We start from the raw sequence: 144,179 nt of genomic DNA on the forward strand, positions 1-144,179 counted from the left end.
GGAGGAGGCTTCTAATGTTAACATGCATGAACCCAAGGCTTTTACGGTTACAGAAGTCAACAAATGAGAGCGCCTGGGGAATGGGAGTAGAGCTAGGCACTGCAGGGCCTGGATTAACCTCTACATCACCAGAGGAACAGAGGAGGAGTAGGATAAGGGTACGGCTAAAGGCTATAAGAACTGGTTGTCTAGTACATTCGGAACAGAGAGTAAAAGGAGCAGGTTTCTGGGCGCGATAGCATAGATTCAAGGCATAATGTACAGACAAAGGTATGGTAGGATATGAATACAGTGGAGGTAAACCTAGGCATAGAGTGACGATGAGAGAGATATTGTCTCTAGAAACATAATTTAAACCAGGTGATGTCACCGCATGTGTGGGAGGTGGAACTGAAGGGTTAGCCAAGGCATATTGAGCAGGGCTAGAGGCTCTACAGTGAAATAAGACAATAATCACTAACCAGAACAGCAATGGACAAGGCATATTGACATTAGGGAGAGGCATGCATAGCCGAGTGATCATAGGGGTCCAGTGAGCAGTTAAGCTGGCTGGAGACACAGTGATTCAGACAGCTAGCGGGCCGGGGCTAGCAAGCTAGCAGAGGGGCCTTAGAGGGACGTCACAACGGATGAAGTCTGTTGTAGCCTCCTCATGTGGGGACATCCTTGTGCGGTTCCGTCGGCAGACGAGGTGGATTAATAGGGTTCCGCGTAGTAAAGGGGCCCAGTCCAAATGGCAAAATAGGTATAGTGGCCCAAGAAAGATCTTTAAGCCACAAGACACATTTTATACAAAAGATTTCACCTGCATCTCTTTTTTTATTGATTTGTTGTGGATAACCACTTTTCCTTGTGCTGTAACTTGTTCTTTGTAGATTATGTCTAATTAAATCCATTATTGATGTGTGCTATATGGTTATATGTTGCCCCCTACAGGTGACAATGGAGTTTGGTTTGAACAAAAGGCACCAGACTCTTACGGGCCTGTCATTCCCTTTACAGGAGGAGGCCAAACGCTCTCTGCAGCAACTCAAGCAGAAACATATCAACTCCATACAGCTGGTGAGCTGGCCTCACATAACAAACATACAAAACAAATATTTTCCCTTCGCTTGTGGACTTCAGTGAACAACAAAACAGTTTTTTGTGACCAGCCGCGAAACCTTCATCAAATCAAAGTTTATTTGTCACGTGCGCAGAATACAACAGGTGTAGACCTTACTTACAGGCCCTAACCAAGTGCAAAAAAGGTATTAGGTGAACAATAGGTAAGTAAAGAAATAAAAACAACAGTAAACAGACAGTGAAAAATAACAGTAGCGAGGCTATAACAGTAGCGAGGCTACATACAGGCACCGGTTAGTCGGGCTGATTGAGGTAGTATGTTCAGGTAGATATGGTTAAAGTGACTATGCATATATGATGAACAGAGAGTAAGCGGTAGTGTAAAAGAGGGGTTGGCGGGTAGTGGGTGGCGGGACACAATGCAGATAGCCCGGTTAGCCAATGTGCGGGGGCACTGGTTGGTCGGGCCAATTGAGGTAGTATTTACATGAATGTATAGTTAAAGTGACTATGCATATATGGTAAGCAGAGAGTAACAGCGGCGTAAAAGAGGGGTTGGGGGGGGCACACAATGCAAATAGTCCGGGTAGCAATTTGATTACCTGTTCAGGAGTCTTATGGCTTCGGGGTAAAAACTGTTGAGAAGCCTTTTTGTCCTAGACTTGGTACTCCGGTACTGCTAGCCATGCGGTAGTAGAGAGAACAGTCTATGACCGGGGTGGCTGGGGTCTTTGACAATTTTTAGGGCCTTCCTCTGACTCCGCCTGTGGTAGAGGTCCTGGATGGCAGGCAGCTTAGCCCCAGTGATGTACTGGGCCCTCTGTAGTGCCTTACGGTCGGAGGCCGAGCAATTGCCGTACCAGGCAGTGATGCAACCAGTCAGGATGCTCTCGATGTTGCAGCTGTAGAACCTTTTGAGGATCTCAGGACCCATGCCACATCTTTTTAGTTTCCTGAGGGGGAATAGGTTTTGTCGTGCCCTCTTCACGACTGTCTTGGTGTGTTTGGACCATTCTAGTTTGTTGGTGATGTGGACACGAAGGAACTTGAAGCTCTCAACCTGCTCCACTACAACCCCGTCGATGAGAATGGGGGCGTGCTCGGTCCTCCTTTTCCTGTAGTTTACAATTATCTCCTTAGTCTTGATCACGTTGAGGGAGAGGTTGTTATTCTGGCACCACCTGGCCAGGTCTCTGACCTCCTCCCTATAGGCTGTCTCGTTGTTGTCAGTGATCAGGCCTACCACTGTTGTGTCGTCTGAAAACTTAATGATGGTGTTGGAGTCGTGCTTGGCCATGCAGTCATGGGTGAACAGGGAGTACAGGAGGGGACTGAGAACGCACCCCTGGGGGGCTCCAGTGTTGAGGATCAGCGTGGCAGATGTGTTGCTGCCTACCCTTCCACTTGTTCGCCAGTAGGCATGCACAATTAGAACTCAGTCAGATCAAGAATATAAGCGGTCTTTGCTTTGATCACCCCTGGGACCAATATTAAAATGTTGACTCGTAATTGACTTTCTTTATTGTGTACAAAATATACACACTACCGTTCAAAAGTTTGGGGTCACTTAGAAATGTCCTTGTTTTTGGTTTGGTTGGTTTGTACTAACGCGTGAGTTCTAGTTTGTTGACTGTAACGTTAATATGGTGACAACGATGTAGGCTGTGTAGCGGTTATGGTATGAAGGTTTCGCTTGGAGAAGTTTTAGCTGCTGGTCACAGAAAATTGTTGTGTTGTGCACTGAAGTCCACAAGCGAAGGGAAAATATTTGTTTTCTATGTTTGTTATGTGAGGCCAGCTCACCAGCTGTATGGAGTTGATACGTTTCTGCTTGAGTTGCTGCAGAGAGAGTTTGACCTCCTCCTGTAAAGGGAATGACAGGCCCGTAAGAAAAAAAAGAAGAGATGCAGGTGAAAAGCTTAATATAAAAATGTGTCTTGTGGCTTAAAGATGAGGAGCAAGTAATGTTCCCTCAAAGTTTCTCAGCACTGAGCAGATTTCAGGTCTGCCGAGATCAAACTTGAACGTTGTGTGAACACTGAGGCTGTACCCGTGTTAAATGACAGTTTTAACAGTGGCCAAGTAGCCTACTGTGGCTATTTGATCATAATGTCAGCCTACCGGGGAGGCCTACCATCAAAAACAATAGAGAAACTGCATCCCATAACATATTAACATGGAAATAGCTGTTCTGTCATTCAGCCTAAAGTAGCAGCCAACGTGTGGTGTTCAATGTAGGCCTACATTCCATAAGACTTTTGAAAAAAGAAAAACATGCAGGGATAAACATTAACCTGTTTATCCACTTGTCCTTCAGACAAGGAGTGCACGTACACATATCGTTTTCACCAATGAAAAACACCAGTTTAAGTACATTAGACATTATTACTTTCTGAATAAACAGTACAAAATAAACAAATATTGAATTCCCAATAAAATATGTCTCCACAGTTAAAATGCATACTTGATTGGAGTTGTCACTGTATTAAAAAGTTAAAAGGTCATAATTGTCTGCTAATTAATACATTGTGGCACCTTGCTCAGAATCACAGTTGAAAAAAACGAAATATATAAAAACAAGTGTTTGTCAGTAGTACACCACAGGTATTCTCTACTCATATAAAAACTTTTCAACAAGCACCTGTCACAGTGGACAATAACTACTGTCTCCCACAGCTCTAGTGATTCCCTCATGTAGCCTTCCCCATTTGGCAAATAAATCAGTTTACAGAGTGACAGTTCTCCTCGTGGTTAATCGTCAGTGGAATCCCTTTCACCAATGCCTTAATGTGCCTACAATTTCATATGGTGCCGTTAGAGTCCATAGTGTTCGGTCTCTGTATACTCAGAGCAACATGAAAGGAGAAAGGCATCCTGGGTAATGATGATGACAGTTTGTCTCTGTGGTCCCACATCTTTATCAGTCTCCTACACAGGGAAGCCAGAACGCCTGCAAAGAGAGAGAGAGCGTGTGGTAGATTTTGGCAGGGGCAAATTAGAGACAATTAATGTGTGTCTAAGCATGGTTGTGTGGGTGTGTTTAGGCTGATGAAAGTGTGTGTGTGTGTATATCTCACCATATTGGAGCAGGCGCTGGCAAACGTCATGTATTTAGGGTTAAACTGCAGTGTGTTGATTGGTCCTGAATGCTTCCCGTCCAGAACAGCTATTTTCATCCCACTCTCTGTACTCCACACATGGACCCTCCCATCCTCTGAACCTGGGGCATAAAGGACAACATGAGGGTTAGGTGGTTATGGATTGGGGGACAAAAGTTTGACAAACATATGGACTGATAGGCAGAGTAATAATATCAGTTCATAGGGACTGGAATTGGCTTGAGTGCTTCAGACTTGAAATTGTGTTGAGTTGTTCTGACAGACTTTGGTGGATCAGGGAGGGCTGGGTAAGACAGCCTAGTTTGCTAAGTCCTAATGATGGGAATTGGAGGTGTCGGGCTTACCAATCATGACAAAGTCTGAGTCTGGGGTGAAGCAGGCCTCCAATGAAATGCCTTTACTGTTGTTGTAGCCCTACAGAATACACAGGGGAGACACGTTTGATTCAGCCAGTCCGAAAACAACTATGTATTTACTAGACACAGCTATGTGCATCACATGATGCTGCTTAGCGGAGAACGGCTAATAATGATGGCGGGAACAGAGCAAATGGAATGGCATCAAACACTATTTGATACCATTCCACTAATTCCGCTCCAGATATTACCACGAGCCCGTTCTCCCCAATTAAGGTGCTAACAACCTCCTGTGATGTGCATACTCATAGATATGTGTGTGAAGAATATGCACTTCCGGTCTATCAGTGCAGTGTGGTAACGGTTCTCTCACTGAGAAAGTGTGCAGCACAGATCCATTGAAGGCATCTAGGATCCGAATAGCACCCCCGTTGGTAGAGATGAGAATCTGCTTCCCGTCCCTGCTGAACTTCAGTCCAGTCCACTCACAGACACGGCTAAACAGAGTCTCAAAGGAGGCGAATGGGCCCTGAACACAAGTAAACAACAAATTGACATCACCACAGCAACTCACAACTGAGGGCGATCATCATACACATTTTCTAACGGTAAAACCTTACATACACAGTCAAAAGTTTGGACACACCTACTCATTCCATGGTTTTACTTTATTTTACTATTTTCTACATCAAAACTATGAAATAACACATATGGAATCATGTAATAACCAAAAAAAGTGTTAAACAAATCAAAATATATTTTATGTTTGAGACTCTTCAAAGTAGCCGCCCTTTGCTTGATTGATGACAGCTTCAAATCAAATCGTATTTGTCACATGCGCCAAATACAACAGGTGTAGACCTTACAGTGAAATGCTGAATACAAGCCCTTAACCAACAATGCAGTTAAGAAAAATACCAACAAAAAAAAGAAATAAAAGTAACAAATAATTAAAGAGCAGCAGTAAAATAACAATAGCAAGGCTATATACAGAGGATACAGGTACAGAGTCAATGTGCGGGGGCACCAGTTAGTCGAGGTAATTGAGATAACGTGTACATGTAGGTAGAGTTATTAAAGTGACTATGCATAGATAATAAACAGAGAGCAGCAGCAGCAGCGCAAAAGGGGGGAGGGGGGGACAATGCAAATGGTCATTTGATTAGATGTTCAGCTGTCTTATGGCTTGGGGGTGGAAGCTGTTTAGAAGCCTCCTGGACCTAGACTTGGCGCTCTGGTACCGCTTGCCGTACAGTAGCACAGAGAACAGTCTATGACTAGGGTGGCTGGAGTCTTTGACAATTTTTAGGGCCTTCCTCTGACACCGCCTGGTATAGAGGTCCTGGACGGCAGGAAGCTTGGCCCCAGTGATGTACTGGGCCGTACACACTACCTTCTGTAGTGCCTTGCGGTCGGAGGCCGAGCAGTTGCTACACCAGGCAGTGATGCAACCAGTCAGGAGGCTCTCGATGGTGCAGCTGTAGAACTTTTTTAAGATCTGAGGACCCATGCCAAATCTTTTCAGTCTCCTGAGGGGGAATAGGTTTTGTCGTGCCCTCTTCACGACTGTCTTGGTGTGCTTGGACCATGTTAGTTTGTTGGTGATGTGGACACCAATGAAATTGAAGCTCTCAACCTGCTCCACTGCAGCCCCGTCGATGAGAATGGGGGAGTGCTCGGTCCTCCTTTTCCTGTAGTCTACAATCATCTCCTTTGTATTGATCACGTTGAGGGAGAGGTTGTTGTCCTGGCACCACACGGCCAGGTCTCTGACCTCCTCCCCATAGGCTGTCTCGTCGTTGTTGGTGATCATGCCTACCACTGTTGTGTCATCTGCAAACTTAATGATGGTGTTGGAGTCGTGCCTGGCCATGCAGTCATGAGTGAACAGGGAGTACAGGAGGGGACTGAGCACGCACCCCCGAGGGGCCCCCGTGTTGAGGATCAGCGTGGCAGATGTGTTGTTACCTACCCTTACCACCTGGGGGCGGCCCGTCAGGAAGTCCAGGATCCAGTTGCAGAGGGAGGTGTTTAGTCCCAGGGTCCTTAGCTTAGTGATGAGCTTTGAGGGCACTATGGTGTTGAACGCTGAGTTGTAGTCAATGAATAGCATTTTCACATAGGTGTTCCTTTTGTCCAACTGTGAAAGGGCAGTGTGGAGTGCAATAGAGATTGCATCATCTGTGGATCTGTTGGGGCGGTATGCAAATTGGAGTGCATCTAGGGTTTCTGGGATAATGGTGTTGATGTGAGCCATGAACAGCCTTTCGAAGAACTTCATGGCTACAGACGTGAGTGCTACGGGTCGGTAGTTATTTGGGCAGGTTACCTTAGTGTTCTTGGGCACAGGGACTATGGTGGTCTGCTTGAAACATGTTGGTATTACAGACTCAGACAGGGAGAGGTTGAAAATGTCAGTGCAGACACTTGCTAGTTGGTCTGCGCATGCTCGGAGTACGCGTCCTGGTAATCCTTCTGGCCCTGCGGCCTTGTGAATGTTGACCTGTTTAAAGGTCTTACTCACATCGGCTACGGAGAGTGTGATCACACAGTTGTCCGGAACAGCTGATGCTCTCATGCTTGTTTCAGTGTTACTTGCCTCGAGGCGAGCATAGAAGTAATTTAGCTTGTCTGGTAGGCTCGTATCACTGGGCAGCTCGCGGCTGTGCTTCCCTATGTAGCATGTAATAGTTTGCAAGCCCTGCCACATCCGACGAGCGTCGGAGCCGATGTAGTAAGATTCGATCTTAGTCCTGTATTGACACTTTGCCTATTTGATGGTTCATCGGAGGGCATAGCGGGATTTCTTATAAGCTTCCGGGTTAGAGTCCCGCTCCTTGAAATCGGCAGCTCTACCCTTTAGCTCACTGTGGATGTTGCCTATAATCCATAGCTTCTGGTTGGGGTATGTACGTAGTCACTGTGGGGACGATGTCATCGATGCACTTATTGATGAAGCCAGTGACTGATGTAGTGTACTCCTCAATGCCATCTGAAGAATACCGGAACATATTCCAGTCTGTGCTAGCAAAACAGCCCTGTAGCTTTGCATCGGCTTCATCTGACCACTTTTTTATTGACCGAGTCACTTGTGCTTCCTGCTTAAATTTTTGCTTGTAAGCAGGAATCAGGAGGATAGAATTATGGTCAAATTTGCCAAATGGATTGCGAGGGAGAGATTTGTACGTGTCTCTGTGTGTGGAGTAAAGGTGGTCTAGAGTTTTCTCCCCTCTGATTGCACATTTAACATGCTGGTAGAAATGAGGTCAAACGGATTTAAGTTCCCCTGCATTAAAGTCCCCGGCCACTAGGAGCACCACCTCTGGATGAGCGGTTTCCTGTTTGCTAATGGTCATATACAGCTCAGTGCGGTCTTAGTGCCAGCATCGGTTTGTGGTGGTAAATAGACAGCTATGAAGAATATAGGTAGATAGTGTGGTCTACAGCTTATCATGAGCTACTCTACCCCAGGCGAGCAAAACCTTGAGACCTCCTTAGATATCGTGCACTAGCTGTTGTTTACGAATATACATAGACCACCAACCCTTGTCTTACCAGAGGCTGCTGTTCTATCCTGCCGATACAGTGTATAACCCGCCAGCTGTATGTTTTAATGTCGTCGTTCAGCCACGACTCTGTGAAACATAAGATATTACAGTTTTCAATGTCCTGTTGGTAGGATATACGTGCTTGTAGTTCGTCCACTTTATTATCCAACAATTGTACGTTGGCCAATAGCACCGATGGTAAAGGCAGATTAGCCACTCGTCGCCGGATCCTCACAAGGCATCCCGATCTCCTTCTGCGATATCTACGTCTCTTTCTCCTGCGAATGATGGGGATGAGGGCCTTGTCGGGTGTCTGGAGTAAATCCCTCTCGTCCGACTCATTAAATAAAAAATATTTGTACAGTTCAAGGTGAGTAATCGCTGTTCTGATGTCCAGAAGCTTTTTCGGTCATTTATCAGCAACATTATGTACAAAATGAGTTACAAACAATGCGAAAAAACAAACAAAATTGCACGGTTGGTTAAGAGCCCATAAAACGGCAGCCATCCCCTCCGGCGCCATCTCATCTTTGCACACTCTCGGCATTCTCTCAACAGGTGTGCCTTGTTAAAAGTTAATTTGTGGAATTTCTTTCCTTAATGTGTTTGAGCCAATCAGTTGTGTTGTGACATGGTATGGGTGGTGTACAGAAGATAGCCCTATTTGGTAAAAGACCAGGTCCATATTATGGCAAGAACAGCTCAAATAAGCAAAGAGAAACAACAGTCCATCATTACTTTAAGACATGAAGGTTAGTGAATCTGGAAAATTTCAAGAACTTTGAAAGTTTCTTTAAGTGCAGTTGCAAAAACCATCAAGCGCTATGATGAAACTGGCTCTCATCTCTCAGGAGGACCGCCACAGGAAAGGAAGACCCAGAGTTACCTCTGCTGCAGAGGATAAGTTAATTCGAGTTACCAGCCTCAGAAATTGCAGCCCAAATAAATGCTTCACAGAGTTCAAGTAACAGACACATCTCAACATCAACTGTTCAGAGAAGACTGCGTGAATCAGGCATTCATGGTCGAAATGCTGCAAAGAAACCACTACTAAAGGACACCAATAAGAAGAGACTTGCTTAGGCCAAGAAACACGAGCAATGGACATTAGACCGGTGGAAATCTGTCATTTGGGTCATGAGTCCTAATTTCAAATTTTTGGTTCCAACCACCGTGTCTTTGTGAGACGCAGAGTAGGTGTACGGATGATCTCCGCATGTGTGGTTCCCACCATGAAGCATGGAGGAGGAGGTGTGATGGTGCTTTGCTGGTGACACTGTCAGTGATTTATTTAGAATTCAAGGCACACTTAACCAGCATGGCTACCACAGCATTCTGCAGCGATACGCCATCCCATCTGGTTTGCGCTTAGTGGGATTATCATTTGTTTTTCAACAGGACAATGACCCAAAACACACCTCCAGGCTGTGTAAGGGCTATTTGACCAAGAAGGAGAGTGATGGAGTGCTGCATCAGATGACCTGGCCTCCACAATCACCCGACAACCCAATTGAGATGGTTTGGGATGAGTTGGACCGCAGAGTGAAGGAAAAGCAGCCAACAAGTGCTCAGCATATGTGGGAACTTCTTCAAGACTGTTGGAAAAGCATTCCAGGTGATGCTGGTTGAGAGAATGCCAAGTGTGCAAAGCTGTCATCAAGGCAAAGGGTGGCTACTTTGAAGAATCTAAAATCTAAAATATATTTTGATTTGTTTAATACTTTTTTAGTTACTACATGATTCCATAGGTGTTGTTTCATAGTTTTGATGTCTTCACTATTATTCTACATTGTAGAACATAGTACAAATAAAGAAAAACCCTTGAATGAGTAGGTGTGTCCAAACTTTTCACTTGCGCTGTACATACATAATAAACAAATAGTACATTACAAACACTAATACATTTCCAATGTTACCTTGTCAAAGGAGCGGAGGTCGTACAGTTTAATCGCCTCAGAGTCGACCCCAGCAGCAAATATCAGGCCCTCGGGATCATAGGAGCAAACAGGCTTCCCCAAAGGATTAGTAAGACCCTAAGACAAAGAAACACACATTTCAAGGCCTGTTACATGATATAAAATACATTGATATGTCTTTTCACAAGCTCATCTAAAGAGCACAGTGAAAGAATTGTGGCTTCTAAAGGCTGCTCTTATTCACCTGACAGTTTGGAGAGCGCAGATCCCAGAGTCGTATGGTCATATCCAAGGAACCGGAGATAAACGTGTCATCCACCGGTGACATGGAGAGAGCAACAACCCTGACAACATCCACACAGTGTGTAATCAATGTTAGTGTCCAAACAACCATTAACTGTATATGAATCCCTCAAAAGTGTTGTCTCACCTATCAGTGTGCCCAGGGAAGTAGCGGATGTACTTGTTGTCAGTGAGAGACAGGTATCGGATGGTATCTGGATGAGTCAGAGAGAGGACATGAGTGAGGTCATACTTTTGTAAAACTGACACAAACACGTGTTTGATTTAATTTTATGGAAGCAGCAAATCATGTTTTTAGCATCTTTGCGCCCCACTTTATAAAATACAGGGAAAACACTGCACACACTAACATACTATATGTTGGCTTGACCGCTTTTTTTATTAGGCTGTGTTTACACAGGCTGGCCAATTCTGATATTTTTTTCACTCTTTGGTATTTTGTCCAATCAGATCAGCTCTGAAAATGATCTGCTGTAAAAATATCTTATGTGATTTGTCAAAAGACCAATTGGTGGAAAAAATATCATAATTGGGCTGCCTGTGTAAACGCAGCATTAGAGCTGTTCAACTTCCAGAAATTCCTACCATCTAGTTTGTTGGAGCTGTAGACCACTGTGTTGGCATCCCCGTGTGTATACCGGATAAGGTCTACTCCGTACTTCTTACTGTACAGGGTCCGTATTGGTCTGAAGTGGGGTGAGGGCAGAAGGGGACATGATGACACAAGACAAGACAATTTGACAACACGGTACATTAAAGCTTTGATTCTCTCTCATTCACAGTAACTTATGTCAAAGTTAAACATGTTGTGGTTATGTAATGCAGTGTTTCCGTTTCCTTCTAATAAAATAATCTTCATTCTATGCCAACTATTTGTATTTAAACTGTACAGTATTATTAACCATGTCTTGATGGGTTTATAATTTTCCAGCCTTAGATTATAATTGTAATATAACATGAATTATTATATTTTCGGACACCTTTTTTTGCCCACTTGAACAATCGACCTCCATGTGGGACTAGAGCTCGGGGATGTTCCCAAACAACAGGCCCCACACAGAAAATGTGTCTTCTAGCCTGTTTTGTGCACGTGTAGGTTACGGCATGCAAACTGCAGCTGATGAAACAAGATTAATTGTGCTCACTTTCCCTCCTGACAGTCATATAAAACAATGGAGTCGTCGTCGCTACTAGATATTGCACTCTCGCCGTTCGAGCTGTAGTCCACACAATTGACTTTCTGCGAATTCTCCCGGAATGTCCTAGCAACCCTAAAACTTCGCAACACGCTGTCCGTAATCTTCATCTCGGCAGCCGCAGAATTTGGACATCAATCAATGTTATTTTTTTTTTTTTTTTTTTTAATCACTCTAGGCGAGGACAGAATGGTGGACTGACATCTCAGCAAGATGTATTGACAAATCGGAATTTGCAGGCTGGTCCATTGAATGTCGGGCCATGTGTGGTGTGTCGTGAACAACATTAGCTTGAGCAGCAATAGTGGAATCTGCGGTTTGACTTCAAAATAAAAGTCCCCCATTAAATCAGCTGCAAACGCAAAAATAATTTAATCATGCCACACTTGGACTAGAATATTAAACAAAATTGGAATATTATATAAATTCAACAAACATCAACAATGAGTTAATTTCCCACATTTAAAGTCCTTCAATAAGCGCTACAATGCTAATGTTTGTGTAAACTCTTCACAGTTGTGTTCTGTGGGTGCCAAGATCCATAGGTATGGCGCTAATATTGATGAAAACTCAGTACATAAATGTATAAGCCCCAATGCAATTCTGAAGTCTAATACACCCACAGTGAAATTTCAACTGATTTGTTCTTTTTTCAAATTAACAAATTATTGTATTTTGTTGAATATATATATAACAAACATGCCATTGCCAACCGTGATCTAGTCTGCGTCATGATTCCACTATTTGTATCAGTTTACATGTTTCAATGCGGAAATTTTAATTTTAAGGCAAACCACCGATTCCACTATTGTTGTTCACGATAATGTTGTTCATGAAACACGTGTGCCCACTGACTGAATATAATGTTCCCTTCCCTCCAATAATATTCCCAAAACGATTAGCCTCAACTCCAAAATAACTATGCATTATGAAAGTATTTGCGTAGCCTATTCGCACAATGCATAGCTCAGACTGGATATCCATTCAGCTGCAGCATTTCTAACGTTGTAGAATCATTCACGTGTTTGTGCGAATCTGAAAAATGGGAAGTCAATATACAGAATTTCCGGTGTGAAGAAATCAACCACCACTATGATTACAGTGTTTTCAGCTTCAGACACAAGCCGACATGAGCTTTATAAAATCTTTAAAGTAGGCTAGTTGTCATAAACAACTACAGGACGGGAACGCTGACTTGTAACAACGATGTTATAAGCACATGTGAAATGCTAATTCGCTCAGGGAGAACGAGCAATATTTGTCACATACCGAGGGGAGCATCAGCATCATTGCTCACGCGGACACATGCTTCTGCATCGAGACGAGAGGCACCAGCACCAGGGTCTCTCTGACAAGAGACCGAATCTGAGATTCATCGACCCTTCACGCAAAATTCGCCTGGAGAAACAGAAAGGAAATGCAACTGGTGGTGGATCAGAATAGACTCCCTTATCCTCGGTGTCAGTTGCCGCGTTCATATGCTAGTCGACTCTTATTTTTTAAAATTTAACTAGGCAAGTCAGTTAAGAACAAATTCTTATTTACAATGGCGGCCTACTCCGGCCAAACCCGGACGACGCTGGGACCATTGTGCGCCGCCCTATGGGACTCCCAATCACGGCCGGATGTGATACAGCCTGGATTCGAACTAGGTACTAGTGACGCCTCTTGCACTGAGATGCAGTGATGCCCGGTATATGATTGCGGCAAGTGTCCACACTGCTAAAAGAGGTTCATCGAGCTGCGACAGTTCACTCAGCAGCTGAGTAATATTCACCCCAACGTTCTGGCCAAGCACCTTCAAAGAGGTCTGATTCTCCCACATCCAGAGCTCGCTGTCATCAATAAGCCATATGGAGCTTCTGTTCAAGGTATTGGGTGTTGAGGCAATGTATTTACATGCCTATTACATTATGGTACATAAGGCTTATATGGTCAAACACACAGTCAAGGATTATATCATGAAAGAGATTGTTCATTTGAATGTCACTTGTAAAAAATACATCTTAATACCCAGAGGTGTTTTCAAAAATCACTGTGATTTAAATCCAATAATCTTCCCCCTAAATGGGTCAAAGGAATATCATGGACATCTTCCAGTCCTTGCCAAGGTGATGGATGGCATTGAGGGCTGAGCCCCACTCCCAGCTGAAAGTCCGCCTTGGATTGGACAAGGAGACAACAGGGGCCCTCTTGCTGGCAAGGATTGATGAAGCACCGGACTATGTACAAAACCTCCACAAAAAAACACCAAGTGGAGAGGAAATATTGGTGTATGGATGTCTGTGTGTTTAGAGATTTAGTTTAAGATAAGGATCCAGGCAGCTCATCATATGACAGAGTTTTTGTAATGACCCTGCCGTTGACAACTAGCTCCCTAGTTTTCTTGGAGCAGCGGTGATGTGTCTGGCCCTGGACCCAAGGGTTATTGGGCTCGATTCACACCTCAAATCAAACTTTATTGGTTGCATACACATAGCAGATGTTATTGCGGGTGTAGTGAAATGCTCGTGTTCCGAGCTCCGACAGTGCAGTAGTATCTAACAAGCAGTGACGTAGCCTCTGAACCTCATGCTACTTCCTGGTTACATTACACTTTCAGTCATCTTCCTTTTTCCCTATTCCCCCATGCAGCATTGCTGCTGTGGCCTGTTCCCTATGAGGGGATGACTTGACAACCCTCATAGAGAGAATTCACCTGGGCTCAGGCTCATTTCAAGGTAACAAACTGCTTTCGAACAATATATCATAAGCTTCTTACCAAATGCTGGCAATGGCTGTAGTCTTCTAGTGACACATTGACAGTAGAGTGCACAACTCATCATGTTTGTATCAGTGGCTTTCAGCAGATACTGCAATGTTCTTCAGGTTTTGAAGTTAGCATCTGTTATAGATCCTATATTTGTACATAATGTATTGTGTAATTGTATACACCTAACCTAAAGGCCCATAATCCCTCTCAGATAGGCCTGAGTCCTGTGTACAGAGGGAGTGACTAACGTGCAGGCCCAGGGGGCAGTGTCCCAGTACGCGTCCTGGACAGCAGCAATGGCTGCAGCCTTGTGGAGCTCCAGCCCATCACAGGTAGCGACACTTCTGAAGTAATTGAATCTGGTGTGGTTCCAAGTCATCTGTTTTTGCAGTCACTCCACACATCCTAACTGATTGCTATATAACATGACTTCAAAAAAGATGACATGGAACCTGTCTTCATTAGTGGGGGGGGAGTTCGGGTCTTTTTTACTGACTAATCTTTTCGACTCGTTCAGTCAAAAGAACAAATCTTTCGACTTATTTTGTTCATTTGAGTCAGTAATGCCCAGAGAACACAGGACCCTTACCGGCGAATGATGAACTGAAAACTCAAAATAGTCATGATTCTACAAGCCCTCTCATTCACCATAAGGGGCTTATTGGAGCTGTCATTTGTGACTGAGACTTGTAAAAGGGTGCTTTAGACAATGTACATTTGTTGATTGCTAGGCATGTAAATACAATTATTTCTCGGTACATTTGAAATGAGTTGTGGCAGCAACTCGACTAGATTGCGAGCGAGTCTTGGCGGAACGCATTGCTTGACTGCCTTGAGGGTGATAAGCATAATATTGTTTGTGAACTGCAGCATCCCAAATGATTCATTCTCGAGTTCGAGTTTGTTGAGCAGAGGCTGTGTATGTTTTGGTTCTACAAAGCTGTGTAGAACTTGCGAGAATATATGACCGACAGTTATTGTTCGGAGCACGTCAACGGAGGAGCCCGTATTAATCCTGCTGTAGAATTCATTGCGGCCAGCAGTTCAAACAAACGACTTAAAACGAATGAGTCAAATCAGAAGAATTGTATCGTAACTCTCGAGTCAGTAAAAAGTCCTTCAAAAAACCCGAATTGTTCTTTAGTCTTCGTGTTGCTGAGGGGTCTGCTACACGCTAATACCTCACATTAACCTAGGTCATAGAAGACACTGTGCTCCTTTTAATAGTAGCACCATGTTTGAACAACCTTGTGAACCAGCGTAGCAACCTGTTCACTGTGTCTCTTGCCTCATCCATCCTCTCCTGCTCATAGGGGTGAGGATCCATATGGCATACGTTCTGGGATGTCATATTCTTGGGGACCACAAATACTCCCACTGGACAAAAACTTCCACCTTAGGTAAACACCCCTTCACAATATAGATGCTTTACAACAAAGTGTTGCCTAAGCTTTAGACCTCTTTGGTACCAGTCAAGTTAACTGTACTGGCATGCAATGATGGCCTTTGTTTTTGTTTGTTTTTTACTTCAGAAACTGCTGGACGGTTTGTTACCGAGGCTGGGATTGGAACAAAGCAAGGCACGTTGCCTTCTTCCCTAACCCTGCACACACATCAGCTGACACTGCCAGTGATATCACTGTGTCCTGCCCTGCTGAAGTACTTCACCACCAGCACCCTGCGATGACTGCAGATCCCCATTCCAGGGGGATGAATGATGCATCAGCGGCTCCTCTGCAGAGCAGACAGAAGACTCTTTTAAAATCAGAAATACGGAGCGGCATCACTTCAAGTGACCCTTGACCTAATGGTTGTCCCAAGTCCAAGAGCTAAGGCCTGACTGAAATTCTTAAAAAGCCACACACTCTCTCATTCACAGTACAAAGGCACGTTTGAAAAAAAACAGACTTTCTTATTTAGCCTCCAACACCACTAGAATATCAATACATACAGGAGATCATAAATGGCAATAAAAATACATGTTAAAAAAAAAGTGAGCAGAGTTCCCATTAAATGTCTGTTGGTGTGTAATCCACTCTGCTCTTGGCTCCTGTCCTGTCTGGGACCTGAGAGCTTGGAGGACAAGAGGCACAGGAGAGTCCCTGTGAGGGCTAACATGTTATAGGGGGTACATTTCCATATACATTCCCCTACGTATTTATTTGGACAGTGAAGCTAAAATATGTACATTTGGCCCTATACTCTAGCATCTTGGATGACATCAAATGTTATGAGGCGACAGTACAGAATGCCACCTTTTATTTGAAGGTATTTTCATACTTGACTACAAACTTGGATGCATTTGCAGTTTGGTTGTGTTTCAGATTATGTTTTGCCCAATAGGAATGGTGAATAATGTATTGTGTCATTTGAGTCACCTTTTATTGTTAAGTAAGAATAAAATATGTTTCTGAACAGTACATTGTGGATGCTACCAAGATTATGGATAATCATGACCGAATCCTGAATAATGAGTGAACGATGCTCCTCAACAACAAAAATGCCAACCTCTGTCATTTGTCATGGTGAGAGGTTAAAATGTCTTGGGGGTATGATCTTTGTACCTTCTCACTCATTATCCACAATTCATTCATGATTATCCATAATCATGGTAGCAGCCACATTAATGTAGAAGTGTTCAGAAACATAAGCTTATTTACAATAAAAGTGACACAAATGTCACAATACATTTACCATTCATTTCTATTGCGAACAACAATCTGAAAACGCAGCCAAAACAAACCGCAAAAGCATCCAAGAAGTTTGTAGTCACTTGATGTAGTCATTGCATGCTAGGAATGTGACCAAATACTACAATTTTGAATACTTTAATACTACAAGTGAATTTGTCAAAATACTTATGACACCTTCAAAAATGGGGGGACTAGATACATAGTGCTTTCATTTCTAAACAGTAAAACATATGAAAATACAATCAAATGAAACATTTCATCTCAAATCCAAAATGCTGGAATACAGAGCCAAATTAATCATTTTTGGTTAATCATTATCCAACTAAATACATAGGGAAGTGTACAGCACCTTCAGAAAGTATTCACACCCCTTGACTTTTTCCACATTGTAACACAATCTGAATTTAAAATTATTACATTGAGATTTGTCACTGGCCTACACACAATTTCAAAGTAGAATTATGTTTTTATAAACTTTTACAAATGTATGAAAATCAGAAATATCTTGAGTCAATAAGCATTCAACCCATTTGTTATGGCTTACCAAGAAGACAGTGATGGTTACCGAATGTCCGAGTTACAGTTTGGACTTAAATCTACTTGAAAATCTATGGCAAGACCTGAAAATGGCTGTCCAGCAATTTGACAGAGCTGGAATAATTTTGAAAAGTATAATCGACAAATGTTGCACAATCCAGGTGTGGAAAGCTCTTAAAGACTTGAAGCCAAATTATGCTTGATCCGAAAATGTGGTCAGAGGGTTTGATGCTAAAGCGGAGTCTCCTGAGGCGTGCAGAGGCCAAATCAAGCTCCGCACTGCATCGCTATGCACCTCTCAAAATGTTTTAACAATGCAGAGGGCTCTGTATAGCTCCGCATTGACATGACTGATTTGACGGTAGGTGGGGGCGAGAGGTCCTGTATAAACAAACTCACTTCCTTGACAACAGCTCAGCGCAAAAAATATGTTTGCTCTGACTTCTGCGGAGGCCGCGTCGCAGTAAATGCTGTATGGCTTGACCATGCAGCGCCTTTTACCCAGAAAGACTCTCAGCTGTAATCGCTGTCAAAGGTGCCTAGACAAAGTATTGACTCAGGTGTGAATACTTATGTAAATGAGATATTTCTGCATTTCATTTTCAATAAAATGTGCAAACATTTCTAAAACATGTTTCCACTTTGTCATTATGGGGTATTGTGTGTAGAAGGGTGAGATTAAAAAATTTACGTTTTAATTCAGGCTGTAACAAAATGTGGACTAAGTCAAGTGGTACGAATACTTTCTGAAGTCACTATGTATAATATATTTATATGACTGAATATATATCCGATATTTCACCATCCATTTCTGACCATTTCATCTTTATTGGGGGCTGCAACGGCCTACAGGAGTACATGATGAGCTCTGATTTAGTGACTGTCAAAATCCATCTCACTCGTCTCTTCAGTCCAGGAAACAATTCTATGGTGAAGTGAGGTGGGGGGTTAGGTGAAGTGGTGTGACCATCCCAAAAAAGATAACAGCATTGAGGGTGACATAAGTGCCATTAGATGAATAAACGCAGGAGTCTATTCCTTAAAAAAAGGCCCATAAGTCCACTCTGTAAACACTATCGGTCGCTCCCCCACACCTATGGTTGGCAGGTGTGATGGGTTGAGACTGAGGCCACTGGAGGTCCTTAGAGTTAGTTACTGAGTGAAGGAGGTACCACAAAGATTAACGTTTGAGAGAGAGAGGAGGGCTGATTTCAGGGGTTAGTGTGTCCATTTCAGTTCCTCCTCCCCTCCCGGGCTCAGTGCATGCTGGCCGATGACATGGCGATGGCCTCCTGGATCTCCCGCACCATGATAATGCGTGTGAGCATGTGCTCCACCTGCTCACTTGTGATTGGCTGAGTGGAGTACCATATGGGACTGTTGGGCGCCACGACGGGCTCTGGCGTAAGGTAGTACGCGTCGTTACGCCCCTTAGCACTCTGGGGACTGAGCGAGACGGGGGGTTAGACGTTGATTGGATCATTAGAAATGAATCAAAGAGCTCCTGTAGAAGACGCATGTTCTGGCATGTATTTAACACCATGGAAAATGTCACCCTGTGCAAGGGCATCCTCTTAGCGACTAGAAATGTACTGAGAATTGGGGGGGGGGGGGGGGGGGTTCTCATTACTCACCATTTGAAGAGGTAAAAATCATACAGCTTAATTGGGCATCGCAGAGGGTTCTCAGGATCCTCAGTCTGCTCCTCATACATGTCATCGGTCACTGCAAAGTTCAAACATCACAGAGGTCAGAGGTGATCATCAGCCAGTAGTGATGGGGCTTATGGACCTCATAATGTTGACAAACTTGGGTCGGTCAGAGAGGCGCAAAGAATTTGCACCCAAAGGGAAAGTTTTGAATGTATGGAACACATAGCTGACCAATACCAGTCAGTGAGTGACTGGGAAAATGGAAATCCGGAGTGACTAAAATATACAAAGCTTAATTTTTCTTTGATGAACTCTAAAGATGACTTCACCTTTCTGCCCTGCATGGTGTGTTCCTAAGGGCCCATGGCCCTTCAGATAGCGGATACTGGTGCTCTTATCCTTTGGGTTGGACGGGTTCTTCTTCGTGTGCCTCAGCACTTTGGAGAAGGCCACCTTCATGTGCTGCTCTACCGTTGTCAGACGGAAATACCTACAGGAGAGAGAATCGTTTAACGAAAACACACACGCAACAGACAAAACCCGGCATTCACATACATCAGCTACCCCGCATCCATCAAAACAACAGCCACTAGGCCTGATCACATGAAAGCTACATAGGATTACAATTATATTGTGACTTGGCAAGTACAAGGGTCGTTCCATTTTATTTCAATCGCACCACCTTGGATTTGAACGAAATGTTCTATATGCATTTGCCCATGGTAGAAGCGGTCAGAAATGAACTTTTTGGACTTGAATGCCAAAACATTTCGGAGATGGAGGAACTCAAAGTCGAGCCATTTTGCATACCACACAATGACACATCCATGTCTTCGTCACTGGAAAAGATAAACGGTTGAGTTCTATATAATTTAAAAGTTTACAAACAATTTACTATCTTATAATTTCTTGCATAAAATGTTGAATAAATATATATTTAAAAAAAAAAGTAACCTTTAAATGTAAATTATTTTAAAAAAACAATATAACTCCAATTAACAGACGTACCCAAAACACGACAGCCACCCTGTATTCAAGAGCATGCTGTTTTTCAACAGATGGCGGGCACAACAAACACTTCAGATGATGTAAAGCAGAATGCAAGTTACAACATATGCATATATATTTGATTTAAATTTCAGAAACTAGAAAATATTTTGACAACCGTGTCTGTAAGCTTTTAAATGATATCAAAGTCAACAGTTTATCTTTTCCAGTGATGAAGACATGGATATCTCGTGGCAGGGTGGGGTATGCAAAATGGGTCAACGTCGAGCATTAATGATTTGGCATTCAGGTCCAAAAAGTCACTTTCTGAGCACTTGGGACAAATATGCATGGAAGGTTTCATTCAAATCAAAAGGGGTGCAGTCAAAAAGTGATTGAAATCCAATGGAATGACCCACAAGTCTATTGGGTGAACAGGATACATTAGTACGATGAGTATGAAATAAGAATCATGTGTCCAGTATGACTCACTTAGTGTTGAAGAACATGAGTGTTGTGAGCAGCGTGGCTGGTGAGTGGGCACCCAGCTGTTTACACTCCCACAGCATCTCCTCTGTCACATGACTGGGAATGATGTACCCTGGGAGGAGAGAGCAGAGTGGCCAATCACCATACATTCTCCTCTCAAGAGACAGGAAGCAGCCCAAAACACAGAAATGTACTCAGGTATGGAAGTCACAAAAACAGACTTGCTTAAAAAAATTTTTTTTACAACATTTTGACCCTTAGGTCTTCAGCAGTTTCTTCCCTATACTCTCTCTTACATTTACACCCGGAAACACAAACCGATTGTATCTTACCTAGTGGATGGATGACAGGCCTCCACTCGTCCAGGGCTTTGTGTAACCACTGGGAGAAGCGTGTGTAGTACTGGTCAGAGAAGATATCATCCACTCGTCCGTTTTCAAAGAGGTACTGCCAGCATAAAATAGAGAACGGCATTAACAACCTCAAATCAACTGTAATACACTTCAGTCAGTATCTGTATTGTATGTGTGTGTGCGCAGTAGTGTAAAGTACTTGAGTAAAAATACTTTAAGGTACTACTTAAGTAGTTTTTTGGTGTATCTGTACTTTACCATTTATATTTTTGACAACTTTTACTTTAGTACATTCCTAAAGAAAATAATGATACTTTTTACTCCATACATTTTCCCGACACCCAAAAGTACTCATTACATTTTGAATGCTTAGCAGGACAGGAAAATGGTCCAATTCACTCACTTCTCAAGAGAACAACCCTGGTCATCCCTACTGCCTCTGAGCAGGTGGATTCACTCAACACAAATGCTTTGTTTGTGAATGATGTCTGAGTGTTGGAGTGTGCCCCTGGCCATCAGTAAAAAAAAAAAAAAAAAGAAAAACAATGGGGCCATCTGGTTTGCTAAATATAAGGAATGTGAAATGAATTATACTTACTTTTGATACTTAAGTACATTTAAAACCAAATACAAATTTTCTATTAAGGTATATTTACTTTACTCAAGTATGACAATTGGGTACTTTTTCCCACAACTGTGTGTGTGTGTGTGTGTGTATTGAGGATGTCAGTGAAAATGTGAGTGTGCATTGAGGATGTCAGTGAAAATGTGAGTGTGCATTGAGGATGTCAGTGAAAATGTGAGTGTGTATTAAGGATGTCAGTGAAAATGCATCCTTTCTGTATGGATATGTGAATTCCATTGAGAGAGTGTGTGTAGTAGTGGTACACGTACCTTCTGTATACACAGGAAGATGTAGTAGAGGGCGTCAGGCTCAAACTGTTCTCCTTCCAACCCTCGGGCCTCTTGGGTCATAAGGGCCAGAGCCACGTTGAGCTCAGCCACTGCACTCGACACCAGGTCCTCCTGGAAGCGCAGTGCCTGACGACCTGCACAGAGACACAGGGAGAGAAAAAGGTCAGATGAATATGGTCATTTAGAAGACGTTTTTATCCAAACTCCAACTAATAGAACTGTCAATATTCAGAGTGGAATATATTCAGTATTCGGAATCAACCCAACAAGACAGACAGGAAGGAGAGTATAAAAGAGATAAGTAAACATACTTGGAGAGGGCGGTTTAATGAGTGAGTGGGAGTCTGTGTTGTGTTGACTCACGTCCGATGGGCGCCAGCTTGTTCTGCTCGTCCTTGTCCAGCTCTGTGTTCTTGCGCTGGACCCAGAGGCGCCACACGTCCATGCCCTCCTCAGGCTTCAGGGAGATGGGAAGCAGCAGCTCCTGGGGGGCCTCCACCTGGGACTCTGACTCCACATGACCCTGCAGGGGGACACACAGGAAGTTCAAATGTTAACACGCACACCACCATGCTTCTTCGATTTGTGGTTTACCCTGTGAGTAGACTTCATTGTAGAAAATATCAATTCCACATACAAAATTACTGGATATTTCTACACAAACACTGAAAATATGGATTTTTAAAATTTAACTAGGCAAGTCAGTTAAGAACAAATTATTATTTACAATGACGGCCTACCCCGGCCAATTGTGCGCCGCCCTCTGGGACTCCCAATCACGGCCGGATGTGACGCAGACTGGATTCGAACCAGTGACGCCTCTTGCACTAAGATGCAGTGCCTTGGACCGCTGCGCCACTCGGGACATTAAAACTAGTGACATGGAAATTTGCTTCCAAAACACCACAATAGGCTGAAGTGTTACACTAGTCAAGCCAATCATCCCCTGCTTAACTGGGGGAGACTACAGCCTAAATCTACGTCACTGTTGTGGAAATACCTTGGAATCTGAGTCAAAGACAAAGTCAAGGTCTAACCCAGGTAATGTAGGTCGTGTTCTGACCTGTAGGTGGAGCTGTTGCTCTTGGTGTTCCTGCTGCTGCTGGGGGTCCCAGATGTGGAGCTGCTGCGTGGCGTTGTAAGCCCCTCCCACCGTCTGCACCACCACCGGGCCGTGGATGTTCCCGTTCATGAACTGCGCCGGGAAAAGCGTCTGCACCACTTCCTCGTTCGTCGTCGTCTCGGAGACTGACACCGTGGCGCCCGACTGGACGGACCCAGTCCCCGACGACGAGGAGTGGGCCACCCTATTGTCCTTGTTGTCGTGGTGACCAGAGGAGGACACCTGCATCGTGTTGTAAGCCTCTTGGGGGATGGTGATGTGATGCACGCCACCCTGCTGCCCCCCGGAGTACACAGGGATGGTCCAGGTCTCCCCGGCAGGACCTGTGATGGTACCTGTGGTGCTGTACAGGTGGGTGCTGTCCACAGTAAGCAGGTCGGGCCTGAGGGACAGGAACTGCTGTTGCTGCCCCTGCCCCTGTGGGAGGGCCAGGACCACCTGCTGGCCTTGCTGGCCCTGAGGGAGGGAGTACGACACCTGGATGGGGACGTCCACCTTGCGCTTCTTGGCAGGTTGGAGGACGCTGGTGCCCGCTCTCCTCTCTGCCTCCCGGGGAGAGCCCTGCTGCTGCTGAGGAGACATGGCCTCCACTGTCTGGAACTGGATCTGCTGCCCACCCTGTAATTGAATATGTTGACCACCTGGTAGCTGAATGTGCTGGATTTGTTGCCCGCCTTGTAGCTGGATCTGTTGCCCCCCTTGAAGTTGGATGTGTTGCCCCCCCTGAAGTTGGATGTGTTGACCCCCTTGAAGTTGGATCTGTTGACCCCCTTGAAGTTGGATCTGTTGACCCCCTTGAAGTTGGATCTGTTGACCCCCTTGAAGTTGGATCTGTTGACCCCCTTGAAGTTGGATCTGTTGACCCCCTTGAAGTTGAATCTGTTGGCCACCCTGTAAGTCCCCTTGAAGCTGAATGTGTTGACCTCCTTGGAGCTGAATTTGCTGGCCCCCTTGTAGTTGAATATGCTGGATTTGTTGACCGCTTTGTAGTCTAATCTGTTGACCTCCTGACACCGCTGCCACCAACTGGGCCTGGATCTGAAAGCCACAGAACAAATACCTGAGGCTGGTGTATACAAAACCAACACATTTACCTGGTTAGTAGAATACATGGTGTGAGTGTGTGTACTCAATAATGCAGAGTGCTACGTGTGTACCTGCTGGTGCTGCTCCTCTGTGAGCTCTCCTTGCTGGACCAGCTGTGCTGCTGTGGGGATGCCCTGGAGGTCCACCGTCTGACCCTGCTGTCCCTGGATCTGCACCTGACCACACAGGGAAGGAGAATAAACACAGTGCACCATACACTTCTGTCACATCCACCATGCGTTATATGCCACATGTCTGAGGGTGGTTAGGGTCGGTGTTTCCCGTACTATTGCATTTTCAACTGATGCTTTTGGTAATATGCCTTGGATAAGGAGGCCATTTGAGTCCAGTCTGGAAAATAATTGAGTGGGAATCAATAAGGCCTCACCTGTACTTGTATCTGCTGCTCAGACCCCTGGTGCACACCAGCAGCCATCTGGGGTGAGATCTGTGCAGAGTTCACCTGCACCTGTCCATCCAGAGGAGAAAATCAATCAATCACAGAGCAAAAGTGACAATGATAGCAGCAATAAGATAGGTAGTACCAATGTTGAAGTATGAGTTGGGCTTTACTCTCAATTTAGTAAAGTGATCTGTTCTTCAAAGTATATAGACTAGATGAGGGAAAAGGGCACAAACGCAGCCTGAGGTGTATTCAAAAGAACTGAACTACTGGAGGAACCACATAAGGTCTCGCCTCTTACCGGACAGGCCAGCTCCAGCAGCGAGCCAGCCACCTCAGTGCTGTCTGTGTAGACACAGTTGCCCCCCTGCTGGTACACCATGGTGGTGGTGTCACCGTCCTGCTGGCTGAACTCCTGCAGTGCCTCGGGGCCCTTGTTGGCCAGAGACTCCAGGAACTCCTTCATACGGTGCTGGGGCACACTGCGGGCCTTCTGACGCACGTACTCGTCAAACGAGACTACACCGCTCTCTACGGGCTCGTTCATGACAAGTCACTATGCCCTCCACGGCACCTTCTGAGGAAGGAGGGGACATACGATGTGTTCAAGACAACTGGGAACTAAGAAAAAAACTAGGTAAAATCATGAGGTATGGGATCTTCAGGTTGGAAAGTCTGAGCTTTAGAAAGATGCCTGAGTTCCCGACTTGGAATTCCAAGTTGGATGACCCTTCAAAAGATTTTTCCCAGTTAGAGCTTGTTTTTCTCTGAGTGCCCAGTTGTTTTGAATGCAGCAATTGTTCACACACCTATACAGCATCACAGCTCAGGACTGCATGAAATTTAACTCTGGTATCAATTAAGACTACAGCCCCTGTCATCAGTACAGCCTAACATCTCAAAGTCTAGTATACATTAAAAGGCCAAGCTACCTGTTTGCATTAGAGCGGTAGGTGAAGCGAGATGGGGCCAAAGCGCACAGGCAAACCCCTTTCCTTGACGAACTTTGAACCAATTATTACACTATCTGATCACCTGGCACTATGTTCTGGACGTGTACATCATTGGTTGTGGTATACAGTATCTGTCTATGAAAAAAATATGATCGTTGTTATTACTATGATGTAATGATTAGCTAGCTAGTTACATGTACTACTGGGGCAGTGTAAAGAGCCATCAGCCTCTGTATAATTTGCCATATATCACATAATTACTTTTGCTTATGTTTTTTGTCTATTTCTAGCTGCTAAGTTCAGCTAGCTACTACAATCCCACAATCTGAATAAAGTTAACATTTCAATAACGAATAAATTGTCTTTGAGTGATGGATATACGTGCAACTTGTGCTATGTATTCTATAATAGCTAGCTAGCTAGTTGCTAACGTTAGCTGGCTAACTAGCTACCAGTGCATCTTCCCATGCTACCTTAAATAAAACCAAAACCCTCGGTTCCGCCAAGACACGGCGTTCAAAAATAAAACGCGATAAACTCCAAGTAAATTGCGTTCCAAATGACATTTGTAAAGTCTTCATTTTATAGCGATGGAATAAATTGCAAGAATTATGAATTTAAACAGCTAGCTAGCAAACTAAACAATATCGTAACGTTAGCTTGCTAGCTTGCTACATCGTGTGAGTATTTAAGCGATATTTACCCTGCTTTCGATGAGAACAATATGGGGAAAATACACACAGATTTGGCTCGCCCACAGTTTCTCCAGCAAAATTCTGAGCGTTAATCGATAATATTTGTCTAACTATTCAGAGAAAAGTATTTCATCAATACAGAGAGAATTATGGAAGTAGGCCCGATGGAACAACGTGAATCCCCGGACTTCTGTGACACCCAACCGCCGCATCAGACAGAGCGAGTAGGTCGCGACGCTCATTCGGCTACACCGCAAATTCTCCACTTGCAAAGTCTAGGTAACGACACATTTCATATTTACGGGAACGAGCATCGCGTGCCCCCGAGACAGTAGATCGGTGACACCGCGGGCAACTATTTTCTTATTGCACGACATACATTATTTGATAGTAATTATGAATAGGGTGTAAAATTAGATAAATAAGATAATGTCAACATACACTTACATATGAGATGTGTGTGTGTGTGGTAATGCATCCAATGATACATAATTGACTGTAGTAGTCCCGCTGTACCTATGCTGTCTTAGCCACGCAATAGCCAAGTACAATTACATAGAAAAAAAACTAATCGTCCCTTGTCTATCACGAATATTAAATACAATTATATTTGATCTACTCTGCTGATTATTTGTGGGGTTGGTCTTTCAGTGGGTCGACATTTTAGGTAAAATATCCACAGCCAAGTATTACTAAACCAACTTTAAAACTCGGGTCTCTGAAAGTAGGGTAAATAAAACTTTCTAGTGGATATTTTGCCTCAAATTTCGACCCACTGATGGACCAACCACAAAGACAACCAGCAAAGTAAGTTCAAATGTAATTTTATTCAACATTCAGGCTTGTAAGGAAACTTTCCACGTTTTGCAGTGCTTTGCTTCAGAATGGATACCAATAATTGGTATCACAGTCTGATTTATTAGGCAACATTGAATACATCCCATTAACTGTCCTTGTCCTCTCCCTTCTGTTCTTTCTATCAGTCTGCTCTAAAGTCTCTTACTCTATTATTTATTCCCTCTGTACAGTCAATGAGTGTTGTTGAGACCTCGTGACAATGCACTATAATTAAAGTTTGACATTACTTGTAACTATTCAAGCGAATTTATTTATCTGCACTTCTGTACGTTTGAACACCTCATCAGCACCTGTATTGGAGTCCAGCTCGCCCCCGCGACAAATGGATCGCCCGCATGTACGCGAACAGCGCTCGCAATGTTGTAGTACAGAACCCAAACAAATATCCTCCTTATTGTAGTGGGTTTACCTGTTACAATGACCGAACATCTCCTTTAAATTAGGATGTGACTTGTAAATCCTCCAAGGCCCAGCCATTTTTATTTGACTAATAATTTGCACTTTTCTTTCAACATTTAATTGATCAATTTCCTACACATTTGTTGGAACACCATTTTACATTCAGATTGAATGGATATGCACATATTCTCACGATTACTCGCTAGGAAAGGGTCACGAGTACGGCATGGATGCAAGCAGATAAGATTTGCTGCAGTGTTGAGGCTCAGTATGAGGATATTTAAGGCCTATTCTATTCAAAGAATCAAGAAGTAGAGGATCAACGAGTTGAAACACAGAGGCACAATATGCTGTCCTCATATTGAATCTCCTCCATCCTTATTTTTTCAGTGAATAATGAACTCTGAAGGTTTGCATACAACCCTGGTTCTTAAAGTAGAAATCCACTCCCCAAAAATATATTTGAGTATTTTTTTAAAATCAGTCCACTGTTGATACAGTCCCAAAATGTTTCCATGTCAGCAATCAAATTTTCAAGATATTGGACTTTCAAGAAGCAAATTGTCACTGGCCACATGATGATGCAAAATGCAATATCTTGAAAACTTTACTGCTGACATGTAAAACATTTTGGTGCTGTATGAACAGTGGACTAATTTTTAAAAATGTGACACAACAAATGTACACTGCAATAGCAAAATTAGTTGCACATGTAATACTGTGCTTGCCATTCAGAACAAATTCCTCATGAAAATATGTAGGCTGTTTATAATAATTTATATTATAATATATTATATAATATTATAATAATTCCTCAATTGCGGAGGGAAAAAAATCCATATGTTAAAAAGCCTATGTTTTAATGTCGAAAGGAGTGTTAAACTTACTGTTAAGGTAAAGAACTTAATTTGGATGCTTACACACTGTTTTCTGCGTAATGGTTAATTTAGAGTAGAAGTTAGTATTCAAGGTTCATTTGGAGGTATAACTTTTTGTGTGTGTGTGCCTTTAAACAGGAATACAACTGCCCCAGTCTGCCTTAAAGAGCCAGGCATGTGCCAGTGAGGGCCTACCCCTGCTCTACCCACAACAGGCTGCCTCTCCGCTCTCTTAAGGTGGACCAGAAGAGATGTGCTGCATGTGTATAGTACCTTGCTGGGACAGTGGACAGGAAAGAGTTAATTCCCACGGTCTCTCCTATAGCCTCTCTATGATCCCATGGAAGGCTGTCAAGTGGATATGTTCATGGCTCCATTCCCCAGAACACTTGTAATAGACCTCCTCACACCTAATAATATGGTACACATACCACATGAGGCTGCTGAGGGGAGGACGTCTCATAATAATGGCCAAAACAGAGCGAATGGAATGGGATCAAACACATGGAAACTATGTGTTTGATGTATTTGATACCATTCCACCTATTCCGCTCCAGCTATTACCACAAGCCGACGTGTCCTCCCCAATTAAGATGCCACCAACCTCCTGTGACACACACATAGGACCACTCATACTCAAGTTAATGCACGAGGTGTGTATGATGAGAGGTGGGATGTTTCTTTTATCACAAGTTGTACCCAATACATGATGTCAACCTGTTCTGAACTGTTCACAGCACACACAACAAAGGGCACTGTGTTATGATTTTGGAATGAGAGGCCTTCTCATGGAATATTGCTGCTTAGTTTGTATAAGTTTGTAGTATATAATAATAGGAATGTTATCTTATTTTAGTGTGTACAGTTTATTGCGCGTGGGAGTGTAAAAGAGTGTTTCTTATTTTCTGTGAGCTAGTCTGTGTTTGTTGGTTGACAGTGACACCAGAGCGGTATGCTTCGAGTGAAGCTAGATCTACAGGGGTTTCTAAAGATAGCCATCTTCAGTTAGCTTCCCATTCCAGCTCAGGCTTCATCCATACTACAACGGTGGATACTGCTCGTCAGCATCCCGCTCACTCGGGCAGGTTTGTAACTGTGTGTGCATGTCGCATGTGGCTAGCCGAACGCCAAACTCTTCGTTTAGACAAATGCTGAAACTCAAACCTGGCCAAGTCAGTGCCACATATTTTCATTTCAATTCAGCAGGCTATGGTGTGAAATAGGCTTTTAGAAGTGCCATCTTTATTTTATTACTTTTGTGTGCTTTGATGTGTTTATCAATGCACAAGAACATTTTTTCTTCCCACTCCTATAAGATACAATAATTGTAGAATAATAGTGAAGACATCAAAACTATGAAATAACACATATGGAATCATGTAGTAACCAAAAAAGTGTTATATTTTATATTTGAGATTCTTCAAAGTTGCCACCCTTGGCCTTGATGAAAGCTTTGCAACCTCTTGGCATTCTCTCAAACAGCTTCAACAGTCTTGAAGGAGTTCCCACATATGCTGAGCACTTGTTGGCTGCTTTTCCTTCACTCTGCGGTGCAACTCATCCCAAACCATCTCAATTGGGTTGAGGTCGGATGATTGTGGAGGCCAGGTCATCTGATGCAGCACTCCATCACTCTCCTTGGTGAAATAGCCCTTACACAGCCTGGAGGTGTGTTTTGGGTCATTGTCCTGATGAAAAACAAATGATAGTCCTACTCAGCGCAAACCAGATGCGATGGCATATCGCTGCAGAATACTGTGGTAGCTATGCTGGTTAAGTGTGCCTTGAATTCTAAATAAATCACAGAGATTCTCACCAGCAAAATACCATCACACATCCTCCTTCATGCTTCACGGTGGGAACCACACATACGGAGATCATTCGTTCACCTACTCTGCGTCTCACAAAGACACGGCGGTTGGAACCAAAAATCTCAAGTTTGGACTCATCAGACCAAAGGACAAATTTACACCGGTCTAATGTCCATTGCTCGTGATTCTTGGCCCAAGCAAATCTCTTCTTCTTAGTGTTGTCCTTTAGTAGTGGTTTCTTTTCTGCAATTCGACATTGAAGGCCTGATTCACACAGTCTCCTCTGAACAGTTGATGTTGAGATGTGTCTGTTACTTGAACTCTGTGAAGCATTTATTTGGCCTGAAATCTGAGGTGCAGTTAACTCTAATGAACTTATCCTTTGCAGCAGAGATAACTCTGGTTATGTTTCACTATATTGTATCACTCCAATATATTGGTATCACTCCGCGGCGGAGGGATACATCCTGTTTGCAGCCTGGAGCAGCTGGCCACATGGCCAGCCCCTCCTCTTGAGTGCTACACTCGCTGCTCGCAGTTGATCTGTATCTTCCGCCCGTGGTTTGTCGTGTTTGTGTTTCGTTAGCGTTACACTACGACTCCGTGTGCATCCTTTATATATTGGTGGCTCTTGCTGCCACAAACTGTATTTACCTTACACAACTTGCCGACTGGCTTGTTCTGTGTGTGTTGTGAATTGCTTAACATGCTGTGGCGCGGGTTCTCTGTTAATTACCCTACAAGTTGTTTTTCTTGTTCTTTCCCCTGCAGAATGTAAGAGTATCGTGGTGGGCTCCACTACGTTGAGACATTAACTTTGGAGTTCTTTAACGGAGTTACTCCATCATATGGTGCAGTATTTACTGCTTGGATATTAAACCAGCTAGGTAATATTGCAGTTGGTATAAAAAAACAACACAAAAAAGCACATAAATCAAATCCATTACCTGGTTGCTGTTTTTTGTCTGCCTGTTTTTCCAACATGGGTCTTCCCTGTATTTGCAGAGGAACTGGGTAATTGATCCCTCACCGGGTTCCTATTCCTCCAAGCGGGTCACGACATAGCTCTCCCAGGGTGTCGGACCCCTGCTCCGTGGCCTTGCTGGCTTGGCTGAGTTTATGGCTTCCCTTTGTGACAGGTGTGATGGTGGCATCCCCCCTGGAGATCTGCATACCTCGTGTATGCACTGCCTGGGTTTCAGCCATGCGGAGAGGGCAGTGGAGCGCCCTACTGGATGCCTGTTTTGTGTGGTGTTCTCAGAAAGCCTGCGACTGGCACGATTGGAGGCCATGCGCGAGTGGGTCGGCCAGGCTCGGGCTCAGGCTGGGGACGAACTCCCTCCCTCAGGAGTGGTATGCCTGCGAGCTGTTAGTCCCTCTACTGGGCCCACTACCCCTCCCAGGAAGCGTGGCCGGAGCCACCTCAGGCAGAGCCCATCTGCTGCCAGTCCTGGACGGTGGCAAAAGTTGGACCGCTGGGACCACCTTGAACGGAGGGCGCATGCCCTGCGCCAGGAGGTTGATAGCTTCGATGGTGATGACAGCTGTTCCCTGTTGGCCAGTAATAGGCTGTTTCTGGGGGACGATGCTGGCACTGTTCACCATCGTGAGCGGGGCTACCAGGCTGACAGGCCATCAGAAGCCGGCGGTGGGGCTTCATCGCCCCCAGCAGCTTGAGGGGCTATGAGGGGCCTACTCACTCGGGTAACCACTGCACTGGACATCAAACTGGTGGACAGTGATGACTCTCCATCTGTCCCCATCTCTGCTGAGTTCCGCGAGGCCTTGCAGCAGAGCTGGGCCTCTGCCAGAAGGCGCTTCCGACTCACAACAGGGACTGGACCATGGAGTTATGTGGCGGGCGCAGAGTCACTCATCTTCCGGGAGTACACAACCGTGGACACTATGATAGCTGCCATGGTCCTCCCGGACCGGGCGATTATAGTGCGGAACCCACAACTGAAGCCGGGACCCCCCCCCAGAGTCTTTGATGCGGACTTGAAAGCAACATATGGGTCCTTCTGCTCTCTTGGCCGCCTTACCTACCTGCAGACTCTGTTGCCTCAGATGCAGGGGGTCACAGAGGAGCTCCTCCGGGAAGCAATGGAGGTGTCTCGCCTGCTTTCCCTGCTCCAGAGGGATGTGGCCCACTCCAAAGGATGGGCCATGGCGCAGGTGGTTACCTCCCGTCGCCATCTCTGGCTGGCCCAATCCCGTCTGCCAGCTGCTCTCCAGAGCACATTTGCCACTCTCGCCATCACCCCAGGGCTGACCTTTGGCACAGGGGTTAATGACATTCTGGAGCAGACAGATAAGGTTCGTAGGGACCGGGAGACCCTGAGACAGTTCATGCCGCCACCCACCAGCACCCGAACGACGGTGGGGTCCCTCTCCTGCCCCATCGCCTCATGCTGAGGAATGACAGCGGTGAAGCAGCATGCGGTGGAACAACAACTTGTCAACCATCACCACCATAGGGACGTGCCTGGGGGACCCAGGCGCTCGAGGCGCCAGAGGAAAGGCGGGCCCTGGCAGGACCACTGACATACCCTTCCCCGGCCTCGGCCGCTTCTCCTGGTCTCAAAGGGCAAAGTGGGATGAGTGTGTGAAGTCCCCATGGGTGTTGTCCACAATGCTCGAGGGGTACCGACTCCAATTCCGGTGCCGGACCCCGTCCTTCAGGGGCCTTCATGTCACCCTGAAGAAAACCCTGCGGCTGGAGATCTCCTCACTCATGGACAAGGGTGCCATCCGCAGGATCGAAGGTTCAGAACGTCTAGGTGAGTTCTACTCCACTTATTTTGTGGTGCCAAAAAGAGATGGAGGGTTTCGACCGATTCTGGACCTCCGCAACTTCAATGGGTACTTAAAGGTACTGAGGTTCCACATGCTGTCCCCAGCCCGCGTGTTGCAGGCCGCGTCCAGGGACCAGTGGTTTGTGACGCTGGACCTGAGGGATGCGTATTTCCATGTTCCTGTTCACCCAGCTCATTGGCAGTACCTCCGATTCGCTTTCGAAGGGAGGGCTTACGAATTCATGATTCTTCCCTTCGGCCTCTCCTTGGCACCCAGCACTTTCACAAAGTGCATGGACACTGTCCTGGCACCTCTCCTGGCACGTCCCGAGGGTTGTTGATCCTCAATTACCTGGACGATTGGCTGATTAGTGCCCCAACCAGGACCCAGGTCCTGTCAGACAGAGACATGCTCCTGACCCACATTGGCGGGCTGGGTATTACTGTAAACGACAAGAAGAGTCGTCTGACGCCAACCCAGAGGGTGGCCTTCATTGGCATGGAACTGGACTCAGGACTCATGAGAGCACGCCTGCCCACCAGAAGGGTTGAGGCGATCTTATCTTGCCTCAACCAGGGGCGGAATGTATCCATCCTAACCTGCCAATGCCTGTTGATTCCCCTGGGACTGCTCCTCTCTCTGGCCTCTTCAACGGTGGTTCAACTCCCACCCGCTGCACCCGAAGCGTCACCACCAGCTGCGGGTGACCGCACAGTGCCTCCGGGCATTGTTGAGGTGGCGCTGTCACTCCTTTCCCTCAGGTGGGGTGGAGATGCTGAGGATGTGCCACCGGGAGCTGGTCAGCACAGTTCAGCTGGGGGGGGGGGGGGGGGTGACCAAGGGCAGGTCGGCCAGCGGCTGTTGGCTACCCCCTTGGAGCGGAAGGCACATCAGTGTACTAGAGCTCTGAGCTGTACTGCTGGCCCTGCAGTCTTTCCTTCCACATCTGAAGGGAAGACGTGTCCTGGTGAGAACGGACAACACCACAGTGGTGGCTTACATCAACCATCAGGGTGGACTGAGGTTGCACCGCCTCCATGTTATGGCACGGGAGCTCCTTCTCTGGGCTCAGGGCTGTCTAGCGTCTCTATGTGCAGCACACGTACCTGGCATCCTGAATGTGGCAGTGGATATGCTCTCGAGGGACGGCCTGCCACCTTGAGCCTGGAGCCTACATCCCCAGGTGGTGCCCCACCTGTGGGACAAGTTTGGGAGGGTGCAGGTGGACCTGTTTGCCTCCCTGGACAATGTGCACTGCCCCCTGTGGTACTCCATGTCTGAGCCACCAGGGTCTCTGGGCTTGGATGCTCTGGCTCACGATTGGCCAGGGCTGGAGCTTTACGCATTCCCCCCTTTTCCCCTGATCCAGGCTATGCTGGATAGGACCAGGTTGGCAGAGCATCGTCTGCTTCTGGTGGCCCCATACTGGCCCAGACGACCCTGGTTCAATCTTCTCCTGTCGCTGTTGTCTGGGACACCTTGGCAACTTCCCCTGAGACTGGACCTGCTGTCTCAGGCCGGGGGAACTTTGGCAAAGCAGCCTTTCGAACCGTTGGAGTCTGCCTCCCTGAAACACCTCTCTATGAAGGTGGCTTTCTTGGTACCGATTACTTCCATGAAGAGGGTGGGTGAGCTCCATGCTCTTTCGGTAAGTTCTGAGTACTCCCGGATGGACTCCGAGGGGAGGAGTGTGTCTCTCCGCCCCATCCCTTCATTCAGGGTTCTGTCAGACAGAAAGGAAGTGTTTGGTGCACAATATTAGTGTTTCCTTGGTGCAGGTTCTGTCAGACAGGCATGTGAATATCCATTTTAGCCTGTCTGCTTACGACCCCCCGGCAGTGGCAGGGCAGTCTGGGCCTCCCTCCGGCATGCTGTGCCCTGTGAGGGCACTGGCTGCCTATGTGGAGCGGACACGGTCAGTGAGAACAACAGACCAGCTCTTTGTCTGCTATGGTGAGAACGTCCTGGGGGCTGGGCTATCAAAGCAGAGGCTCTCTCAATGGATCGTGGAAACGATTAAGACAGCATACCGCCTGGCTGGCAGGCCAGTACTGGGATCTGTGGTGGCACATTCAACACAAGGTGTGGCTGCGTCCTGGGCTCTACTGAGAGGAGTGCCCCTCGCTGATATCTGTGTTGCGGCCAGCTGGGCTTCCTCTTGCACCTTTGCTAGGTACTATCAAGTAAATGTGGCACCTCCCTCTGCGGTTGGTTCAGCGGTCCTGGGCGTCGCCTCCCCTTCCGGGGACTGTACCGGGACCCCCCTTCCACATTGATGGCCCCTGAGCCTTGGTCCCGTGCTGGGTCTTCGCCGCTGGCTGGCCAGGTCCCTCTAGCACAGACTAATCTGGTATGGGTATACCAATATATTGGAGTGATCCAATATAGTGAAACATGACAAAGGTTACGTATGTAACCACGGTTATGTGAGCTATTTGGATCACTCCAATCCTCTACGGTGCTAGATGATGTAGAGAACGTGTGTCTTGGCCTTGGGGTCTATATATAGGGGCGGACCCCAACCGTGACACGGGTGTGCACAGGAGTAAATCTGTAAATCCTTACCTCGATGTATCCCTCCGCCGCGGAGTGAAACCAATATATTGGAGTGATCCAAATAGCTCACATAACCGTGGTTACATACATAACCGTGGTTACATACGTAACCTTCGGTCTTCCTTTCCTGTGGCTGTGCTCATGAGAGCCAGTTTCATCATAGTGCTTGATGGTTTTTGCGACTGCACTTAAAGAAACTTTAAAAGTTCTTAAAATTTTCCAGATTGACTGACCTTCATGTCTTAAAGTAATGATGGACTGTCGTTTTTCTTTACTTATTTGAGCTGTTCTTGCCATAATATGGACTTGGTCTTTTACCAAATAGGGCTATCTTCTGTATACCACCCCTACCTTGTCACAACACAACTGATTGGCTCAAACGCATTAAGAAGAAAATAAATTCCAGAACTTAACTTTCAACAAGGCACATCTGTTAATTGAAATGCATTCCAGGTGACTACCTCATGAAGCTGGTTGAGAGAATGCCAAGAGTGTGCAAAGCTGTCATCAAAGCAAAGGGTGTCTACTTTGAACAATCTCAAATATAAAATATATTTTGATTTAACACTTTTTTAGTTACTACATGATTCCATATTGTCACGCCCTGACCTTAGAGAGCCTTTTTATTTCTCTATTTGGTTAGGTCAGGGTGTGATTTGGGTGGGCATTCTAGTTTTTCTATTTCTTTGTTGGCCGGGTATGGTTCCCAATCAGAGGCAGCTGTCTATCGTTGTCTCTGATTGGAGATCATACTTAGGCAGCCTTTTTCCCACCTTTAATTTGTGGGATCTTGTTTGTGTGTAGTTGCTTTCTGCACTGCATGTAGCGTCACATTCGGTTGTAGTTTATTGTTTTTTCGTGTTCATCAAAATAAATGATGTACGCTGCACCTTGGTCTGATTCTTCCATCAATGAGCGTGACACATGTGTTTTTTCATAGTTTTGATGTCTTCACTATTATTCTACAATGTCGAAAATAGTAAAAATAAAGAAAAACCCTGGAATGTGTAGGCATGTCCAAACTTTTGTCTGGTACTGTACATACAAACATTCTCAAACACACCTAGACATTAGTGGAAAACTCTACACTCTTATAACCACCCTAACTCGGCATTACACTCTTATGAGTATTTTGTCATGCATATTTACATATACTGTGAAGTAAACTGTGTATACATCCATCTTCTGCTTACCTTACACCAAACCCTCCCACTACACTGAAATACAGTAAATAATACACAAATCTAACTAACCTTATTTCTCTATACATTTATGCATCTGTGTCTGTCTGTCTCTCTCTGTGTGTGTTTTGTTCTCTACTGTTCTCGTGCACTGCTGGTAGCTTTGTGCCACTCTAATGATCTTAATGTAATCCTTGACTAATGAGATTACAGAACACAGCTGTGATATTGTATAGGAGGAGCAAGAGACTCTGAGCATCACTCTAACAAATCCAAACAGGACAACTACAAATGGCTATACTTGACCCATGAGACCAACAGGAGAATAGGGAAAGGCCAGTATGCTACCCAACAACACAACAAATGTGAAGCAGAGGTCTAAAGAATCACAGGTAGGCTTTACAAGAGTTGTCTTTTTTTTTATTGCTTTTGAGGGAAATTCAATTGGTACATTACATTAAAGCATCTGTTACTGTGCCTCAAAGTTACTGAAAGAGGCCTAGACGTTCTCAGGGAACAGAACAGGCATACCATGCATTGAGGTAGGGATGCTGCAAGTGCAGAGAGGAAAAGAGTGTGTGAAGTACCATTAATCGTTACAACTGTGTTGATCCACAAAATGGGTGCCTTTTGTGCGTCCCTTTGATATTTTAAGTAGAAATTGTCAACCAATATTGCATTTTAATTCAATGAACTGCCCTTTAATATAGACCACATGGACAATTCAATAAATCTTAAATATGACTAAAGACTTGCTAAAGTGCCAAAATTCAGTATTTTGTCATGGCCCTCCATGCACTCACTTTGACTTCTAGGAAGATTTTGACCCACTTAACCCGAAAATGTATAGAAGTTTTCACCATCATTGTAAAGCCCTAGTTATTTTGTTACTTTCGCAAAGTTATTTCTTGAGATAATTATTTATTTCATGTGATTAGTGATTCATTTCAAGGTCAACCCTGTTACGTGACATGACCTCTCATTTTAATACAGTGAAACTATTCCTTTTTATTTTTTTCAAAATAAACATTGAACATCTAATAGTCAAGTCATAATGTAAAAGCAGGTGAGGTGGTTCTAGCCTCTCTGGTCATTTTCTGGTGTTTTGTGGTGGTATACTGAGTGAGAGCAGCATAAGACATCAATCACCCTGTTACCCATAGATAGGCTAGAAATGTTGTAACTTTTAAATTTTTTTGTGAAGCTTGCATTCAATTGCCCCTCCCTGTTGCACACAACAAGCTTCTATTCCCCCTGTCACGAGGGGATTTATGGCTGATTTAAGAAATTATCAACCCTGTTACTGTCAACTCTGTTACGGTCAACCCTATTTGCGAACAACCCTGTTACGGTCTACCCTGTTACGGTCAACCCTGTTACGGTCAACCCTGTTACGGTCTACCCTGTTACGGTCAACACTGTTACGGTCAACCGTGTTAAGTTCAACTCTGTTACTTTATTTGGCACTTAATAGGCACTTACTATACTACTATTTTTTATTTAACCTTTTGACGGGATTTCTTTTTTTAATGAAGTTGAACATGCACTCTTTATGACAGAATGTTAGAATTAGGTGAAATCAATGTTTTTTTTTAGCAAGTTACACTTCCCAAAACAATTGTGAAATGACCCAACTGTGTGAGTTTAGCTACATTTTGTCAACTCAAAGGGAACGTTTTTGAACTTAAATTTTATGACAGATGAACTAATAGTAAATTATGTGAAGATATGTAAGACAGGAGGATATTAGTATTGTGTGTGTCTGTTGAGATATGCACAGTCTGCATATGCCTCATATATAAATCACAGTGAAATTAGGTATCATATTTTTATGATGGTGTCAGATTGCACCAAGGAAATATGAATATTGTGCACCAAACACTTCCTCCCTGTGCAATAACTTGGGGAGAAGGTTAAGCAAAAAACAAATAGGCTGTGACAAAAAGGACACACCTGCAAACTTTCAGCAGATCAGACTTCTTGCAGCTGTAGGCATACACACACACACACACACACACGCACACGCACACGCACACACATACACACACACACAGGATTACCGAGGGGATTTATTGGTTCTTAATGGATTGGAAGTGCAGATTAATAATCAGGAGGGAAGCTGTTTGACACTTTACCCTTAGCTTACCTTTACAAGCTGCTACTTAACAGCCCTGCTGCTCACCCTGACAAACGTCACGCTACTAACCCCTTCACCTGCAAATTACCCTGGAAAACCACATTACCTAAGCACGAACAACAACTCCCAGACTCATAGTCAGTGTGTCACAGATAGTGAATGTTATCCATTAAAGTTACTTTATCCAAACAGAGTGCTATGCCTGTCTGCCTGCTGCTACGTCCTATAGCTTCTAGCCACCTCACTTACGTTTTCCTTTCTTTTGTTCTGCAGGTCTTCTATAAGGTATGATTGCTGCTTCAAGGTTACATTGAGCAATGGTGTGGCTCTTATCTCTCTCCTTGGTGCTGGCCACACTGCTTCACTGTTCACCTGGAAACATTATCAGGGCCATCTCACCCTCATCCAGCAACTCTGACCATGTCCCACTCCCTGCATTCTCTAACTCCCCCAGCACCACCTCTAACATGGGTACAACAGCCCCCAAGCTTACCACAACACAACAGCCAGGGACAGACATCCTTCTGCCCGCCGGCGGTATGCAGGTGCCAGGAAACAGGATTACCAGTATGGAGGACTTAGATGGGGCATTGGTTGGCACATCCTATGGCAGTGATGAGTCTATGGATGATAGTGGACTTGGGGACACGGATATAATAGAAAGTCAACAAGAGACACCTGCCAGCACACTCCTTATCAATTCTGCGCCTGGAAATGAGGAGAAGAAAGCGAAGGAACTTGAAGTGCATTCCTCCATTCCTACTTCTCTGTACCCCCCACCCACGCCACAAAAACAGACCCAAGACAGCGTCAGCACAGCAGGACCAGCTGGCTTACAGACGTCAGAGGATGTGCGTTCACCGGCCAAGAGCCCACTGACCAAGCTTACACTTAGAGCTACGTCTAAATTATCTTTGTCACCCATAGGGGACGACGACAGTGTACTCAATCTGGAACCTGCGTATTCTATTGTAGAGATCTCAAAACAAATGGAGCCAACTGTCAACTCGACATCAGAAATAAACAATTCTCCAAACCCATTAACTCCTCACAGCTTCCACAAATCCCCTAAAGACACAATTACAGAGGCCACTCCAGAAGAAGAAGAAGGGCTTGGAGCACTGGAGGAGAATGAGGAAGAAGATGTGGTTGTGTTAAAATACATTTTTGTGATTGACTCAGCGGTTCCCATAAGCAGAGACACTCGGGGAAAACTGTCCCACTCCTCCACCCTGTCATCAGCCAATCCCAAACAAGCACCCATTGTGACAGGACAGTTTCAAAGAGGTAAGTGGCACAAGAGTTGACTATTTTCTAATTCTGTTTTTATTTCTACAAAATATCACAAAATATCCAAGTGTTTCCTCTGCTAGAAGTTATAAGTGTATGATTATTTTGTTTTTCAGAAAAGGAACAAACTCAATCCATTCCTGACATACAATCAACTGAGTTCCCGGTACAATCATCACCTGACGTGAAACACATAATCCATCAACATGAAGAAAACAGTAAATGGCCCTTTTTTTGTTGTTCTAAGTCGGGCAATTTCTCTTTCTCTTAATATGCTTTCTATATTACTTGATGAGATTATAAACTATTCTATTTTTCTCACACATCTTCCTCACTTTCTCAGCTAAGGGTCAACTCTGGCCTGCGCCCTCTGTCCGCTACGGTGTGTTTGGTCCCGTAACACATCAGAACCTGAATGGAGGCCCCTGTGTGCTGGGTCTTGGCACCTGCGTGTTCCCTACTGGCACCAACGGCACCCTCCTTCTTTGGGAGGACCTGAGCCGCACGCTGGCCTTCGCCTGGGAGCTCCACGTCTATGGCTCTGCTGGACTCTTCCTGTTGCTGTCCTGTGTGGCTGTGTTGGGAATGGTTGGACGGTCTAATATGCTCCACCCCCTCTGTGATGTCCTAACCCTGGCCAATAGGCTGTTGCTGCTGACCGGGGCTCTGCGTGTTGTCCTCCTCCTCACTGACCCGTACGGCACACGCCGGATCCTGTCTCGGCCGGTCCTCACTGCCCTCTATAATCTGCCTCTGCTGCTGCTGCTGTGGGCACAGGTTACCCTGGCAATGATTCTGCTGTCCCCAGCGATGCAGCGCCCTCGTGTGGTGGGAAGTCTGGCAGTCTTACACTGTACCCTGCTGCTGGCAGCCGACCTGCTCTCCCCAACGCTGTCCCATGCCTTTCCTCTGGTTCTACAGAGCCTCTCTCTCTGCTGGGGCCTGACTCTCTGCCTGGGCATTCTCACTCAGTCACTCTCCCACCTGCAGCCCTTCTCCAAGACCCCCATACACCAGTGGGTGGCCCCTCAGAGGATTGAGGAGCGGGCAAGACGCGTGACGGCAGTGTGTGCCCTCCTGGGGGTGCTGTGCTCCGGCCTGCAGATCTACAGCCTGCTCTGGCTCTATGGGCTGCTGGGGGACTGGAGGCGCTTTGGCTGGGGCTGGTGGCTGGGGCAGTTCTGGGCACGGGTGCTGGAGCTGTTCTGGGGCTTCTCTATGCTGGTGCTGGGCTCCTGGGTGTTCTGGACCCCTCTGAGGAGCCGTGCCAGGAGCGACCATGGCCAAGGGAGGCCAGAGAGAGCATCGTTTTGGAAAATCCTGCGGATAGGGCCTTTCAGGAATTTTGAGAAAAACTGGGCAGAGCTCATACCGAAAAACTGGGCGGGGCAGCATCACTCGGGAGCAGACAGTGGCTCCATACGTGTCTATGACAATCCCCCCACCACACACAGCTTGAGGGACACCATGTCACCATCTCATCACAAGGGTGGACAACCCACTACCAGCAGCAGCAGTGATACCCACCTACTGTGGCAGCGGGTGGGTGAGCGCGAGTGCATCCTCTCCCTCATAGAGTTTGACATGCTCCCCCAGTCCCCGATCAACCTAAGCCGCAGCATCGACAACGCGCTCCACCATGACAACGGACACTTCCTAGGGGTAGGCAGCCTCTTCACAGCCCCACCTCCTTCCACCTGGACCCACCAAGCTGGTGCTGACACTGACCCCTCACTGGCGGACAGTGAGATCACGCCACCCTCTCTCACCTCTCCCACCTCTAATGTTGGCTGTAGGTGGGAGGTGGAGGCTGGCTCCAGGCCTGCAACTTCTGATCATTTCAGAGCAAATGACCAGGCACAGCCTGAGGCAGAGTCAAAGTCGGAGCAACAGCCACAGCTACAGCCGGACCCACAGCCGCAGCTACAGCCGGACCCACAGCCACAGCTACAGCCGGACCCACAGCCGGACACCCAGCCACAGCTACAGCCTGAGCCACAGCTACACCTACAGCGAGACCCACAGCTACAGCGGGACCCACAGCCACAGCTACAGCCGGAGCCACAGCTACAGCCACAGCTACAGCTGGACCCCCAGCCACAGCCGGACACCCAGCCACAGCTACAGCCGGACCCACAGCCACAGCTACAGCCAGACCCACAGCCACAGCTACAGCCAGACCCACAGCCACAGCTACAGCCGAAGGCTTCTGATAACCAGATCCTTCAGCCATCTCCAACCCCTGAGCACCAGGAGGACGTTCCAGACAATGATATATATATACATGCCTATTGTTCCAAACAAGGTGAATAAGCCAGGGGTCCCTCAGGAGGATGACTGGTCCAGTGTGGGCTGCAGTGATGATGTTACAGATCTATGAGCTGACCGTGACGTCATCATCACCTCATCCAAATGCCCATGTCACTTCATATCAGTACGAAAGGACTTGAGTTGTTCCACAGTGAACACTTGGCCAGGGAACAGCACCACTCATCAGAAGTTTGATAAAGTCATATATAAGATATAAACATATTCAGTGTTGTTGATCAGCTCTCTATGTTAAATTCACTTACTGTACTTTAACTCGATGTTCTCTTAATAAATATTTCAGTTAAAGAAGTCTACTTATTACTCTTTTTTTGCAATTGTGTTATAAAGTTATCATGTTCATTGTGATGTTTTTACCATCTCATTATGAATTTCAGTAAAAGAGTACGATTAAGATCACTTTATTGGTCAATTGCACACAAGGGCCAACCTGAAATTTTACTACCGCTTTTAACCCAACCCCTCCGAAAGAAAACACATACTGTACAGGTTTTGGAGAGGTGCGGGGTCTGCCACACTGGGCTCCCGGGGAGATGTTTTTGTGGGGGGTTAAGTGCCTTGCTCAAGGGCACAACAACATCAATTAGGAAAGCGGTTTAAATGTGGGGCAACTTCTAGCAGAGCCCTCAGTCTGTTCATACAAACTAGCTAAATTACACCAAATTTTGTGCGCGCCAGCATGTGAAAAAGTGGGATGTCGTGGAAACATCCTTTATTGTACTTTATGGTGACAGCGACGCTGAGCTCTGTTCTAAGCCGGACCCACAAGACGCAAGCATTCCTGTGCCAAAAGATGCCAAAATTGAATGTCCGTTCCGGCCAACTGAGAAGTGTAGGTCCCGGTAGCACCAACGATGAATCGGCCGCATCTGACAGCATTTGTCACGCCCTGGCCTTAGGATTCTTTGTTTTCTTTATGTTTTTTAGTTAGGTCAGGGTGTGACATGGGGAATGTATATGTTTTGTAGTGTCTAGGGGTGTTGTATGTGTATGGGGCAGAGAAGAGTGTAGTTGTCTAGTTATGTCTATGGCTGTCTAGATTGGTTCTCAATCAGAGACAGCTGTCATTCATTGTCTCTGATTGGGAGCCATATTTAAGGCAGCCATAGGCAGTAGGCTTTTGTGGGTAGTTGTCTATGTTCTATGTTGCATGTGTGCACTTAGTTCGGTTTAGCTTCACGATCGTTTGTTTTGTTCATTTTGTAAGTGTTTGTTTTTTCCTTCATTAAAAGAAGATGTATTTTTCACGCGCTGCGCCTTGGTCCTCTCTCTCTTATCAAGACGATCGTGACAGAACTACCCACCAACCATGGATCAAGCAGCGTGAGAGGAACCAACAACAGCGGCAAAGAAACCAGGACTCGTGGACATGGGAGGATGTTTTGGACGGCAAGGGTTGCTACACATGGGAGGAGATCCGAGCTGGAAGAGATCGCCTCCCATGGGAACAGCTGGAGGCGATTAGGAGAGCAGAGGCAACCGGAGAGAGGAACCGGAGTTATGAGGGTACGCGACTAGCAAGGAAGCCTGTGAGTAAACCCCAAAAATGTCTTGGGGGGGGGGGGGCTTAAAGGGAGAGTGGCGAAGTCAGGTAGGAGACCTGCGCCTACTCCCTGTACTTACCGTGGTGAGTGAGAGTACGGGCAGACACCGTGTTACGCAGTAGAGCGCATGGTGTCTCCTGTACGAGTGCATAGCCCAGTTCGGTACATTCCAGCTCCACGTATCGGTTCGGTACATTCCAGCTCCACGTATCGGCCGGGCTAGATTGAGCGTTGAGCCGGATGTCATGAAGCCGGTCCAACGCATCTGGCCACCAGTGCGTCTCCTCGGGCCGGCTTACATGGCACCAGCCTTACGCATGGTGTCCCCGGTTCGCCTACATAGCCCGGTGCGGGTTATTCCACCTCACCTCCCTGCACTGGTCGGGCGACGGGGAGCATACAACCAGGTAAGGTTGGGCAGGCTCAGTGCTCAAGGGAGCCAGTACGCCTGCACGGTCCGGTATTTCCGGCGCCATCTCCCCGCTCCAGCCCAGTACCACCAGTGCCTACACCACGCACCAGGCTTCCAGTGTGTCTCCAGAGCCCTGTTCCTCCTCCATGCACTCTCCCTGTGGTGCGTGTATCCAGCCCAGTGCCTCCAGTTCCGGCACCACGCATCAAGCCTCCTGTGCGTTTCCAGAGCCCTGTACGCACTGTTCCTTCTCCCCGTACTCGCCCTGATGTGCGTGCCCTCAGCCCGGTACCACCAGTGCCGGTACCACGCACCAGGCCTATAGTACGCCTTGAGAGTCCAGTGTGCCCTGTTTGTTGTTCCCCGCACTAGCCTGAAGGTGCGTGTCCTTAGCCCGGTACCTCCAGTTCCGGCACCACGCACCAGGCCTACAGTGCGTCTCAGCCGGCCAGAGTCTGCCGTCTGCCCAGCGGCGCCTGAACTGCCCGCCTGCCCAGCGGCGCATGAACTGCCCGTCGGTACTGAGCCTGAAAAGCCGCCCGTCTGCCATGAGCCTACAGAGCCGTCCGCCAGACAGGAGCCGCTAGAGCCGTCCGCCAGACAGGAGCCGCTAGAGCCGTCCGCCAGACAGGAGCCGCTAGAGCCGTCCGCCAGACAGGAGCCGCTAGAGCCGTCCGCCAGACAGGAGCCGCTAGAGCCGTCCGCCAGACAGGATCAGCCAGAGCCGTCCGCCAGACAGGATCAGCCAGAGCCGTCCGCCAGACAGGATCAGCCAGAGCCTTCTGCCAGACAGGATCAGCCAGAGCCTTCTGCCAGACAGGATCAGCCAGAGCCTTCTGCCAGACAGGATCAGCCAGAGCCTTCTGCCAGACAGGATCAGCCAGAGCCTTCTGCCAGACAGGATCAGTCAGAGCCTTCCGCCAGAGCCTTCCGCCAGACAGTGAGCCATGACCAGCCAGAGCCGTCAGTGAGCCATGACCAGCCAGAGCCGTCAGTGAGCCATGACCAGCCAGAGCCGTCAGTGAGCCATGACCAGCCAGAGCCGTCAGTGAGCCATGACCAGCCAGAGCCGTCAGCCAGCCATGACCAGCCAGAGCCGTCAGCCAGCCATGACCAGCCAGAGCCGTCAGCCAGCCATGACCAGCCAGAGCCGTCAGCCAGCCATGACCAGCCAGAGCCGTCAGCCAGCCATGACCAGCCAGAGCCGTCAGCCAGCCATGACCAGCCAGAGCCGTCATCCAGCCATGACCAGCCAGAGCCGTCATCCAGCCATGACCAGCCAGAGCCGTCATCCAGCCATGACCAGCCAGAGCCGTCATCCAGCCATGACCAGCCAGAGCCGTCATCCAGCCATGACCAGCCAGAGCCGTCATCCAGCCATGACCAGCCAGAGCCGTCATCCAGCCATGACCAGCCAGAGCCGTCATCCAGCCATGACCAGCCAGAGCCGTCATCCAGCCAGGATCCGCCAGAGCCGTCATCCAGCCAGGATCCGCCAGAGCCAGCCAGCCAGGATCCGCCATCCAGTCCGGAGCCGCCGTCCCTCAGTCCGGAGCCGCCGTCCTTCAGTCCGGAGCCGCCGTCCTTCAGTCCGGAGCCGCCGTCCTTCAGTCCGGAGCCGCCGTCCTTCAGTCCGGAGCCGCCGTCCTTCAGTCCGGAGCTGCCCCTTAGTCCGGTGGGGTTAATTTGGAGGGTGGCCATTTGGAGGCTACCAAAGCGGGTATTGACAATGGTGGAGTGGGGGCCACGTCCCGCACCCGAGCCGCCGCCATGATGGGGCCCACCCCGGACCCTCCCCTTTCTATTTCAGGTTGTGCGGAGAGTCCGCACCTTTTGGGGGGGGGGTACTGTCACGCCCTGACCTTAGGATTCTTTGTTTTCTTTATGTTTTTTAGTTAGGTCAGGGTGTGACATGGGGAATGTATATGTTTTGTAGTGTCTAGGGGTGTTGTATGTGTATGGGGCAGAGAAGAGTGTAGTTGTCTAGTTATGTCTATGGCTGCCTAGATTGGTTCTCAATCAGAGACAGCTGTCATTCATTGTCTCTGATTGGGAGCCATATTTAAGGCAGCCATAGGCAGTAGGCTTTTGTGGGTAATTGTCTATGTTCTATGTTGCATGTGTGCACTTAGTTCGGTTTAGCTTCACGATCGTTTGTTTTGTTCATTTTGTAAGTGTTTGTTTTTTCCTTCATTAAAAGAAGATGTATTTTTCACGCGCTGCGCCTTGGTCCTCTCTCTCTTATCAAGACGATCGTGACAGCATTAAAACTCAAAACTGATCTCTGACATTTGCATTTGAGGCTGGTTATCAGGCCGACCAACCTGCATCTCAAGGTAAGTCACAAGGCCACATTTTTTTCACTAAAATAATTGTGTTCCAAATAAAGGGGCAATTTGGAATAGATATATGAGCTTAGTTAAACTGTTTAACCCCAGAACCAAAAATATATGCTTGTTTTACTCGATTTGTTTGTAAATCATGTAGCCTAATACGAAAATGCTGTATAGCTTCAACACCTGAATAGAACTATCATTTTGATCTCATGGATGGTCAGTCATTAGTAGTTGCCATATTATTCTTGTCACTAAGTATTTATTTCGATTTTTTAAATGTGGGACACTCCTGAAAAAGAGATGATGCATCTCCAAGAGTTTCTCCTGCTAAATTTAAAATAAATAACATTAGAAAAATGTTCTTTCGAAAAGTGACACCCACAACTGGTTACATTTTTTTTTTTACTGTGTAGGAATAAACTTCCTGCAATTCTACATACAGTATTTTGCCATGGGAAATTTTACAGCTAATCTCATGATACTCGACACATTTTGCTATGAGGCCGAGAGAGAATAGTGCAGTTTAAAGCAAATTTCCTCCAATTCTACACATTTTGCCATGGCTTAGGACCCGACATCCAGGGGGCCCTCAACTGATGTGTTCATATGCTATCTGGGGAGGCCCTGCTATCTGGGGATCCCTCAGAGGTTGGGAACCCTGGCACAGGAGGCCCCAGGGCACGTGCCTTACCTGCCTGTTTGGTAATCCGGCCCTGGTCCAGTGCCATACCTCAGCTGTTTACCAAGAAAGTGGCAAGGTGCCAAACTTTGTCGTTTGAATCACAGATTGCCCCTTTAAAGAAGGAAAATGTTTGAGCCTTTACAGATCCTGTTAATTCGTTTTTTTCCCCAGAATGGCACCAGTTGGATGCTAAACTCCAGCGCATGGGGCCATCAGTAACAGCAACGAAGCAATGACCCTTAAGGTCAAAGGGGGAGAGCTCCACATTATATATATGTATATATATATATTAAACACTGATCTAGCTGATGCAGGTAAATTCTGTGACCCAAATGAGTTGGGGGTGAGCCTGAGGTATTTCTGTCTTGTGCAGGTGATGGGTCTCCTGTTCTTCCCCTGTTCCGGATGCCAACTCACTGTGGCTTCTCTGTGAATAGGTCACGCAGATATGTGATGTTTGTTGCACCATACCAAGGCTGCCATGTCACACAACAGGTGACGTTTCCTCCATGAAAGCTCACTAACTTTTACTTATTTATAAAAGATGAGCCTCTATTCATATTGGTCATTATACCACATTCACAGGACTAGCATAATGCCACTCAAATGCTTTATTCTCTCTCATACAAGGTGGTAACTATGTCCTGCCACTGCTTCTGTGGCCGGCATCCATGACCATATCCACCGTATACATATTATTCGCGGCAAAGTTGCTTCCTGATTAGTCATGTCTTTGGTCCCGTTCGCTTGAGTCAAACAAAAACATTTGAATGATTAGTTGTGCCAAATAATGCCTCCCACAATGCAGACGTTGGCCAGTAGTTGCAGCTGGTGTCGAGCAGAAAGTTGACTGCAGTCAAAACATCCTGACCTTTGATCACATGATTGTTGTAAAGTTCATGTTGGCGCAAGTCAGACAATTTTTATCCCATAGTACAACAAACTTCGAAAGATGTTGGTCACCGACTTGACAAAAGGGATCCGATTGAACGCTCCCATTCTCTGGAGTAAGAGTAAGTGATGATCACCAGTTTACAGTGGTGGAAAAAGTACCCAATTGGCATACTTGAGTAAAATTAAAGATACCTTAATAGAAAATGACTCAAGTAAAAATGGAAGTCACCCAGTAAAATACTACTTGAGTAAAAGTCTAAACGTATTTGGTTTTAAATATATCAAAAGTAATTGTATTTGCTAAAATACACCTATGTAAATGCTATATATAATTTAAAGTTCCTTATATTAAGAAAACCAGACAGCGCGATTGTCTTTTTTATTTTATTTGTTTTATTCCTGGATAGCTGGGGACACTAACACTCAGACATAATTTACAAATTAAGCATTTGTCTTTAGGGGCTCCCGAGTGGCACAGTGGTCTAACACAACTCACAAGCTACAGACAACAGACAACATGGAAAGCGGCAATACACAGCTAGGGATTATGTTCACAAATCTGATTGACCTTTAGCCATGTCTTCATGCATTTTGTGAAAGTGTGATATGTGGTGCAGTTATGTGTGTCTGATGGCAGTGTATTCCAGACATGGGAAGCTCTCACAGAGAAAGCGGATTTACTAAAGGTGCTTTTCCTTAAGGGAACTATACAGTCACCTCTCATGGCAGACCTTGTGGATCTTCTGCCATATGTTTGGGTTTTCTGTTTAACAAAAATACTGAGTGGAGGGGGAGCCAGGCCATTTAGGATCTTGAATACAAGACATGCGTCGGTGTATTGCACAAGATTTTCCCAACTCAGGAGCTCATCCTTTCTGAGGATGTAACAGTGATGATGGCTATTGGGCTTCCTATCCTATCAAGCACTTTGAGAGCCTGTTTGTAGACAGACTGAATAGGTTTTAATGTTGTACAGCAAGCTTGGGCCCAACTAGTCAAGCAGTATGTTAAGTGGGGGAGTATCATAGATTTGAAGTACATTTTTGCTACCTCTGTAGTCAAACAATTTCGTATAAATCGGAAATTAGCTAGCTTGAATTTGGTTATCTGAATTACCTTTTTCACATGCTTTTTAAAAGAGAGGTTGGAATCAAGTATGATGCCAAGGTACTTAAAATCAGATACCACCTGGAGCTTCTCCCCTGACACATAGACATCTGGCTCAGTAGCATCTGTTGCCCTCTTTGTGAAGAACATGCAGTTTTTTTCACATTGAGATGCAAACACGAGTCACTGAGCCACTTTGTAACCTGGACCATTACAGTAGTGAGTTCTTGTGTAGCTTGTTGTTTGCTCTTTGCATGCACATATATCACTGTATCATCTGCATACATTTGAACTTCAGACCCAGAAGCTATACACGGTGTCACAATGCTGCACTTTTAGACTGCTGACTGGTGGCATTAACGCAATTACTTTTTCAGTAGTTAAAGTTGAAAATGCAAACATTGCACATTGTCAAATATTAACCAGAATACTAACCAGCTACCAACTGATATTTCACAATATACAGCTGTCCTGTATAGGCTACCTGAACCTGCATGACATGAGCCGTCCTCGCGCTCCCTCCCAGCTTGGATAGAAAGTTATTGTGCTTAAAACCAGTCTATTAATGCCAAATAATACAGTCAGCCCACCCTCAAAACACAGCTTACTAGGGATTGTTTCATTATACCGTGTACTATCTATAGCTAAATACCGTCTTCAGCTGCGACAATCTTGCCTGAGACATTGTCTTTAAACTTAGGCTTGAATGATGCATGCCAAGACATACCAGCGATAATGGACTGTTGATATCGTAACCACACAACACAAACGCCGGTTTACCAGCATGAATGAAAAACGCAAACCGCTTTTTTTGTTCAAGCACTCAATAACTATTGTCCACAAAATATTATAATTTGTTTGCATCTGCCAATTTATTGGCTGTCCAGTATCTAGACAACCTGCCCCCAGAGCTTCCTATACAGTTAATCTATTTTCGTAACATTTTGAGCACGGCAATTAAGGAGAACGAGAGGCTCAATTAAAGATGTTGCAGAACTGCTGTATTTGAAGCACTCCTCCCTTCTGCACAGATTCCCTGATGTTGCATCGACAATCAAGCTGTTTATACCATCCCTGTACCTGTCGTTTCTGCGAAGAGATCGCTTTCTTAACTAAAACTCAAACAACTACATAAGAAGCATAAGGCTCTCCGTCTGATATGAGCTTTCTGAACACCCAAGTAAGCTCCACTCATTGCATTGGCGTCGTTTCAGCCTTGACCACGGCATTTGTAAACCGATATCCCCCTTATCATTTGAATCAGTGATTTAAAAAAAAAAAAACTCTTGAAGCTAGGGGGCAGAATTTTTATGTTTGGAAAAATAACGTTCCCATTGTAAGCTGCCTATTTCTCAGGTCCAGATGCTAGAATATGCATATAATTGACAGAGTAGGATAGAAAACACTCTAAAGTTTCCAAAACTGTCAAAATATTGTCTGTGAGTATAACAGAACAGGAAATCCAACCAAGAAGTGACTCTTATTTTGAAAAATCACTTCCATTGCCTGCCTTTCGTCCATTTAAAGGGATATCAACCAGATTAATTTTCCTGTGGCTTCCTCAGGGTGTGAACAGTCTTTAGACATAGTTTCAAGCTTTTATTTTGAAAAATGAGCGAGACTTATCAAAACGGGTCAGTGGATACACAGATGTCCCTCCATTAGTTGATGCGCGCGACACTCGTTGCTCGACATTTTCTTTCTCTCCAGTATTGAATAGTTTACAGTCCGGTTGAAATATTATCGATTATTGATGTTAAAAACAACCTGAAGATTGATTATTAAAAACGTTTGACATGTTTCTACGAACTTTACGGATACTATTCGTCAAGCCTTGATGATCTGCCAAAGGCTGTGGAATACTGAACATAACGCGCCAAACAAATTGAGTTTTTTTTATATAAAAATAATCTTTATCGAACAAAAGGAACATTTATTGTGTAACTGGGAGTCTCGTGAGTGCAAACATCCGAAGATCATCAAAGGTAAGCGATTCATTTTATTGCTTTTCCGGCTTTCGTGACCAATCTACATGGCTGCTAGGTGTTCTTAATGTTTTGTCTAGTGATTGATAAACTCACACAAACGCTTGGATTGCTTTCGCTGTAAAGCATATTTTCAAAATCTGACACGACAGGTGGATTAACAACAAGCTAAGCTGTGTTTTGCTATATTGCACTTGTGATTTGATGATTATAAATATTTTTAGCAATTGTTTTTGTATTTGGCGCTCTGCAATTCAGCGGTTGTTGGTGAAATGATCCCGCTAAAGGGATCCGTGCGTCAAGAATTAAAGACCTGGGGCACTTTTTCAGTCACATTCCTGAAGCCGAAGAAACAAACACTTAGCTTCCTAGTAGATATGGAAATTAAAACGGTTTATGAATTAATTACTTTTGAGCGTTACTGTCAAAATTATTCATGACATAAACAAAAAAAGCAATGACAGGTGCATGGGCCCCCAGAGCTCGTAGGGGTGTCGGGTATGCCAGCGATGAAGAGATTGTTGTGGTTGTAATGTTGAACGTTGTTGTACTGTTGTACTGCTGTGCTCAGGGCACCTTTGAAAATGAGACCCTGGTCTCAATGGGTTTCCCCTGACTAAATAAAAGTTAAATAAATACAAATAGCAAAGTAAAGTACAGATACCCACCAAAAACGATTTAAGTAGTACTTCAAAGTATTTTTACTTAGTTACTTTACACCACTGTTTTTTCCCCCTCAGGATGATGAGTGTTTGCTGGTCTATGCCTTCGGTTGATGGGGAGCTCACAGTCTCCTGCCCTGCAGGCCCCCCTCAAACCACTGCTGCACCAACCACCACTGCAGCTACTACACTCCCTCCCTCTCCATCCTCTCCTGCTGACAGCAAGGCTACTCCCTCAGCAGCCCAGTTACCCCAAATACCATTATTTTTCTCATCACCCTGGCCAGAAAGCCATGCCTGTGTCAACATCTCCTGTTGAACCCACTCTTACTCCCCCTACCCCTAACCCCCATAATCCCTGAACTCACGACCCAGGCACCTGCACCTGTTAACGACCACTAACACCTGGATACCCGTACGTATACCAGGGATACCATTATGGCCCTTTCCCCAGTACCATTTCCATCAGTGTCCCCTTCAACAACCCTCTGTCCCAACAACACCCCCAACCACTATTTCAACTGCAGCTCCAACCACAAAACACACTCATTCCCGTAACCCTGCTACCCAGGCCCTACATATGCCACCAAAATCATTTCTCCAGGTCCCACAAATGCCTAGATACGCACAGGTCCCACAAATGCCTAGATACCCCGTTTGACCAGTTTCCCTCTCAACAACCCTCAACAACTAATTTTGTGTAATTATCTAATGTACTATATACACAAATAACAATTCAAGTTTCATTCTAATCACACATTTCTTTCAACAGGAGGAATTTACAATTGCCAAGCATGCTTTGTGAAACGCTAAATAAATACACTTGGGTATACTGTTAGGCAGAGTGGAGTCCTCTGGACTCATGAAGCCTGCATGGTTCTCCAAGTCAACGCTGCATAAAGGGAACAATTTATTTTCAATGCATCTATCAGTTCTTTCTCCCAAAGCAATTACAATGAGATCACTGAGCTATTGCATCTGTTTATATATGGTACAGGGTAGCACTAGCTTTTATGGATTAATGTACTGCACACCTGTCATGCTCAAGGGCCACTTCTGAAAACGGAAACAAAATGGGTCAGTTGGGTATCCACTGGTCCATGGCTTGAGTCTCGTGCAATTTTATTACAATACGTGGCTGGTGGAATACTGCCATACTCTTGCTATACCCTACTCAATGTAGAAATGGGTGATGTGTTGACCTCGGTAACATACTGTATGTGACGGGAGTTCAAAGAGTACACAACTCTAAACTGGTAACACTTGTAATTCCCCCTATCTTATGTTCAGAACCTTTTATTATGCATTTGTTGGGTTTTCAAACATCTTTCACCCCTGAGTTATTCATGCAAAATCTAAGTCTAAGAAGTAGACCATTACCAATACATCAGATAATGAATGATAGGCTCCCCATCTTGTCATTTTAACTACCATTTAATCCAATAGCAAAACATATTATATACACATTTCAAAACTGTTCTTTTTGAAGTGCTGAATAGAAAGAATAGTAGATGGTAAATATAATTTCCCGTACAGTATTTGATTTTAACTTGACATGCAATAATCATTTTTTGTATCCAATGGCAGGTTGTGAGCATGTTGAGAATTATGCCAGTATTACAGTATCATTATTCTTGTACAGTACATACGTAGGACAAATCATCATAAATAGGGGTATTGTAAAGCAGTTGGCTACTGTAAAAACATAGCAAGGTGTTTTAAGCCTTTTCTGCCCCATGCAACATTGTACAAGATCACCTTTTCTACGTGACTTGTCAACTGATACACTATCACCTGTCTCTCTGCTTGACAAAATTAATCAGCTTACAATGTATCAATGAAATTCAAATAATGAATGGTATATATTGTTCACAGGAGGCTGCTGAGGGGAGGAAGGCTCATAACAATGGCTGGAATGGAGTAATTGGAATGGTATCAAACCCATGGAAATCATGTGTTTGATGAGTTCGATTACCATTCCATTAATTCCGTTCCAGCCGTTACTATGAGCCCGTCCTCCACAATTAATGTGCCACCAACCTCCTGTGCAACCCAGGTATTTCCGCAGTGCATTGCACACAACACTACAGTTCCTCTTTCCACTTTGTCCTATGGAAGCACACTGGCTGATGGAGAATGATGATGTAGTATTTATGCCTATATATTCTGAGTGTACAAAACATTAGGAACACCTGCTCTTTCCATGACTGATCAGGTGAATCCAGGTGAAAGCTATGATCCCTTATTGATGTCACCTGTTAAATCCCCTTCAATGAGTGTACTGTAGATGAAGGGGAGGAGATAGGTTAAAGAAGGATTTTTAAGCCTTGAGACATGGCTTATGTGTGCCATTATGTGTGCCATTCAGAGATACTTAGATTGAATATCTATCCAAATTGAAAGAGTGGTTTGGTGCAGTGAACAAGTGACTTTGTTTGTTGTACTCAGTCAATTGAAAATTAGCCATTTTGATGCTCTGTTTAGGTTTTTGTGCTTAGTTGTGAACAATCGCACCAAAGTTATAAAAAAAAAAGTATTTGAAATTGTGCAGTATGAACTCTCTTGAGATGCATCATCTGATTTTCAAGATAAACAAAACAATACTTAGTAACAAGAATAACATGGCAACTAGCTACTGTCTAATTCATTTAATAGACCCACAATCGAATTGACCAACTAATAAAACTACTGCTAAAACTAATACAACTAATAAAACTAAGTACCTATATGTAGGTAACTGCCAAAACAAAGGAAACACCAACATAAAGTATCTTAATAGGACGTTGGGTCACCACGAGCCGCCAGAACAGCTTCAAAGTGTCTTGGCATAGATTCCACAATTGTCTGGAACTCTATTGGAGGGATGCGACACCAAATTCCATAATTTGGTGTTTTTGGGTTCAGTTGGGTTGAGATCTGGTGACGGAGACACACACACACACACACGATGAGACAGCCTACAGGGAGGAGGTCAGAGACGTGGCAGTATGGTGCCAGGACAACAACCTCTCCCTCAACGTCAGCAAGACCAAGTAGCTGAACGTGGACTACAGGAAACATCGACGGGTCTGCAGTGGAGAGGGTCAAGAGCTTCAAGTCAAGAGCTGTTCATTAACACGGTACTTCATTTTGTTTATCTGTCGGCCCCAGCCTCGAACTCAGGCCCTGTGTGTAGCTAACTGACCCTCTCTGCCCATTCATCGCCATTTACTCATTGTTGTCTTACCCAACTCTCCCAATCAACACCTGTGATTTCTTTATGCCTCTCTCTAATGTCAATATGCCTTGTACACTGTTGTTTAGGGTAGCTCTCATTGTTTTATTTTACTGCGGAGCCCCAAGTCCCGCTCAACATGCCTCAGATAGCTCCTTTGCCCCACCCCCCACACATGCGAAGACCGAACCCAGCTTAACTGGCACCTCCAGAGTGTCATGGTCAGGTGTAGAGATGGACCAAGGCGCAGCGAATGTAGAGTTCCACATGCTTTATTAATAGTGAAACTTAACAAAACAATAAACGAACAAACCGTGACTACAGCGGTGCAAAGTGCACTAACGCCAAACAATATCCCATAACACAAGTGGGAAAAAATGTTACTTAAGTATGATCCCCAATTAGAGACACCGATAGCCAGCTGCCTCTAATTGGGAATCATACTAAAACACCAACATAGAAAAAACAAACTAGAACCCCACATAGAAAATATAAACTAGACTAAACCCCTAGTCACGCCCTGACCTACTCTACCATAGAAAATAAAGGCTTTCTATGGTCAGGACGTGACACAGAGATGCAACCTCTTTCATCGTCACTCAATGCCTAGGTTTTTCTCCACTGTACTCGCACCCTACCATACCCTTGTCTGTACATTATGCCCTAAATCTATCCTACCACGCGCAGAGATCTGCTCCTTTTATACTCTGTTCCCAATGCACTAGACAACCAGTTCTTATAGCCTTTAGCCGTACCCTCATCCTACTCCTCCTCTGTTCCTCTGGTGATGTAGAGGTTAACCCAGGTCCTGTGTGTCCCCAGGCGCTCTCATTTGTTGACTTCTGTAACCGTAAAAGTCTTGGGTTCATGCATGTTAACATAAGAAGCCTCCTCCCTAAGTTTGCTTTATTCACTGCTTTACCACACTCCGCCAACCCTGATGTCCTAGCCGTGTCTGAGTCCTGGCTTAGGAAGGCCACCAAAAATTCAGAAATTTCCCTCCCCAATTACAACATTTTTCATCAAGATAGAACTGGCAAAGGGGGCAGAGTTGCAATCTACTGTAGAGATAGCCTGCAGAGTTCTGTCATACTATTCAGGTCTATGCCCAAACAGTTCGAGCTTCTAATTTTTAAAATGAATCTCTCCTGAAATAAGTCCCTCAGTGTCGCCACTTGTTATGGACCCCCCTCAGCGCCAAGCTGTGCCCTGGACACCATATGTGAATTGATTGCCCCCATCTATCGTCAGAGTTCGTACTGTTAGGTGACCTAAACTGGGATATGCTTAACACCCCGGCCGTCCTACAATCTAAGCTAGATGCCCTCAATCTCACACAAATGATCAAGGAACCTACCAGGTACAACCCCAAATCCGTAAACATGGGCTTCCTCATAGATATCATCCTGACCAACTTGCCCTCTAAATACACCTCTGCTGTTTTCAACCAGGATCTCAGCGATCACTGCCTCATTGCCTGCTTCTGTTATGGGTCCGCGGTCAAACTACCACCCCTCATCACTGTCAAACGCTCCCAAAAACACTTCTGCAAGCAGGCCTTTCTAATCGACCTGGCCCGGGTATCCTAGACGGATATTGACCTCATCCCATCAGTACAGGATGCCTGGTTGTTCTTTAAAAGTGCTTTCCTCACCATCTTAAAAAATTTCAATAAGCATTTCTCTACGGCTGGTTATGCTTTCCACCTGGCTACCCCAACCCCGGCCAACAGCTCTGCACCCTCCGGAGGCAACTGGCCCAAGCCCCCCACCCCCCCCGCTTCTCCTTCACCCAAATCCAGACAGCTGATGTTCTAATAGAGTTGCAAAATCTGGATCCCGACAAATCAGCTGGGCTAGACAATATGGACCATCTCTTCCTAAAATGATCCGCCGCCATCGTTGCAACCCCTATTACTAGTCTGTTCAACCTCTCTTTCGTATCGTCCGAGATTCCTAAAGATTTGAAAGCGGCCGCGGTCATCCCCCTCTTCAAAGGGGGAGACACTCTAGACCCAAACTGTTACAGACCTATATCCATCCTGCCCTGCCTTTCTAAAGTCTTCGAAAGCCAAGTGAACAAACAGATCACAGACCATTTCGAATCCCACCGTACCTTCTCCGCTATGCAATCCGGTTTCCGAGCTGGTCACGGGTGCACCTCAGCCACGCTCAAGGTCCTTAACAATATCATAACTACCATCGATAAAAGACAGTACTGTGCAGCCGTCTTCATCGACCTGGCCAAGGCTTTCGACTTTGTCAATTACCGTATTCTTATTGGCAGACTCGGCAGCCTTGGTTTCTCAAATGACTGCCTCGCCTGGTTCACCAACTACTTCGCAGATAGAGTTCAGTGTGTCAAATCGGAGGGCCTGTTGTCTGGACCTCTGGCAGTCTCTATGGGGGTGCCACAGGGTTCAATTCTCGGGCCGACTCTTTTCTCTGTATATATCAATGATGTCGCTCTTGCTGCGGGTGATTCTTTGATCCACCCCTACTCAGACGACACCATTTTGTATACATCTGGCCCTTCTTTGGACACTGTGTTAACAAACCTCCAAACGAGCTTCAATGCCATACAACACTCCTTCCTTGGCTTCCAACTGCTCTTAAATGCAAGTCAAACTAAATGCATGCTCTTCAACCGTTCACTGCCCGCACCCGCCCGCCCGACTAGCATCACTACTCTGGACGGTTCTGACCTAGAATACGTGGACAACTACAAATACCTAGGTGTCTGGCTAGACTGTAAACTCTCTTTCCAGACTCATATTAAGCATCTCCAATCCAAAATTAAATCTAGAATTGGCTTCATATTTCACAACAAAGCCTCCTTCACTCATGCAGCCAAACATACCCTCGTAAAACTGACTATCCTACCGATCCTTGACTTTGGTGATGTCATTTATAAAATAGCCTACAACACTCTACACAGCAAATTGGATGCAGTCTATCAGAGTGCCATCCGTTTTGTCACCAAAACCCCATAAACTACTCACCACTGCGATCTGTATGCTCTCGTTGGCTGGTCCTCGCTACATATTCGTCGCCAAACCCACTGGCTCAAGGTCATCTATAAGTCTTTGCTAGGTAAAGCTCCGCCTTATCTCAGCTCACTGGTCACCATAGCAGCACCCACCCGTAGTACGCGCTCTAGCAGGTATATTTCACTTGTCATCCCCAAAGCCAACACTTCCTTTTGCCGCCTTTCCTTCCATTTCTCTGCTACCAATGACTGGAACGAATTGCAAAAATCACTGAAGTTGGAGACTATTATCTCCCTCACTAACTTTAATCATCAGCTGTCAGAGCAGCTTACCGATCACTGCAGCTGTACACAGCCCATCTGTAAATAGCCCATCCAACCAAGGCCCTACAGAGGGTGGTGCGGCGGCCCAGTGCATCACTGGCGGTGAGCTCCCAGCCATCCAGGACGTTCACGTCAGGCGGTGTCTGAGAAAGGCCGGAGAAATTGCCAAAGACTCCAGCCACCCAAGAAATGGACTGTTCTCCATGGTCTCATCCAGCAGGCAGTACCAGTGCATCAAGGCTGAGACCAACAGACTCCTAAACAGCTTCTATCCCCTGGCCATAAGACTGTTAAATGGCTAACAACTACTGCTCTCCCTCTCCCACAGACTATCCACACTGACTCTATGCCGAACCACAAGTCTCTACCCACTCAGACATACACTTTCACTGTCACTCTTACTGACACCACACACGCACATATCTATGCTTCTGCTAATTAGTATCTATTGATTTATCCTGCTACTGGTCACTATTACTCATGTTTACATGTACAGTGCATTCGGAAAGTACTCACATCCCCTGACTTTTTCCACATTTTGTTACATTGCAGCCTTATTCTAAAATTGATTAAATAATTGTTTTCCTCATCAATCTACGCACAATACCCCATAATGACAAAGTGAAAACAGGTTAGTAGAAATGTTTGCACATTTATTAAAAATGAAAAACAGAAATGCATTATTTACATAATTATTCAGACCCTTTGCTATGAGACTCGAAATTGAGCTCAGGTGCATCCTGTTTCCATTTATCATCATTGAGATGTTTCTACAACTTGATTGGAGTCCACCTGTGGTAAATTCAAATGATTGGGCATGATTTGGAAAAGCACACACCTGTGTGAAGGAACATGTTATGTTTGTGCTTTTCCAATAACCAATTAGACTGGGTTCATGCAAGTGACTGGTTGATTGTGCCTGGGAGGAATCCTCACTATCAGTATAAGCAATTTGGTAGTATGCCCAGAACATTGTTTTGAGAACTGAAACGGGTGTCTCAGTTTCAAGGTCTCAGCTTGGAGAGAAGAAGCCTCATGAGGTATTGGTCAGTCACATGCATTAACCAAACGTTAATTATGAATTAATAATGAATAAGCTAAATCATGCAAATATAACTTGTCTGTTGAAGCAGTATATAAGAGAACTAATGGGACTGCCCCGGCAGAGCTCCTGACAGATGTGTACTACTTGGTGCATTAAGTTTGTTGGAACCTCTCCAGCTTGCTGATAATAAAGAATGATTAATTTAAGATTGACTTCAGGTGTCCCTGGTGGTAATTTCCACGACAATTGTCTATATAAGCTCCCACAGTTGACAGTGCATGTCAGAGGTAAAACCAAGCCATGAGGTCAAAGGAATTGTTTGTAGAGTGCCGAGACAGGATTGTGTCAAGGCACAGATCTGGGGAAGGGTACCACAAAATTCCTGCAGCATTGAAGGTCCCCAAGAACCCAGTGACCTCCATCATTCTTTAATGTAAGAAGTTTGGAACCACCAAGATTCTTCCTAGTTCCCGGCCAAACTGAGAAATCGGGGGAGAAGGGCCTTGGTCAGGGAGGTCACTCTGACAGAGCTCAGAGTTCCTCTGTGGAGATGGGAGAACCTCTAGAAGGTCAATCATCTCTGTAGAACTCCACCATTGAGGCCTTTATAGTAGAGTGGCCAGACGGAAGCCACTCCTCAGTAAAAGGCACATGACAGCTCACTTGGAGTTTGCCAAAAGGCACCTAAAGAACTCCCAGACAATGAGAAACATGATTCTCTGGTCTGATGAAACCAAGATTGAACTCTTTGGCCTGACTGACAAGCGTCACGTCTGGAGGAAACCTGGCACCATCCCTACAGTGGAGCATGATGGTGGCAGCATCATGCTGTGGGGATGTTTTTCAGAAGCAGTGACTGGGAGACTAGTCAGGATCGAGGGAAAGATAAATGGAGCAAAGTACAGAGTGATCCTTGATGAAAACCTGTTCCGGAGCGCTCAGGACCTCAAGACTGGGGCGAAGGTTCACCTTCCAACAGGACAATGACCCTAAGCACACAGTCAAAACAACGCAGGAGTGGCTTCGGGACAAGCCTCTGCATGTCCTTGAGTGGCCCAGCCAGAGCCTGGACTTGAACCCTATCTACCTGAAAATAGCTGTGTAGCGGTGCTCCCATTCCAACCTGACAGAGCTTGAAAGGATCTGCAAAGAAGAATGGGAGAAACTCCCCAAATACAGGTGTGCCAAGCTTGTAGTGTCATACCCAAGAAGACTCGGTGGTAATCGCTGCCAAAGGTGCTTCAAAAAAGCACCGAGTAAAGGGTCTGAATACTTATGTAAACGTCATATTTCAGTTTTTTATTTGTAATAAATGTGCAAAAAGTTCTACAAACCTGTTCTTGCTTCGTCATTATGGGGTATTGTGTTTAGATTGATCAAGGGAAAAAAACGATTTTAGAATAAGGCTGTAACATAACACAATTTGGAAAAAGTCAAGGGGTTTGAATACTTTCCGAATGCACTGTATATATATTTCCATTAGTATATTACCATAGTATTTATATATTCCTGTTACCAGTCACTTTTCAGCCCTGTTTACACTGCTCTATATTATTATTAATCATGCTACCAGTCACTTTCTCCTAAACCCTTCCTACATGTTTTTTTATTTTATTTATTTAACGTTTATTTAACTAGGCAAGTCAGTTAAGAACAAATTCTTATTTACAATGACGGCCTACCCTGGACAAACCCGGACGACGCTGGGCCAATTATGAGCCGCCCTATGAGCCTCCCAATCAAGGCCGGATGTGATACAGCCTGGATTCGAACCAGGGACTGTAGTGCAGTGCCTTAGGCCGCTGTGCCGCTCCGGAGCCCATATACTTCAATATTATAATGTAAAAGGTTAAAAGCTATATATATATATATATATATATATATATATATATATATATATATAGCTTTTAAAAGCTATATATATATATATATATATATATATATATATATATATATATATATATAGCTTTTAACCTTTTACATTATAATATTGAAGTATCTTCTCAGACGGTGTGTCTTCTCCGTATCAAAATAAAAGTGTCTGCTGTCAGATGAGTGGCCCTATCACCACCTACGTTGAAAACGCTCTTTGACGTCATCGTGGGAGTGTTCCATCGGGAGAAATGAACGTTCATCAACACAATCCTCTCAGCGCCCATGTAAGTTATAATATGTAAATACACAATATAGTTTGATTGGCGAACTGTAATATCAATGTCGAGTATAGAATTTCTCATTTTGTAGTTTATTCTTGAAAGAGGTCTATTGTTTATTAAGTTGTGTTCAACCTGGTGTTAGCTAAGCTAGCGGTGTAGTAGCTGGCTGGCTAGCTAACTAACGCGTTAGCTGGCTATCGCTAAAACTAGCTAGCCACCGCTAGCTAAAGTTACTCCCAACCAAGCTGTTCTATCTTGCTAGAATTAGCTAAACTAGATAAGCGGTAACTAGTTGTCTGGGTGCAAGCGATTTACTTTAATGTGTCGTTACTGTTTGGGTATGAGCTGACTACGGTTTGTGTTGGTGTGTCAGCATTCATATATGATCAACCATGCCCTATCACATTTCCAATAGACAGATGCGCGCTAACTACATTTTCATTTAATGAAACTAGCTAACATTTGCTATTAATATTGGCTAAGTTAGTAAATAGGTGTAACTTGTTCAGTATGGTGTCTGTCAGGGAGGGAGTAGCATGGACGCCACTCAGCCGGTGTAACGTCGGGATGTGCTGCGGTGGAAATCCACGGGCACAAACCTGCTAACAAACGTTAGCTAGCTATGTCGTTACATCCTACAAAACACCGGGTGGGTGGATGTTTTCAGGCTGTCTGTGAGATCATTAGCCATACGCAACGACTAAAATGTGTCTGAACGCAAACCATATTTTTCATGTAATGTCTATTGCCGGGTTAGCATTTTAATTAGGCCTGTCCACGATAGTGGATGTAACATTAACTAGCCTCGATTAAAAATCCACACCTATGCTAATAGCTAGCTAAATGGCTCATGCTCATATTGATGATGCTGGTGGTAGTGTTGGTTGGGCACTGACGGTAACGTTAGCGGCTGTCATTTTCTATTCTGAAATGGGATGGGATAATTGTTATTTTCCACTTTATAATCTCGGTATTTAAGGTATGTAGTCAATTGCTTAGCAATACCTTGACGTTAGATTGAAGTGTGATTGTAATTAGCTAGGTGTCTTATCGCTAGTTAATTACGCACAGGCCGGTTTTGGGCGTGAACACCTCCACATATCTTGCAGCAAAGACATTTATCAACGGCTATCTGTCTGATTACGTTTATCGGATTAATTGAGCTAACAGCTCTGCGTTTAGCTCGGCAGTCAAACTAGCTAATGTCTCCTATTGTAAAAACAAACCCCACACAACGATTATTTAATTGATTGGAAAAATCGATCTGTCAGTTAGCTAAGAAATAGCAAGCTCACAGAAATGGGCTACTCAGTGGAGGCAAAGTTAGCTATCTAGGTAGCCGACTGATTGTGGCAGTTGAACTAATCTCACACGATTTAGCCAGGATTGTATTAGGCCTAGCTATTCTAGTGCTTTGTGTTGACAGGTAGGCCCATCACACCCCTTGAAGATGTTGGCATTGGTTTGCCTATCCCAGGCCAGTGTCTGTGCACCTGTTTTGTCTTAGTCTTTATGACGGCCCACTGGACTAGACAGAAGGATATGCAGTGCAATAGCACATTGAATCAGGCGAATGTACTGTATTAAGTCCAGTGGTGTAAAAATACTTGAAGTACTACTTAAGTCGTTTTTTGGGGTTATCTGCACTTTACTATTTATATTTTTGACTACTTTTACTTTAGTACATTCCTAAAGAAAATAATGATACTTTTTACTCCATACATTTTCCTTGACACCCATTAGTAGTCGTTACATTTTGAATGCTTAGCAGGACAGGAAAACAGTCAAATTCACGCACTTATCAACCGAACATCCCTGGTCATCCCTACTGCGTCTGATCTGGCAGACTCATTAAACACACATGCTTCGTTTGTAAATGTTGTCTGAATGTTGGAGTGTGCCTGTGGCTTTCTGTAAATTACAATACAAGAAAATGGTGCCACCTGGTATGCTTTAATATAAGGAATTTGAAATAATTTTTACCTTTACTTTTGATACTTAATCACAGTTATTTGTGAGTCACACATGTGTAATTGAACTCCAGGGAGTTTCTCAAAAGCATTATGATCATATTTAAGTCAATTTGTTGGCCATGGATGAACCGTGATCTTAACACTATCAGTCCTATCAGTCCTGAGATCCCAGCAAATCACATATTCGACTTTCATTTGTCTGCATGTTCAGCCCTTACATTAGCTTCACAAATACAATTTAGTTTAAAACCATCTTCTTTATAGGACAACCAGGATTACAAGTAGAACACAACAATTTGTCATAAACCGGTGCATTTGTGAGTTTTATCGACAAATGTCAATAAAATAAGGTCCGCCAAAGCAAAAACATGATGAATGCTGTAAGTACAGAATTAGTTGTGTGGAGTTTGTGACAGAAACTTTGAGCTTATTATAGACACTATGTCCTGGGATTTCCAGTTATCTTCTATGTAGAAGAGCTCTTTGGACTCTACTCCCTTGTCTCACAAACACCGCTCTAGCTCAGCCCCCATTAAGCACACAGATTAATGGAATCTATGGATGCAGAAGAAATAGACCAATTCAGTTGTACAAACCAGAATCTCTAACACAATGTTTAAAATGGTTTAGAAGTCCAAAACACACCAGCGGTATGGTGGGACTCCTTGGGTTAATGGTAAAGATGTTTGAAAACCTGCCCTGACATATTTCTTTCCTTTTCAGCATGTGACATTCCGAAACATCAGTGGAAACTGTTGACTGAAGAGAAAAGGACATCCCAGCTCTTGTACTTTGAAAGAGTGTTCAAAGGAAGTGGGTTTTTGGAAATTTCCTTGGAATACTTAGGCTTTTCCTATGCAGTGAAATCCCAATAGGCCTGCTGATGACCGGAACTCAAGGTATGCTTCCCAGTAAAGCCAAACTAAAGTAGCTAGCCAAACTTAAGGGATCCTAGACTAATTGCCAATCGCACCTTTCCTAAAGCTAGTTTTTGTGTAAAAGAAGGCCGCTTTTGAGCTTTAAAAAATGGAGCCTGAAATAGTTGTGGTATTAATGTTACAGCCATGTTGGCTTTCATCAGAATGAAGAATAGCTTTTGGTAGATGAACAGTGGTAAAAATAGATGAGAAGATGGATGCAGGCGGACACAGCACATTAAGACATTGTCCCCTTCCTGGACAAAGGGCCATGCTGTAGATGCCATGTGAAAGTAGACAGTTACAGTGAATGGACACAAGTACAGATATGGTTGCCAATGTGGTAGATACATTTGCATGAAGTATCTTCTCCATGTAGGCACATGCAGTATAGACTGTAGAGAGAGACACACATACACACATGCTGGTGTGACCTTGGAAGGCTGCATGCATGAGGCGGCCGAGGGAAAGAGGGGGGCGATCTCAATTGCATACTCCTCGCGTCCTCTCTCCTCGTCTCCTTCTCAAAACACATTAGAGGAGAAGGTCAGAGGGAAGTGACCTCTGACTTTCTCATCCAATGGGTTTTGAGAAGGAGGGAGGACGCGAGGAGTATGCAATTGAGATCTTCCCAGTGATAGGAGAGTGTTGGCTGACCCACTTCTGACAGAGATAATGTAGCGCCCTAAAGGAGGAAAAGAGACTGGGGGTGTCATGGTGTGCTTCACTGTGTGAATGTCTGTTAGTACACTTGTCCATGTACTCGTAGATCGGGGCGGCAGGTAGCCTAGTGGTTAGAGCGTTGGGCCTGTAACCGAAAGGTTTCCAGATCGAATCCCCGAGCTGACAAAGTGAAAATCTGTCGTTCTGCCCATGAACAAGGCAGTTAAACCACTGTTCCTAGACCGTCAATGTAAATAAGAATTTGATCTTAACTGACTTGCCTAGATAAATATGCATTTTGGACTACATCTGTGGCAGTAGGTAGTCTGATATTACAGCATTAGGTCCTGTCTGCTTAATAATGCATTCATAATGCCATTAGACTGCCTAATCACTCTGTGGAACATGCATGTCACTGTGTGCTTTTGTTTGGTTTGTGTGTAGCCTACCTGCTCACTTGTTAACCACTGCGTCCCCTCAGTGAATTCGGGCCTGCAAATGGGCCTATATATAGCCGGACCTTTCAGTCTCGCTTGCAATAAGTTAAACATGGGGTGAAATGAGGAGGGGAACGGGTAAGAGCGTTAGGGGATTTCCACTGATAGCTGAGGAGTATGCAGATATGCCTGTTGACATCTACTTTAGCCTATTTGGTGAGGTCAAGTGTTAGTTACTGCTAAGTGTGCAGCGCTTCTGGGCGAGATTAGCCATAGTGTTACCTCAGTGTTACCTCAGTGTTACCTCAGTGTTACCTCAGTGTTACCTCAGTGTTACCTCAGTGTTACCTCAGTGTTACCTCAGTGTTACCTCAGTGTTGGGTTAATGTTACAGGCTTAGTGTTCCAGCTATGAGGAAGGGACTTACTCAAATGAAGCAATCTCTCAATCCTATCCATTTGGGAAACTTTCACTCTGTCATTAGTAGTGTTTTTTTCCTATGCTGTATTTGGGCGTTGCGCTATGCAGGCAGTTTTTCTCTGCATCCTCCAATCTGCTAATGTGAGGGGAAATTGTGGTGATGTATTATAATTTGCGAGTGGGTAGGGAGTTGTGTGGGAGGCATCGTGTCCGGCTTGTGCCAGTAAACTGGTGGTGACTGAATTCTTTCCTTTTTCCTCTTCCTTTAGTTGTGTGCGGATTGGGCAACTGGTGTGGTTGGTGGGTTCCACTGACAGGCACTTACTCTGTCCGAAGCGGCACCCTGTCCCCTGTATAGTGCACTACTTTTTGACCAGAGCCCATCAAAAGTAGTGTACTATGTAGGAGGATTTGGTTCCTTTTGGGATGAAGGCTTTGACTAAAAAGCAGGTTCTTGGCTCACTGCACAAAAGGAGCTCTGCTGGTCAGCGTCTCTCAAGCTTTGTGTCCCTCATTACTTCCGTTATTTACTGTAACACTCATGATGTATCGGACCTCTACTGCTCTGCTCGTAGCTCTCCTGAGTAATCTGGATGGAGTCATCACTGCGAGGTGTTCCACACACCTTCATGTCATGGTCTCATATTTTGAGTGTGCACAAGGCAGTGAAGATATTTGCTGTTAAGATGAGGACTTCTCAAAATGTATTCTAGGAGGAGTCCCTGAAGCCCCTCAGTGAGTGTGTACAGGTCTCGTTGATTCTGTGCAGTTTGTACACGGCTGATTTGAGCACGGGTCCGTGTGCCGCCGTTGCCAGCGTCATTTATTTGTATCTCGTCATTGGTTCCATTTTGATAGTGATTTCCCTCTGACGTTGACCTCTTCCTCCGCAGCCAACCCTGAGCTGTAAGTCGGAAGAGGAGAAGCTGGACGGAGGGTAAGATCTATCTATCCCTGGCTCTCTTTTTTTATTTTTTCTCTTTCTTGCCACCTGTTTCTTCTTGCTCTCTCCTTTTCCCTCGCGCTCTCTTCCTCTATCTCTTCCCCCTTTCTTTGCTGTTGCTAAGTAAAATACAGTCTTTATATAAAGTGCTTTCCTGGAGCTCAACTCTCAGACGATGTGGATTTAGCCTTAGCCATCTCCGCTCACGGCTCCATGCTTGATCTGGTCTCTGAGGTCAAGGCTCTCTACAGGGATATCATGGCGCAACTCTGGGTTCCTCATCCAGATAAGAACCCACCAGAAGATTCCATTATATTCATTTATATTTTGTTTCATTATTACTTATCTTTTTCATACTATTTACTTTAAACTCATTCGAAATCCTCAAAGGGTATGTTTTTCCCCCCACCCATTTTAGTAAAGAAATAGTTTCTGAAATGCTGTGTATCTTATATTAGACTACAAACGACTGTCTAAGTAAATAACAAATGAAGGCAATGTTTGTTAACCTCTGCCTGACAAGGAAACCACAGTCAGATTAGGCTAGTTAACCCAGGTCCTGTGACGTGCTTTCGTCCTCTAAAAGTGCGTTTGCAATATGACACACTGAAGTGCCACTATCTATGGAAACTGTACAATAAAACCCCAGCATTTCAGAAATTGTTTTTGGAAATTATTTTGTTTAGCACGACACCCGTCATTGCTGTAGAAGTCTGCTTTCTTTAGTAGAGTTGTTTTGTAAGTGGGTTTGGACATCACAGACGTTGTGGTTTGGGTCATATGGATTTACCATACTGAACAAAAATATAAACGCAACAATTTCAAAGATTTTAGTTACAGTTCATGTAAGGAAATCAGTCAATTTAAATATATTCATTAGACCCGAATCTATGGATTTCACATGACTGGGAATACAGATGATTGCACCTCAGGATCTCGTCATGGTGTCTTTGTGCATTCAAATTGGCATCAATTTAAAATGCAATTTTGTTTGTTGTCCATAGCTTATACCTGCCCATACCATAACCCCACAGCCACCATGGGGCAGTCTGTTCACAACGTTGACATCAGCAAACCCGCTCTCCCGCACGAGGCCATACACGTGGTCTGTGGTTTTGAGGCTGGTTGGACCTACGTCATTTGAGAGAATTTGTCAGGAGGTGTATTATGGTAGAGAAATTAACATTACATTCTCTGGTGACAGCTCTGCTGGACATTCCTGCAGTCAGCATGCCAATTGCACGCTGCCTCAACTTGAGACATCTGTGACATTGTATTGTGACAACTGCACGGTTGAGTGGGATTTTATTGTCCCAGCACAAGGTGCACCTGTGTAATGATCATGCTTTTTAATCAGCTTCTTGATATGCCAAACCTGTCAGGTGGATGGATTGTCTTGGCAAAGGAGAAATGCTCACTGACAGGGACGTAAACTAATTTGTGAACAAAATTTGAGAAGCTTTTTGTGCGTATGGAACATTTCTGTGATCTTTTATTTCAGCTCATGAAACATGGGACCAACACTTTACATGCTGCGTTTTTATATTTTTGTTCAGTGTAATAATAAAACATATTTGAACATACAAATATATATAAATAAATCGAGTCAACTAAACTCGAGCCTCAATGTTTCAAAGCTGACACGAGTTCAACCTCTGCCTGCTGCTTTTTGTAATCATTGTTTTAATTATGGTGCTTTCTTTTGTCCCATCCACTCACTGTTGCATGTCATAATCCATTTTATTTCCCTTTTTGTGTTAGACGAGCATGTCTTTGAGCCAATCCGCATGCACGCGCATAGGGCCCAAGTGAGTGAGCGCCATACTCCTTGCTTCCCGACTTTTGAAGCTGCCTCTCAAAGGGGGTGTGTTGTTGGGGCGTAGCTAGACCCCCGCACCCCCAGAGTTGACCCTGTGGCTGAGCGTCAGCCTGGCGCCCCCTGATGGATCAGGCTAGTAGTGAGCAGAGTCCTGAGGAGCCGGATGCGGGAGGTCGGGCGGAGCAGGAGGTGGGCCGAAGGGCGTCTGAGTCGGAGCACGGCCTGTCCAAAATCACCCACAATGCACTGGAGAACATGGGCGCGCTTGGCCACGGCCTGAAGCAGCTTTTCCAGCCGCAGCGACGCCGCTCGTCCGTCTCCCCGCACGACGCCGCCGCCTCCTCCTCAGGTTGCCCCGCCCTTGAGCCCCCTGACGGTGGGGGGCCAGAGGTTGGGGACGCCCACTCGGCACCCGGTCCGGACTCTGACCCCCACACTACTTCCTCCGCTCCCCCTGCAGCTCTGAGCCGCGTTCTGCAGCAAATCCGTGGCGCGCCCCCCATAATGAAGCGAGGGACCAGTCTGCAGAGCCGCCGCACCAAGGCGGGGGGGACCGGGGACCCCCCCCAGAAAGGCAGCCCCCAGATCCACCGGAGGAGTACCCAGGAGGTTATGCTGCTGCAGGCTGGCCGCCCGCGCTCCTCCTCCACCACGGACACGCCCACCAGCCCCGCCCTGGCCGACATGCTGCTCACTTCCGGGTACCACTCCACTGAGGAGCCTGACAGGGTGAGTTGAAACTAGGCCCCTACAGGGGTTGGTCCCCTGTAAAACCTACCCACTGGTGCAGACAGGCCACTGCAAGCTTTTCACCTATATTTAAAACAAAATATGTAATAAACAAGCAGCTGCTGCTAGAGAAAATGCATATCTAAATGGAAGCACAGTATTGGAAGGTCAGAATTCATGATTTACTGTGAAATGAAATCGATCATATTGGGCTTACTGGCTTGCCTTCCTCTGGATGTTCTTGGATGAAGGAGTGAAAGGAACTGTCATTACTGGCAGGTCCGTGTGTGTGTGTGTGTGTGTGTGTGTGTGTGTGTGTGTGTGTGTGTGTGTGTGTGTGTATTGGTCACTATGTGCTCTAAGCCTTTCTATATTTAGCTGTGGCTGTCTCCAAGTATACTTCAGGTCAGCCAGCGAAGGCTTGACTTGCAGGCCAAAACAAGCTGAAAAGCGGCTGATCCCCTGACATCTCTGACACTGTCCTCCAACATTTTAGATGTAGACTGGTCCTCACTGGAATTGCTCAAATCCGTAGAAATTTGGAGTACACTGTATTAACAATATTTTGCCAATGAATGAATAGTGACTGACTTAGTAGCAGGACAGTGCATTTCTAAATCCTTCACGCTGTTAGGATTGAGTGTTGAACTCCTAGACAACTAGTACAACTAGCCCATCATTGTGTCTGAGGTATACCCATCATGCACAGTGCATACCCCTGGCAGTCACCTCGCAATGCTTGATGACACCACCAAGCCTTTTGAGCAGGAAGGGTATGAATCGGGCAGTAGGATGACGAACCTAAGCAGTCTGTTCCACCAACAGCAGACCGTGGCCACCCTACTGTGTGAACTGTAATTAACTCGCGTTACATGAGCAGCTAACAGGCTAGTGGCTAGCTACAGTAGCGTCTGGATGTGTCTGTAGTTGAGCGACTCAGTCTGTCGGTCTTAGAGAAAGCAAAAGTCCTTTCCATCCCCACATAAGCTGTCTGAACTGACAGTGATGGAAGTGCAACTCCACTGTAGTTAGTGGCCTTCGTCTGGCCCAACTCCCCAGAACGGAACATAAATCATTCATTCTGGGCTGATCTCCAGCACCGCCATTCTAGAATCCCACCTCTCTGTGTAGAAAATAGATTTGAGAACATAACATTTTTATTTTTCTGGTTGAGAAAAATGCTTTAGCTTCAGTTAAGCCACACCATTTACTGTGAATAGGGAAGTTACACACACACACACACACACACACACACACACACACACACACACACACTCTGTATGGCATCCCTGTCTGATGGATTACTGCTCAGTAAATAGACATGGGTTCCTCTGGAGATATTTATGGAAGGCTGTTTTTACAAATTATTAACATGTTCCTTTATGGCAAATCAGTCTGAGGTAACATTATGTAGGGTGTCCAGCCACTGCCCAGAGGGGGTGAATGTCACTTCTGTATGTTATAATAGGCAGAATCTACCACAAACCCAAAGCTTCCTTATGTTATAAAATACATTTTACCAAGACATCTGATTATTTGTGTTCTGAGTCGTTCAGTGGGGTCTTTCTCTAATGTGTCATTAACGTTATTTCCAAAAAGTCCGATTTTGTAACTTAATATATCCGATAATAAGCACAGAGCACTGTTGATATAGCGGTGCAGGCTTCTCATAACTTTTGAGGATTTATAATTTTGTCGTTGTCAGTTGTTTCTGCAAAAGGTGCATTTCACAAATGTCATTAAATGTAAAAAGCTTGGAACATGCTCAATAATCCATGGCCATTTCACTGAGAGACGCTTGTTTTTGTGAAGTCTTCGAAGAGGAGTTTCGACTAAATGTGAAAAGCATACGCGTCATGTCTCAATCGATATCCATTTTACCTCTATTGTTTTATGTCCTGCGGATTCGAGAATGACGACCCGTTCAATGGGAAGGTGAGCCTCTCAGAATTAAGGCTACGGGCTACCGTTCACCGAATCCAGCCTAACTGATGCGATAGAGATATACACTACCGTTTAAAAGTTTGGGGTCACATAGAAATGTCCTTGTTTTTGAAAGGAAAGCATTTTATTTTTTTGTCCATTTTAAAATAACATCAAATTGATCAGAAATGCAGTGTAGACATTGTTAATGTTGTAAATGACTATTGTAGCTGGAAACGGCAGATTTTTTTATGGAATATCTACATAGGCTACAGAGGCCCATTATCAGCCACCATCACTCCCGTGTTCCAATGGCATGTTGTGATAGCTATCCAAGTTTATAATTTTAAAAGGTTAATTGATCTTTAGAAAACCCTTTTGCCTAGAAGGCCAGCATCCCGGAGTCACTTCTTCACTGTTGACGTTGAGACTGGTGTGTTTGCGGGTACTATTTAATGAAGCTGCCAGTTGAGGACTTGGGAGGCAGCTGTTTCTCAAACTAGACACTCTAATGTACTTGTCTTCTTGCTCAGTTGTGCACCAGGGCCTCTCACTCTTTCTATTCTGGTTAGAGACAGTTTTTGCTGTTCTGTGAAGGGAGTAGTACACAGCGTTGTAAGCAATCTTCAGTTTCTGATAATGGGCCTCTGTACGCCTATTTAGATATTCCATTTAAAATCCGCTGTTCCTAGCTACAATAGTCATTTACAACATTAACAATGTACACTGTATTTCTGATCAATTTGATGTTGTTTTGATGGACAAAAACTCAGCTTTTCTGTCAAAAACAAGGACATTTCTAAGTGACCCCAACCTTTTGAACGGTTGTGTGTGTGTGTGTGTGATATATTTATATATAAAAAATGGGTTGTCATTTAGTCCCCCTAATTCTGACCATCCTACAAGGGTAAAAACTAACTTTTGAAGGGATTATGATAGAGACATGAGGTTTGGATCACTGGGTTTTCTTGGATGATTATCTACACAATTAACATTTTACACACTGGTCAAAATGTGTTTTTGATTGGAGACCCTATATTATGATTATACGGTGTTGGCTGATTTGATCATGTTTGCATTATAGTTACTTTCCACTCCATTTGGCTACTTTTAATGCTCTTCCTCAATCTTACACGACAGTCTCTGATCTATCCTTCTCTCCTCCCATCTTCTCTTCCTCCTCGTTACTCTGTCTTTCCTGGGTCAGCTGGATTGTCTGGACGGTTCCGGCCCGGCTGTATCGCCCAACGCCCTCTCCTGCGGAGCCGACGGCTACGGGCTGGACTCGGTCGACACCACCCCCGACCCCCAGCGCACAAAACAGGCCATTGCCCAGCTGCAGCAGAAGATCCTCAAGCTCACCGAGCAAATCAAGATTGAGCAGACGGCCAGAGACGACAACGTGGCCGAGTACCTGAAGCTGGCCAACAACGCGGACAAGCAGCAGAGTGCCCGCATCAAACAGGTGTTTGAGAAGAAGAACCAGAAGTCGGCCCAGACCATTCAGCAGCTGCAGAGGAAGCTGGAGCACTACCACCGCAAACTGAGAGAGGTGGAGCACAACGGTATCCCCCGTCAGCCCAAAGACGTGCTCCGAGACATGCACCAAGGCCTCAAGGGCGTGGGCGCTAAGGTTAGCGTTATGAACATTTTAACATCACATGTACTTTCCTTATGAGGTCATCCCGCTTATTTTTCACCAGTGTTATTTCTACCACTAGTGTGCCACTGCAACTGCTAATGTGAGTACTACCACCACCATCAATCTATTTTTTTCTGGTTTTAGTCACTTGTCCTTTTCAGAGTAATTAGCAGCACAAAGTTTCCTACAGAATTCAATAGATTGCGTGTAGAATATGCATGTCTCAGACCTGGGTTCATAAATACTATTCAAAATCATTTCATACTTTAGCTGGGCTTGACTGGTGCAATAACTTATAGAAGAGTCGCAAACCGTGCCCATCTGTCACTCCAGGCAGACGCTAAAAGTATTTGAAAGATTAAGTGGTATTTGAACTAGGGGTGTGAAACGTTTTAAAATGAAATCGGGATCCCTAATGTTTAGAAAAAGTATCCCCCCCCCCCCGCCCCCCCATCGCTAATGATGCGTGTATTTGTTTAGTCTTTGGTCTGTTGCATGTAGAATTTCCTAGCCTGTTCATTGGTTTACTGAAGTTAAGAAATTGCGAAGTACATTGCGTGCTACAGCTTCTGATTGCCGACAGATGGGCCTAGTGCACAGTTCTGCCTGTTGGCCGACCTGCCTATACTCTGCCCCTCCCCTCTCTCTCTGTCGCTCACTAAGAAAGATGCGAGTGTTTGGGAAGTACAGCATCTAATCGGTCTCTGTTTTTTAATCTTAGCCGGAAGATATTTTTTTTCTACTAAATGTCTTGTTATGGTATTTAACAAACTTTAGACCTAAAGTTGCGCGCAGTCAGATTATTGATTATTTGATTGACACTTCTGGTAATTAGTACCGCTTCAGTGGTATTCCTTTACAGACAAGTAAAATGCCCGCTCAGTCGCGCTTCGAAACTCTCCAGATAGTTTAGTGTCGACATTTTAAAAAGCTTTAACGTACCCTTACAGACAAACATGCCGTGGCTGAGGCCCTTTCAAGGTTATATGGCTGCAGTAGATATAACTTCATTGCCCGGCCCAGCGGTCATGCATTAGGACCATTATTCTGCATTGTGGAATTTTCAGATTTATTCTGGTAAATCGTAAAAAGAAAATGGCAGTTAAAACGCTTATCAAAATTGTCCATTTGTCACATCCCTAAGTTGAACCCAGGTCTGGTATCTCTGTCCCATGTGTTTTCACTACCACCGTAGTCTCCCCTCCCTCCCTAGTTAGTAACTGACCCATCTCCCCCCAACAGGTCACCGGTGGCCTCTCCAGCTTCTCCCACGCCACTCACTCGGCGGCCGGGGCCGTGGTGTCCAAGCCTCGCGAGATCGCCTCCCTCATCCGCAACAAGTTTGGCAGCGCAGACAACATCTCTGCCCTGAAGGACTCCCTGGACGAGCCACAGGAGGATGGTCCCGTTCTGGGGACTGGGGGGTCCAGGACCCTGGGGGGGGCCTCTAGCCCCAAGTACGGCAGCGAGGACGACTGCTCCAGTGCCACCTCCGGCTCGGCTGGGGCCAACAGCATCACAGGGGCCCCCGGGGGCCCGCCCAGCTCTAAGGGCTTGAACACACTGGAGCACGGCCAGAGCTTGGGCTTGGACACGCTGCTCCACGAGGTCCAGGAGCTCCGGGACAGCCAAGGTCGGCTGGATGAGTCGTTTGACAGCCTGAAAAGCCACTACCAGAGAGACTACACCATGATTATGCAGGCCCTGCAGGAGGAGAGATACAGGTAGCCACTGCATGCCACACACAACCTGGGACGCAACCGGTATTAAATAGACTAGACCAGTTGTTACCAACGGGTCGATCGACTGAGCGACCTTCAAGGCAATTTTAGTTGATCAAACATTTCTGTAGAAAAGGCTACCTGGGTGGCAGGTAGCCTAGCGGTTAAAAGGGTAAGGCCAGTAACTGAAAGGCCACTGGTTCGAATCCCAGAGCCGACTAGTTGAAACATCTGTCGATGTGCCCTTGAGCAAGGCACTTAATCCTAATTTCTGCTGTTAGTCGCTCTGTATAAGAGCGTCTGCTAAATGACTCAAATGTGAAAATGATAAAGCCTATATATGATAAATGACGATAAAGCCATATATATATATATATATATATATATGTCTTGCTCTGTTGGCGGTAGGTGCACTTGATTCCGAAGCACTGTGCCGGGTAGGCAAAGTGTTCCCATTTTTGAACCATTTTCTCTGAAGGGACACATTCTGCTTAACCGGCGGACCAGGAGTGCTAAATCAAGCGCGCCTACTGTGCTGGCCAATCGGCTAGTTCAAATCACCATGCCTACAGCTTCCATGACCCCCACAGCAAAGTTTGATACCAGCCTACTAGCATACTTGAGACTTCAACTTTGACAGTGTCTCTTTAGTCATAGTTTTCAAAGAATACAGCAAGGAGCTGCTGTTTTTGTAACGGAGTTCATGTTTAAGTTTTTATTCAGCATTGTCAACACAAAACAAAAACGCACTTCTCCCTACTTCCACTAGTGCTACAACCAGCACTGCAGCTGCAATGAATGAATGAATGAATGAATTGAGTAGCCAAGTGTATCGATAGGCCTGCGTTTTTATTATTAGCAGCTCGTCGTGTCTATTGTAATATAGAGGAATATTTAACTTTCTCTAGTTATAGGAACAACATGAATTTGTGCATGAGGCAGAAATAATGTTGTGCGACTCAAGGTTCACCATCAGGTGGAAGACTGTCCTCTCTCTCTGGTCAGTCTCACCGGAGGAAAGGAGTGAGCAGGGACCGTGAGAGGTGGACTCTGCTTCTCTCTCCCCTCTGCTGAAACTGACCGTCAGATGCAGGGAGCATCAGTTTCCCCAGTGGGAGAAACTCCCCAAATACAGGTGTGCCAAGCTTGTAGCGTCATGCCCAAGAAGACTCAATGCTGTAATTGCTGCCAAAGGTGTTTCAACAAAGTATTGAGTAAAGGGTCTGAATACTTATGTAAATGTGATGTTTCAGTTTTTTTTATTTTAAATTTGGTATAAATTAGCAAAAATTTCTAATCCTGTTTTCGCTTTGTCATTATGGGGTATTGTGTGTAGATTGAGGGGGGGGGGGGGGGACTATTTAATTAATTTTAGAATAAGGCTGTATCAAAGTCAAGGGGTCTGAATACTTTCCGTAGCCACTGTGCCTTCAAAGTATTCCCACCCCTTGACTTTTTCCACAGTTTGTTACATTACAGCCTTATTCTAAAATACTAACCTAGCCTAATTGACAGAGAAAATGAACCCTGTACAGAATTAATATTCCAAATAACCCATAATGTCAAAGTGGAATTGTGTTTATTGACATTTTTACAAATTAATTTAAAAATGAAACGATGAAATGTCGTGTCTAAGTATTCAACCACTTTTGTTATGGCAAGCCTAAATTAGTTGAATAAAAATGTGCTTAAGAAGTCATAAGTTGCATGGCCAATACAAAGACACAGGTGTCCTTCCTCACTCAGTTGCCAGAGAGGAAGGAAACTGCTCAGGGATTCACAATGTGGCCAATGGTGACTTTAATACAGAGTTTAATAGTTGTGATAGGAAAAACATTGTAGCTACTCAAAAAGTCTGTACGGAATTAAAATATTCCAAAACATTCATACTGTTTACAACTTGTTGTCCTGAAATATGAAGTGTTATGTTTGGTACAAATCCAATACAACACATTAGACTACCTATCTCCATATTTTAATGTAGGTGGTGGCTGCATCATGTTATGGGTATTCTTGTAATCATTAAGGACTGGGGAGTTTTTCAGGATTAAAAAATAAATGGAATGGAGCACAGGCATAATCCTAGAGGAAAACCTGGTTGTCTGCTTTCCACTAGACACTGGGAGATGAATTCACTTTTCAGCAGGATAATAACCTAAAACACAAGGCCACATCTACACTGGAGTTGCTTACCAAGAAGACAGTGAATGTTTACAGTTTGGACTTAAATCTGCTTGAAAATGTATGTCAAGACTTAAATGGTTGTCTAGCAATGATCAACAACCAATTTGACAGAGCTTGAAGAATTTTGAAAAGAATAATGGGGAAAATGGTACAATCCAAGTGTGCAAAGCTCCGAGAGACTTACCCAGAAACACTCACAGCTGTAATCGCTGCCAAAGGTGATTCTAACATGTATTGACTCCGGGGGTGTGAATACTTATGTAAATTGAGATTTAATTTTCAATATATTTGCAAAAAACTCTAAACATATTTTCACTTTGCTATTATGGGATGTTGTGTATAGATGCGTGATAAAAATCTATGTAATACATTTTGAATTCAGGCTGTAACACAAAATGTGGAATAAGTCAAGGGGTATGAATACTTTCTGAAGGCAGAGTACATACTCACTGAATTTAGCAGTTGCTAAGAGATGCAAAATCCCCCTGTTACTAAATTTAGAATACCGGTATACTTTCTCAGTTCAAAATAACTCTTATCACTCAGCACCAGCAAACATTTCCACTAACACTTCCTTTCATGACACATTTTATAATAAATAAAAAAATACATGTATATGTAGCAAAAATATATATATATTTTTGTCCTCAAAGGGAGGGGTTAATGCAAGGACGTGTTTGATTGGTACTGTGTGTGTTCAGGTGTGAGCGTTTGGAGGAGCAGCTGAATGACTTAACAGAGCTGCACCAGAATGAGATCCTGAACCTGAAGCAGGAGCTGGCCAGCATGGAGGAGAAGATCGCCTATCAGTCATACGAGAGAGCTAGAGACATTCAAGTAGGTTCTGTCAGCAATTGAAATAAGGAATATTTTTACCTCATACCTTTTAGCTCCAGTGAACTTAATTTGTTTCTTCTTTCTCCCCCCCTTGATATGTTATACGATAGGGTCTCGCTGTGTTTTGTGGTGCAGTGTACTTGGTGACATTCCTACCTGTTTAACCATGTCCCCCCTCCCGCCCCCATATGTAGGAGTCTCTAGAGGTGTGCCAGACGCGCATCTCCAAGATGGAGCTGCAGCAACAACAGCAGCAGGTGGTCCAGCTAGAGGGCCTAGAGAACGCCACGGCCCGGACCCTGCTGGGCAAGCTCATCAACGTACTGCTAGCCGTCATGGCCGTGCTCCTGGTCTTCGTCTCCACCGTGGCCAACTGTGTGGTGCCCCTGATGAAAACGCGCAGCCGCACCTTCTCCACGCTGCTCTTTGTCGTCCTCCTCGCCTTCCTGTGGAGGAACTGGGAGGTCATCTCGCAGTACCTGGATCGCTTCCTGTTGTCCCCGAGTTGACCTACAGGGGTGGGGCTCTCTCAATGAGTGACGAAGGGAGGTGATGGTGGGGCGGGGCTCCCTGAACAATGAGGGACAGAGGTGGGGCCTGGTGTGGGGGGACGACTAACTAACAAACCCGTACACTGCCTCTGATGCATGTGGTGGAGCCAGGCCAGCACAAAGGGCGGGCTTAGCGGAAAGGAGGATGAGGAGCCAGGAGATCTGCATACTTACTTCTCTCGCTCTCTCCAAGCAGTGCAATTGTTTACACGTGGAAGACGTTTTCTTACTTTAGAATTGATTCAAGTGGTATTGAATTTGTTTCTTCTTGTTATTGCAGTCATTAATGCAGATGCTTGAGGGCTTTCTCTTGTGGCAGGATTGGGAAGGTAAACAGCTGGCATGTTGATGATCCACATGGCTAGTGACTTTACCCTTTTCTCTACATCCAAAATCTCTCTTCCTTTTCTCTCTTTAACCCTAAAATCTCTCCTTTCTCCCTTTTCTTACTCCCAATATGTTCTCTTCCATGTTTGTCTTCCTCTGCCCCTCTTCTCAATCACCCCAGTCTTTGCCCATTTCACCAAATCGCTCTTCTTTCTGGGAGGATTGATGTGACTAGCTACAGTGCACTGCTGTGGACAAAATCAAATTTATCACTGGATCAAGCAAGTGATGGGTTCTTGACTTGTTTCTATTGGACGAGCTAAACGCGACGTTGGGCCTGATTGGATCAGAACTGAGTCGGAATATGCTCAGCTTGAAGCCCCGCACTCTTGGCCTGTTGGATCTGCCCCTGCTGAGACTATAAACTGAATGAACATACTTGAAGAGCTGTGAAACTGCTCAGACTTTCAGTGCTTCCGTACTGTTTCTATTAGTGACAATGAAATGTCAACTTTTTATTTTTTAAAACAAATAAACATGTGGTTTTAAAAATGAAGGATTGAGTCAACAAACCCAGTTTCTATTTCAACCTCATGTTTGATGAGTAGAAAATATTGCCTGTATTGACAAGCTAGTCGAGCTCTAACAATGTCCTCAAAGATGGGAGGTGACACCTTTCTAGCCAATGAGGGTAGATAAGTGTGACTGGGTCATAGATAGGCCTCATCTGTGACCGCTTCAATGGCGTTGTCTATGCTCTCCAATTTAAAGTATTACATTCCTTCAATGGCAGATTTCTCCTGACTCGTAGGAATTCCCACCCAGTTGACTGTTAAAATAGTGTAAGCCCTCCATTGCAATGTCTATGCTGAAATGGGTTATCCATAAGTATCACAACAGGCACAACTCCAATATGAAGTAGTTTTTTCAGTTGCAGAAATGCCACATGCGTCCACAACCTAACAATTACAAAACTTGGATTCGATCAAATAACCCCCACGTGGAAAATTGCCAAATATTTTTCGACCAAATTCAACTCATTGACCTCCATATAAATTGCTCACGTCGTGGACAGATTCTGGGCAGAGTAAAAACTTGCTTCACTTCTTCCCGTGTATCCTTTTTCAAATCCAGGTTTTGAGGTCCACAGCGTTAATGATTTATTCATCTCCTTAGGGGTGGTTGAGTAAAAGCTGGTTAAACTTCCAGGGAATAAAGAACCAGGAGCACCAGTGAACAGCAATGTTCTGGTTTGGGTACCTTTTGAATATCAAACTGAAGACCCAATTAGTTCTTGCACCCCCTTGTGGACAAACTGAAATGGTACAACATGTTGCATTGCACCTTTGTGGGCACTGACCCATAAGACTAGTTTTTGAATAGTTATGGGAAATGTTTAGTTCTAACTATATAGAAAGACTGCTACCACAAACCAGCAGCATCAAAAAATCCATGGTGGAGAGAACAGTGAAGGACCAGTATCAGGGCCGTCCCTCAGGAGACTGGTACAAGATGTCATGTCCAGTGTGCCGAAGTGTTCCAGGCTCAGATTGGTCTCAACCATCTTCACACTCACTGTACCAGATAATCCCAATGAATCGTGCCATGGTCATCAACCTATGATGGATGAACAACAAAGTCCTGACTGTATAGAAAACACCTTAGCCATCAATATTTTCCAGGGAGTCACTGTACTAGTGATACAATTAATCTGGCAGAAGAGGGTACTGATTTAAACAGGTGTAAGAAACAAGAACTTTCCAGCTTTTTATTTATTTATCTTGCATCATTACAAACCCCTAGCTACCATCAACACTTCTCTACAGGAAAAGTGGAGATTAGATTTTACAGCAGCTAGGTCTACACCTAAATGCCACAAACAAGAACTACAAACTGCTTTATTAAAAACACAAAGTGGATAAAAGGAGTGCAGTCACTCTGCTGCTGCCCTCTTGCCTCATTTCCCTGTGGGTTTAACTTCAGGAGCAGCAGTGTCCCCCTTCATCGGCTTCTGGAAAGCTTTGGCCTTTGCACCCTTCTTGGCTGCCCCTTCACCCTTGGTAGTCTTCTGTGCTTTGGGTTGCTTCTCAGCTGTCCCCTCTGCCCTCTTCGACTTGGGCTTCTTAGCAGGGGCCACCTTGGAAGCAGATGCTTTTGCATCCTGAAAGATGAAAATGACAGGTTTACAATACAATCACCCATTTAAAATTAGATTCAATTTAACCATGGTAAAGCCCAAATAGGGAACAGTACCCATGACAAATGTGTGTGTGTGTGTGTGTGTGTATGTATATATAAAGGCCCTATACACCAAAACCACTTGAACATTGCCAATAGTCAGAACATAACTGAAACCACACTTGCCTCTGAAGGTTTCTCCTTCTGCTTTTTGGCTGTAGCCTTTTTCTTCTCAGCTTCTAGAGACAAGAGTTAGTGATGTGTGTGTATGCATGCAATCATGAACATGAGAAGTGAGATACCCATACAAGTCATTGTATGAGCAATGTTAAATGTCCTCCATTGCAATGGGCGTAGCTCAATAACAATGATCCCATACAATTGGGCAGATTATAGGGTGATGTCTAAATCCTAGGAGTGATGAGCACAATCGATTCAGTTTACCGGCTTCGTGGTCCTTAGTCTTCTTGGCTCCGACCTTTGCAGCCTTTGGTGCCTTCTCCACATTGGGATCAGTGTTCTCAGTGACCTTTTGCCACACTGTCAATTAGTGTAGACAGCTTCCTGCTGCCACTCTGCTAATCATCAGATGGGGGGGAGGAGATGTGTGGGTAGATGTGGGGCCCTGCCTTGATTGGGTAACTGAAAAAATAAACTGCATGATAGCTAAATGTGACTGGTCAATTATGTGAGTCAGGGGCTGGGCCCAAGAGGCAAAAAAACAAATTACGTATTTTATAACCAACCAAGGGAGCCTGTTCTCAATGTTCAAAATAAACCAGAGAATATATTTAGCCACAGAGGATCAATACCTTCTCAAAAATAACTGGATTAAATGTTCTCACAAGCACATGCAGGTAACTGCCAAAATAAAGAGAACACCAACAAAGTGTCTTAAAAAGGGTGTTTGGCCTCCACCAGCTACAAGAACAGCTTTGATGCGCCTTGGCATAAATTCTACAAATGGACCTAAACAGTGGCAGGAAAACACACCCCACACACACACCATAAACTTTGTCCCTCATTGACTCAATTGTTTCCTTGATTTTGGCAGTTTATGGTTGCCTACAGTTGGGGAGGCTGCAATTTGGGCAGCATGCATGCCAAATGTACAGCTTGTTGTGTTGTGGCCATAGACAGAATTGTAATATTCATATGTGTAAACATACTGAATTGTAATTGGATGCATTTTACCGCCGTATCATACTGTGCTATGATTGGTTAAGACCACCCAGATGGTTAGGTCATGGTCAGCTGATCATGGTTGGAGATACGTGAACATGCCAGTTGTAGCTAGCTAATAAAGAGCTACGTTAAGAAATATCCTGCAGTACTGCATGTTATTATTTTGTACAAAGCGTGCAAAACAAGAATACATATATTTTTTTGATCCTCTTACCCTGGCAATTTGAGTGGTAACTCATGGGTACACTAGCAATGGCTGCCAGTCCTGATTTGAATGGGAACTGCCATCCATGGGATTATATGTATATAGTTGGTTGCAGTTGTCCGTTTGCACATTTACATTTCAAAATACAAATTGCGGGAAAAACATAGTTTGGAAAGCAAATGCCTACTGCTGAAAATAGAAGACTGTCTGTAGAACCAATATAATTCTCAACTCCCAATTTTTAGTGACCAGCAGCACTATTTTTCAAAGTAGCTCATCTTGAGATAGGCTATTGCCAAGAGGAGCGCATTGGCCATCACCGCGAGTAGTAGGCTATGGCTTCATCATTACGTGAGTCAGTGTGCCACTGGAAATGGTATGTAATTGCCCAATGTAGTAATATATATAAATAAAAAACACAATTCAAACAGTAAAGCTGCTTTGACATACTCAATTACAATTTTTGGGAAGGAAAACCATTTCACTCATATTGTAAATTATTGGTCATTTTTCATAGAAATCTGGAAACACTGGGCATTTACTTTAAGATTTAGACATGCATGGGTCACTTACCCGAAACCTCCCCTGTGCTCCGTTTGCTTTCGAGTTGATGTCCTCACCAATACCCCGCCCTCGAATCCTTTTTTCAGGGTCTTGCGTATCATGTATTTCAACCTCACCAGGTCCACAGATGGATATTTCTCTGTTATGAATCCGCGAATGGCCTGCGAGGAGACCCCTTTCGAGAGTCCAACTCCTTCAGCGCTTCGTTAACCATCACCATCGTAGGTGGATGAAGAGGAGTTCTCCATGCCACAGCAGGTGCGTTGCTGGATTCTAACAATGAAATGGACAAATGTATCAACCGTAATCTAACCAAATAACCGTCAAATTAGGCTACTCAAATTGGCCTAAACCGCACATGGTTTTACAAACCTGGTTTAGCTTTTCCCGACACTTTTTCATATTTTTTGGGCACATCAGAAGATGAAGTTACTTCTTCGGCTGCAGCTGCTTTTTTTTTAGGTGGCATGATCAAACGGTTAATCTCAAAGTTAGGCCACATAAAAACGTTAGTTTAAAAACAGCAACTGCATTCTCAGCCTACACACGTTCAATGTTATGCACTTCAAGCAAAGCACGCGGTTTACCTGAAAAGGCGCTGACATTTAAGTACCAGTTAGAGCATTCAAGGTAAACTGATCAGTCCGAGTAGTGTGAACTCGCTTCTTCTTCTCTCCTCCGTTCCTTCCTTCCATCCTTTCCTTTCATTTCATTTACTGTGCTTATCAGTTTACCTTCACTGCTCTGGCATATTATTAAACATGACTCACCAAACATAAATTAAATATGAAAACCCTTCTACATATTAGAGACCATCAAACTCTTAACCACAAATGCAAGGTTTTTGTAGTTAAACTTTGTGCAGCAGTTAAAAACTTAAACAAAAAGTCGAAGATAAAAAAAATTCTCAGACAGATATGTTAGTTTGGTTTTAAAAATCGAAATGTCGGCAATAATAATACAAAATAACATCTGTTAAAGACAGATAGCTTTAGAACCTAAAAATAATTACCGATAAATGATTCTGAATGATCAGCCTCTTTGTCCTCTGCAACATGACATTAGCCCACAGTTGCCATATGAGACATCTGTGGTTTTCCTGTGAACAATCTCCGCATCTACATTTCTATTGAAACATGTATTCTTTGTCCCAGTCACAGCCACCGTCTTCTGTAAAGTCAGACTAACAGTATGTATGTAGCTCTCTAAAAAATGACATTGTTCATCCCTGATATGGCTGGTCATCTGTTTTTGGTCATCCTCCTTTTCGGTGAGTTATTTTTCCGCTCCATCTGTTTGTGCTACAGGATATTCCATTATTCTTTCCCCTCTTTTAGTCTTTTACTTTAGAAACTCTTAATATTTCAACATGTTATGGTTATAATAAGTGTGTCTTTTTCCACTGATCATCCTATTGATTTATATTTCTCTGTCATTATTTTACATTTTGTTCAGATAAGAATGACCACTGCTTGATAACATGGCTGTGAATGCATTACAGACTGTTCCGCTTCGCCAGCTTGTGTAAAGTGTTCCCATCTCATGTTTTCTTATTTTTCATAATGGCAAAAAGAGCATGATAATGACCCATTTTGTTATGTCCAGATACCTTCCAGTACCTCGAAGCCAAAGGTCAGTATCATTATTATGCATTTAAAGCTGCAATATGTAACTTTTTGGGCTACCAGACAAAACAAAACAAAACAACAGGTTACCAAAATATTCAAATAGTGATTAATATATTTTCAATAAAAAGTTTATTTTAATGAATTCATTTGGAGTCAACATGGGTCAGCATCCCCATGGAATGCTTTCGACACTTTGCAAAATCCATGCCCCGACTGTTTGGTATTGTCAGTGTATGCCCGACACAAATCTAGGGTTGGTACCCAAGCCAGCTGGTCGATCATTCTAAATGTTCCATTGCCATGATGGCTGTCAACGTTCTTATGCCTTGCTTGCTAGCTAGGAAACTTCGGCTAACACAGTCACGTCCAACAATGCAGCCAGAATAACAGTAAAGAAGCTGTATTTGCATTTGTTTAAGCTGTTTTCTATAGATTGTTTGGGGAATACATCCATAACAATGAGCTAATGACTCGATGCGAGATTTCGCCTAGCATAGAAAATGTGCTCTCTCTCCAGGACACTATTCAGAGGAGCTAGCCAACTACAGTACACAGTTAACACAATCAATTCAAGCTGAAGCTGGAATGACAGTAAACTTGCTGCATTTTGTGTTTTTCTATTGGCATTTCTTTGAATATATCCATAAAAATTATAGTGATTCATGATTTTGACAGGCTGAGAAAAGCTGCCAGTCTGTCTCATCCCGACACATTCGTTCATTACTATGTGACAGCTGGATATGATCGAATTTCAATATTGAAACAATGTTGCAAATGTCGGAGACAGACAGCAAGGTAAATACAAATCTCCGCTGTTGAAAACCAAATGCTAGTCTAAAATAAATGGGATATAATATCTAAATGCTTTTTACAGTGGAGATTAAGTTGCCTGGCTGGGCTGATAAAATCGTAGATTGAGCAGTCAAATGGAATAGTGAATAGACTTTTTTGTGTTCGCAAACGTTGCGCGCATCGCCCTTGTGCGGCAACGTTAACAAACACAAAAAAATGGTCTATTCACTATTCCATCTGACTGCTCAATCCACTGTGGTGACAGAACAAAAAAAGCCTCTTTTTACATGTTGCTTATGAGTGAATTTCACACTACTTTTGGATTATCATTGGAGTTTAGCTCGTATGAATGTCCTGCTTAATATAATGTTTGTGTCATCATTGCAAATCAACTCCAGTATACTTAATAATAACTTAAACTTCAACCAGTAAAATGTCTCTGGCTATCTTTTGCTACAGTCTATTGCTATTTCAGTGAGTGTTTAGCATTCTAGCTAACAACTTGCTGCATCCAAAATAGTTATTTTACAAAGATCACAACCAAATATAATCTTAGTGACTGTTCAAGCAAGAATCAAAACATCATTGTCAGCGTAGGAGAGCCCCCCAAAAGTTATTTTGTTTAGAAGTAATAAAAACGTAAATCTAGGCTATGTTGAATGGGCGCAGATGGCGTGGCTTTTCTACTGCAGCCATGAGTCACGCGCATCTGTACGTGATGTCAGTGTGTCGTTCACTGGAAAGTATGGAACGCGATTTGGGTCTTTGCATTTTTTTAAAGATACACGTGAAATAACACTAGTTTGAAGCGTCAAATAACAAAATTTTGAAGTGTCAAGTCAGCTTATTGACCAATCAGGACCTGGATATGACTGTACGTCACATAATCATTTAACACGTTCGTTACTTTTTTACGTAGTTATTACAGATTGATTACACTATCACTTGAATTTCATATGTCACAGCGATTCACCGATATGTATGATGCTAGTAAAGTTTTTTGTCTGGCGCACCTGCCGCTGCAGCACAAGCGCAGACACACTTCCCCAAGCTCTGGGACAGTTCTTGTCAGAAAAAAATACATCACTTCCGTTGTTTGGCTGTGCCCATATAGCAACGTTCCAAAATGAGCATATGTCTAGGTGGAAGGATGAAAATAAAACACATTTACTCAGAACAATAATACGTCTTTAATGAAAGACATGTCCTTCATCTTTTGTTTAAATGTTGGCAACCGTTTTACAAAAAGCTAAATGCCCATCGAAGCTGAGGATTATTGTGTGATAACTCCCTCCTAAGGGCTGTTCCTGGCACGTTCTCATTGTTTGTTGCTTAAATAGACAACAGTGTCTTAATTGTTTTTCTCTTTCAAACTCATATAATATTACGTGGTACATTATCTGTATGAGTAGTTAAACATTGAAAATGAATTTATAATTCAATTAAAAAAGACACTCCATCATCCCTCTGATCTCACAGATCTTCCTCAGCCCAGTCTAACAGTGATTCCTGCAGTCATCAATGAGAGAGACTCTGTTCAGCTGAACTGTCAGACTCCTCCATCTGTCTCTGAGTGTTACTTCAAAATAGAGGGGCAAGTAGAATTCACCCTACCATCACCCTGTCAACAGACACTCACAGGAACACTACTGGTGGGGTGGGCAGGTCAGAGTTCACCAGCTGAGGTCAAAATACAATGTCAGTACAGTGCTACAGGTTCACAGTTTAGATCCATATACAGTGAGCCGTCAACAGTCACAATTCAGAGTAAGAAGACTATTTGAATGGTTGTAAACAATGTACTGTTGTGCCATCATTACCATGTTCCTCTTGGGATATGTTATCATACTGTGTGTTGTTATTAGCTATTACATGAAGCAATCAAGGAATATATTATATCTCCTTAATTTCCCATACTGTCGCTGCATAAAGTAATTGACTCAAGATCCTTAAGTCTGAAGTAACAAGGAGGGACTAGGCTATCAGTACATTTCTCAAAACCTAAAAATGCTAAATTCACCGTTTCTCACAGACATTCCTCAGCTGACATTGAGTTCTACAGTCATCAGAGAGACAGAATCAGTTCAGCTGAGTTGTGAGACTCCTCCATCTCTCCCTGTGTCTAACTGTTACTTCTAAATGGAGGGGGGGAAGGATCTTCCAGACTCATCGTGTACGCAGACAATAACAGAAACTGAGCTGCTCAAGAGGTCTGGTCCAACATTTCCAGCTGTGGTCAAAGTGACGTGTTACTATGCTGTAGGGAGGTCTCACACATCTCCTTTTAGTAACCCTGTCTCAGTCACTGTTCAGGGTAAGTAGGTGGTTGATAAAATTATACACTTCACTGTTATACCGTATTAATTATGCTCGTTCTGAAAATGAGATCTGTCATATTGCCTAAATGTCTTAATTTCACATAATGATAGGATTTACTGTACTTTGTACAAACATAAATGCTGACATAGTTGAACATTTTATTAATGGATTTTCCATACTGTTAGTATGTATGGATTACCTGTAATGTTTTTTAAATGTAACTTTCAAAGAGACCCACCTCCTCCCAGGCTGACAGCTCTACAGTCATCAGAGAGAGAGAGACTCAGTTCAGCTGAGCTGTCAGACTCCTCCATCTGTCACTGTGTCTCATTGTTACTTCTACACAGAGGAGAGAGATCCTAAACCCTCACCCTGTACACGTTCATTCACGGGGACTGAGCTGCTCTCGTGGGCAGGTCAAAGTTCATCTGCTGAGATCTAACAGATGTTTTTACACAGTAGAAACTCACTATCCATCGATGCAAAGTGGTTCTGTCTCTCTTACTATTCTTGGTAAGAAATGTTATATTCAGATTGTCTTGAATGATTCTGTTTAAATCACAATCTCATCCAATGTCATTTTAAAAATAGTTGTTGTGAAGACAAATATTTGAAATGTATATATCAAAAGTAGAGTTCTAAGATCCCATGGCAAACAACCACAGAGACAGGCCAAAGTACAATCAAAGGTTCTTTATAAACTCAGCTTTACACAGTAATACACGGTATCACTACGACCCTATTAGAACTGTATAAATAGGCTGGGATTTAGGGCTACAGGCTAACTAGAAGCAATGAGCCAAAATAACACAGCAGTTGATTCCCGATCAGTGGCCAAAGTTCATTCGGGTCTCTCCGAGCAGGGTTTGTTCGTTCGGTTCTACCCGAACAGGGTTCTTCCTCCCGAGCAGGGATCGTTAGTCGATGGCTGGTCTGGTAGTCGATTGCTGGTTTGGTGTTCAATGGTAGGTCACCTTCTGTCCCTCGCTTCTCACCGGCCTGGTTGCGTGGTAGAGTTGGGTGACGCCTCTCAGATACGTCAGGCATGTGCTCCGTGTCTGTAGTGGTGGTGGACAGAAAACATACAATTAGAGGATGTACTGGCCAACAATTGGGGTCACACTCACACGTTCGAAACAAGCACTTTCCTTAAGTAGTGCTGTAGAGAGCTTTGTGATTTGTGTCTTTCCTACAGCAGGGGACCAGTGGTCGAAAGGTCCCTGGTTCAGCTCCTTTTAACTCTAGTTCTGGGGCGTGTTTACCAATTCGTTTGGGGAGGGAGGAGGTGATAGAGAATTGGCAACAGCTGTCTCAATGTCACTTTAGTCCATGCTAATCTGTGGAATCACAGCACACCATACAATCAAGCCAAATTGGCCATGCGATTCAATTTGATTTCACACATGAGAATGTAAGGAAATAAGTGAAAGGCAATTGTTGTAAACACACAGCACACATGATTAAAGGCACTCATAAATAGGAATGATATCAAATCAGACATGCTGATACGTAATATAAAGAGAATGGCAGGCTCTAGTTCACTAAGAGTCAGTGTCACTTGTGACATACAGTGGGGCAAAAAAGTATTTAGTCAGCCACCAATTGTGCAAGTTCTCCCACTTAAAAAGATGAGAGAGGCCTGTAATTTTCATCATAGGTACACTTCAACTATGACAGACAAAATGAGGGAAAAAAATCCAGAAAATCACATTGTAGGATTTTTAATGAATTTATTTGCAAATTATGGTGGAAAATAAGTATTTGGTCAATAACAAAAGTTTATCTCAATACTTTGTTATATACCCTTTGTTGGCAATGACAGAGGTCAAACGTTTTCTGTAAGTCTTCACAAGGTTTTCACACACTGTTGCTGGTATTTTGGCCCATTCCTCCATGCAGATCTCCTCTAGAGCAGTGATGTTTTGGGGCTGTTGCTGGGTAACACGGACTTCCAACTCCCTCCAAAGATTTTCTATGGGGTTGAGATCTGGAGACTGGCTAGGCCACTCCAGGACCTTGAAATGCTTCTTACGAAGCCACTCCTTCGTTGCCCGGGCGGTGTGTTTGGGATCATTGTCATGCTGAAAGACCCAGCCACGTTTCATCTTCAATGCCCTTGCTGATGGAAGGAGTTTTTCACTCAAAATCTCACGATACATGGCCCCATTCATTCTTTCCTTTACACGGATCAGTCGTCCTGGTCTCTTTGCAGAAAAACAGCTCCAAAGCATGATGTTTCCACCCCCATGCTTCACAGTAGGTATGGTGTTCTTTGGATGCAACTCAGTATTCTTTGTCCTCCAAACACGACGAGTTGAGTTTTTACCAAAAATATCTATTTTGGTTTCATATGACATTCTCCCAATCTTCTTCTGGATCATCCAAATGCTCTCTAGCAAACTTCAGACGGGCCTGGACATGTACTGGCTTAAGCAGGGGGACACGTCTGGCACTGCAGGATTTGAGTCCCTGGCGGCGTAGTGTGTTACTGATGGTAGGCTTTGTTACTTTGGTCCCAGCTCTCTGCAGGTCATTCACTAGGTCCCCCCGTGTGGTTCTGGGATTTTTGCTCACCGTTCTTGTGATAATTTTGACCCCACAGGGTGAGATCTTGCGTGGAGCCCCAGATCGAAGGAGATTATCAGTGGTCTTGTATGTCTTCCATTTCCTAATAATTGCTCCCACAGTTGATTTCTTCAAACCAAGCTGCTTACCTATTGCAGATTCAGTCTTCCCAGCCTGGTGCAGGTCTACAATTTTGTTTCTGGTGTCCTTTGACAGCTCTTTGGTCTTGGCCATAGTGGAGTTTGGAGTGTGACTGTTTGAGGTTGTGGACAGGTGTCTTTTATACTGATAACAAGTTCAAACAGGTGCCATTAATACAGGTAACGAGTGGAGGACAGAGGAGCCTCTTAAAGAAGAAGTTACAGGTCTGTGAGAGCCAGAAATCTTGCTTGCTTGTAGGTGACCAAATACTTATTTTCCACCATAATTTGCAAATAAATTCATGAAAAATCCTACAATGTGATTTTCTGGATTTTTTTTCTCATTTTGTCTGTTATAGTTGAAGTGTACCTATGATGAAAATTACAGGCCTCTCTCATCTTTTTAAGTGGGAGAACTTGCACAATTGGTGGCTGACTAAATACTTTTTTGCCCCACTGTATAAACTCAGCAAAAAAAGAAACTTCCCTTTTTCAGGACCCTGTCTTTCAAAGATAATACGTAAAAATCCAAATAACTTGCAGATCTTCATTGTAAAGGGTTTAAACACTATTTCCCATGCTTGTTCAATGAACCATAAACAATTAATGAACATGCACCTGTGGAACGGTCGTTAAGACACTAACAGCTTACAGACGTTAGGCAATTAAGGTCACAGTTATGAAAACTTAGGACACTAAAGAGGCCCTTCTACTGACTCTGAAAAACACCAAAAGAAACATGCCCAGGGTCCCTGCTCATCTGTGTGAACGTGCCTTAGGCATGCTGCAAGCAGGCATGAGGACTGCAGATGTGGCCAGGGCAATAAATTGCAATGTCTGTACTGTGAGACGCCTAAGACAGTGCTACAGGGAGACAGGACGGACAGCTGAACGACCTCGCAGTGGCTGACCATGTGTAACAACACCTGCACAGGATCGGTACATCCAAACATCACACCTGCGGGACAGGTACAGGACGACAATCCCTCCATCAGTGCTCAGACTGTCCGTAATAGGCTGAGAGAGGCTGGACTGAGGGCTTGTAGGCCTGTTGTAAGGCAGGTCCTCACCAGACATCACCGGCAACAATGTCGCCTATGGGCACAAACCCACCATCGCTGGACCAGACAGGACTGGCAAAAAGTGCTCTTCACTGACGAGTCGCGGTTTTGTCTTACATGGGGTGAAGGTCGGATTTGCGTTTATCGTGAAGGAACGAGCGTTACACCGAGGCCTGTACTCTGGAGCGGGATTGATTTGGAGGTGGATGGTCCGTCATGGTCTGGGGCGGTGTGTCACAGCATCATCGGACTGAGCTTGTTGTCATTGCAGGCAATATCAACGCTGTGCGTTACAGGGAAGACATCCTCCTCCCTCATGTGGTACCCTTCCTGCAGGCTCATCCTGACATGACCCTCCAGCATGACAATGCCACCAGCCATACTGCTCGTTCTGTGCGTGATTTCCTGCAAGACAGGAATGTCAGTGTTCTGCCATGGCCAGCGAAGAGCAAGGATCTCAATCCCATTAAGCACGTCTGGGACCTGTTGGATCGGAGGGTGAGGGCTAGGGCCATTCCCCCCAGAAATGTCTGGGAACTTGCAGGTACCTTGGTGGAAGAGTGGGGTAACATCTCACAGCAAGAACTGGCAAGTATGGTGCATTCCATGAGGAGGAGATGCACTGCAGTACTTAATGCAGCTGGTGGCCACACCAGATACTGACTGTTACTTTTGATTTTGACCCCCCTTTGTTCAGGGACAGATTATTCAATTTCTGTTAGTCACATGTCTGTGGAACTTGTTCAGTTTATGTCTCAGTTGTTTGCTGTTCTTTGACCACTGACACCCCAGCGAGTCCAACTGAAAGTAAGTATAGCCAATAGGTTTAATTTAGTTTTCTAAATATTCTTGTCTATTAAAATTTCTTATGGCTGCAATCCCGCTATCGGGATCGATATGACAACAGCCAGTGAAAGTGCAGGGCGCCACATTCAAACAACAGAAATCTCATAATTAAAATTCCTCAAACATACATGTGTCATATATCATTTTAAAGGTAATCTTGTTGTTAATCCCACCAAAGTGTCCGATTTCAAATATGCTTTTCAGCGAAAGCACTACAAACGATTATGTTAGGTCACCACCAAACCACAATAAGCACAGCCATTTTTCCAGCGAAAGATAGCAGTCAGAAAAAGCAGAAATAGAGATAAAATTAATCACTAACCTTTGATTATCTTCATCAGATGACACACATAGGACTTTATGTTACACAATACATGCATGTTTTGTTTGATAAAGTTCATATTTATATCAAAAAATCTGAGTTTACATTGGCGCTTTACATTTACTAGTTCCAAAAACATCAAGTGATTTTGCATAGCCACATCGTTTCAACAGAAATACTCATCATAAATGTAGATGATAATACAAGTTATACACATGGAATTATAGATATACCTCTCCTTAATGCAACCGCTGTGTCAGATTTAAAAAAAAATACGGAAAAAGCAAATCATGCAATAATCTGAGACGGAGCTCAGAACAATAGCAAAATTAGCCGCCATGTTGGGGTCAACAGAAACCAGAAAATACATGATAAATGTTTCCTTACCTTTGATGAACTTCATCAGAATGCAGTCCTAGGAATCCCAGGTCCACAATAAATGCTTGATTTGTTCGATAATGTCCGTTATTTATGTCCAATTAGTTACTTTGGTTAGCGCGTTTGGTAAACAATTCCAAAGTCACAAAGCGCGTCCACTATAACGTGACGAAATGTCCAAAAGTTCCATAACAGTCAGTAGAAACATGTCAAACGATGTACTGAATCAATCTTTAGAATGTTGTTAACATACATCTTGATTAACGTTCCAACCGGAGAATTAGATTGACTTCAGTTGAGCGATGGAACGGAGATGCCTATCACGTGAACGCGCGTGGTCAAAGCATGGTCAGCTCGTGGCAGTGGTGACTAATTCCTGTCTCCTTCGGCCCCCCTTCACATTAGAGTCATCAGACAAAGTTCTATTGTAGGAAGCGTAGGAAGCGAAAACTCATCAATATCTCGCTGTAATTTCAATGAGAGCTTGGTTGAAAATCTAGCACCCTCAGAAAAAATCCAAACAGGAAGTGGAACTTCTCAGGTTTTTGCCTGCCATATGAGTTCTGTTATACTCACAGACATAATTCAAACAGTTTTAGAAACTTCAGAGTGTTTTCTATCCAATACTAATAATAATATGCAAATATTAGCAACTATGACTGAGGAGCAGGCCGTTTCCTCTGGGCACCTCTGTGCACCTTTCATCCAAGCTACTCAATACTGCCCCTGCAGCCATAAGAAAAAGTATAAACAGTTTTGCAAATATAGCCAAATGTAAATTCAGTCAATGCTTTAGGATTAATCAAACAATTTGTCTCTTCTTAGAAATATTTGCATAACTCTGTTATTAAACTGTCCTTCTCTCTTGCATGTGCCCAGGAGTTCAAAGCTCCACAGAAAGTGATGTGGAATCAAACAGTCAAGAAAGCATTCTGGGTAAGTATCCTTTTCTCGCTGTCTTTTCTTACACATATGAAAACAGAGCTGTGCACATTTTCTTAGAAGAACAATAATGTGGTCCAAGAGCTAATAACCTCTTCCGATGTCATCATGTCACCAAATAGTGGGGCGATTATGGCAGGCAGCAGTGAGTGTGGCTTCTGGAGTGGCCGTGTTCCTGGTAGTATTGAGAGCTGTCTGTCTCTGCAGGAGGACCAGTGAGTAGTGCCTTTGGCAACTCCTTTTGATGATATTGTATAGGTTAGACTATATTCAATTTAATTAATTTAGCCTCATTTGTTTTTCAGAGAAAACCAATTCTCAGAGGTAAGAATTCTCATTGTGAATATGATGCAGATTGTATCAACCTTTAGTTCTGTATTGTCCATGATGAGATGTTCTTACCACAACCTCTTATACTTTTATGTTGTACTGACATACATCCAAACAGGATGATCACAGCCAATGTATGTTCCAAACAAAATACATCAACATAGACACACATACAACTTACAGAACTATATACACTCATGTACAAACACTATAATCCCATTTTCATTGTGTTTCTGTTGTAGATGATTTGGTGTCTAAGGGAGCGGTGAGCAGCGGAGTCATGGTAAATATTTTACATTACAGTGGTATCTATACACATATACCCCTCTGACAGAGGAGGCTGGTGGGATGAGTTATAGGAGGACAGGCTCATTGTAATGATTGTAATGGATTTAATAGGACGGAGTCAAACACATCAAACACATCAAAACTATGTGTTCGACTCCATTCTATTAATTCCATTTCAACGATTACAATGAGACCGTCCTCCTATAACTCCTCTCACCAGCATCCTCTGCCCTCTGACTGTCTGATCTGAGGATCAATACCTTAATGTTACATTAGTGGTGCTTCAACATATGAATGTTCAAAGTATCAAATCAACAGCTAGATTTATTTACAGATTTATATGGTAATTTATATTTATTAACAAATAAGATGTTTTTCAACAGAAATCATTTCTGTGCAAATGTGTTCCTAAGTAGGTACAGAGTTTAGTCTTATAAACTATTTTTGATCAAATAACCTACATCTTGCATTGGACATGTGTAGACCTCAGAATGACTCAGAATGACACAAAACCCACAAACACTTCCTGTGATACAAAGGAGGGTGCAGTTCATGTCACGAGTTAGAGAGCAGAATAGACAGACAGTTTTTAGACTGGAGGATAAAAAGTCTATCTCTTCTCTCTCTTCTTCTCCCTCTCTCTCTACTACAGGTGGATTCAGGAGATGCTGGAATCGATTCTCAGATCACTTATGTACTGTCCACGTTCATGCCCTCAGGTTTGTCCCTCAGAACTCAGAACCATCTGCAAGTGCACAGCTACTGTACATGCTTAAACTTTGGGCCTGACCTTATCAACCATATCAAAACGCATATATGACACTTAAAACAGAAATGAATGTGTCAGAGCATCAGCAGCGTGAGAATAGAGCTGTAGATCTGCAGGGTGGTTTGAGTCAGGAGGAGAAGTGTGAAGTGACATTAAGCCTTGTTACTTGCACTTCTTCTGTTTGGCTGTTACTAACGCAATAGGGCAAACTCGACTAAGTAACACACATGCAATGTAGACATGTAAAATACACATGATCCCCCTCAAACACATACTCATACATACATACACAACCTCTTAATCATGGAATTGTCTCTCTCTGTGATGTGCAGGTCCCGTTGATGTGGATACACAGGCATTTGCAAATGAACATGTAAGTACAGCACAAATAATTGCATGGAGTATAGATATATCGTTGTACAGTTCATTGTATCATATTGTTATATTATTATATGTAGCACTGTTTTCACAGACAGACTGACTAGAGGATTAAAGTATCTCTCTCTCTCTCTCTCTCTCTCTCTCTCTCTCTCTCTCTCTCTCTCTCACACACTCTCTCACTCTCTCTCTCACTTCTGACAACACTTTAGGGGCTCCCGAGTGGCACTGCATCTCAGTGCTAGAGGTGTCACAACAGACACCCTGGTTCAAATCCAGGCTGTTTCACACCAGGCCGTGATTGGGAGTCCCATAGGGCGGCATACAATTGTCCGGGTTTGGCCGGTGTAGGCAGTCATTGTAAATAAGAATTTGTTCTTAACTGACTTGCCTAGTTAAATAAAGGTTAAATAAACGTTTAAAAAGTCACTCTCGCCGTGTTTTATGACTTTCAGTTTAAGATTGGTACCATGTATACAGCTCAATCCCCGACAGACCAGCAACCTCAGCCCAGCCGGATGGGTTGTACAGTCTTCTGCAGACACACTGAAACTACACCTCTATGTCTCACACATTTCACACAAATACATTCTTTCTCATATGATATCCTTTGTTTATCACACATCCAGTTACTGTAAATAAGTTGCTTAAGATATTTATACTGTATTACACATGTTCAACTGGTTTCTGTTACATGTCTATCCATAATATCTGTTACTGTGTTAATATTTATATTTTGGAGTTTTTGGAGGAGTCCGGGGCATACTCCCCTTTGAGCATTTTTCTTGTTTCTTCCCCCTAGTAAATGCCAAATCTACTGTATTTATGTCTATTATTTAACCTCTGTGATACCTCCTTCCATAACAGTTGGATACAATTAATTTCCTATTGAGCAAAACATAATCCAAAACACAACCAAAACAAACTGCAAATGTATCCAACAGGTTAAAAAAAAAGAGTCAATAAGTATTCAACCCCTTTGTTATGGAAAGCCTAAATAAGTCCAGGAGTAGAAATGTGCTTAACAAGTCACATATTAAGTTGCATGAACTCACTCTGTGTGCAATAATAGTGTTTAACATGATTTTTAATGACCTCATCTCTGTACCCCGCACATACAACTATCTGTAAGGTCGGTCCGTCAAGGAGTGAATTTCAAACACAGATTCAACCACAAAGACCAGGGAGGTTGTCTAATGCCTCATATAGAAGGACACTTATTGGTAGATGTGGGGAAAAAAGAAGAAGCAGCCATTGAATATCCATTTGAGCATGGTGAAGGTATTAATTACACTTTGGATACTGGCATCATTCCTAACTTTGTTGCCGGAGAGGAAGAAACCCGCTCAGAGATTTCACCATGAGCCCAATCATGACTTTAAAACAGTTACAGAGTTTATTGGCTGTGATAGGAGAAAACTGAGGATGGATCAACAACATTGTAGTTAATCTACCATACTAACCTAAATGACGGAGTGAAAAGAAGGAAGCTTGTACCTGTTTGCAACAAGGCACTAAAGTAATTCTGCAAAAAATGTGGCAAAGCAATTCACTCTTATGTCCTGAATACAAAATGCTATTTTTGGGGCAAATCGAATACAACACGTTACTGAGTACCACTCCATATTTTCAAGCACAGTGGTGGCAGCGTCATGTTATATGTTATGGGTATACTTGTAATCATTAAGGACTGGGGAGGTTTTCAGGATAGAAAATTAACAGAATGGAGCTAAACATAGGCAAAGTCCTAGAGGGAAACCTGGTCAAGTCTGCTTTCCACCAGACACTGGGAGATGAATTCACATTTCTGTAGGATATTAACCTAAAACACAAGGCTAAATCTACACTGGAGTTGCTTACCAAGAAGACAGTGAAAGGCAGAGTTACAGTTTTGAGTTAAATCTACTTGAAAATCTATGGCAAGATCTGAAACGGTTGTTTGGGAATGATCAACAACCAATTGGACGGAGCTTGAAGACATTTGAAAAGAATAATGGGCAAATGTTGCACAATCCAGGTGTGGAAAGCTCTTAGAGACTTAGAGACCCAGAAAGACTCACAGCTGTAATCGCTGCCAAAGGTGCTTCTACAAAGTATTGACTCAGGGGTGTAAAAACTTATCAAAATGAGATATTTCTCTATTTCATTTTCAATGTTTTCAGTTTGTCATAATGGGGTATTGTGTGTAGATGGGTGAGACATGTTTTTTAAAATACATTTTGAATTCAGGCTGTAACAGAATAATAATAATAATTATTATTATAATAATAAGTCAAGGGGAATGAAAACTTTATGAAAATATCCTCAAATAAAGGGGAAATTCTGTACTGTCGCTTTAATGAAAACATTCTATCTCAAATCTAAAATACTGGAGAAAAGAGCCAAATATATTTTTTGGGCTTCACTGTCCACATGCATATGGAGGGGAGTGTATGACCGATAAATTATTCTGATTGTTCAGATACCCTTACCCCTGCAACATTAGCTCACGCTTGCCGTATGAGACTGTTGTTAAGGTTTCTGCTCTCTGTGGTTTTGTAGTGAACAAGCTCCACATCTACTTCTCTATTCAAACAATCCTCTGACTCAGTCACACACCTTACTGTGAAGTCAGACTAACAGTATGTAGCTGTCTGACAAATGGCATTGTTCATCCCTGATATGGCTGGTCATCTGTTCTTGGTCATCCTCCTTTTTGGTGAGTTATTTCTACATTTCTACAGTTTCATCATCTGTTTGTGCTACAGGATATTCCTCTTCTTCTCTCCCCTCTTTTAGTCTTTTACTTTAGGAACTCTTGATATTTTTGAATCTCATGACTATGATGAGTGTCTTGTATCTTATTCCATTAATCATCTTATTTATTTCTCTCTATCATTATTTTACATTTTGTTCAGAAAAGAATGGCCATTGCTTGATTCCCATTAATGCATTACAGTAGGTTATGCTACTTTATCAACTTGTGTGAAGTGTTCAGGTATCTCATGTAGAATTAGTTTTTTTAGAATGTCAGACGATAACATATTTTATAATTTCTAGATACCTTCCAATCCATCAAAGCCCAAGGTCAGTATCATAATGATGAGTTTTTAGTTACCCTGGAAAAATATAATAATAATCATGGTATTTATTCTTATCATTCAAACATAACATTAGCTGATAGCGAATCCATATGACACTATGAATTCAACAGGAATGACTGATAAATGATTAATACAATACAGTGCTGAAGGTTGGCAGTTTAAATCCGTATACAGTGAACCTACTTCTGTCCAAATTCAGGGTAAAACAAATGTCTATAGCTGTAAACACTGCAAACACTGTACTGCTCAATTGGTCCTCTAGAAATACGTTATTATTGTCTTTTGTAAAGAGCCGTTGCATGAAGCAATATATTATATCCCCATTATTTCCCATACTATCGCTGGGAATTATTCTCAAAGATCTAGGGTCTGAAAAAACTAAGTGTGATTGTTTTATGTTTAACGGCTGACAGTACATTTCCCAAACCAGTAACAAAATGCTCAGTTCCTCTGTCCTCTCAGATCTTCCTCAACACAGTCTGGAATATTTTTATGTATGTTGCAATAAGCCATCACTTAAAACAATATATATTTTACATACTATCATTATATGAACGAATGGACCTTATTATCAAAATCCTTTAGTCTCAATAAACTTGAAGATAAATGTTTTTAGACATTAAATGTTGATGGATTTACTTGATTTTATAATAGACATGCATATTTAAATCCAATTCAATGGTTGTCAGTAAATTTCTCAAAACAAGTCAAACATTTGAAATACTCCTCTCTTCTGATCTTACAGGCCCTCCTCTTCCCAGGTTGACAGTGAGTCCTGCAGTCATCAGAGAGAGAGACTCAGTTCAGCTGAGCTGTGAGACTCCTCCATCCGTCTCCGTGTTTCAGTGTTATCTCTTCACTGAGAAGGGAGACATCAAACCATCCTGTCGGCAGACACTCACAGGAACTGAGCTCCTCTCGTGGTCAGATCAACGTTCACCTGCTGTGGTCAACGTGAGATGTTACTACTATGCTGTAGGGAGTTATAACCCATCCTCTCACAGTGATCCTGTCTCGGTCACTGTCCAAGGTAAGCAGGTTATTTACATAATTGTAAACATGACCCTCCTTTTATATCTTACCATATTCTGAGATTCAATCAGCAACAATACACTAACCTGCAACAATATAATTCTGATTTCAAAGACAATGTTTCACAAAATGATTTACTGTCTTTTTTAAATCCATCCGATTTATGAATTGACCCATTCATAGCTGCTTGTAATTTCAGTCCAGATGTGTGTACTTTTAGTCCATCTGATTTGTAGGTAATGTGTAGTGTACTTCTCTCTTTATGCTTATTGAATGACCTTAGATATTAAATTAATTTACGTTTGTTCTTGTGTAATCTCTTCTCACCAGGGTTGACCTCTCCTTTGACCCCCAGCACAGCAGTGAATCCTACATCAGGTGTGTTGGTCATCTTTCTCTAGTTAGCAGAAAGGACCTAAACAAATAGGCTAGATTTATTTTACTCAGGTTTTTACTCCTAATTTCCCCTGATTAAAAAAATAGGTTTATATCTCATTAATTAAATCAACTCATTTAAATACCTTCATTTTTGTATAATCAGATCCAATGACTTTGCTTTGCACCAGGTTCGACCGCTAGTTCTACTTTGACAACTGACACCCCAAAGAGTCCACATGATTTTAGTTTAGTGGCGTAATAAGTTGTGTTGTGTGTTAACTGTTATTAAACAGTCTCTCTCTTGCATGTGCCCAGGAGGTCAAAGCTCCACAGAAAGCGTTCTGGGTAAGCATCCATCTCTAGCTGACTACCTGTCTTTTCTCAGACAAATTAGACATTTACAGGAAGGAAGTGAAGTTTACAATAAAAAAATATTCTATATTATTCTCAGAAAATAAAATGTCTATCTCCAACTCCTTTACCATGTAGGTCCATTGCTTGTTCAAGAGGTGTTGATATCTGATAGAGTTTTGGTTAATACATCCCATGCCTCAATTGTATTTGCCCGAGCTTTGTTTATCATGGCCACTGATCGCTCTATACGAACAATATCTTGAAAATATGATAACCATGTTTGAGGCAAGAGGATTGTAGGGGTAATCCACTAAGGATAACCTTTTTTTGCTGTTGTTAACCCAGCATTAATGATTATTTTCTGAACCAGTTATCATTCAACAAAAATTAAGGTGGATATTCACAGGGAAACACATTTTTGTAAGGACATTTGGAACATGTGAACAGAACTGGGACACCACAGGACATTCCCAAAACATTAGTGTTACAACAGTATTCATACAGCATCTCTCACATATTGGAGTAGGAATCAGCTTCATCTTAAAACACTTAATGGTGTTGCATAACTTCTATGTATAAGCTGGTGTGCTGGGTTTTTAGAGGTAACAAATACATTTTCCTAAATGGTATCCCAGTTCAGGTCAGGCCCCAATCCCTGCATTTCACGGTTCCATACTAGAGGGACACCCAATGTAGAGCATTTAACAGACAGCAGGCAATCATAAGTGGCTGAGACCATTCTAGAAGTTAATGAAGGGAATATCCATGTAAGCATTATGTGGGATGTTAACGGGGCATCCCATGGTACACCATAAGCTTTTAAGGTTCTGGGTTTTAACAGTAATATGCCAAATTATGTAATTGTGAGCATTTAATCTTTCTACTGACTGAGTTGTGTTGTTTTCTAACAGAAATAATGAATACCTTTCTATTTGTGTAATCAGATACAGAATTGACTTGTATTACTTTCCAGCAGTTTCGACTGTTACTTCTACTTTGACCCCTGACATCACAGTGAGACCAACTAGTAAGTATCCCTTACTTTACAATTACATTTTTAGTTCACTCTCATTCACTAAAGCTCCAACAGGTTTACTCATAGACTTATTCATAGCTGCTTGTACGGTCACTCTACTTTGTTGTACTTTTCTTAGATATGAATGGCCCCCGGAGGGGATGGCTGCCGTTCTACGGGTTCCTAACCAATTGTGCCATTCTGGGTGTTTTTTTTGTTGCGTTGTTTGTAACTTGTTTTGTACATAATGTTTCTGCCACCGTCTCTTATGACCGAAAAGAGTTTCTGGACAATAAGAACAGCGATTACTCACTGGGCGAAGATTTTTTCTTTAATGAATTGAAGGAGAAAGATCATTCACATGAAGAGGAGACGCCGATACAGTGGCCGCAGATCCTGATGCTTGGTGAGATTCCATCTGCAAGTCAATAATCCTGCTTTACCATCCATATCTTATGTTTCACTGAGTCATGGCTGAACGAGAACATGGATCATATACAGTTGGCTGGGTTTTCCGTGCATCGGCAAGATTGAACAATACACCTCCAGTAAGACGAAGGCTGGTGGTCTGTGTCTATTTGTCAATAACAACAATCTCTAATATTAAGGAAGTCTAGAGGTTTTCCTCGTCTGAGGTAGAATATCTCATGATAAGCTGTAGACCACACTATTTACCAAGAGAGTTCATCTATATTTTTCGTAGCTGTCTATTTACCACCACAAACCGATGCAGGCACTAAGACCACACTCAACGAGCTGTAAACAATAGAATGCTCATCCAGAAGCGGCGCTCCTAGTGGCTGGGGACTTTAATGCAGGAAAACATAAAAATATTTTACCTAATTTCTACCAGCATGTCAAATGTGCAAACAGAGGGAAAAAAATCTCTAGACCACCTTTACTCCACACACAGATATGCATACAAATAGCTCCCTCGCCCTCCATTTGGGAAATCTGACCATAATTCTATCCTCCTGATTCCTGCTAACAAGTAAAAACGCAAGCAGGACTTACCAGTGACTCGCTCATTACGGAAGTGGTCAGATGACACGCATACTAAGCTACAGGACTGTTTTGCTAGCACAGACTGGAATATGTTTTGGGATTCATCCGATGGCATTGAGGAGTACACCACATCATTCACCGACTTCATCTGTACGTACATATTCCAACCAGAAGCCATGGATTACAGGCAACATCCGCACTGAGCAAAAAGCTAGAGCTGCCGCTTTCAAGGAACGGGACACTAATCCGGATGCTTATAATAAATCCCGCTATGCCTTCAGACGAACCATCAAACAGGCAAAGCAGTAATACAGGGCTAAGATTGAATCTTACTACACTGGCTCTGACGCTCGTCGGATGTGGCAGATTTGCGGATTACAATGGAAACCCAACCGTGAGCTGCCCAGTGACGAAAGCCTACCAAACGAGCTAAATTCCTTCTATGCTTGCTTCAAGGCAAGCAACACTGAACCATGCATGAGATCATCAGCTGTTTCGGATGACTGTGAGATCACGCTCTCCGTAGCCGATGTGAGTAAGACCTTTAAACAGGTCAACATTCACAAGGTTGCAGGGCCAGATGGATTACCAGGACGCATACTGAGAGCATGCAAGTGTCTTCACTGACATTTTCAACCTCTCCCTGCCCGAGTCTGTAATACCGACATGTTTCAAGCAGACCACCATATTCCCTGTGCCCGAGAACACCAAGGTAACCTGCATAAATAACTACTGACCCGTAGCAGTCACATCGGTAGCCATGACGTGCTTTCAAAGACTGGTCATGGCTCACATCAACACCATCAACCCAGAAACCCTAGACCCACTACAATTCACATACCGCTCCAACAGATCCACAAATGACGCAATCGCTATTGGTCTCCAGAATGCCTTTTCCCACCTTGGACAAAAGGAACACCTACGTGAGAATGATGTTTGCTGACTAAAGCTCAGCGTTCAACACCATAGTTCCCCTTCAAGCTCATCACTAAACTAAGTACCCAGGGCCTAAAATCCTCCCTCTGCAACTGGATCCTGGACTTCCTGATGGGCCGCCCCCAGGTTGTAAGGGTAGGCAACAACAAAATCTGCCTCATTGATCCTCAACACAGGGGCCTGTCAAAGGTGTGTGTTGAGTCCCCTCGTGTACTACCTGTTCACCCACAATTGCGTGGTCATGCACGTCTCCAACACCATCATTAAGTTTGCCGACGACAGAATGGTGGTAGGCCTGATCACCGACAATGATGAGACAGCCTATAGGGATTAGGTCAGAGACCTGGCAGTGTGATGCCAAGACAACAAGCACGCTCCCATTCACATTGATGGGGCTGTTATTTGATATGAAACAAATGTACATTTCTCTTCTCATCTCTTCTCACCAGGTTTGACCTCTCCTTTGGCCCCCAGCACAGCAGTGAATCCTACATCAGGTGTGTTGGTCATCTTTAGTTAGTACAACTGAGAAAAAAAATACATATTGTCTTACCCAGGTCTTTGTATTATTTTTTCATCACAAATGTGCTTAATTACTAGAAAAGAGGTTGATATTGGATTGATTAAATCATCCCATTAAGATGCCTTATTGTATAACCAGATCCAATGACTTTGCTTTGCACTAGATGCGACTGTTAGTCTTACTTTGACAACTGACACACCAAAGAGTCCAACTGAAAGTGAGTATGGCCACACGATTTTTGTTTATTGGTGTTTACTAAGTTGTGATGTGTGTTAACTGTTAACAAACCGTCTCTATCTTGCATGTGCACAGGAGGTCAAAGCTCCACAGACAGCGTTGTGAATTCAAACAGTCAAAAAAGAGTTTTGGGTAAGTATCCTTATTTAGTAATCCCACAGCAAAAATACATTTGTCTTTTCCTGCTAGCACTGACTTTGCTTGCTAGCACTGACTTTGCTGATAACTACTTTGTTGATGGAAAATGTACTTGTTGTGATTGTGATATGTTGTTGCCTCACCTAGCTATCTTAAGATGAATGCACTAATGTAAGTCACTCTGGATAAGAGCCTCTGCTAAATGACTTGTCGTGGAAATTTCCATCAGGGACACCTGAAGTCAATATGAAATTAATAATGATTTATTATCAGCAAGCTGGAGAGGTTCCAACAAACTTAATGTACCATAGTACACGTTGGTCGGGAGCTCCGCCGGGGAAGTCCCATTAGTTGTCTTATATACTGTTTAAACAGACAAGTTATATTTGCAAGATTTAGCTTATTCATTATTCATAATTCATTCATCATTAACGTTTGGTTCATGCATGTGACCAACTGAGACACCCCTTTCGGTTTTCAAAACAATGTTCTTGGCGCACTGCCAAATTGCTTATGCTGATAGTGAGGATTCCTCCCAGTCACGATCAATCAGTCACTTGCATGAACCCAGTCCAATTGGTTATTAGAAAAGCACAAACATTACATTTTCCTTCACAGACTCAAATGTAAAACGCTTAGCTGACTTGCTGTCTTTTCTCACATATATGAAAACGGAAACATTTACAAAGACTAATAATAAAGTGGTATTCTAACACCTGTCTACCATTGAAGTATTTACATTTGGATTAAGAGCTAATGACCTCTTCTGATGACATCATGTCACCAAACAGCGGTGCAATTATGGCAGACAGCAGTGGGTATGTCTTCTGGAGTGGGCGTGTTCCTGATGGGATTGACAGCTGTCTATCTCTGCAGGAGGACCAGTGAGTTCTTTCCGATTCTGCATAACAAATAATTTGCAAACATTTTCCTTTCTCATATTAATATAAGTGCCTTTGACATGGGTTAATCTTTCAACTCCTTTTGGTGATATTGTGTAGTGTAGGCTATATTCAACATCATTCATTTAGTCTAATTTGTTTTTCAGAGAAAACCAATTCTCAGAGGTAAGAATTCCCCTTGTGAATATGATGCAGATTGTATCAACCTTTAGTTCTGTATTGTCCATGATGTGATGTTCTTACCACAACCTTCTTATACTTTTATGTTGTACAGACCTACAGCCAGACAGGATGATCACACCCAATGTATGTTCCAAACAAAATACATCAAACACTGCACACACTACTAACACAACTACACACATGCATGTACAAACACATATTCTAATTTCATTTTCATTTTGTTTATGTTGTAGGTGATTTGGTGATGGGAGCTATGAGCAGTGCAGGCATGTTGGATTCAAGGGATGCTGGGTTCTATTCTCTCATCACCTCTGTACCGTCCACATTTTTGCCCCCAGGTGAGTTTGTAACAGAAGGTCTTCTGTCCCTGTCTTCCTGACCTGGGACGTGAATTTGGGACACTCAGCACAATAACACTTAATCACTCAATGCCAACCATACTAACTTACATTTTTTATTCAGAGCATCTTGAAAGCGTGAGAACAGAGCTGTAAGTCTCCAGGGTGGTTTGAGTCAGGAGGAGAAGTGTGAAGGGACATCAAACCCTGTTATTTTCACTTCTTCTGACCCCCCCCCCCCCCCCCCCCAGAAAAAACAACCTCTTACTTGTGTCTTTGTCTCTCTCTGTGAGGTGCAGGTCCTGTGAAGCAATCTGCAAATGAAGATGTAAGTACAGCAAAATGAATTACCTTGGATATAGATACATACTGGTTTTCGGACGGACAGACAGACAGTCTGAGGGAAAATAAGGATCTTTCTCTCTTTCCTCCAGGCTGATTCAGAGAATGCAGGGGTCTACAGCCTGATCACTTCTGTACCATCCACATCTGTACCACCAGGTTTGTCTATTTAACTCAATCCCAATGATTCATAACATGTAGGGCTTTTCATAGGACTCAAAGTTGTTTGGCGTGTATGTTGGTCTGACGTAGTCATATCAGTAATCATGTATGTATATAAGTTATACATAAGATAATGTGTTAGAGCATGAGAATAGAGAATAGTACTTCTACAGGATGGTTTGAGTCAGGAGGAGAAGTGTGAAGGGACATTAAGTACAGCAAATTGACAAGCAACCACACACACACACACACACACACACACACACACACACACACACACACACACACACACACACACACACACACACACACACACACACACACACACACACACACTCACTCAGGCTCCCTCTGTGTTGTACAGGCCCTGTTGAAGAAAATGGAAAGTCATCTGAAAACGACAATGTAAGTTCAGAATCACCCACTGTGTTTGATGATTGTGAACGACTCTCCGTTTCAGATTGATGTTACATCCTTTTAAGTTACATTACATTTACATTACTGTAGAATTAAAGGACTGAAGTTAAACTGTCTGTTTCTTTTCTCTAGTCTGATACGTACCACGTATACAGCTCAATCCCCGACAGACCAGCAACCTCAGCCCAGCCGGATGGGTTGTACAGTCTTCTGCAGACACACTGAAACTACACCACTGGCTCTCTGTATGTCTCACAGAAATACTCTTTCTTTCAGGATGTCCTTTATTTATCATACATCATGCTACTGTAAATAAGTATCTAATACATCTACTGCAGTGCCGTTTCTATTTATAAGCGACATACAGTAAGCAGCCACTAGAGGCCCCTCCAGAAAAAAATGTAGGATAGTAGAATACACAACGTGCAGTTTCGAAATGTGGTTCTGCATCAGCAGTTTTTCTCTTGTTATGTCAGTCACTGACAGTCACTCAATTATCCCATGTCAGCTAAGATTTTATAGATTGCTAGGCCCAGTTAGTCTCGCCAGCTATCTAAGTCTTGTAGTAATGGCCAAATTACTGCCCAGGGGCCCTGACCTCCAGGGGGCCCCCAATGATTTTGTTAGTCACTCTCACTCAGATATCAAATGAACATGGCATAAGTCATGGCAAAATGTTTAGAATTGCAGTAAATTAGCTTTAAAACTGAATTTTAATTATTTCAACGACAATGGCACCACGTGTTGAATTTCAGGAAATTTGCTTAATAACTGCAAAGTTCTCTCTGACCCATGGCAAAATGAGTAGAATTGCAGGACATTAACTTTAAAGCTGGTGGGCAAGTCTTGCTTAGGGCCCCCAAAATGCTTGGAACTGCCGTAATTCACTGTATCACAAATAGACACCTGGCTTGTGTTACATGCCTATCCATAATATCTGTTAATGTGTTAGTATTTTTATTTGGGGATTTTGGAGGGGTCCGGGGCATACTCCCCTTTAAAAAAAAATTAAGTAAATTCCCAAGTAAATATATAGTGTATTTATATCTATTCTGTCATCTGTGTGATGTCTCCTTCCATAACGGTTTGATACAGTTTACTAAATAGAATATATTTGTGATCAAAATCGATAGATACAGACAATTTAAAATAAATAAATATGTAACATATTCACACATAATGCAAAAAACAGGTAAATTAGGAAATTAAGATAAATTAAGTCATTAAGATCCAAAGTGGTATTGCAAAGACATTTTTCTTGGTGAAATTCATCTTGCGTTGAAATATGCTTATAATATAATCCAGATACACCCAAAAAATCTGGGGGAAAAGTATCATTTTATTTTAACAATTTTTGCGGCAAAGGTTAGCAAACCCCAAAAGCCTGATCTTACAGCAAAAGTATTGATATTGATATTGCCCACATACTTTGTTACAAGCTACAAAATATAACATTTCGGTTTTACATTTTTTGACATTGTTGGCAACATCAGATAATCAAAACTGAAAAATGTAGATTTCCTAAATGCTATTCAAATCTCCCAATTTCTCCATGTTTACTTGTTAACTTGTTATTTTCTAAGTTCCCAGTTGAATTTCAACTTACTCAGCACCTCAGTCGCTCCTTCAATGTGCAGTGTTGTAGACACATTCTAGCCTTGAAGTCCAATGACTGCGGAGTGGATTAGATGTAAATGGTGTGAGAACACAACTTCATTACATGTTTGTCCAGTTATAATATGAGCTTACATTCTGTTTCGATGCACACTTGAGCCCAGCGGTCAGGAGGGTCGATTATGCTATGGGGGATGGCTTTGTTTGTTGAAAAGGGGTGGCTCTCCCCTCACCTCCCATATACACTGTACACACTGTACATATATCTTTCTATTGTGTTATTGACTGAACGTTGGTTTATGTGTAACTCTGTGTTGTTGTTTTTGTCGCACTGCTTTGCTTTATCTTGGCCAGGTCGCAGTTGTAAATGAGAACTTGTTCTCAACTGGCCTACCTGGTTAAATAAATGTGAAATAAAATAAATCCCTCTTCTATAAGACCTTTAAGGTACAGCAAATACAAATCCTATGTTTTTTTTCTCCATTTGAAATGCTCTCTTCTGTAAAACAAAAAAAGTAAGCAGAATAAATTGACTTCGACCATTCCCTCATCTTTGTTAGTATTTTACATGATTTGATCTTGAATATTCAAGATAATGCAAAAACTATGTACTGTTGTCTATGTCACCTTTTTCTGGCCATTGGTGAAGATCAAGTTGCTATTTTCCTTAAATGTTTCTTTCAGTCCATATACAGCGCATTCAGAAAGTATTCAGACACCTTGACTTTTTCCACATTTTGTTACGTTAGAGCCTTACTCTAAAATTGATTAAATAGTCCCCCCCATTAATATACCTCTACCGACCCCCCCTCCCGGATCCGGGATCCTCCTCATCAGAAACGCTGACTAGCATAGCCTAGCCTAGTGCCACAGGGAATATCATATAATATAATTTCATGAAATCACAAGTCCAATACAGCAAATGAAAGATAAACATCTTGTGAATCTAGCCAACATGTCCGATTTTTAAAATGTTTTACAGCGAAAACACAACATATATTTATGTTAGCTCACCACAATAGCGCAACACACAACGCCATTTTTTCACCGTAAAGATAGCTTTCACAAAACCAACAAATAGAGATAAAATTAATCACTAACCTTTGAACAACTTCATCAGATGACAGTCTTATGACATCATGTTATACAATACATTTATGTTTTGTTCGAAAATGTGCATATTTATAGCTACAAATCTGGGTTTTACAACGCAGCCATGGTCACAAATAGCACCAAAATGTCTGGAGAAATTTTAGACAGCCACGTAATCTAACAGAAAAACTCATCATAAACTTTGCTGAAAAATACAAGTTGCATATATAATTAAAGATACACTGGTTCTTAATGCAACCACTGTGTTAGATTTAAAAAAAATAACTTTAGTACAAAGCACAGCATGCAATAATCTGAGACAGCGCTCAGCCATTCTCCGCCATGTTGGAGTCCAAAGAGTCCACAAAAATACGAAATAACATCATAAATATTCCCTTACCTTTGATGATCTTTCATCAGAATGCAGTGCAAGGAGTCCTAGTTCCACAATAAATCGTTGTTTTGTTTTAGAATGTCCATTTCTTCTGTCGAATTAGCAACTTTGGCTAGCATAGTGGAGCTCACGTGTCCATGAAGATTTTACGCATGAACGAAAAATTCAAAAAGTCATAATAATAGTCGAATAAACTGGTCAAACTCAGTTGATAATCCATCTTTAGGATGTTTTTCAGAAATCAATCCAATAACGTCCCAGACGGAGCATTTCTTCGTGTCTACCTAACGCATTGCAGAAAACGATGTGACAAACCCTAGTGCGTAGCCAGGTACTACCAATATGGCTGACCTCTCACTCCAACAAGTCCCATCCGGTCCCAGAAAAAGCTAGAGACTTCATTCCACGTTCTACTGCCTGTTGACATCTAGTGGAAGGCGTATGAAGTGCATACAGATCCATAAATAAAAGACAATTGAATAGGCAATGCCTTTCACAGAGACCCATTTCAGAATTTTCACTTCTTGTTTGGAAGTTTGCCTGCCAAATGAGTTCTGTTTTACTCAAAGATATAATTCAAACAGTTTTAGAAACTTCAGAGTGTTTTCTATCAAATAGTAATAATAATATGCATATCATATGAGCTAGGACAGAGTACGAGGCCGTTTAAATTGGGCACGATTTTATCCAGAAGTGAAAAGAGCGCCCCCTATTAAGAAGAAGTTTTAATATACACACAATGCCCCATAATGACAAAGGAAAAACAGATTTTTAGACAGGTTTTTAGACTTAAATACTGAAAATGATATTTAAATAATTACTCAGTACTTTGCTGAAGTACCTTTGGCAGCAATTACAGCCTCAAGTCTACTTGAGTATGATGCTTCAAGCTTGGTACACCTGTATTTGGGGAGTTTCTCCCATTCTTCTCTGCAGACCCTCTCAAGCTCTGTCAGGTTGGATGTGGAGCGTTGCTGCACAGCTATTTTCAGGTCTCTCCAGAGATGTTTGATCGGGTTCAATTCCGGGTTCTGGCAGGGCCACTCAAGGACATTCAGAGACTTGTCCCAAAGCCACTCCTGTGTTGTCTTCGCTGTGTGCTTAGGGTCGTTATCCTATTGGAAGGTAAACCTTCGCCCCAGTCTGAGGTCCTGAGTGCTCTGTAGCAGGTTTTCATCAAGGATCTCTCTGTACGTTGCTCTGTTCATCATTCCCTCGATCCTGACATGTCTCCCAGTCCCTGCTGCTGAAAACATCCCCACAGCATGATGTTGCCACCACCATGCCTCACCATAAGGATTGTGCAAGGTTTCCTCCAGACGTAATGCTTGGCATTCAGGCCAAAGACTTCAATCTTGGTTTCATCCGACTAGAGAATATTGTTTCTCATGGTCTGGGAGTCCTTAAGGTGCCGTTTGGCAAACTCTAAGCGGGCTGTCATGTGCCTTTTACTGAGGTGTGGCTTCCGTCTGGCCACTCTACCATAAAAGCCTGATTGGTGAAGTGTTGCAGAGATGGTTGTCCTTCTGGATGGTTCTCCCATCTCCACAGAGAAACTCTGGTGCTCTGTCAGAGTGACCATCGGGTTCTTGGTCACCTCCCGGACCAAGGTCCTTCTCCCCTGATTTTCACAGAGACAGATAATGCTTAGTCCTGGACTAAAAATATTATTCAAAGGACAATTTACATATTATCTGTATTGTGGTTGGTTCTACTGTGAGGGAGGCAAAGTGGCCTACATTCTCCTGCAGCAGTCACAGACAGTCTACAGATCACATACCAACCAGTACATGTATGCTGTCACATATCCACACCTGCAAACAGGTGCACGAGTGCACACATACACACGCACCCACACACACACACCACAGTCGGGTGGAAAGTTAGACGAGACTCTTGCCGCATCCTGTCCTTCTGAAACTTCAGCCAATCATATTTCAGAGACTAGTTGTGTTGAGGAGATTGACAGAAGTACTGTTGAACCAAACCTCAGATACATCTAACTGAAAATTTTCAACTACTTTACCAGACAATTTTAGCAAGAAATAAAAAAACTATACTAAATTCACCCCCCAAAAACACTAATATGAGAAATGTATTAATGTTTCTGACTTTAACAACAAGCATCTCATGAGTGATGAAACCCCACTTGTCATGTTATATTTCCATGGACATATTCAGTGTTGTAGTTTTACTGATAACATATCTGCACCTCTATTATCTTATTAAGATAATAACTACAGTAGATAGGAGAAATATTGCCTCTAATGCACACTGTGGAGAGTCATATGGAGACACAGCAAGACTGTTTCTTGTTTCTTACTTTTGGATGTTGCCAATATATACTGCAGTTGTACATGAAACCTGCTTTTTATTGTGCAGTGTAGTTAAAAAGAAAGCCTGAATAAAATATAGTTATTTCCTCTGACAGATAAGCAAATGGTTTTGGCTCATGTTAGGAGCAGGAGACATTTACCTCTAATCACATCAGTTGATGGACTTTCTTTGTGGTTTTCCTGTGAGCAGGCTCCTCGTCTTCCTCTCTATTAAAAGCATTCTCTCAGTCACAGAGACCGTACTTATTATGTAGTTTGTGATAGTCTGTTTCTCTGAAACATGGCGTTATTCACCCCTGATCTGGCTCGTTATCTGTTTTTGATCATCCTCCTTTGCTGTGAGTTATTCCTCTGATCCAACTCTTGCACTAGTATATATACACTGTATACAGCTATATCGTTGGTATTGAGTGTCTAATTTGATCATATTTCATGTGAATATTGTACACTGAGTAAACAAAACATTAAGAACACATGGTCTTTCACCAATTTTATTGGATTTAGGTGGAAAGTAGTGTGAAAAAAGATCAAATACATTTTTCAAATCCAATCATTTTCCCACATTGATTTCAACGTAATCACATTGAGTTTTTTGGTTGAAATGATGTGGAAACTAAGTTGATTCAACCAGTTTTTGCCCAGTGGGTAGTTACTAACATGATGTTACTGGTGCACTTTGACTGATGCCAATCGATACAAATGTTAAACGTTTGTTCTCAAGAATAATATCCCCACCATGTTTTTAATGTCCTTTTCTTAATCTCGAGTTCAGTTTCGATACCACATATTGAGTGTCTCGGTCTCGGATCCATTCTCACTCGGTCTTGACTTGGTCTTGGACATTGGTGACTGAATTTCTTCCTTAAACCAGCCGAGTGTTTGGAGGTGGCAAAATGTTTTCTTTTGCAGTGACATTTGCTGTTTTGGACCTGTAAACAGATTGTTTGCATTCAATAATGGTTGCATTTACTTTTTGCCTAAATATGCTGGATTGCCTTCGAATTCAGAAACATTGCCTACTCTACAAAAATAATGGAAACTACAGTAGGCCTACTTGCAGTGGCAGTCTACACACTTCAATGCAAAAGATCAACTGTCTGTTCAATTGAGAAACTCTACTGTAGACCTGTGTTATCAACCACGCTCCCTTTCGGATGCATAGAGCAAAAACAAATGACGTAATATCCTGTAATTGATCTAATAGGCCCAATGAAATGAGATGTGCATGGTAATTTGTTGTATGGTTACTTTGTGAATGTGAACTCTTCATGGCCAGAAAAGGTGAGGAATTGATTATGCAATGGTTATGATATATTTATATTTTATGTTTATAAATTAATATTCTGCCCTACCAAGCAAAAAGGCAGTAACTCCTCACAGCGTGGAACTGAGTAAAATGTCTTCCAAGTTGAATTGTCCAGCCAAATGAATTCTGGGGAGATCATTTGAGATGTGGTGATCTGTTGCCTTACTATTAGTTAATATTTTATTCATGTTGACCCTGACCTCTGACATGACCTTTGACCCTTAAACAGCAGTTACTGCCTTCTTCCTTGGCATGATATGTTGCAAATGGCAGGGTAATACCAAAGGAAAGAGCAGTGTCAGCCATTTTAATTTGTTAGTTTACTATTCTTCTCATGTATGTTATTAATAAAAGAGCAGTGTAATTACTGACAGTGAAGCGGAGTTCAAACTGTATTATTCGTGTGACTTCCACTAAGATACCAGTTGTATTTACATGGAGATGTAGGTTCTGCGTCAGTCACATTACATACTGTGTTTTACAACTAGCCCATGTCATGTTATAAGAATACATGTGAAAAGCAGCACTGCAATTGTTTGAATTACATTAAATGATTACCTATCTTGTAATATATAATGATGCATTGGAACATGGTAGAAATATGACATAGGGTAATACTAATTATAAAAATTACCATGAGATTGCAAAGTAAATGATTTGTATAAACTACCGGTCAAAAGTTTTAGAACACCTACTCATTTATGGGTTTTTCTTTATTTTTACTATTTTCTACATTGTAGAAGACATCAAAACTATGAAATAACACATATGGAATCATGTAGTAACCAAAAAAGTGTTAAACAAATCAAAATATATTTTATATTTGAGATTCTTCAAATAGCCACCTTTTGCCTTGATGACAGCTTTGCACACTCTTGGCATTCTTTCAACCAGCTTCACCTGGAATGCTTTTCTAACAGTCTTGAAGGAGTTCCCACATATGCTGAGCACTTGTTGGCTGCTTTTCCTTCACTCTGTGGTCCGACTCATCATTGGTTAGAGCATTGGGCCAGTAATCGAAAGATTGCTAGATCAAATCCCCGAGCTGACAAGGTAAAAATCTGTCGTTCTGCCCCTGAACAAGGCAGTTAACCCATTGTTCCTAGGTTGTCATTGTAAATAAGAAATTGTTATTAACTGACTTGCCTAGTTAAATAAAGGTCAAATAAAACATTTTAATAAATAACGTCAAAGTGGAATTATGTCAGCAAAAATAAAGTGTCAATGAGTATTCAACACCTTTGTTATGGAAATCCTAAATAAGTTCAGAAGTAAAATATTGCTAAACAAGTCGCATAATACTTTGCATGGACTCACTCTGTGTGCAATAATAGTGTTTAACATTATTTTTTAATGACTACCTGATCTCTGTACCCCACACATGCAATTATCTGTAAAGTCGGTCAGTCGCGTTGTGAATTTGAAACACAGATTCAACCAACAATACCAGGGAGGTTGTCTAATGCCTTACAAAGGACACTTATTGGTAAAATTACACAATTACACTTTGGAGGGTGTATCAATATAAACAGTCACAACAAAGATACTGGCATCATTCCTAACTTAGCTGCCGGAGAGGAAGAAACTCGCTCAGAGATTTTACCATGAGGCCAATGGTAAAACAGTCAGAGTTTCATGACGCGCAGCCGCACCTTCTCCACGCTGCTCTTCGTCGTCTTCCTCGCTTTCCTGTGGAAGAACTGGGAGGTCATCTCGCAGTAACTGGATGGCTTCCTGATGTCCCCGATTTGACCTACAGGGGTGGGGATCTCTCAATGAGTGACGAAGGGAGGCAACGGCGGGCTGGGGCTCCCTGAACAATGAGGGACAGAGGCGGGGCCTGGTGTGAGTGGCGGGGATGACTGACTAACAAACCCGTACTCTGCCTCTGATGCATGTGGTGGAACCAGGCCAGCACAAAGGGTGGGCTTAGCGGAAAGGAGGAGGATGATGAGGAGCCAGTGAAATTGTTTACACATGGAAGACATTTTCTTGCTTTAGAATTGATTCAAGTGGTACTGAATTTGTTTCTTCTTGTTATTGCAGTCCTTAATGCAGATGCTTGAGGTCTTTCTCTTGTGGCAGGATTGGGAAGGTAAACAGCTGGCATGTTGATGATCCACATGGCTAGTGACTTTACCCTTTTTTCGCTCTCCTTTTCTCTCCACCCAAAATCTCTCTTCCTTTTCTCTCTTTAACCCTAAAATATCTCCTTTTTCCCTTTTCTTACTCCGAATATGTTCTCTTCGATGTTTGTCTTCCTCTGCCCCTCTTCTCAATCACCCCAGTCTTTGCCCATTTCACCAAATCACTCTTCTTTCTGGGAGGATTGATGTGACTAGCTACAGTGCACTGCTGTGGACAAAATCTAATGTATCACTGGATCAAGCAAGTGATGGGTTCTTGACTTAATTCTATTGGACGAGCTAAACGCGACGTTGGGCCTGATTGGATCAGGACTGAGTCGGAATATGCTCAGCTTGAAGCCCCGCACTCTTGGCCTGGCCTGTTGGATCTGCCCCTGCTGAGACTATAAACTAATCTATAAACTGAATGAACATACTTGAAGAGCTGTGAAGCTGCTCAGTCTTTCAGTGCTTCCGTACTGTTTCTATTAGTGAAGTGAAATGTCAACTTTTTTTTTTTTAAACAAATAAACAAGCGGTTTTAAAAATGCAGGATTGAGTCAACACACCCAGTTTCTATTTCAACCTCATGTTTTTGATGTGTAGAAAATATTGCCTATATTGACAAGCTAGTCGAGCTCTAACAATGTCCTCAAAGATGGAAGGCAGGCGAGACCTTTCTAGCCAATGAGGGCAGATAAGTGTGACCGAGACGTAGATTCCAATTCCAAGATGGCGTAGCAGTGCAGACGTGGTTTGTTGTCCTCTCGTTTACTTTTTGTATATATTCCAATTTATTTTTCAGTCTCTTTTTCCATTTTTAAAATAAATATACCTTCCGGTAACCCGCCTCACTCGGACACGGATCCCCTATTTTTTTAGTCCCTATAGCAAAAACTTTCATCAGAAGGTAGCCAGCTAATTAGCTAAGTTAATAGCCATTTAGTCATTGTTAGCCACTGCTAGCGGCATTTACCCTCTGCTCAGGCACCAGTCGTTTTTTTTAGCCTGGATAATACCTGCCAGCCTCGGACTGTTTTTCTCCACTACAATGCCAGATTCCTGCCGTAAACCCCTGGACCATTGATCATCACAGCTAGCTATCTTCAACTGAGTGACCCAGCCCCGAAGCTAGCCCTGAGCCAGGCACATCTCCCGGCTAGCAAACGAAATTCCCACAACTACAATACCTCTTTCGCCATCTGGCCCGGTCCCTTCGTCGACACGGCGCCCCTCAGTACCACCCCGACTGGTCTGCAGACGTAATTCCATCAGCTGTGCCTTCAACCGGCACTTGCCGGACGAAGGAGCAGACGCTTCTACTTACCCCGGACTGCTAACTTTAAAAGCCATGTCTCCCGCGTGCTAGCGTAGTAACGACTACCTAGCGGTTTCCCTGTTTCATCTATTGCTGTACACTGGGCCCTATGATCACTTGGCTGCATAACTGATGCCTGCTGGACTGTTCATTTATCACGGTACTCCACTTTGTTTACCTATGTTTATCTGCCGCCCTAGCCCCGAACTCAGGCCCTGTGTGTAGTTAACCGACCCTCCCTGCCCATTCATCGACATTTTACCTGTTGTTGTTGACTTAGCTGATTAGCTGTTGTTGTCTTACCCGTTGTTGACTTAGCTAGCTCTCCCAATAAACACTTGTGATTGCTTTATGCCTCGCTTTATGTCTCTCTCAAATGTCAATATGTCTTGTATACTGTTGTTTAGGATAATTATCATTGTTTTAGTTTACTGCGGAGCCCCTAGTCCCACTGTACATGCCTTAGATACCTCCTTTGTCCCACCTCCCACACATGCGGTGACCTCACCCAGTATTACCAGCATGTCCAGAGATGCAACCTCTCTTATTATCACTCAATGTCTGGGCTTACCTCCACTGTACCCGCACCCCACCATACCCCTGTCTGCACATTATGCCCTGAGCTATTCTAACACGCCCATAAATCTGCTCCTTTTAATCTCTGTCCCCAACGCACTAGACGACCAGTTTTGCTAGCCTTTAGCCGTACCCTCATCCTACTCCTCCTCTGTTCCTCGGGTGATGTGGAGGCTAACCCAGGCCCTGCGTGTCCCCAGGCAATTGGTTGCCCCCCATCTATCTTCAGAGTTTGTTCTGTTAGGTGACCTAAACTGGGATATGCTTAACACCCCAGCAGTCCTACAATCTAAGCTAGATACCCTCAATCTCACACAAATTATCTCACACAAATTATCAAGGAACCTACCAGGTACAACCCTAACTCCGTAAACATGGGCACCCTCATAGATATTATCCTGACCAACTTGCCCTCCAAATACACCTCTGCTGTTTTCAATCAGGATCTCAGCGATCACTGCCTCATTGCCTGCATCCGCTATGGGTCCGCGGTCAAAAGACCACCCCTCATCACTGTCAAACGCTCCCTAAAACACTTCTGCGAGCAAGCCTTTCTAATCGACCTGGCCCAGGTATCCTGGAAGGAGTTTGACCTCATCCCGTCAGTCGAGGATGCCTGGTCATTCTTTAAAAGTAATTTCCTCACCATCTTAAATAAGCATGTCCCTTTCAAAAAATGTAGAACTAAGAACAGATATATCCCTTGGTTCACTCCAGACCTAATTGCCCTTGACCAGCACAAAAACATCCTGTGGCGGACTGCAATAGCATCGAATAGTCCCCGCGATATGCAACTGTTCAGGGAAGTCAGGAACCAATGCACACAGTCAGTCATGAAAGCAAAGGCTAGCTTTTTCAAACAGAATTTTGCATCCTATAGTTCTAACTCCAAAAAGTTTTGAGACACTGTAAAGTCCATGGAGAACAAGAGCACCTCCTCCCAGCTGCCCACTGCACTGAGGCTAGGCGACACGGTCACCACCGATAAATCCATGATAATCAAACATTTCAATAAGCATTTCTCTACGGCTGGCCATGATATCCTCATGGCTACCCCAACCCCGGCCAACAGCTCCGCACGCTTCGCAGCTACTTGCCCGGGCCTCCCCAGCTTCTCCTTCACCCAAATCCAGATCGCAGATGTTCTGAAAGAGCTACAAAACCTGGACCCGTACAAATCAGCTGGGCTAGACAATCTGGACCCTCTCTTTCTAAAACTATCCGCCACCATTGTTGCAACCCCTATTACCAGTCTGTTCAACCTCTCTTTCGTTTTGTCCGAGATCCCTAAAGATTGGAAAGCTGCCGCGGTCATCCCCCTCTTCAAATGGGATGACACTCTAGACCCAAACTGTTAAGGACCTATATCCATCCTGCCCTGCCTTTCTAAAGTCTTTGAACGCCAAGTTAATAAACAGATCACTGACCATTTCGAATCCCACCGTACCTTCTCCGCTGTGCAATCCGGTTTCCGAGCTGGTCACAGGTGCACCTCAGCCACGCTCAAGGTACTAAATGATATCATAACCGTCATCGATAAAAGACGGTACTGTGCAGCCGTCTTCATCGACCTGGCCAAGGCTTTCGACTCTGTCAATCACCGTATTCTTATTGGCAGACTCAATAGCCTTGGTTTCTCAAATGACTGCCTCGCCTGGTTCACCAACTACTTCGCAGATAGAGTTCAGAGTGTAAAATCGGAGGGCCTGTTGTCCGGACCTCTGGCAGTCTCTATGGGGCTACCACAGGGTTCAATTCTCGGTCCGACTTTTTTCTCTGTATATATCAACGATGTCGCTCTTGCTGCGGGTGATTCCCTGATCCACCTCTACGCAGAAGACACCATTCTGTTTACATCTGTTCCTTCTTTGGACACTGTGTTAACTAACCTCCAAACAAGCTTCAATGCCATACAACCCTCCTTCCGTGGCCTCCAACTGCTCTTAAACGCTAGCAAAACCAAATGCATGCTTTTCAACCGTTCGCTGCCCGCACCCGCCCGCTCGACTAGCATCACTACTCTGGACGGTTCTGACCTAGAATACGTGGACAACTACAAATACCTAGGTGTCTGGCTAGACTGTAAACTCTCCTTCCAGACTCATATCAAACATCTCCAATCCAAAATCAAATCTAGAATCAGCTTTCTATTTAGCAACAAAGCCTCCTTCACTCACGCCGCCAAACTTACCCTATTAAAACTGACTATCTTACCGATCCTCGACTTCGGCGATGTCATCTACAAAATAGCTTCCAATACTCTACTCAGCAAATTGGATGCAGTCTATCACAGTGCTATCCGTTTTGTTACCAAAGTGCCTTATACCACCCACCACTGCGACCTGTATGCTCTAGTCGGCTGGCCCTCGCTACATATTCATCGCCAGACCCACTGGCTCCAGGTCATCTACAAGTCTATGCTAGATAAAGCTTCACCTTATCTCAGCTCACTGGCCACGATAACAACACCCACCCGTAGCACGCGCTCCAGCAGGTATATCTCACTGGTCATCCCCAAAGCCAACACCTACTTTGGCCACCTTTCCTTCCAGTTCTATGCTGCCAGTGACTGGAACGAATTGCAAAAATCGTTGAAGCTGGAGACTTACATTTCCCTCACTAACTTTAAACATCAGATATCTGAGCAGCTAACCGATCGCTGCAGCTGTACATAGTCCATCTGTAAATAGCCCACCCAATCTACCTACCTCATCCCCATATAGTTTTTATTTACTTTGCTGCTCTTTTACACACCAATATCACTACTTACACACCATCACCTGCTCATCATCATCTGCTCATCTATCACTCCAGTGTTAATCAGCTAAATTGTAATTACTCTGCTACTATGGCCTATTTATTGTCATACCTCCTCATGCCATTTGCACACACTGTATATAGACTTTCTTTTTCTCTATTGTGTTATTGACTGTACGCTTATTTATTCGATGTGTAACTCTGTGTTGTTGTTTCTGTCACACTGCTTTGCTTTATCTTGGCCAGGTCGCAGTTGTAAATGAGAACTTGTTCTCAACTACCTTACCTGGTTAAATAAAGGTGAAAAAATAAAAAATAAAATATGTGACAGCTTCAATGGCGTTGCCTATGCTCTCTTCCCGTGTATCCTTTTTCAAATCCAGGCCTTGAGGTCCACAGCATTAATTATTTATTTTTCTCCTTAGGTGTGGTTGAGTAAAAGCTGGTTAACTTCTCTGCGCTACGGATCCCTTTAGCGGGATCATTTTCCTAAACAACCGCTGAATTGCAGGGCGCAAAATGTTACTACAAATATTTATAATCATGCAATCACAAGTGAAATATACCAAAACACACTTTAGCTTGTTGTTAATCCACCTATCGTGTCAGATTTAGAAAATATGCTTTGCAGCGAAAGCAATCCAAGCTTTTGTGAGTGTATCAATCAATGCTACCACAGCTAGCCCCAAATTAGCATGGTCACGAAAGTCAGAAAAGCAATAAAATTAATCGTTTACCTTTGATAATCTTCAGATGTTTGCACTCACGAGACTCCCAGTTACACAATAAATGTTATTTTTGTTCAATAAATATTACTTTTATAACAAAAAAACGCCATTTGGGTTGAGCGTTATGTTCAGAAAACCAAAGCCTTGTTCTGTTCGACGAAAATTCCAAAAAGTATCCGTAATGTTCGTAGAAACAAGTCAAATGTTTTTTATAATCAATCCTCAGGTTGTTTTTAACAAACATAATCGATAATATTTCAACCGGACCGTAACCTATTCAATAAAAGAGAGAAAGAAAATGGAGAGCTACCCCTCTCGCGCGCAGGAACTAATCAGGGGACACCTGACTAGTTTTGAAAAATCTCGCTAATTTTTCAAAATAAAAGCCTGAAACTATGTCTAAAGCCTGGTCACAGCCTGAGGAAGCCATTGGAAAAGGAATCTGGTTGATACCCCTTTAAATGGAATAAAGACGGGCCAGGAAACACAGATTTAAATTTAAAAAAATCACTTCCGGGTTAGATTTCCTCAGGTTTTCGCCTGCAGATTCAGTTTTGTTATACTCACAGACAATATTTTGACAGTTTTGGAAACTTTGGAGTATTTTCTATCCTAATCTGTAAATTATATGCATATTCTACGATGTGGACCTGAGAAATAGTCCGTTTACCTTGGAAACGTTATTTAAAAAAAAAAAAAAAAAAATCTGACCCCTAGCATCAAGAGGTTAAACTTCCAGGGAATAAAGCACCAGGAGCACCAGTGGACAGCAATGTTCTGGTTTGGGTACCTTTGAATATCAAACTGAAGACCCAATTAGTTATTGCACCCCCTTGTGGACAAACTGAAATGGTACAACATGTTGCATTGCACCATTGTGGACCCTGACCCATAACAGAAAAGTTTTGAATAATTTCCCATAGCTTCATAGTTATGGGAAATGTTTGTTTTGAGATGGTTAGTTCTAACTGTATAGAAAGACCAGTATCAGGGTCGTCCCTCAGGAGACTGGTACCATGTCCAGTGTGTTCCAGGCTCAGATGTATCTCAACTATCTGCACACTCACTGTACCAGATTTTCCCAACGAATCGTGCCATGGTCATCAACCTATGATGGATGAACAACAAAGTCCTGACCGTGTAGAAAACAACTTAACCATCAATATTTTCCAGGAACCGGGAAGTCACTGTACTAGTGATGCAATTCATCTGGCAGAAGAGGGTACTGATTAAGCAGGTGCAAGAAACAAGAACTTAACAACTTTTTATTTCTATATACATAAACTTGCATCAGTGAATCATTAAACATCTTTACAAACCCCTAGCTACCACCGACACTTATCTACAGGAAAAGTGGAGATTACATTTTACAGCAGCTAGGTCTACACTTAAATGCCTCAAACAAGTAGTACAAAAAACTGCTTTATTTAAAAACATATAAAGGGGATAAAAGGAGTTCAGTCACTCTGCTGCTGCCCCCCTTGCCTCGTTTCCCTGTGGTTTTAGCTTCAGGAGCAGCAGTGCCTCCTTCATCACCCTCTGCAGGCTTCTGGAAAGCTTTGGCCTTTGCACCCTTCTTGGCTGCCCCTTCACCCTTGGTAGACTTCTGTGCTTTGTGTTGATCCTCAGCTGTCCCCTCTTCCCCATTGTCCTATTCGACTTGGGCTTCTTAGCAGGGGCCACCTTGGAAGCAGATGCTTTTCCGGACTTCCTGAGTTTTGCATCCTGAAAGATGAAAATGACAGGTTTGCAATGCTGCTGGTTTGTGGTAGCATTTACATCATTTAAAGTGTAAGAAAAAGTCCCTATACACCAAAACCACTTGAACAATGCCAATAGTCAGAACATAACTGACCACACTTGCCTCTGAAGGTTTCTCCTTCTGCTTTTTGGCTGTAGCCTTTTTCTTCTCAGCTTCTAGAGACAAGAGTTAGTGTGTATGCATGCAATCCTGGACACAATGAGGAGAAGTGAGATACCCATACAAGTCATTGAATGAGCAATGTTAAATGTCCTCCATTACAATGGGTGTAGCTCAATAACAATGATCCCATACAATTGGGCAGATTATAGGGTGATGTCTAAATCCTAGGAGTGATGAGCACAATCAATTCAGTGGATTCAGTTTACCGGCTTCCTTGTCCTTAGTCTTCTTGGCTTCAACCTTGGCAGCCTTTGGAGCCTTCTCTACATTGGGATCAGTGTTCTCTGTGGCCTTTGGCTTGGGCTCCTTGACCCTACCCCTGACTGCAAGCTGGTAAGGGAGAGTGATCACACATTGAGCTACATTATATTAAACACCAAGCCCATGTTCAACATGTTTGTCATAATGTTGACTTATCTAATAAACACCACTTTATATTCAAAACTGGTACCATGAAGTTTGATTCATTTGGCAAGTAAGCTACTATCACATTCAGAAAATAAAGTCCATTCAACTTGGATCACATTTTTCTTGATTTAATTACTTGGGTTAACAAAGCCTAGTTGCCACAAGGAGCCTATTAAAGTAACTGTCCAGTGGAGATCTCAGTTTATATTCATCCTGTGATGTTAAGTTTGTGATGTTACGTTTGATGCCTGAGCTCAGAGGCATGCGTTGAAATCACAGTGTGCCGATGCCCGTATCACTTTATCAGAAGCACGTGATCAATGACGTCCAAAGCTTCATTTCGTCGAACAACCACCTGATTGGTAGAAGACAAAAAGGCTACACTGCACACACACTCTATGGGGTGTGGGACATAATCTATAATAATTTGGCTGCTCTAAATTCTTTAGACCAGCAGGTGCCACTAGTGTGCACTTGATCAAAGCCTTGAGAATATAACCTATTTTAGACAATTAGCTGGAAAATCTCAATGCTCCAGGAAGCTTTGTTTCCCCATCACTAATCCTATTTGTAGCCAAAGCATAATAATTTTTTTTTTAAAACAAACACCTAGACTTGTTACACAAAACATACAGTTTCGATAATGCTTGCCATTTCCTCATTAAACATTATATCGTGTTGGCTCACTGGCTGAGCTGGCCAATCAGCAGTATACTTGATTTAATATTTTTTTATACAGGTATATGCCCTCACCATTCTGTTGTTGGGGTACGTCCAGGGCCTGATTAACAAAGGGGCTTCCCGGGGCTGACGCGGTTTACCTGAACAGGCGCTGACATTTAGGTACCAGTTAGAGCATTCAAGGTAAACTGATCAGTCCGAGTAGTGTGAACTCGCTTCTTCTTCTCTCCTCCGTTCCTTCCATCCTTTCCTTTCCTTTACTGAGCTTATCAGTTTACCTTCACTGCTCTGGCATATTATTAAACATGACTCACCAAACATAAATGAAATATGAAAACCCTTCTACATTTTAGAGATCGTCAAACTCTCAACCACAAATGCAGGGTTTTTGTAGTTAAACTTTGTGCAGCAGTTAAAAACTTAAAACAGAAGTCGAAGATAAATATTTTTCTCAGACAGACAAGTTAGTTTGTTGGTTATAAAAATCAAATTGTCGGCAGTAATGATACAAAATAAAGCTTGAGAACCTAAAAATAATTACAGATAAATGATTCTGAATGTTCAGCCTCCTTGTCCTCTGCAACATGACATTAGCTCACAGTTGTCATATGAGACATCTGTGGTTTTCCTGTGAACAATCTCCGCATCTGCTTTTCTATTGAAACATGTATTCTTTGTCCCAGTCACTGCCACCATCTTCTGTAAAGTCAGACTAACAGTATGTATGTATCTCTCTAAATAATTACGTTGTTCATCCCTGATATGGCTGTTCATCTGTTTTTGCTCATCCTCCTTTTCGGTGAGTTATTTTTCCGCTCCATCTGTTTGTGCTACAGGATATTCCATTATTCTTTCCCCTCTTTTAGTCTTTTACTTTAGGAACTCTTAATATTTCAACATGTTATGGTTATAATAAGTGTGTCTTATTCCACTGATCATCCTATTGATTTATATTTCTCTGTCATTATTTTACATTTTGTTCAGATAAGAATGACCACTGCTTGATAACATGGCTGTGAATGCATTACAGACTGTTCCGCTTCGCCAACTTGTGTAAAGTGTTCCCATCTCATGTTTTCTTATTTTTCATAATGGCAAAAAGAGCATGATAATGACCCATTTTGTTATGTCTAGATACCTTCCAGTACCTCGAAGCCAAAGGTCAGTATCATTATTATGAATTTAAAGCTGCAATATGTAACTTTTTGGGCTACCAGACAAAACAACGGTTTACCAAAATATTCAAATAATGATTGACATATTTTCAATAAAAACGTTATTTTGATGAATTTATTAATACAATTTCCTTCTTCCACGAGATGCTGTATACACTGGGTATACAAAACATTAATATGACAAAGACTGACCAGGCGAATCCAGGTGAAAGCTATGATCCCTTATTGATGTCACTTGTTAAAGCCACTTAAATCAGTAAATAGATGAAGGGGAGGAGACAGGTTAAAGACATGCATTGTGTATGTGTGCATTTCAGAGGGGAAAGGGCAAGACAAAATATTTAAGTATGTTTGAACGGGGTATGCTAGTAGGTGCCAGAACTGTAACAGTGCTGGGTTTTTCACGCTCAACAGTTTCCTGTGTGTATCAAGAATGGTCCACCACCCTAAGGACATCCAGCCAACTTGACACAACTGTGGGAAGCATTGGAGTCAACTTCCTCGTGGAATGCTTTTGACACATTGTAAAATCCATGCTCTGACTGTTTGGTATACTCCGTGTAGTCCCGACACAAATCTAGCGTTGGTACCCAAGCCAGCTGGTTGATCATTCTAATTCTTCCGTTGCCATGATGGCTGTCAACGTTCTTATCCCTTGCTTGCTAGCTAGGAAACTTCGGCTAACAGAGTCACGTCAAACAGTGCAGCCAGAATAACAGCATAGAAGCTGCATTTGCATATGTTTTAAGTTGTTTTCTATAGATTTTTGGGGGGATTCAGCCATAACAATGAGCAATTGACTCGATGCGCGATTTTGCCTGGCATAGAAAATGAGCTCTCTCTCCAGGACACTATTCAGAGGAGCTAGCCAACTACAATACACAGCTAACATAATCACTTCAAACTGAAGTGTCATGCCTGCTCCCGCTCTCCCTCTCTGGCACTCGAGGGTGGCAGACTGCGTATTATTACGCACATCTGTCACCATCGTTATGTGCACCTGCGCTTCATTGGACCCATCTGGACTCCATCACTATTTGATTGCCTCCACTTTATTTGTCTTTCCTCTGTTTCATCCCCGTGTCAGCATTGATGTCTTTATTTTGTCCCCTGTCCAGACGCTGTTCCTGTCCTGTTTCATGTCCGTTTATTAAATGCTCTCCCTGTACCTGCTTCCTCTCTCCAGCGTCGATCCTCACTTGAAGCTGGAATGACCGAAAACTAGCTGCATTTCATGTTTTTCTGTTGGCATTTCTTTGTATATATCCATAAAAATTATACTGATTCATGATTTCGACTGGCTGAGAAAAGGTGCTCGACTGTCTCATCCCGACACATTTGTTCATAACTGTGGGACAGCTGGAGATCTAATTTCAATATTGAAACAACGTTGCAAATGTCAGAGACAGACAGCAAGGTTAATACAAATCTTAACACAAATCTCCTCTGTTGAAAACCAAATGCTAGTCTAAAATAAATGGCATATAATATCTAGATGCTTTTCACAGTGGAGATCAAGTTTATAAATTGCCTGGCTGGGCTGATGTGATAGTGGATTGAGCAGTCAAATGGAATAGTGAATAGACCATTTTTTGTGTTAGCAAACGTTGCCGCACCGGCGCGATGCACACATTGTAGTTTTTATAGAACGGCAACCAAAAAAGCCTCTATTTCCATGTTGCATATGAGCGCATTTCACAATACTTTTGGATTATAATTGGAGTTTAAGTCTCATATGAATGTCTTGCTTAATATAATGTTTGTGTCATCATCGCAAATCAACTGCATTATACTTCAAATAGTAAAATGACTCTTTGGCTATCTTTTGCGACAGCCTATGGCCATGTCAGTGAGCGTTAGCATTCTAGCTAATAACGTGCTGTATCAAAAATCGTTATTTTACAAAGATCACAACCAAATGTAATCTTAGTGACTGTTCAAGCAAGAATCTAAACATCATTGTAAGCTTAGGTGAGCCGCCAAAAAGTTATTTTGTTTAGAAGTAATAAAAACGTAAATCTAGGCTATGTTGAATGGGAGCAGATGGCGTGGCTTTCTTACTGCAGCCAAGAGTCACGCGCATCTGTACATGACGTCACTGTGTCATTCACTGGAAAGTATGGAAAGCCATTTGGGTCTTTGAATTTCAAAATGATACACAGGAAATAACGCTGTTTGATCCATCAAATAAGACTATTTGAAACGTCAAATAAGCTTGTTGACCAATCAGGACCTGGATGTGACTGTACGTCACATAATAATTTAACACGTTCTTTACTTTTTTACGTAGTTATTACAGATTGATTACACTATCACTTGTATTTCATATGTCACAGCGATTCACCGATATGTATGATGCTGGTAATGTTTTGTCTTGTGCACCTGCCGCTGCAGCACAAGCACAGACACACTTCCCCAAGCTCTGGAACAGTTCTGGTCAGAAAAAAATCCATCACTTTCGTTGTTTGGCTGTGCCCATATAGCAACGTTCCAAAATGAGCATATGTCCTGATGGAAGGATGAAAATAAAACACATTTACTCAGAACAATAATACGTCTTTAATGAAAGACATGTCCTTCATCTTTTGTTTAAATGTTGGCAACCGTTTTACAAAAAGCTAAATGCCCATCGAACCGAGGATTATTGTGTGATAACTCCCTCCAAAGGGCTGTTCCTGGCACGTTCTCATTGTTTATTGCTTAAATAGACAACAGTGTCTTAATTGTTTTTCTCTTTCAAACTCATATCATATTAAGTAGTACCTTATATGTATGAGTAGTTAAACATTGAAAATTAATTTATAATTCAATTAAAAAAGACACTCCATCATCCCTCTGATCTCACAGATCTTCCTCAGCCCAGTCTAACAGTGATTCCTGCAGTCATCAAAGAGAGAGACTCAGTTCAGCTGAACTGTCAGACTCCTCCATCTGTCTCTGAGTGTTACTTCAAAATAGAGGGGCAAGTGGAATTCACCCTATCATCACCCTGTCAACAGACACTCACAGGAACACTACTGGTGGGGTGGGCAGGTCAGAGTTCACCAGCTGAGGTCAAAATACAATGTCAGTACAGTGCTACAGGTTCACAGTTTAGATCCATATACAGTGAGCCGTCAACAGTCACAATTCAGGGTAAGAAGACTATTTGAATGGTTGTAAACAATGTACTGTTGTGCCATCATTACCATGTTCCTCTTGTGATATGTTATCATACTGTGTGTTGTCATTAGCTATTACATGAAACAATCAAGCAATATATTATATTTCCTGAATTTCCGATACTGTCGCTTCATGAGGTAATGGACTCAAGATCCTTAAGTCTGAAATAACAAGGAGGGACTAGGGAATCAGTAAATTTCTCAAAACCACTAAATGCTAAATGCTTAATTCCTCTATTCTCACAGACATTCCTCAGCTGACAGTGAGCTCTACAGTCATCAGAGAGACAGAATCAGTTCAGCTGAGTTGTGTGACTCCTCCATCTCTCCGTGTGTCTCACTGTTACTTCTACATAGAGGGGGGGAAGAATCTTCCAGACTCATCCTGTACTCAGACACTCACAGGAAAGAAGCTGCTCAAGAGGGCAGATCAAACATTATCAGCTGTGGTCAAATTGACGTGTTACTACGCTGTAGGGAGGTCTCACACATCTCCTTTAAGTAACCCTGTCTCAGTCACTGTTCATGGTAAGTAGGTGGTTTATAAAATTATACACTTCACTGTTATTGTCACGGATAGCTAGGAGTGGTGGGTGTGGAGTCAGGCGCAGAGAGCAATGCTTCCAAGGCATACGCTAATTAAGCTGGTTCTAGCCAACAAACAGGCAAAATGACCAATAAACAGGTACAGTATGTCCCCAAAACCAGGGAAAAATAACAGACAGCAAAATACATATAAGCAAAACAATTTCACCAATGACAGTGAGAATAAGTCCGCACAAAAGCAGGCGGGCCCTGGAAGTTTAAATAGGCCATAATTAACAACAAATAAGTAACAGGTGAAAACAATCAAGACAAAACTAACAGAAAAGAAAAAGGAATCGCTGGCAGCTAGTAGACCGGTGACGACGACCGCCGAGCGCCGCCCGAACAGGGAGAGGAGCCACCATCGGTGGAAGTCGTGACAGTTATACTGTATTAATTATGCTCGTTCTGAAAATGAGATCTTCTGTCGTATTTCCTAAACTCCTTAATTTCACATAATGATAGGATTTACTGTACTTTGTACAAACATAAATGCTGACATAGTTGAAGAATTTTGATTAATGGATTTTCCATACTGTTAGTATGTATGGATTACCTGTAATGTTTTTTAAATGCAACGTTCAAAGAGACCCACCTCCTCCCAGGCCGACAGTGAATTCTACAGTCATCAGAGAGAGAGAATCAGTTCAGCTGAGCTGTCAGACTCCTCCATCTGTCACTGTGTCTCACTGTTACTTTTACACAGAGGAGAGAGATCCTAATACTCACCCTGTATGCGGTCACTTACGGAGACTGAGATGCTCTCGTGGGCAGGTCAAAGTTCATCTGCTGAGATCAAACTGAGATGTTTTTACACTGTAGAAACTTACTATCCATCGATGCAAAGTGGTTCTGTCTCTCTTACTATTCTTGTTGAGAAATATTATATTCAGAATGTCTTGAATGATTCTGTTTAAATCACAATCTCATCCAATGTCATTTAAAAAATAGTTGTTGTGAAGACAATAAATATTTGAAATGTATATGTCGAAAGTAGAGTTCTAAGATCCCATGGAAAACAACCACAGAGACAGGCCAAACTACAATCAAAGGTTCTTTATAAACTCAGTTTGACACAGTAATACACAGTATCACCACGGCCCTATTAGAAATGTATAAATAGGCTGGGATTTAGGGCTGTAGGCTAACTAGAACTAACGAGCCAAACTAACACAGCAGTTGATTCCCGATCGGTGGCCAATGTTCATTCAGGTCCTTCCGTGCAGGGTTTGTTCGTTCGGTTCTACCCGAGCAGGATTAGTTCGGCTCTACCCAGGGTTTGTTCGTTCGGTTCTACCCGAGCAGGATTAGTTTGCCTCTACCCGAACAGGGTTCGGCTCTTCCTCCCGAGCAGGGATCGTTAGTCGATGGCTGGTCTGGTAGTCGATTGCTGGTTTGGTGTTCAATGGTAGGTCGCCTTCTGTCCCTCGCTCTGTACCGGCCTGGCTGTGTGGTATAGTTGGGTGTAGCCTCTCAGATGCGTCAGGTGTGTCCCCCGTGTCTGTAGTCGTGGCTGGACAGAAAACATACAATTAGAGCATGTACTGGCCAACAATTGAGGTCACACTCCCACGTTCGAAACAAGCACTTTCCTTTAATAGTGCTGTAGAGAGCGTTGTGATTTGTGTCTTTCCCACAGCAGGGGACCAGCGGAGAGGTGCAGCGAATCGGTCGAGAGGTCCCTGGTTCAGCTCCTTTTAACTCTAATTCTGGGGTGTATTTAGCAATTTGGTTTGGGGAGGGATGAGGTGATAGCTGTTAGCTGGCAACAGCTGTTTCAATGTCACTTTAGTCCATGCGAATCTGTGGAATCACTGCACACCATACAAGCAAGCAAAACATTCCATGCGATTCAATTGGATTTCACACCTGAGAATGTAAGGAATTAAGTGAAAGGCAATCGTTGTAAACACACAGCACACATGATTAAAGTCACTCATAAATAGGCATGATATCAAATAAGACATGCTGATACGTACTATAAAGAGAATGGCAGGCTAGTTTAGTAAGAGTCAGTGTCACTTGTGACATATACATTACATTCAAATAGAGTGATGCAAAAAGGAGTCTCTGTCCTTTCCTAACAGATCCAAAACCAGACATTATAGTCCATTTTGATGGGTACTTCAACATCATCTGTTTGATTCGTGGATCCGTCAGTCCTGACATCACCTGTAACCTGTATGTTGGAGAGGAGAGTCAGCCATTCTTCACAGCAAAGATCTGGAAAGAAAAAAGCAAAGCTTCCAAACAGTGGTTCTGTAGATTCACTGTAACTGAGAGTGACCTGGTCAGTAGTCTTCAGTCAGTGAGGAGTAAGGAGGTGAGCTGTGACTACAGAGTGAGCTCAGGACCAAACTCTCTCTCTCCACGCAGTGATGGGTACAGCTTGGCACGTGAGTCATTATCTAAAGAAATATATCAGTGCTGCAGGTCTTCATGATCTGACTCACATTGATTTTAAAATCTTCTTAGTATGACTATATTAATTCTGACCAACAAACTAAATACCACATTTCAATCCCAAATGATTTCAGATCTGGTGGGAGTTCACATCAGTGATCCAACAACTATACAGACACCTTCTATAGCAGGTAGGCTACACATTTGTGCTTTTATAATGGCACTGCTGTTATTTTAAAGCAAAGCAAGTTTCAGCAATAAGAATAGTTGTGTTCATGTGTAAATGAAGCGGTTCTGTTAGATAATTAAGCTGTTCTATAGATATGACACCAGCATCAACACCAATGTCTGGGATCATCAGCACAAGTAATAGAATGTCTGTGTTCATCTAGTCGAGTGTTTAGATCGTATCTATGCGCTGTTATGCTTCTGCTGTTAGATAACATGGTGACTTTATTCTAGGAAGCTGTAAACAACAATCAACACCTTATCTGTCCTGAAAGACTTTATCACCTTATGAATTGGTCTTATCATCTCTATAATGAGGAGAAATATAATCTACCAGGGCTAGAAGCAATCTGTCCGTAGTGATTTTAAAGTATTACTTTGCCCATTTTGAAAAGACAAGTCATAAAGATATTTCAAAAGGCCAAAAACACCATGATAATCATTAATACAATCATTAATAAAATGCTAATTTCATTAATATGGGTTTACTCAGTGGATTTGACTCCAGGTCCTAGATCTACTTTGCCTCCCAGCTCGACAGTGAGTCCTACAGAAGGTGTGTTGGGCATCTAAATGACCATCTCTGCAAATACCAATTGTAGTCAAGAGTTTAGATTACGGGCCTGTAAAATTAGGAGACCAACATTTTAATGCAATATCTTATTCTTGTGTAATCATATTGCTTCTCACTAGTTTTGACTGTTACTTCTACTTTGACCCCAGACACCACAGTGAGACCAACTAAATTAATTTACATTTGTTCTTGTGTAATCTCCTCTCACCAGGTTTTACCTCTCCTTTGACCCCCAGCACAGCAGTGAATCCTACATCAGGTGTGTTGGTCATCTTTTTCTAGTTAGCAGATAGGACCTAAACAAATAGAATAGCTTAATCTTACCCAGGTTTTTACTCACAAACTTCCCCTGATTTAAAAAAAGAGGTTGATCTTTCATTAATTAAATCAACCCATTTAGATACATTTATTATTGTATAATCAGATCCAATGACTTTGCTTTGCACCAGGTTCAACTACTAGTTCTACTTTGACAACTGACACACCAAAGAGTCCACATGATTTTAGTTTAGTGGCGTAATAAGTTGTGCTGTGTGTTACCTGTTATTAAACAGTCTCTCTCTTGCGTGTGCCCAGGAGGTCAAAGCTCCACAGAAAGCGTTCTGGGTAAGCATCTTTCTCTAGCTGACTACCTGTCTTTTCTCAGACAAATGAGACATTTACAGGAAGGAAGTGGAGTTTACAATAAAACATATTCTATATTATTCTCAGAAAATAAAATGTCTATCTCCAACTCCCTTACCATGTAGGTCCATTGCTTGTTCAAGAGGTGTTGATATCTGATAGAGTTTTGGTTAATACATCCCATGCCGCAATTGTATTTGCCCGAGCTTTGTTTATCAGGGCCACTGATTGCTCTATACGAACAATATCTTGAAAATATGATAACCATGTTTGAGGCAAGAGGATTGTAGAGGTAATACACTAAGGATAACCTTTTTTTGCTGCTGTTAACCCAGGATTAATGATTATTTTCTGAACCAGTTATCATTCAACAAAAATAAAGGTGAATCTTCACAGGGAAACACATTTTTGTAAGGACATTTGAAACATGTGAACAGAACTGGGACACCACAGGACATTCCCAAAACATTAGTGTTACAACAGTATTCATACAGCATCTCTCACATATTGGAGTAGGAATCAGCTTCATCTTAAAACACTTAATGGTGTTGCATAACTTCTATGTATAAGCTTATAATGTATACGCTGGTGTGCTGGGTTTTTAGAGGTAACAAATACATTTCCCAAATGGTATCCCAGTTCAGGTCAGGCCCAAATCCCTGCATTTCACAGTTCCATACTAGAGTGACACCCAATGTAGAGCATTTAACAGACAGCAGGCAATCATAAGTGTTAGAGACCATTCTAGAAGTTATTGAAGGGAATATCCATGTAAGCATTATGTGGGATGTTAACGGGGCATCCCATGGTACACCATAAGTTTTTAAGGTTCTGGGTTTTAACAGTAATATGCTAAATTATGTAATTGTGAGCATTTAATCTTTCTACTGACTGAGTTGTGTTGTTCTCTAACAGAAATAATGAATACCTTTCTATTTGTGTAATCAGATACCAAATTGACTTGTAATTACTTTCCAGCAGTTTCGACTGTTACTTCTACTTTGACCCCTGACATCACAGTGAGACCAACTAGTAAGTATCCCTTACTTGCAATTACATGTTTAGTTCACTCTAATTCACTAAAGCTCCAACAGGTTTACTCATAGACTTATTCATGGCTGCTTGTACGGTTGCTCTACTTTGTTGTACTTTTCTTAGATATGAATGGCCCCCGGTGGGGATGGCTGCCGTTTTACGGGTTCCTAACCAATTGTGCCATTCTGGGTGTTTTTTGTTGTTGCGTTGTTTGTAACTTGTTTTGTACATAATGTTTCTGCCACTGTCTCTTATGACCGAAAAGAGTTTCTGGACAATAAGAACAGCGATTACTCACTGGGTGAAGATTTTTTCTGTGTCTATTTGTCAATAACAACTGGTGTGCAATCTCTAATATTAAGGAAGTCTAGAGGTTTTCCTCATCTGAGGTAGAATATCTCATGATAAGCTGTAGACCACACTATTTACCAAGAATGCTCATCCAGAAGCAGCGCTCCTAGTGGTAAAATATTTTACCTAATTTCTACCAGCATGTCAAATGTGCAAACAGAGGGAAAAAAATCTCTAGACCACCTTTACTCCACACACAGATATGCATACAAATAGCTCCCTCGCCCTCCATTTGGCAAATCTGACCATAATTCTATCCTCCTGATTCCTGCTAACAAGTAAAAACGCAAGCAGGACTTACCAGTGACTCGCTCATTACGGAAGTGGTCAGAATACACGCATACTAAGCTACAGGACTGTTTTGCTAGCACAGACTGGAATATGTTTTGGGATTCATCCGATGGCATTGAGGAGTACACCACATCATTCACCGACTTCATCTGTACGTACATATTCCAACCAGAAGCCATGGATTACAGGCAACATCCGCACTGAGCAAAAAGCTAGAGCTGCCGCTTTCAAGGAACGGGACACTAATCCGGATGCTTATAATAAATCCCGCTATGCCCTCAGACGAACCATCAAACAGGCAAAGCAGTAATACAGGGCTAAGATTGAATCTTACTACACTGGCTCTGTCGCTCGTCGGATGTGGCAGATTTGCGGATTACAATGGAAACCCAACCGTGAGCTGCCCAGTGACGAAAGCCTACCAAACGAGCTAAATTCCTTCTATGTTTGCTTTAAGGCAAGCAACACTGAACCATGCATGAGATCATCAGCTGTTTCGGATGACTGTGAGATCACTCTCTCCGTAGCCGATGTGAGTAAGACCTTTTAACAGGTCAACATTCACAAGGTTGCAGGGCCAGATGGATTACCAGGACGCATACTGAGAGCATGCACTGACCAACTGGCAAGTGTCTTCACTGACATTTTCAACCTCTCCCTGACCGAGTCTGTAATACCGACATGTTTCAAGCAGACCACCATATTCCCTGTGCCCGAGAACACCAAGGTAACCTGCATAAATGACTACTGGCCCGTAGCAGTCACATCGGTATCCATGACGTGCTTTCAAAGACTGGTCATGGCTCACATCAACACCATCAACCCAGAAACCCTAGACCCACTACATGACGCAATCGCTATTGGTCTCCACACTGCCTTTTCCCACCTGGACAAAAGGAACACCTACGTGAGAATGAAGTTTGCTGACTAAAGCTCAGCGTTCAACACCATAGTTCCCCTTCAAGCTCATCACTAAAATAAGTACCCAGGGCCTAAAATCCTCCCTCTGCAACTGGAGCCTGGACTTCCTGATGGGCAGCCCCCAGGTTGTAAGGGTAGGCAACAACAAAATCTGCCTCATTGATCCTCAACACAGGGGCCTGTCAAAGGTGCGTGTTGAGTCCCCTCGTGTACTACCTGTTCACCCACAACTGCGTGGTCATGCACGTCTCCAACACCAACATCATTAAGTTTGCCGACGACAGAATGGTGGTAGGCCTGATCACCGACAATGATGAGACAGCCTATAGGGATTAGGTCAGAGACCTGGCAGTGTGATGCCAAGACAACAAGCACGCTCCCATTCACATTGCTTGCTGATAACAAAGAATTATTAATTTCATATTGACTTCAGGTGTCCCTGATGGAAATTTCCACAACAAGTAATTTAGCAGAGGCTCTTATCCAGAGTGACTTACATTAGTGCATTCATCTTAAGATAGCTAGGTGAGGCAATAACATATCACAATCACAACAAGTACATTTTCCATCAACAAAGTAGTTATCAGCAAAGTCAGTGCTAGCAGGAAAAGACAAGTGCATTTTTGCTGTAGGATTACTAAATAAGGATACTTACCCAAAACTATTTTTTGATCGTTTGAATTCACAACGCTGTCTGTGGAGCTTTGACCTCCTGTGCACATGCAAGAGAGAGACGGTTTGTTAACAGTTAACACACATCACAACTTAGTAAACACCAATAAACAAAAATCGTGTGGCCATACTCACTTTCAGTTGGACTCTTTGGTGTGTCAGTTGTCAAAGTAAGACTAACAGTCGCATCTAGTCCAAAGCAAAGTCATTGGATCTGGTTATACAATAAGGCATCTTAATGGGATGATTTAATCAATCCAATATCAACCTCTTTTCTAGTAATTAGGCACATTTGTGATGAAAAAATAATACAAAGACCTGGGTAAGACAATACGTATTTTTTTTCTCAGTTGTACTAACTAAAGATGAACAACACACCTGATGTAGGATTCACTGCTATGCTGGGGGCCAAAGGAGAGGTCAAACCTGGTGAGAAGAGATGAGAAGAGAAATGTACAAATAACAGCCCCGTTAAAGAGACAAGTTATATTTGCAAGATTTAGCTTATTCATTATTCATAATTAATTCATCATTAACGTTTGGTTCATGCATGTGACCAACCAATACCTCACGAGGCTTCTTCTCTTCAAGCTGAGACCTTGAAACTGAGACACCCCTTTCGGTTTTCAAAACAATGTTCTTGCCGCCCTGCCAAATTGCTTCTACTGATAGTGAGGATTCCTCCCAGTCACGATCAATCAGTCACTTGCATGAACCCAGTCGAATTGGTTATTAGAAAAGCACAAACATAACATTTTCCTTCACAGACTCAAATGTAAAATGCGTATCTAACTAGCTGTCTTTTCTCACATATATGAAAACGGAAACGTTTACCAAGACTAATAATAAAGTGGTATTCTAACACCTGTCTAACATTGAAGTATTTACATTTGGATTAAGAGCTAATGACCTCTTCTGATGACATCATGTCACCAAACAGCGGTGCAATTATGGCAGACAGCAGTGGGTCTGGCTTCTGGAGTGGGTGTGTTCTTGATGGGATTGACAGCTGTCTGTCTCTACAGGAGGATCAGTGAGTACTTCTGATTCTGCATAACCAATCATTTGCAAACATTTTCCTTCTCATATTAATGTAAGTGCCTTTGACATGGGTTAATCTTTCAACTCCTTTTGGTGATATTGTGTAGTGTAGGCTATATTCAATATCATTCATTTAGCCTAATTTGTTTTTCAGAGAAGAACAATTCTCAGAGGTAAGAATTCCCCTTGTGAATATGATGCAGATTGTATCAACCTTTAGTTCTGTATTGTCCATGATGAGATGTTCTTACCACAACCTTCTTATACTTTTATGTTGTACAGACCTACAGCCAGACAGGATGATCACAGCCAATGTATGTTCCAAACAAAATACATCAAACACTGCACACACTACTAACACAACTACACACATGCATGTACAAACACATATTCTAATTTCATTTTCATTTTGTTTCTGTTGTAGGTGATTTGGTGATGGGAGCTATGAGCAGTGCAGGCATGTTGGATTCAAGGGATGCTGGGTTCTATTCTCTCATCACCTCTGTACCGTCCACATTTTTGCCCTCAGGTGAGTTTGTAACAGAAGGTCTTCTGTCCCTGTCTTCCTGACCTGGGACGTGAATTTGGGACACTCAGCACAATAACACTTAATCACTCAATGCCAACCAAACTAACTTACATTTTTTAGTCAGAGCATCCTGAAAGCGTGAGAACAGAGCTGTAAGTCTCCAGGGTGGTTTGAGTCAGGAGGAGAAGTGTGAAGGGACATCAAACCCTGTTATTTTCACTTCTCCTGACCCCCCCCCCCCCCCCAGAAAAAAACAACCTCTTACTTGTGTCTTTGTCTCTCTCTGTGAGGTGCAGGTCCTGTGAAGCAATCTGCAAATGAAGATGTAAGTACAGCAAAATTAATTACCTTGGATATAGATACATACTGGTTTTCGGACGGACAGACAGACAGTCTGAGGGAAAATAAGGATCTTTCTCTCTCTCTTTCCTCCAGGCTGATTCAGAGAATGCAGGGGTCTACAGCCTGATCACTTCTGTACCATCCACATCTATACCATTAGGTTTGTCTATTTAACTCAATCCCAATGATTCATAACATGTAGGGCTTTTTATAGGACTCAAAGTTGTTTAGGCGTGTATGTTGGTCTGATGTAGTCATATCAGTGTCGTGACGTTGTATTAGTTAATGTGGCGACTGTTGCTCATCGAATGATTACAAGTTTCTAATTACGTGATTAACTGAATCAAGCAATTATTAACTCATTAACCTGGGGCACCATGGGAAAACTAGTTTTTATTGAGTTTCTATTTCCCAAATTAACTCAAAGAATATCAGAATATCGATTTTACCACAGCCGCTAATTAACCAGTTGCCTCTAACAGTCTCGTTCTGAACGTCGTATAGTCCGGGATTCTGCACAGACCCGGGTCTCACTAATGAATTCGCACCACACCAGTCTTAGTTGAATGTGTATTTACTAAAAAGCTAAAATGATGATAAAAGATACACATACACAAAAACACATTCTAGGCTATTGATTAGAACTTAGTATAACGGGCCAACACACTAGGGCGCGTGTTACCCAAAATGGGGATTTAAAAGAGAGAGAAAGAGAGAAAGTACACAAGAGGAATATACATTTGGGTGAAATTGTCAGCTATGCTCATTCTAACCCTAGCTTTGCCCCAAACTGCCGCTGTTATGAGTCAGAATATAATGATGTAATTACTTGTGGAGGTTCTCCGTGGATTTTCCCGCGTGGACCGTTCAAGCTGCTCAATGACGCACTTCTCCTGCGCACCTCTCTAGGTGTCCTCACGACACGATGTCCGTGTCCTTTGGCTTTACTGGCCTGTTCCTTTGTCCTCGCTCTGGAAGGGGTCTTCGGAGGACAGATAGCTCTGTAGCTCAGAGCTCACAGCGTAAAGATGAAAGAGTGTAGTTACCACGATTCGATGGGGAGTGGAGGCTAGGTGGTTCGGCTTGAATACACCCGCTTAGACACGCTACTCATCCGTAGCTTGGGTAGAAAAAGATTTCTTTGTCTTCAACTTGTTGCGTTTTGGATTCGTTGACCTTTTAGACCTTTGGCTGCAGCTCGGGTCACTTAGTCATATCTGTTAATTCTGCACTCACAGGTTTTATACCCTCGGGTCAGAAGTGGGCGTAACCGCCTTCAGGGCAATTCTCTGGGCGTACCAGGTTTAAGGGGCAAGGTATAGATTTTACTCAAATCCAATTTTAGACAACTAACTTCACATTTCATCTCTACCGAAACATTCTCTTTGATTTGGACATTTTCCACACAACGTACAATGTATAAACATCAAGCATATACAAGGAAAACTCTTAACGTTACAATGTTTTCATAATAACGTCATCTATTAACCTTTAATAACAAAACAAAAATGACATACATTTTCATATTCCATCTATCGTCATGACCACCATTGTAGTTGACGGAAACCATTGTTCCAAAGTCCCTTTATTGCATGTTTAAAGTTCTGAGGCTGGTTCTCCATAGTGAGAGGGAATGTTTTCTGTGGCCTCAGAATTACCATGGGTGTGAGGGGTCATAAAACCCCCACATCTTCAGACCCCTAGATCTCTCCTCATCTGTTGGGGTTGAGAGATAATCTGTAGGGTTGTGGTCTCCTGTAACCTGACCTGATCAGGACAGTCATGACATCAGTAATCATGTATGTATATAAGTTATACATAAGATAATGTGTTAGAGCATGAGAATAGAGAATAGTACTTCTACAGGATGGTTTGAGTCAGGAGGAGAAGTGTGAAGGGACATTAAGCACAGCAAATTGACAAGCAACCACACACACACACACACACACACACACACACACACACACACACACACACACACACACACACACACACACACACACACACACACACACACACACACACACACACACACACACACACACACACACACACACACACACACTCACTCAGGCTCCCTCTGTGTTGTACAGGCCCTGTTGAAGAAAATGGAAAGTCATCTGAAAACGACAATGTAAGTTCAGAATCACCCACTGTGTTTGATGATTGTGAACGACTCTCCGTTTCAGATTGATGTTACATCCTTTTAAGTTACATTACATTTACATTACTGTAGAATTAAAGGACTGAAGTTAAACTGTCTGTTTCTTTTCTCTAGTCTGATACGTACCACGTATACAGCTCAATCTCCGACAGACCAGCAACCTCAGCCCAGCCGGATGGGTTGTACAGTCTTCTGCAGACACACTGAAACTACACCACTGGCTCTCTGTATGTCTCACAGAAATACTCTTTCTTTCAGGATGTCCTTTATTTATCATACATCATGCTACTGTAAATAAGTATCTAATACATCTACTGCAGTGCCGTTTCTATTTATAAGCGACATACAGTAAGCAGCCACTAGAGGCCCCTCCAGAAAAAAACATAGGATAGTAGAATACACAACGTGCAATTTCGAAATGTGGTTCTGCATCAGCAGTTTTTCTCTTGTTATGTCAGTCACTGACAGTCACTCAATTATCCCATGTCAGCTAAGATTTTATAGATTGCTAGGCCCAGTTAGTCTCGCCAGCTATCTAAGTCTTGTAGTAATGGCCAAATTACTGCCCAGGTGCCCTGACCTCCAGGGGGCCCCCAATGATTTTGTTAGTCACTCTCACTCAGATATCAAATGACCATGGCATAAGTCATGGCAAAATGTTTAGAATTGCAGTAAATTAGCTTTAAAACTGAATTTTAATTATTTCAACGACAATGGCACCACGTGTTGAATTTCAGGAAATTTGCTTAATAACTGCAAAGTTCTCTCTGATCCATGGCAAAATGAGTAGAATTGCAGGACATTAACTTTAAAGCTCCGAATGTTTCTCTCCGCCGCCATGAGCGGGGCCACTAAAATGTTTTGTCGGCGAGGTAGGCAAATCTCAGTTCTTCAAAATGCTTGGAACTGCCGTAATTCACTGTATCACAAATGGACACCTGGCTTGTGTTACATGCCTATCCATAATATCTGTTAATGTGTTAGTATTTTTATTTGGGGATTTTGGAGGGGTCCGGGGCATACTCCCCTTTAAACATTTTTAAGTAAATGCCCAAGTAAATATATAGTGTATTTATATCTATTCTGTCATCTGTGTGATGTCTCCTTCCATAACGGTTTGATACAGTTTACTAAAAAAAGTATATTTGTGATCAAAATCGATAGATACAGACAATTTAAAATAAAGAAATATATAACATATTCACACATAATGCAAAAAAACAGGTAAATTAGGAAATTAAGATAAATTAAGTCATTAAGATCCAAAGTGGTAAGACATTTTTCTTGGTGAAATTCATTTTGCGTTGAAATATGCTTATAATATAATCCAGTTGCACCCAAAAATCAACTTTGTTTTTAATTTTAGCAAGATATAAAAAAACGAATCTAAATTCACCCCCAAAAAACACCAATATGAGAAATGTATTAATGCTTCTGACCATTACAACAAGCATCTCACGAGTGATGAAACCCCACTTCTCATGCTATATTTCCATGGAAATGTTCAGTGTCGTTGTTTACTGCTTATGTATCTGCACCTCTATTATCTTATTAAGCTAATAACTACAGTAGATAGGAGAAATATTGCCTCTAATGCACACTGTGGAGAGTCATATGGAGACACAGCAAGACTGTTTCTTGTTTCTTACTTTTGGATGTTGGCAATATATACTGCAGTTGTACATGAAACCTGCTTTTTATTGTGCAGTGTAGTTAAAAAGAAAGCCTGAATAAAATATAGTTATTTCCTCTGACAGATAAGCAAATGGTTTTAGCTCATGTTAGGAGCAGGAGACATTTATCTCTAATCACATCAGTTGATGGACTTTCTTTGTGGTTTTCCTGTGAGCAGGCTCCTCGTCTTCCTCTCTATTAAAAGCATTCTCTCAGTCACAGACACCGTACTTATTATGTAGTTTGTGCTAGTCTGTTTCTCTGAAACATGGCGTTATTCACCCCTGATCTGGCTTGTTATCTGTTTTTGATCATCCTCCTTTGCTGTGAGTTATTCCTCTGATCCAACTCTTGCACTAGTATATATACACTGTATACAGCTATATCATTGGTATTGAGTGTCTAATTTGATCATATTTCATGTGAATATTGTACACTGAGTAAACAAAACATTAAGAACACATGGTCTTTCACCAATTTCATTGGATTTAGGTGAAAAGTAGTGTGAAAAAAGATCAAATACATTTTTCAAATCCAATCAGTTTTCCACATTGATTCAACATAATCACATTGAGTTTTTTGGTTGAAATGATGTGGAAACAAAGTTGATTCAACCAGTTTTTGCCCAGTGGGTAGTTACTAACATGATGTTACTGGTGCACTTTGACTGATGCCAATCGATACAAATGTTAAATGTTTGTTCTCAAGAATAATATCCCCACCATGTTTTTAATTTCCTTTTCTTAATCTCGAGTTCGGTCTCGATACCACATATTGAGTGTCTCGGTCTCGGATCCATTTTCACTCGGTCTTGACTTGGTCTTGGACAATGATGACTGAATTTCTTCAGTCTTTGGAGGTGGCAAAATGTTTTCTTTTGCAGTGACATTTGCTGTTTTGGACCTGTAAACACCGATCCTGTAGAGCCGTGCTGCCCAAACCTCTTCCTGGAGATCTACTGTCCTGTAGGTTTTCAGTCCAACCCTAATTTAGCATATCTGATTCAGCTAGTTAACGTCTTGTTGAGCAGCTAATTAGTAGAATCAGGTATGTTAAATTAGGGTTGGACTTAAAACCCACAGGATGGTAGATCTCCAGGAAGAGGGTTGGGCAGCCCTGCTGTAGAGGGCCTATAAGCTATTTCGCAAGTATGAAACAATCACAGTCAGTAAAGGTGAGGAATTTGTTCTGCAATGTATAGATAGATGCCGATTTCGAACTATTTTAGAATCCAAAGAAGAAATAAATAGGCCTAGATTTGAACTCTTCTCATTTGTCAGAGTCGTGTGTATAGGTGGCAGGGAAGTCAGGCGCAGGAGAGTCAAACGGAGTGTAAAATGGAGTCTTTTAATGAATGTCCAAGTAACATGCTCCATAACACTAATAAGAAAAGAACATAAACAAATATGGGTACGAAGACCCGTCGCGCACCTATACACATAAAAACAACACTGACAATAAACAATCTCTGACAAAGACATGAGGGGAAACAGAGGGTTAAATACACAACATGTAATGGATGGGATTGAAAACAGGTGTGTGAGAAGACAAGACAAAACCAATGGAAAATGAAAAATGGATCAATGATGGCTAGAAGACCGGTGACGTCGACCGCCGAACACCGCCCGAACAAGGAGAGGCAACGACTTCGGCAGAAGTCGTGACATCATTAAAGGCACATTATATTTAGCTACCGGTACCTCTTTTTTTGTTATGAATAAGAGTATCATCATATACTGAGTGTACAAAACATTCCTAATATTGAGTTGCATCCCCTTTTGCCTTCAGGGCAGCCTCAATTCGTTGGGGCATGGACTCCACAAGGTGTCGAAAGCGTTCCACAGGGATGCTGCCCCATGTTGACTCCAAATGCTTCCCACAGTTGTTTCAAGTTGGCTAGATGTCCGTTTGGTAGTGGATCATTATTGATACACACGGTAAACTGCTGAGCATGAAAAACCCACCTTTCCCAGTCAGAGGATTACGGCAACCGCACAGCGTTACTCACACTAAATGACTTTATTTCCAGAGGACATATGAGATGGATGTGGTTCTGAACAGAGAATAATATGACGGAATATACTAATAAACATAGCATGAGAAGGACTGAGTAACAGCACATGAGCAATAATAAAATTAACTGTATAAGGAGATAGTGACATAAGCAAAGGACTGTATAAGACACAGCATCAACTACTATTAACCACCAGCAAAAGTAACAACCAACAGTAAATGCACAACTTTCAATAACAACATCACTCACTTCTGTCCACGCACTCCATCACTCTTGTCCACTTGGAGAGAGACTGTGGAGGCTCTGACCTGAGCAGGTAGAAGGACTGTCAGGTGTCCTGCTCCCTAGCAACCTATTGGTGGCCTGGTAACAGAGGTCACTGGGAGTTGG

The 144,179-nt window shown here is 43.1% G+C and overlaps 4 protein-coding genes and 1 long non-coding RNA gene across 9 annotated transcripts; 3 read left to right on the forward strand and 2 right to left on the reverse strand.

The window, feature by feature from the left end:
* Positions 1–3,348: 3,348 nt before the first annotated feature.
* Positions 3,349–11,774, reverse strand: LOC120063336 (WD repeat-containing protein 82-like). The gene is made up of 9 exons (XM_039013664.1): positions 11,453–11,774; positions 10,893–10,993; positions 10,435–10,501; positions 10,249–10,348; positions 10,005–10,121; positions 4,914–5,069; positions 4,529–4,598; positions 4,143–4,285; positions 3,349–4,015 (listed from the first exon to the last, which is right to left on the reverse strand). Exons 1-9 carry the CDS (start codon positions 11,611–11,613, stop codon positions 3,986–3,988), a joined length of 945 nt encoding a protein of 314 aa, XP_038869592.1. The 5' UTR covers positions 11,614–11,774; the 3' UTR covers positions 3,349–3,985.
* Positions 10,807–18,055, forward strand: LOC120063447. 3 transcript variants are annotated; one of them, XR_005478499.1, is made up of 5 exons: positions 10,807–11,055; positions 14,138–14,223; positions 14,467–14,587; positions 15,569–15,655; positions 15,788–18,055. It is a non-coding gene; the product is annotated as an uncharacterized LOC120063447 (long non-coding RNA). The 3 variants fall into 3 exon arrangements; XR_005478498.1 differs by lacking the exon at positions 10,807–11,055 and adding an exon at positions 13,091–13,374; XR_005478497.1 differs by lacking the exon at positions 10,807–11,055 and having other exon boundaries at positions 13,091–14,223.
* LOC120063231 (glutamine-rich protein 1-like) lies at positions 16,153–26,400 on the reverse strand. Its single transcript, XM_039013466.1, has 12 exons — positions 26,150–26,400; positions 24,795–25,070; positions 24,479–24,559; positions 24,162–24,266; positions 22,945–24,042; positions 22,245–22,404; positions 21,861–22,015; positions 20,946–21,060; positions 20,617–20,725; positions 19,467–19,627; positions 19,120–19,210; positions 16,153–18,931 (listed from the first exon to the last, which is right to left on the reverse strand). Exons 2-12 carry the CDS (start codon positions 25,038–25,040, stop codon positions 18,742–18,744), a joined length of 2,511 nt encoding a protein of 836 aa, XP_038869394.1. The 5' UTR covers positions 25,041–25,070; positions 26,150–26,400; the 3' UTR covers positions 16,153–18,741.
* A 12,636-nt stretch (positions 26,401–39,036) lies between these two features.
* On the forward strand, positions 39,037–42,540 carry LOC120063212 (proline-rich transmembrane protein 3-like). Its single transcript, XM_039013441.1, has 3 exons — positions 39,037–40,044; positions 40,164–40,265; positions 40,391–42,540. The coding sequence occupies exons 1-3, from the start codon at positions 39,075–39,077 to the stop codon at positions 42,358–42,360; spliced, it is 3,042 nt and encodes a 1,013-aa protein (XP_038869369.1). The 5' UTR covers positions 39,037–39,074; the 3' UTR covers positions 42,361–42,540.
* A 19,106-nt stretch (positions 42,541–61,646) lies between these two features.
* On the forward strand, positions 61,647–79,366 carry tmcc1b (transmembrane and coiled-coil domain family 1b). Of its 3 annotated transcripts, none has more exons than XM_039013536.1 (8): positions 61,647–61,727; positions 64,421–64,596; positions 67,028–67,071; positions 68,839–69,625; positions 72,756–73,181; positions 74,433–74,914; positions 77,797–77,932; positions 78,127–79,366. In XM_039013536.1, the coding sequence occupies exons 4-8, from the start codon at positions 69,020–69,022 to the stop codon at positions 78,439–78,441; spliced, it is 1,965 nt and encodes a 654-aa protein (XP_038869464.1). In that variant the 5' UTR covers positions 61,647–61,727; positions 64,421–64,596; positions 67,028–67,071; positions 68,839–69,019; the 3' UTR covers positions 78,442–79,366. The 3 variants fall into 3 exon arrangements, with proteins under 3 accessions (XP_038869464.1, XP_038869479.1, XP_038869469.1); XM_039013551.1 differs by having other exon boundaries at positions 69,357–69,625; XM_039013541.1 differs by lacking the exon at positions 67,028–67,071 and having other exon boundaries at positions 69,357–69,625.
* Positions 79,367–144,179: the final 64,813 nt, after the last annotated feature.

This window comes from Salvelinus namaycush, chromosome 2 (assembly GCF_016432855.1).
Source record: "Salvelinus namaycush isolate Seneca chromosome 2, SaNama_1.0, whole genome shotgun sequence".
Taxonomy (NCBI): domain Eukaryota; kingdom Metazoa; phylum Chordata; class Actinopteri; order Salmoniformes; family Salmonidae; genus Salvelinus; species Salvelinus namaycush.

What these genes read in the sequence shown, in the direction of transcription:
- LOC120063336 (XM_039013664.1), bottom strand. Translation starts at nt 11,613, where the DNA reads ATGAAGATTACGGACAGCGTGTTGCGAAGTTTTAGGGTTGCTAGGACA. An exon ending in CAGCTCCAACAAACTAGATG is followed by an intron (nt 10,502 to 10,892) that starts GTAGGAATTTCT and finishes TGACTCATCCAG; the next exon opens with ATACCATCCGATACCTGTCT. An exon ending in TGCGCTCTCCAAACTGTCAG is followed by an intron (nt 10,122 to 10,248) that starts GTGAATAAGAGC and finishes TCTTTGTCTTAG; the next exon opens with GGTCTTACTAATCCTTTGGG.
- tmcc1b (XM_039013536.1), top strand. Translation starts at nt 69,020, where the DNA reads ATGGATCAGGCTAGTAGTGAGCAGAGTCCTGAGGAGCCGGATGCGGGA. An exon ending in CTGCAGGAGGAGAGATACAG is followed by an intron (nt 74,915 to 77,796) that starts GTAGCCACTGCA and finishes GTGTGTGTTCAG; the next exon opens with GTGTGAGCGTTTGGAGGAGC. An exon ending in AGAGAGCTAGAGACATTCAA is followed by an intron (nt 77,933 to 78,126) that starts GTAGGTTCTGTC and finishes CCCCATATGTAG; the next exon opens with GAGTCTCTAGAGGTGTGCCA.
- LOC120063231 (XM_039013466.1), bottom strand. Translation starts at nt 25,040, where the DNA reads ATGAACGAGCCCGTAGAGAGCGGTGTAGTCTCGTTTGACGAGTACGTG. An exon ending in CAAGCTGGCGCCCATCGGAC is followed by an intron (nt 22,016 to 22,244) that starts GTGAGTCAACAC and finishes GTCTCTGTGCAG; the next exon opens with GTCGTCAGGCACTGCGCTTC. An exon ending in GCCTGTCATCCATCCACTAG is followed by an intron (nt 20,726 to 20,945) that starts GTAAGATACAAT and finishes CTCTCCTCCCAG; the next exon opens with GGTACATCATTCCCAGTCAT.
- LOC120063212 (XM_039013441.1), top strand. Translation starts at nt 39,075, where the DNA reads ATGGTGTGGCTCTTATCTCTCTCCTTGGTGCTGGCCACACTGCTTCAC. An exon ending in GACAGGACAGTTTCAAAGAG is followed by an intron (nt 40,045 to 40,163) that starts GTAAGTGGCACA and finishes TTTGTTTTTCAG; the next exon opens with AAAAGGAACAAACTCAATCC. An exon ending in CCATCAACATGAAGAAAACA is followed by an intron (nt 40,266 to 40,390) that starts GTAAATGGCCCT and finishes TCACTTTCTCAG; the next exon opens with CTAAGGGTCAACTCTGGCCT.